The 144,179-nt window shown below is 41.5% G+C and overlaps 1 protein-coding gene and 1 long non-coding RNA gene across 3 annotated transcripts; one reads left to right on the plus strand and one right to left on the minus strand.

The window, feature by feature from the left end:
• The first annotated feature begins 9,655 nt into the window (after positions 1-9,655).
• On the plus strand, positions 9,656-71,799 carry ofcc1 (orofacial cleft 1 candidate 1). 2 transcript variants are annotated; one of them, XM_037279864.1, is made up of 22 exons: positions 9,656-9,787; positions 10,470-10,583; positions 10,727-10,830; positions 27,385-27,451; positions 27,827-27,916; positions 29,555-29,644; positions 31,504-31,719; positions 32,114-32,211; positions 33,605-33,682; positions 36,990-37,232; positions 40,373-40,521; positions 40,652-40,763; positions 41,046-41,325; positions 44,765-44,856; positions 46,445-46,566; positions 53,288-53,554; positions 55,340-55,592; positions 55,811-55,974; positions 57,737-57,896; positions 66,502-66,702; positions 71,300-71,438; positions 71,608-71,799. In XM_037279864.1, exons 3-22 carry the CDS (start codon positions 10,813-10,815, stop codon positions 71,676-71,678), a joined length of 2,910 nt encoding a protein of 969 aa, XP_037135759.1. In that variant the 5' UTR covers positions 9,656-9,787; positions 10,470-10,583; positions 10,727-10,812; the 3' UTR covers positions 71,679-71,799. The 2 variants fall into 2 exon arrangements, with proteins under 2 accessions (XP_037135759.1, XP_037135760.1); XM_037279865.1 differs by having other exon boundaries at positions 9,662-9,793.
• LOC119139305 lies at positions 30,364-39,391 on the minus strand. The gene is made up of 4 exons (XR_005101339.1): positions 38,856-39,391; positions 36,972-37,123; positions 33,499-33,689; positions 30,364-30,917 (listed from the first exon to the last, which is right to left on the minus strand). It is a non-coding gene; the product is annotated as an uncharacterized LOC119139305 (long non-coding RNA).
• Positions 71,800-144,179: the final 72,380 nt, after the last annotated feature.

Here is a 144,179-nt window from a genome sequence, read left to right on the forward strand (position 1 = left end):
ATATTGGTGTGTGTTTGTGTGTGTGTTTAAGTGAATATGCTGAAATATCTGCTCACATGTGTGCATATCAGGCCAGACAGATGAGGATGACAGATGTGAGTGTATTGGTGCATGGGAAGAAGAAGAGGGGGAGTGTTGGGGATTCATGTGTACATGATGGAAAAATGTCAACTAGACATGGACGCTGGCTCGCTGAGTTTCATCCCTCTTTCCATCACTGTCTTCATACCTCCTTCCCCCGCTTTCCTAAAGGCACAAACTCTGGCAGTTGTCACCTTAGAGTATTATAGACCCCGCTGAAGCACTCCACTCCTCGGGAGGAGAATGTCAGCCCAGGCTTGGGGCAGTTTTGACAAACAGAGTATATATTGATACATGATAAAGTATGCTAGAAATCACCCAACTGCTGAGGGCTACTATAGTTTTAATATCATCATTTGAATTAACAAGCATTCTGTGGAGAAATAATGAGCTTTCATTATTCAGAACATCATCCTTACCCCAGCGGAGACTTGCAGGGCTATTAGTGCTTGAGAACTTAATGAAAAGAAGATAAAGAAGGTTTGAGATAAAAGTTTGAATGGCCACACTCGGTAACCAGAGTTAAATTTTAATGCGGCCCCGCCGGATGATGGATGACTTTCTTATCTGGGGCCCGGGGAAGGGCTGGACAGGGGATCCACTTTGGAATCTGACATTCCGGGGAAGTTGACGCACCACGACTGGGATGAATGCACCTTCAGTCTGTGGTTAGTTCTTTCATTTATTGATACGGCAACAAAAACATGACGGTGCTGAGCAGTGCCCAGATTAAATTGAACCGATTCATTGGGGAAAAAGATGTCCTTCTGTCCAAAGATATCTCTGCTTCATTTCATCGCCTCTATAGTAGTTGCTGCAGTGTTGTATAATTAAGTTATCAACAAGGAAAAGATAATTGATCCCTACAGGACTTGTTAATTTAAATGACAAATCAGCAAAATGGGGAAAAAAGTTTGAATAAAAATAAAGTAAAATAGTTTTTTTAAGGATTTTTTGTTAAATATATATATATATATATATAATTTGCCTGGTAACAGACACAAAACACTTCCACGCAGCTTCCATGACATATCTGACATTCCTTTCCAAGCATGACTTGCTTGACTTTATTTCAGTTTTATTTTATAATGGCCAACTTCTCTTTAAACTACTCTGACACTCGGAAATGTAATACGGTAGTTTACAAAAAACCAGCTGTACTCGTACAAATATTTTGCTATAAGCATTAGTTGGAATTTCAAAGGACGTTTCAGCATTTGAGTTGAAATGTTGGACTATATATACAAAAGCTTCCCCCAGGATAATGTCTGCTCACTCAGCCAACCTAGGATGACACCATCATTCTATGAGTGAATGTACGTCAGCGTTTATTTGTCAGTAGCATAGTACATAACTGTCATAGAAAACCTTATCAAAAAGTATAAATGCAATTATTTGACTACAAATGAAATCAGCGGGGATTAGTTTTCTTTTTGGAGGTACACAAAAATAAATAGACAATGAGACAGACATCCCACAAATAGAAGCGAGCGCTCTCTGTGAGTCCCTGTGTTTCTGCTGTGTTGTTCATCCCAAGGGCCTTAAGGGAAGTGTGTTTGCCTGCTGAACCATCATGAAGTCTCCAACAGACATTTCCAGTTTGCTGCTTGCACTCTGCTATGCTGGAGGAGATCTCTGTGAATGGGAGGGGAATGCATTGATTTGATGAATGAACGCATGTTTGTGGGAGCACTGGTGGCCAATGTGCAGTCTGGTGCAAGGATGGGTTTTTTTTGTGGCTCCGGCTCGACAACAAAGCCTTCAGCGCTGGAGTGCAGACTGCAAGAGTCACAGCTCAGCGCTGATGTTATTTTTATTGCATTTTTTTTTTTTTTCCTAGCGTGACGGTTTACATGTTACATAATATTATGTGTGCACATTTCAATGTAAGGCAATGTCAGTATAAGGCTGACATTTTCAATACATGGGCGCACACTGAGTGGGCTGTAAAGGCTTTGTCTCAGCCAGACGCTACGTTTTTGGTTTTACAGCATCTTTCCTTAAAGTCAGGCAAGTGAACTCAAAGTAGTTCAGGCTGTTTCCATTTCGCAATGCGTTGCACCATGTCACACTCTCATACTTGAAGTCACACACATATGCTACCAATGTGCTTTTTAGTTTGTAAAACTTCGACGTAAGCCTGTATAATCTTTTTTAAAAGTAACCAATTAATACATATACTAGGACAATAAAGTTTAACATCAAACCCAGGTGTTTTACAGAAAAAAAAAGGGGACATCATTTCAATGCATTTTACTGTTTGTCGCCATGATATGGTTCATACTTCAAAGGTGCCGCTTAATTTTTTAACTTCCCATAAAGTGTCTTTATCCATAATGGCAACTTCATTTATGGTGGCTGCATAACTTTAATTAAACATAGCCTTATGTTGGCAAACACATGAGGGAGAGGCAGGAGTTTGGGCGGATTTACTGGAATTCTTGTTTTCTCAAAACAGTAGAGGAAAGAGAAAAGGTTTTTATGTTAATTCTTGACATGGTTGTAATCAAAATGCTTTAGGTGTGGCTTTTAAATTTGGGAGTAATTCTAGATGCTTTACAAATCTAAATTACTTTCTTTATGCATCCGATTGGTTAAGATTTAAAAGTGCCATCTGTTGCTATGGAATGCACTTGACCAAATTCCATGTGGGTACCATTTTTTTTTTTTTACACCTATTAATACTTTACCACCAAACAGAGTGAGAGCAAGCATGTCATTTAAAATGATACAATAGCATTAAACATCATCCAAGAATGGATGGTAGGTTTTATAGAGTAAGCATCGACAAACCTAATTTTCATGAGATTCTCTCATCTTACGGTTTGTGAAATTTGACCTGGAATCATTAACAGCTGCTGTTGAAATTATTTTTGCTCCATTGTCACACAAGGCCTGTGACAGAATGGCAACCATATATAGTCTTTTTTTGCTTTGTAAGACAAACCTGATCCCCCAAAAAGACACATAAGTCCTGCTCATAAAGATGGGATCTGTTTGGTCTTTTGTATCCATTCTTCTTCCCAATACGTATGGCCGTTCTTTCCACTTATTTCTCTTCAGGATCTCACGCTTGCACCATGTGTTGCTGCTGATCACAAACACATGGCTTGACTTCTGCCCACGGCCAGCAGACGTAACAGCAGACAAAATGTAAGGCTTTCAAATCATACAGTAAATAAAATCCATTTGTATTTTGCATATTTGTATTATGCTTTGTTACAAGACTGAATATAAACCATTGGTTGGTAAGCCAATTCACAAGACAAGCAGTTAACTGTGCAAATATGTGCATCTTCTGATAATTATGGCATAATCTGGTTTGTGAACTCAAAGCGTGGCTTGTGTTCTCTCAGTTCAACTGAACAAATTTGACAGTTGAGAGTGCAAGACCAGTGAACAAACAAAACGCATGTGTGAATGAAACGGACGATAAGAGAGTGATGGAAAGATGTTGGCTTTTTCATTTTTTTACTATATTTTGAGGGTGTATAAAGAGGCCAACGGACACTCTTTCACTCTGGAGTCATTTATATGTGATTATACTGATATAATGCGTCTATGTTACAGGTCTCATGAGGACCAATCATCTACTGCTCAAACATGGAGGAACACATTATTTAGAATGAAGGGTCCACTCATTTTTTTTTCTTTCTAATAAGCACCCCCAGTTTTTTTTTAAACATCTTCCGGTTCTGCTAATAACATGAAATTTGTATCAACAGGAGATGTTATGCCCTTGAAATAAAAAGCTCCCATTCCATGACTCATCACCTTTATACTGAATGTGTGCGTACGTGGATGTGCCTCTCGATGTATGTGCGATCTTCCCACTGTGTTGATCACAAGGTAATCATCAGGTGACTCAACTAGAGTAACATTCTTTCAACCACAGCACCACTGTGCACAGTTACCACACAGCTACGTAGGTCCAAACATCACACAAAGTGCAGGTGAGCCATAAATTACAACAATGAGTAACCGTGTCAGAGCAAATGCAACAAATAAAAAATATATTATTGCCTCATAGTGTCCATAAATGTTAGGATTAAACACAACACCTGATTTTGGTTTAGAGAAAAATCTGTCTTATTGTTTCATTGCGGTTCGTAAGGAAATTTGAGGTTCCGGATGGGAGGAAAAAAAGACATGTCTACTATAAAGTCTTTGAAAAACATGACTAATGACTGGAAATGGCGATTCATCAACAGAATCCCACAACAAAGTCGTATATTTCTTCTACTCTCACAACCCTCCATACATCCTCCCAATAGAAACTTTATGGATCTTTCTATCCGGACATAGATACGTTTCTCAAGCGACTGAGCTGCGCTTCCCTCACTTGCATGTTCTAAGCTGTATGTTAAAGTGACTTCCTAATCCAGTGAAACACAAGTGATTGTAAGAAATGTCATTGTGTGTGCAGTCACGGCGGAATGTGGCAGAAAGGCAATGGCAACTTGACAGTCCGGTTCTACGTCTGCGTGTGACGAGCCAGACCAAAAGGTCACACACTTCAAAAATGCTGTTCTGCACCTCGGACAGCTTTATAAGGCTTGTGGAAACATAAACCCCAAGCATGAGTACCTGTGTGTTTTGTGACTTATGTCAAGGCCAGATTTTGAATTGTGACTTTAAAGGAATTTTGGACAAAATAAAAACAACCCACATGAAGATGAAGGCTCGGAACACAAAAAGCTTTTTTTTTTTTTTTTTTTGCGCAATGGGGGCGGGTGGACGTTTTTCATGCAATTTTGCAAAGACTCCCAATTGGCAGATAGAAAGATTGTATCATTGCTCATAGTTGAAGTAGAGGTTGTAATTTACATTCTCATTAAATTGATCCATTAAAATAAACACTGGCCTGTTTGGTCTCCAAACTCTGCAAAGTCAGACATAACTTAGGCAGACACTTTTTTTTTTTTTTTCTTGAGGAAATTAATTTGTAAGCCTGACACAAATAAACAGCTCATGCATAAATATGCCCGTAACTTTTAAGACAAAAGGAGAACGGCTCTATCTTCATTGTAAGGGGAGGATTTTGCTCCTTATCAAAGCAACACAGGGCAAGATTAAAGAGTCAAAATCCTCCCCACGTGTGTGCAGTGTGTTTGTATTTTGCTCCTGCACGCCTGCCCCCGGTTATCCTCTATCCTTCTCCTCCCTCCCTCCCTGCCTCCCTCCCTCCCTCCCTCCCTCTCTTGCCACTCTCCCTGTAGCATTAGGAGCTAGCTGCCAGGCTTTCCTCTTTAGCATCCATCCATCCATCCATCCCTCCTTCCTTCGCCTGCAGGAGCTTGCATTAATCAGGACTTTCCAAGGAGGTCCCGCTACTGTAGCTGTTGTTTTTCTTCCCAATTTTTTAGCATGCACATGCTGTCAATCCTCATACACAGCTAATCAATAAGACTCAATAACAACATGGGTCTGTCTGCTCTTTCAGTCCATCCCACTGACAATGGTCGCTATGTTTGCATGCATAGGGAAGATATTGGACTGAAACACGACCTGAATATAAAACAAGAATTATCTTGATGGATAAAGTTTCTTATCCTAATCTCTTGGGTCATGTTTGTCCTTATTTCTTTGATTGTTATTTCCACTCCTTACTGTGACACCGATAGCAGCATAACTTTTTTTTAACCACCATCGCACAACATTAAACATACTGTGTGTGTTTTTTCTTCAATGTATACGGTGCAGGTAGGGAACTGCAGGCTTGTCTACAGCTTGTTACACATAAACAGTTGCCTGCTGTGACCTAGAAACAATTAAACACACATTAAGACAGTACAGTCACGGCTGGAGTCAAAAAACAATGAGCTCAGACTTCCTTAAAACTCCGTAAAGCTGAGGGGAACATCCGAGTCAGGTGCTAATTCTCCACGGGTTGTACCTGTAGCAGCCACGTACAACCTGTTAAAATACATTGAAAACTTTTATGGCCCCTTTAAGGCCATTTTTCACACGAATAAGGCTATTATTTAGACTTTTTAACCATAAAAAGTGTGTTATTAATTTATACTGTAAGGGGAAATTTAGGATGACTTTTTTTCCCCACTCTGCTTGATTTCTCATTTATTTGAGTCAAACAAGGTATGTTTTTAGTTTACTATGGACTGACTCTTGAGTATTCCGTTATGTTAAAGCCACACGTATTGAAGAGATAATGAGTCCCTTTTCAGGATTATCAATTGCGACCTTAATATACTACATTATGAGCCAGCGTCTTTCTTCCCCATGGGGTCCAAAACAAGCCGCCAAGAAGTGCGGCAACGTGTCAACATGACGTCAACACACATTCTGCACCAAACCACGATGCAGCGGGTGACTGCCAAAGGCCAATAAGAGGAAGCGAGCACGCATGGAGGGGAAATTCGGGACAAAAGTATGCAGTGTAATGATTGGAGTGGAAAAATGAAAGCAGGGTAAGAAGCGGTGAATGAAGGAAGAGGCAGAGGACGGCAGAAAGGGGCAGCATGGAAATTGTCCAGTCCATGAATGACACTTTTTTGGATGGCTAACAAACAGGGGGCGAGAGAAACCAGAGGAGGCTTGGCGAGCGTGGAGGGAAGTTAGTGCCCTCAGGATGTTGGATCCTACTGCCGGGCCCAGAAGTGTGGCTAGGAGATAGCAGACTATGGAACCCGGTCATTCATTCAGACACAGTGAAAGCAAAAACAAGAGCACTGAGTAATTCATGAAGCTCACAAGCACAAGTAAAGGAAATAACAAAAGGGAAAAACAAAAACATGGCCGATTGTGTGGTGATTCCTTCAGTCAGCTGTCGAATGATATTTTATCATTCGAATAGAGGCAATAGATCACTCGACTCAACTCATTTATAAACGTGTTGCCGAAAATGACTCATTCACTGCCAACCCAATTAATATCTTTGATAACCGTCAATGGCGCTGAATGAGTTGATGGCAACCTTCACATTGCCCATGGGATCAAAGGCAACTGACAAGTTTATGTTTGAAATAGAAGAGCGCAACATTCCAAGTTTGTTGGGGAACTGACCGTCAATTTATTTTGCACAATCCTAATCCTACCCTCGATGCATACCCACACGTAAGAGAAAATACATATCACCTCTGCAGGGCAAACAGTGGAGAAAATAAACAAGCCTTAGAATAACGCGCCTGTTAAAATAGCATTCTTCAAGGGGGGTAAGCTGCTTCATCTCCAGTCATCACAAGTCAAATTTAGTGAACCCACACTAAATCTTTTTAGAGCAAGCATTAAGTAGCAACACTTTGAGCCGGGTCGGCTGGCTTTTCACTGTTTCACGCTCGCTCTCCATATATATCCTCCAATCTCTCAATTGGCAACGTGATGGAGGAGCTTCAGGCCATGTGTGCTGGTTTGGGCCAATTATAGGGATTCTCATCAGCGCCGGCCGGGCTGCCTTGAGCTTCAGGCACAGAGTGCACAGACTGGCAGAGGTTCTGCATAGGTCAACTTTGTACCCCTCACATCTTTACACAAAAGAGGATACCTTGGAGAGGGTCCACTGCTGGCAGGGACAAGACAAGGAAAAAAAAAAACATCTTCCGCTTCGGTACATAGAACATTCACGTGCAGTGTGTGCGCATACACTTCACTAGAATTAAGTCGGTGCAATATTGTATTAATAATAATAATACCATATTTACAGATTTGAATGTTTTTAGAGTGATTTTTTACAAAATTCCTGATGTTTCATACAGAATGTCTTTCAGACCAATCATCGGAATTAAAATATTAACATATTGAAAATTTCTGACTTAGTGATTCAGTAGACAGAGTGTTTTCTAACTTCAATGTAACTTCAGGTAAAAGGAGGTAAAAGACCTAATATGAGATCTGTAACAACCGCAACACTTCCAACGTGCTAGTGCTACATTCAAGCATAATTACCAGCTTGGAGGGAAATTCAGCTGAGCAACTGGATTAAATATGACTGAATCTTCTTAAGTGGTACAAATGCAAAGCCCACTTAAATATTTTCCCCATATACATTGGCTTCAGGATGAAAGGCTTGGCCAAGGTTTAGGAACTTGCGCTTACACCACTAAGCTTTTTTACTCCTTTCTGTGGAATTATCTGCTTCTTTTTTTTACAAGTAGAACTTTGAACACTTCTTGCCTGTGTGTTTGCTTCTGAAACACAATCTCAAACATGGCTCGGAACTGTGTATCTTGGATATGGAACCAAACTTGTGGCCTGTTTGGCGCACTTGCAGCCCTGAAAGTGGATTGCGCTGGAGCTGTGGATTAGCAGAAGGCAGCAGCCAGCCAGTGTGTGTGTGTGTGTGTGTGTGTGTGTGTGTGTGTGTGCAAAAAAAGTACATGTGCATGTCTGTGAGCTGGCTGGAGGCTGCCTTGTGGTGAGGAGAGAGATTTGCACCTCCATGCACGCTGCTGAAAACCTGCTAACCGTTGCATTTACAACTCTCAGGCTGTTGAGGTAAACACATTTGTAGTAAAACACTTTCGACACGAGAGAGAATATTTAACGAGAAACAAAACACAAACATGACAATATATGCACCCCAAAACAACGACTTGAGGTCAAACATTCCTGTCGTATTACACACTAACATTGTTAATTGCATAAAAGTCTATCATAAATACTCATGGGTATTTTTTCCTCTCTCTTAAGAGAAATTAATTTGAGACCCAGATTTCCATTCCCACAATGCATTTGGGGTTGTGGTAGAAAGGGATGGGGAGGAAGCTTTAAATCTGTGTCAAAACGAAACACATTAAGTCTGTGCAAGATGTTCACTTAAGGAACCTGGTGTGAAGGTACCGTAGCTACGCCGCGGCTCATTAATTACAATAATCACATCGTAGGTGTTAGAATAATTCATTAACTGAGATTTAGTTAAGGCTTCATTTAATAAGTCCTTGTTGGTCAGGAAAAACTGACAGGAAAGACATGAGCGAGAGGAGGTGATTGGAAGAAAGGGGGGAAGGGGAGGGCGGGGCCTATTAAATCACAAGGCCCGAATTGTCAATTTGAGTTTGAGCATTCCACTGGGGAAACTGTTCCATCCCTTTTAAGAGATATATCATTTTATAAAAGTCCAAAGGGAAAGGAACTGGGGGAGGGGGGAAGGAAGGGTGGCAGTAATACAAGGGAGCGATGGAGGGAGTTAGAGGAGGGATGGTTGGTTAGGGAATCAGTTTTGCCTACTATATTTAACTGACCCATAAATCTGTTTTAAAGTCCCCTCCATTTAAAATCGAAAAGGAAGGAAAAGAAGGTTTGCTCTTTTTTGTCTTTTAAGTACCGCAGTGGTTGCATAGCCGGCGCTACATTTATCCTAACAGCATAATTGGTCCAGCTCCCTGGGCTGCTGGCTCAGTTACCCGGCCTCCCTCAGGTCCCCCTTGTATGTGTTTGTGTACGGATTGGTGCGTGTGCAACCACTCCCGTCCCCCCTCACTACTTGAATGAAGACATGAATTCCTGACTCATTAGTAGGGCTGGGCTTGATGTGCTATTGGCTAACGGGGCTAATAATAACAAACTAAAACACACCTGCTGACAACACCATTGCAGGGCAATGAGTGTGTGTGTGTGTGTGTGTGTGTCCGTGTGTGTGTGTGTGTGTGTGTGCATGGGAGTAAGTAGGAAGTGAAGTTGTGGTTGGTATATGAACACACACTTCTGCAGATCCACTTCCTGCCATGAACGGTTTATATCCACTACAAAGGTAAAGGTAAAACTCATTAACTATTAATGCTGATTATATAAAGGATTTTGTTTCCCACTTTAATTAATATTACAATTTTTTTTCGACACATTTCCTAATTTCTCAGTCAATGATTAATACATGAAGCCTAATGACAAAAGTCAGCATATGCAGGAAGTAGCGACGGAGCAAAGTGTTCTCATGTGTCAGGAGACATTTGAAGGTGATAACCAGGAATGAGGCAGAGGTTGGCGGGCAAGAGGATGAGATTGGAGCAACATAATGCAGCAGCCACTGTGCTAATTTGGAGATCTCCAGCTGGTGCAAGCCAGAGGGCTCATGCTTCCATAACACCATATTGCTGCACATGCACACAGCACTTTTTTTTTTTAGTAGGGTGATTCTCCTTGATAATGTGTGTTTACGTACTGGAAGAGAATTTGTTTTTTCCCCCACTATATTTATCATAGGAAAAAAATACAGAAAAATACCCCAAAATCAATTATCTGCCCTGGCACCTGGGGGGGTCCAGTGGCCCCGCGCGGCCCCCTCTAGCTCTGCCAGTGGAGGGAATGCATTTCAATGAATTCAAAAAAAAATCCCAATGGATTGTGATTGACCTTAGTCAAGTTTCCACAAGAATGGTAAGTAATGCTATTTCAAACACTTTGTTTTCTTTACAGATGTCATTATGTTGTTACAGGAACAAGTCCTCTGCTGCCAGATGCCACCGTTTGCCTTCAACATATTGTCGGATATTACGACGCTGCTGCTGAAAAGTTGGAGTCAAATTCCTTTTCTCTCAGGCTAGATTCAAGTAATGGCTTTAATGCAGCTGGGTTAGCGTTTTTTTCTGGTGCTTTTACAACCAATAAGATTTCCCCATCTACAAACAATGCCCAAGTATCTTTTTTTTTGCCCTCCTCCATTTGGTTAACCTCAAGTCTTTATGGTTTACAGAGGGGCTGCTCGAGGGGTGATGGCATTTGACTCTAGACTAGAACCAAAGTCAACTGCTGACTAATCTGAAACATCTGGCAAATTTGATGAGAAAAAGAAAAGTGGTAGGAAATCATGCCAGGTTGGCAGGTGGATGACTTACAAGCAAGCAACATATCAAATAATGTACACATGCACATACAACTTTCTACCACCGGGTGATGTGAATACTGATGCCAGACAGTTTGTAGCTCTGTGCCATTTTACGAGCCACAAAGTTAACCAACTCTCATTTAAAGGCTTCTCTCCTCAACCACATATAAATACACCCCGGCTGGCTTTGCCACCAGCAATGGCTCCAAATATATTCCCTAGAGAAACAAAATCCTTGAAACTGTCAGCATGTCAAAAGTTGTGGTAAACTACTAATGACCACACGTTAAGGCAACGGGGATTCTTTAATTATTCATGACAACGTACCATATAAAATCACTCACTATTAATAAGGACATGACATTAGGGACCCCTGCTCATCTAATGAAATTCAACACAAGAACTGTATCAAAAAATTCTGTTCACTCTTTTGATGACATTTTGCAGTGATCTGTATCATTTAAGAATAAAGCTAAATTCTTGTGAGGTATCAATACATATCATGAGTATACTTAATAAGAAATTTGTAATTTCACATACAACCACACTTACACACTTGATGCACTCACTCAGCATAAGGTGCCTTCCCAATGCACTGATAAAAAAAAAATTAAATGGCTATTGCACATGACAGGAAATCACACACAGACACACATATGCGCGCACACACACGCGCACAAGCTGAGGGTTTACGCCATGTTCAAGATGTACCATGAAGTAATTCACACACATGCATGCCGAGCTGAGGAACAGCAACAAATTGGATTTCCCAAGGATGATGGTGTGATGAAAGATTGTGGTTTTTTTTTCTCCCCCTCATCTACCGCCAGTGCTGTTAGAGCATGTTGTGATTAAATAAAAACCTTGCCCAAGTTTCAATAAACGCATTATAACAATTGCGTTTCCTTGACAAAGATTTAGGGACTGGTGTGATGCGATTGTATTACCGGAGCACATTGATCTTTCTTTTTTTGAACATCTGCCTCTGCTTGAGCAACTTATTTTGTTGACATGGTTTGATGTAGTGCAAAGAAAAATGCTATCGGTCATATATTTAGCTTAATTTTTCTTGACTATTTATGGAATATGTGTTCAAGCCTTTCTTCTTAAGAGTACTGTGTAATGTATGAAGGTGTGGCAGGATTGAGCAAAATCAAATTATAATGGAAAATCTAACCAAAGTTGGATGTGAGTTCTTATTTCGTGTGAGTTACATATTTTGAGGGAAGTGTAAAGGTCTTAAGGCAAACTGTCCGCCTTATTATTGATTTAAGATTCCACTGTCAGCAGACACAAACACGAATAGACACAGGTGTGGCACAATGCTATCTATGTATAATTCTGGCAGGTGGTGACAAGCTTAATAACAGCACACTGTCATATTTTCCCCCCTTTGATCTGCACACACACACACCGCATTTGAGATTCTCATGAAGATAATACTCAGCTAATGCCAATCAATGGAAAAAAAAATGTATTCAGATGCGTTTGTATATGGAACACCTGCAAACACAAATTAAGTCCAAATAAGATTAAAAAAAAGGGAAAATTGCTTTAGAATTTTACAATATTGGATATTAAATATAATATTCACATGAAATGTTTCAAGATTATTATCATGCACGCTATGACAACATTGTTTAGCTGCTTTTTTTTTTCTTTTGGAGTTATTGTTAGTTAATGTTAACCCAAACTAGAAATAGAACAAGCATCTAAATGCTGATAGTTTTATTCAGGCTTCCCCACTCGTTTTCTCACAGTTTGAGGCAACCTAGCGTGGCTCACAGTTTTTCCCGCCTTGTGCTGCTCTCCTTGGAGGCGAAGTCAAAAGGTTTTTCATTTATCTCCGACCAAAGACGAAGCACAAACACGAATCCCCCGAGAGACCCACAAGGAAAGTAGCAACACCTTGCCCCAAATATCTGATCTTGGAGGAGCAAAAAATAGCATACGCGTATTTGTTTGCCGGGTCGCAAGCTTACGTTGTTCCCTTGACACGACATTGTCATTGAACATTTTGCCGTCGTGCGCTAGGCGTATAAAAATCTTTTTTTGGGGGGAAAGACATGTTCTGAGAACAAAGGATAATTATATTTGTGGAACATGCGGTGTTGTTGGTAATGTTTTGTAACTCCGAGATGATGCATCGATATCTTAATATGTGCATTTGTTTGGTTTGATGCTTCTGCATTTTTGTTTTTTGATTACTTACTATTGATGCATCAATATGCTAAAAAGTTTAATTAGAGAAGAGAACTCACGCAAGTGCTACAAAAAACGTAACAATTACTCAAGCCCTAAATATGTACTTTCCGAGCGATGACAACAAATGCGACAAAGCAAATAAGAAAGAAATAAGAAAAGAAGAGAAATTAGAAGGCCTGCTTTCACCCACAGACAGAAAGTTTCAGTCTGAGTTGTCAGCTTTGGTCTCTTGGCTACAGGGCATGTGGGATAGCCCAGCTTCTTGGCAGCCATTTCTACCTTAAGCGGGAAAAACAATCTTTGTACGCTTCTGTCTGGGCTTCTGACTCATTCCGCTTGTGAGCATGTTTTGTTTTGGGAGGAGTCCGTTTCTGACTTTGCATGTGGCTTTTTACATTTTATGTGGGCTTCTGTTTCTTATATAGCCTCCTTGTGCGTGCCTATGCATGAATGCATATTTGGTTTTATGACTTTTGTGTAAGCGGGGGAGAGAAAAAATGACTAAAGAGTGAGCCTTGGCACATGAGGGGAAAGTCAGAAAAGGAAAAGCAAAAGTTTGCATCACATTTTTTGGAGTGGGGGTGTGAACTCATTTTTTGTTTCGCTCTTTTGTGCAACAAAAGGATTTATGCAGGAGTTTCTCAGTCTGCTTTTTCATTTTTAATCAAAGCGAAAAAGACATTTTAGGATTGTACTGTATATGAATGTATAAATGACAGAATGGCATGATAATAATAATAATAAAAAGTTCCTTTCATTATATTTGGGCTAAACTGCCTGAAGGGGGTAAAAGAAAGCTTTAACATTTCATATCATGTCATACTCGCGCTCTCCTCAGATTACACTGAGATGTCTCCTATATAAATTATTCAAATTCAGTCTTTAAATATTGGTTGCTTTTCGGTATATAAAAAAAAAAGGATGTACTTTTTATCCCAAGCTTTCAGCAGTACAATTGGAATATCAGTGTTTCCTTTTTCACATGACTCGAACTAGCAATAGACTAGACTTTTTTGCATAGTTGTGATGCTCCCTTTTAATAAATCAGGTTGGTCCGCAAATCTCACCGACTCAAGTTGTTTAACGGCCATTGCTAATGTTCATGTGCTTCCCTCTCTCTTTGTCTTGTCTGCGGAGTCGACCTAATCGCTGCTGACAGTCAGCTTTGCTCTTTTCTTAGCGCCGCGTCGCTTGCAATCAGTGACAGTGAAGTCAGGCAGCAGGAAGGGCTTGTGTGAAGTCAACACCCACTCGGGCCCACCACACACACACACACACGCGCGCGCGCACACGTGCAAACACTGAAAGTCGCACCCACGAGCAAATAAAAAGTCTCTCGCTTGTGCACACAAATGTATATTAAATTCATAAATGCACACATGGACATGACAATAGGCACATGCACACATTTGTGAACGCACACTCTTGCTTTCAAAACAATAAAACCAGCTCAACTGGAGAGCCACTGGCCTCCTTGTATGTGGGTCAGACCCATGCAAAGCTGTATTGATTTTTCGGGCTGCATGTCTGACCGCGTGCAACGCGTTGAAAAAGTTTGACAGCAGCAAACACGGCAGCAAGCAGCAATATTTAACACGCGGCCATTCGCAGTCGAGAGGTTCGCTCGCCTTTCCTCGTCAGCGCCCCGCCAATTGGCAGACAATGGACCCGTTTGATAAAGAGGAGGGCTGACATTCGAACGGGCAATTTGTGAGTGACAGACCAGGAGGAAGGGATGAAGAGAAGGGGGAGGCGGTGGCAAGTGAGGGGTCAGGAATTTGCCTCTTTAAAGAATGTAGCGTCACCCATATGTCCGTCTGCCCTGGTGCATGCTTGATGGAGTGGAAGGATGGGGATGCGAGAGTGCTCTCTTCTTCCTCTCTCTATTTCCACTCTACTTTCTCTGGTGCACAGCAAATGCTTATTGTTTGTTTCCCAATTGGATTAAACCATGCACTGGACATTTAGGACAAAGTAGAAAAAGCTTTCAAGCCAAAAAGTTTTCTGTAGAAGAAGTCAGATACTGAGCAAAGAAGCAAACAATGATAGGTTGCTTTACATAATATGTGAGAGAGATTTTGAAAATGGATTCAAAAATCCTTTGTTGTCGCATTTTAGACCAGCTTAGACTGTCTAACCACTTACTGGAGCAGTCAGTCAAGAGTGACTGATTGGCTTTCTTTTAATGTTACACATGCGAAAGAATGCTGTCCTTGACAATTTCGGAATGTGAGCGTAAATGGTAAATCCTGGTTAAAGGTGATACGGATGTTCTCCGTGTTGCTCGAGGCAAACGTGAGGCAATCTAGAGCACTTTTGTCACTAGAGACTTTATCTCTTAGGTCATGGGGTCCAAGGACGATTACTTTGAATTTGTCTGACTTTAGTCGTGAGAAATTGTTGGTAATGAAACTCTTGAATTCTTTAAGATGTGCCTGAAAGCTTGGCTAACTGCTTGCTTTGTTTCATGCAAATATGAGGTAGTGTGCCCTACAGGTCCAACTATGGACGAGACACCATGACCAAGTTTTATATGTAAACAATCTGACAAGTAAGAATCTAAATTGATAGTCCTCAAATAAACTTGTTCTACAGGAATTCATGCATTTTTTGTCAACTGCTTTCACAAGGCTTTTGTAATGATGATTAGATATCGGTCTGTAGATGGCTTTGCCGAGAAGTCATGAGAAGAGCATCCACAAAAAGATGCTTTGTTGACGTAAGAATGCCCTCAAGTCAAAAACTAAATTATGCTTATAAATGTGGCTTGCAGAGGAGATTCTTTTTCAAATACTCCATTGAAGCAAGGCATGGACATTTTCTGTCCCGCTCCATTACGTTTTGAATAATAATCCGTGCTCAAAATACAGAAAAATATAGTTGTGCAAATTATATTTTGCCTGAGACAGTCTGGAAAAGTTGTTCCAAAATATTATTAAACATACCAAGTCATACCTGAGACTGTTCTGAAACTCCTAGCTAATAGCAACACGTAACCTCTTTGTTTAATGTGACTTAACCAAATGAGCTAATAGGAGTATTATTATCCACTGGAACTAAAGGTGACCCCCCCCCCCCCTCGAGCACATGTAAAAAGTCGCTGCCACATTCAGGAATTCCTAACAGTAATGGAATGGCGTCCTCTCCTTGCAGAAAAAAATGTGCTTGACGTCACCATTGAAGTATTTTCAAATGACCTCTTATTAATCCTGCAAATGTGCTTCTCATATTTATTGCACTGGTACTTTTTGACCCTCACCAAAAATTGGCTAATTTGCAAAAAATGGCTGAATTTGGGAGAGGGGGGTTAAAGACCACTTAGAGCTAGCTAATGGCTTGCTCATTTGAATAAGTGCACTCCGCTCAGGAGAGGGCTAGCTGAAAGAAGCCCCCCCCACCCCGATCATTGTGAATATTTTCCACCTTTTTCCCTTCTGGTGACATTATTTTGCCATTTGTTATCCCTGTATGCTGTAGGCTTTTTCCAAATTTCAATCATGTCTAATTTCTCCAGTCAGTTACTACCTTTAAGGTGTGTTGTACTGTAAATTCATTTGGAACTTTCTGTCTTACTCCCTATTCATTAGGGTAGTAATGGGCAACTCTTAAGAATAACCAGAGGGCTAAACGGAAGCAGGAAAGTAATGCCATGAACAAGAGAGACAGAATCGCAAGAGTTCAGTCATTTCCATTAAAGCTGCACGAGAGAGAGGGAGAGAACATGATATGTGACAAACGATGCCAGACCAGCATATTGCGTCAAGCTGGATCGTGTAGAGTCGATTGCCCCTCGGTCATGTCTGCTACATATCTTATTTCATGAGGTCAATTTCAGATTTTATAACATGGTGATTAGATTACATGCAAGATATTAATTGTAGGAATGAATCGAAACACATTAGATCAATGTGGTCAGTTTTATGAAATTAGCAGAACATGAATCTGAGAGTATATGTGGACTGTTTCGTCAATGTGTTTTTGTATGTAAAATTGGAGACTTTCAGTGGAATGCTGAGATAGAATAAGAAGCTCTATCTTCCAGGAGTAGAGCCGCTGCTCCTCTACATAGAGAGGAGCCAGATGAGGTGGTGTTTTTGGCATGTTAAATTGATCCAGGTTACTCTCTAGAGACTACAACACCTGCTTTGTCTGGGAAAGATCCCCGCACATGAGCATGAGAGTGAAATTTTGGCTTTCTTGCTTAAGCTGCTGCCCCTGCAACCTGATCACAGATAAGCGGCAGAAAATGAATGGATGGATATCTGACTCCATGTGTGAATTAAGCCGCATGGGAGAAAAAAGATCACAATTCTGTCATTTGAACCATGTTGCGTGAATGTAGCTTGAGAAACTTACTATAGTAGTTTGACTCTGTTTCTTTCAGCATATACAGTTGAAAGAAATGTAAGAAAATCCATTTTAGCATGTTCAGTGTGTTTACGGATGACCCCTTTGAGCTAAATGAATAGAAGTGGCTTTAGGGAGTGCAGCGCAAAATCCCGAGCAAGATGTTCATTTGCAACGTGCTAGGATAATTACCAATTTACCACTCTGCGATCGATCTTGCTTCATAATACACATTCATGATTCACCGTCTTTTGTTTTCTTGATGCCTGCGAGGGATGCGTGACTTATACAACAGAGGATACGTCGGTCGCTTCTGTCTTGCACATAACTTCATTGTGTGTTCATAGACTTTCCCACTGTGGTCCCACACATAAAAAGACATTGCCTGAAGATCCAACGGTGTTCTGTTTGGCTCCAGGTTTTAACTCACTAACAACAAGAGGGTTGACAAACCAGCTAATGAAAAGTCTTGAGTAAGATGTCGCTTCAAGTCACACTATGTATATTGAAATATGTAACGTGCCATTCCAGGGAGAGACATATTAAAATCCATACATCACGTGAGCATACAAGCTCTGTAGACAAGCAGTATGCACATTTGTGGAGTCAAATATTTTCAATTATTCACTCACTCATACAGTGAGTGTCCACTTCTGTTCCTCAAGGTTGGGCTAATTATGGGCTTTGTAATGAATATAAATTATAGAAATAATAATAATTTGATAATTGCATCAACCTTTGCAAATTACACTGTATATTATTGCTAGCATTAAAATGAATGGTGTTTTCATATCAAAGTGTTTTGTCAACTAAATGAGATGACAAGTACAAATGCTGAAGGAAATGTCTTGAACATAAGTTCAAGAATGAGGCAGAGAAGGAAATAACAGCGTAGCCATGGTTACCTTCCGCATCATTGCTCGTGTTTTAATATGTCAGTGCACACACAGTAGTAAACTCCGCGTTGAATCATTAACTGTAGGAAATAGATCATTAAAAGTTCAAAAGAGATCTAGGTTAAACTCACAGAGTGAACACTATACCCTTTAAAATCTTAAAAGGCAAAAGAAGCAGAGGACGCAGTCTATGAATAGTCCAATGAGCTCACGACTACCCTAAGGGTCAGCGTTGCATGTCCTCCGTAGACAAGCAAGAGTGGAGTTTGTCATTGAGGACCTTTACATTTCAAACACTTGATGAGGCGACTTGGAAGAGCGACTCGTGTCAGGACAGGTGATCTACATTTGCTTTGCAAACCTTGAGGAAATGTTAGGGACTGTACTAAAATGACAAACATGAGAGCAAGCATATATTTTTTTAAGAGCATGGTAAGGTGATGACGATTTACGCTATCCGTACTTTTGGTTAATCCAATATATCCTTCCTACATCATTAATAAGAAATGTCATTGAGGAGTCTCCTGACAGTCACCAAGATTCTTCTAAGACCCCTTCGCACACTTGGCCTTGCTCTCAACTTCTCTTGCCCTAATGATGACCCTAGGCCCACTTTTAATCACCATTTGCCTTGCCCCTTTAACATATCATTCCACTCGCCTGCACAGGTTTAATTCCAGAAGAGATGGATTCGTGACATGAAGTGCCCTTCAGAAATAATCTTTTACATTTTTTTAATTCCCATTTTTATTCTAATTTGTATTTGCTTTAATGGCTTTAGTGTAGCCATATGAACAGCTGTATTGAGATAAAGTATCATCCCCATATGCAAAGGGAAAACAATCTCTTCACATTACAGACTCTGAAAATGGGGAAAAAAGAAAAAAGCACTTAATCAACTAACATTGATATTACTTCTGGCAATTAGTAGCATGCTGGTAATGATATGAGGTTTCAGCTGTAAATAATTATGCTGCCTGCAGGCCATACTTTAATTCTCGGCTGTATCTATAAACAATAATCAAACCAACAGCGGCAGGCTAAAAGTTGGAGATTTGCTCTCGCAGAGGAGCAGTTTAAGAGCAGCTTATTGGAGCCCCGTGGTGATGCCGGCAGTCAGGGTCACCTTCAGGTGCTCTTGCATGTACACTGGCGTGCTATTGCACAGCGCTATTGATCAGCAATGTGCCGAGACACAAAGAGTGGAGCTGCATTCACGGGGCTTGCTCAATGCTTTGATATGAAATCAAATGATGTGTCTGGTAAACACAACGGAATGCAACAAAATGAGCTGTTCAAAAAGAATAGATCTTGTTTTATATATAAATATAAAACATAACTATGATATATAAATATTTCTTTTCAATGGATCCTCTGCTGTTCGCATGGGATCAGGATGGAAATCTGCAGTGCATTGTGAAGGAAGAAAAAAATAAATAAAAAAAATACAATGAATGACCCTTGCATAATGTTATCACAAATTATGAAATCAAAACGGTTTAATATTTTAAATCCATCTTAAAAATAAATGTCTTACAGATGATCTGGGTTCTTTATATAAGCCACATCCAGTGACACTTGCCAGTTAACTTTTATTCACTGTCCAACAGCAAACAGGCAGCGCGCTGATGAGTACAGACTAAGATGAAGAGCATAATTAAGGAAACACATGAAAGCCGACACCGGGTGTGAGATTAATTAGGTGCATGCCAATAGCTCATCAATAGCCGATTAACTAATGACACATGGCCCAATGAGGGCTATTGAGCTGCTCCTAGTTTGCTGTGTTAATAGGTTGGAGCTGACATTCAGAGTGAAAGCTGACACACAACGACGAGGCGAAGAGGGCCAAACTGCAAAATCACAAATGTAGTCAAACGGCATCGATGTAACGTGCTCTCGTGGGATGCCAGTGATTACTGTGACCACAATGTGACAGAATTCCCATCCTTTCAGTGATAATTAAAAATGACCCCAAAGGGGCCCTCCCCTCCCCTCCCCGGAAATAGAAGGCAGGACTCAATCTCGATTAATGGCGTTGGAATGGCCAACATCAAGTTCGCCACTTTATGATAATGATTGTAAAGAGAATAATGAACACTTGGATGAGGGATGAACAATCCCATGTCCTGCAGTCGAATCCCTATACAGGTTAATTAGGTAAGATAACATAATTAGCCACTCTCATGCCTGCACTAAGAATAAATTGGATAAGATGGCGATTTAGGTCTATATTAATCGGATAAACGATCAATGACAGTTTAGCTAGGACGTTGGCGGTCTGAATTAGAGCATATCTTATTCATGTATCTTAACGAAGACAGAAAAATGATCTGTTGTGATTATATCAGTTTGTGTGTATCAGTAAATAACATTTTATTTACATTGCTATTTTCGGCCTTTGTTGTAGCAAAATTGTCAAATCAGTCGCAGTTTTTTGTACATGTAACCTGCTAAATGTGTCGCTCCTATTTTTTTTTTTTTTTAGCCTTACGTCTGGTTCGCAATTTAGAATAACTGTTGTGGTTTAGCCTGATACATCGTTTGGAAGTTTAGCGTCGTCCTGCAAATTTTGGATGGATTCCTAATTGCGCTGCCTCTGGTATTGGAAATATACTGTATTACATAATACTGTGGGATTATTTGTCAAATATTTTTGAACATAAGCCAATTTGAATCTTTTTCTCAGAGCAGCTGGTTAGGTTAACTTGCTGGCTTCCCTCCCGCTTGAGAAATGCATTTTTCTGCAGCTACCTTTCAATAATGTATAATGCAATTGTCATATGCTACATAATGCATGTTTACAAAGCAGAGCAAGTATTTTACCTTCGGTTTGGCAGAGTTTATTGTCACTGTGGAAAGGTGATAAAGTGGCCATCTTTACCAGTAATGTCTCCCTCTGAGCCCCAATGAAATAATAAAGGGCCATGGATTTTTGAGTGGAGCAACATTTCACACTCATTAATAATAAAATAGACTGAAAAGACAACAAACGGTGATGCCATCTGCTAGTTGTGACCTCCATAAAGATGCAACTTTTTTCTTGGCAGGTGTCGGGCATATACATATGTACGTCTTTTAGGAAACAGTTTGAAAACATTTTGGTTTATGTCATCCAAAGAAAAAATAATCAATCCTCGGCCCATCTATTTGTACTTTGCATCCTACTTTCACTTGCGCTTCTTGTTGCAATGAGAGAAAGAGAACATGAGGAGGTTATATGAGCCGCATGCATGTGTGTTGACGACAATGCCATGACAACTACTTTGGAGCTGACCATCAGGACAGACTATGTGGGCCTCTGAAGGTAACCTTCCTTTACATTAAATTGAAAACGCATTTTTGACTGCATTGTTGTTAAAAGTGTGACTTGCGCTTTAATAGACAAAGACGGACATATTATGGATGGTGAGCATCTTTGTTTGGCAGGGCGGGGGAAAGTGTGTGCCCCCTTTTACTTGGATTTGTGTCTTGAGGGAGGCTGGCTGTTTTCAAACACTGAGAACAAATACAATATTCTTTAGTGCACGGTGCCCTGTCCCTTGGTGACTATTGAATTACACTCCTTATCCATGTTTGTGGAAAAAGAAAAAAAGCGTCAAGCAAAGATTTTATGTTGGACTCTGCTGCAGAAAATTGGACGTGGCTTGTGTTGTGCAACACAGAGCCCAGTGTCACTCTGGATTAAGGCCTGATTGGGTTTAGCAGACTGGATGACAGAGGAGATGCTCACTCTCGGGAAAACAGAGGGAGACTGGAGAAGGTCAACTATTGTGTCAAGTCATTTTGGTGGAATGATGTGGAAAACCTTGCTCATTAAGGATCTATTTTTAGACTTGATATTCTTCATTATTTGGGTTTTTGCAGGCTAATTGTATTCACGACAGCTTTTTTTAAATTTCCAGTATTGTGTTACTGGTGATATGATCAATTGACAAATCCGTCAATTTTTTTTCTTTTTAAATACTATTCTTCTCCGGGCCGTGATAAGGTGCATGGACTCTGCCTCATTAACATTGAGCGCACACTGGCTCCGGTTTCACAGACTTATTACGCCTTGAGTAATTTGAAACAATTACAAAAACACTAGCCCACTTGTTACAACACTCATTTTGCCTCGCATATACAAACCACGAGCTTTACATGTTTTTCAATCACACCCCAGTGGAGCAGCAGTGTTCAGTGCAAAAAAGTCTTCCATTTCATACTAGCTCCCATAGTATGGTATAATCTTTCACACTTTGCCTGAGGTTTGTTTTGCTATTTCAGCAGAAACTTGTGCAAGCTATGTGAATGATCATAAAAAAAGAAATGGTAACAATATCAATTGATAAACTGTCACTTCAAATGAATTATCTAGTTGAACAATCAATGCTATTTTTTTGTTTATCTCTTATACTGCTATAAATGGCTCCCATTGTCCTGTACTCTCTAGAGTACATTGTGAATAACCCTAACCCTAACCCTAAAACATTTTATATAAAAAAACAACTGACCACAATTCATTAGAAAATGTTGTCATATCTAAATCAGAGGATTTGTATATTGTTATGAATACTTTGCTGGCTTTACCAAGCGGTGATGGACAGACACAGTTTCAGCCCTAAACTTCATAGCTGAACAGAGGTCAGGACTGAGAAAGGTTCTGGTCCAATGTGACCACTGACATTTGGCATTCCTTTGTGCTGTTCTTCAAATGACAACCAGCCAAGAATGCCCTTGGAAATTTCAAGGAGTTCCCAATACCAGGAAATACCTTGATCCAAATTGTGTGAGATTTTATCTTTTGGTCTAAATTCCACTCACTTAATTGCAATTGTTCTTGATTGGCACCTGAGTATTTACATGGTGATTTGACTGTAATGAAAATGTGTACTAGTCGTATTACACCATCATTCATTCTAAGTCCGGCTTGTTTTGACATTTTTATGGTGGAAAGTTTTCAAAGTCATTTTCCAAGGTTTTGCTTCCCCTCTCTTTCAGCAACGTACATAATCTGTTAGCATCAGAGGAGCACACATGCATAAATAATTGCCCAATTCACTTTAAGGGGGCCAGCGTAGATTAATTAAGCCTGAATACTAATTATGTTTTCTGTCTACACCAACTGACGCGCTTGTTGTGTTAATAAGAAACTGTTGGGTGGGTCACAATTACTGTGCACACATCAAAAAGATCACACTTTGAGGGTAACATTAGCTAGATGCCTTGCTTTTATATTAACTGAAGAGATGCATGTGTGCCCTCAATTTGTCTTTCACATTGCCACACAGGCATATCATGACAGATGCTGTTTACTCTATTATGTCTCTTAAAAACAAACTTGCATCATGCAGGCAAGAAACACAAATGTGATATTGTATTTCAAAGATCTAGGAGGACACACATGTATGTACAGCCTTGTCATTTTCAGGAGCACCCATGTCCTTGACTCCTTTGCCTATTGCACGTCTACAAATGGTAGCTTTAGCTGGGTGAAGATGATTTTTTGTTGTCCACGCTCTCCTGGCACTAGCGCACACTGGGACTGAGGAAGACAGCTCAAAGCCGAGGCCTTGTTTACAGCTGCGTGGGGAAGAAAACAGGCAGACGTAAATGAGGGTTGACGGTTTCATGAAGCACAATTGCTTGACGGCGGATTCAATGTGACTGCGCTGAACTGGGCGATGATCCGTACAGTATGCAAAATTCACTTTCTAGCTGGTCTGTGCCCACCAGCCCCCAGCAGCAAGCGGTCTTCCCCAAAGCCTTCTAGCTATGCCTTTGAATGCAACAAGAACTGAACAAGGCATTGTTGTGCTCAATTCCTTTTGACAACAATCGCATTTACCAAGGAAGAAATGGAGGGAAAAGTTGGTTATGCCACCAGTTACAAATGACGTTTTCCTCATTTTCAGCAGGGGCGTCAAACTCATCGTAGCCATAGATTCCTTCCGAGAGCCATTGCAACTGTCAATGCAACTGTCAACGCCCAATATTATATACAATAGAAGCGACACAACAAACTGATGAATAACTAGCTTTGAAATCAGGGACTAGCAAAAACTGTTTAAAAAGATGAATGGGAATAAAAATTGCCAGCAATATCTCTATTTTTTTAATGTAAAGACAATTTGTAATTGTTGTATTGGCACAAATTGATGCACAATTTGTCTTTGCCGACCGCATAAAATGATGTGCGGGCCGTATCTGGCCCCCGGGCCTTGGGTTTGACACCTATGCTGTAAAAAGCAATGTGGTTGCCTCAAACTAAGAGAAGGACCAATATTCTCCTCAATATGCATGTTGCAATTGACCCAAATGTCTTGGCACAGGGTTCTAGTGCAGCACCCCACGTTTTACATATTTATGCCAGCAAATGTGTCATATATATATTTGAGCATGCGCACTGCATTGTTGACCGTGCAGATATCAGTATATTCTTTTTGTATGCCAGTGTCCCTGAGGATTCAATTGTTGTTTATCGTTTTGGAAATGCAACATCTGCATGTTCCATCCAGTTATGGCACATTAAACAACAGGCCTTGTACTGCAAGGAGCACGCTGTCAATGTCAGCGGGATAAAGGAAGCCGGATGAGAAGCAGGCATTTGGCTTTGCTCTCGAGACGCAGAGGCTCACGTGGTGTCGCGTGGATTCGATTTTTACTGACAATGACCCAAAGCATTGTGCCTGGGGTCTACAGTATGTACTGTACTCCTGATGTGGATTTTCCCTTTTGTGTTACAGGGGGATTCTTTCTTTTTCTTTGCTCGGAACTCAACTTACGGACAGAGAGCTCATTTACTTGTTGAGTTGGTACAAAAGAGGCGAATGCAAAAATGTTGTGATTAATCGCAAGCAAAGAATTTCCCTTCGATTTCCTAATGGCAGCTTTATAGATGAAAATGTTTGCAGTCGAGGCACATTAGTTCTGCTGTATTTATTTCTTAATAATTTCCAAATTCTGGTTTGAGGTTCCAATAAGGTTTGGGATTTTAATACCTTCCAACAAATTATTTCACTGTTTTAAGGGACCAATATTATTTAACTCATTTTGTATGGGCCCTTGACGATGTAGTGCCATTTTTTTATTCACAAAATTACCTGATTAATTTTCTCATAATAGTTGTGTCCTACTTTGAATGTGCACCCAAACACCATTAGCAGCAGCAATACACATGCATATGTGTAATGAAAATGAGAATATAATAAAAAAATAAAAAACACACGAGCGACCAATGCATGTCTTGGAGTCCCCTCAGTCTTTGTAATTCACAAAACGGATTGGTACCCAATCCAAAAGAAAATGGTTTTTAAATAAGTTACAATTAGATAAGCATTAATCTCAGTGGTATAAATGAATGTCTGGCTGTAGGGCTTGTTGAATATAAAAACAGATTTACCAAAACTCCTCTTACCAGATTGTTCTGGCAGTAGTCCCCTCTCTATTTTAATTACTCTGTCATTTAGAGTGGAAATAACCCTAACCCTGCCCGTCCACTTTACCCCTTGATTTTCCCCTTTGAAATGAAATATTGTATACAAACACATGTTCATGGGTATGAACGCAAATCATCAACGAAATCTGCATAAAATGATGCCTAAAAAAAAAAAACCTCAAACGCTTTGAGCAAAAGAGCCCTTTATATATATATGGTGCATCCTTGTGTAAACATATCTATAACCAAAACAACAAGTTGGGGGGATTTACCTCAGCACTCGTATTGTTCTCGGCACTGCAGAAATGAGAGAAATGTGGGACTGCCGAGTTTGTTCCACGTACTGCTGATTTCAAAGAGACCCTGCTTGAAACATTCCATGTCATGCAAGTGTACAGTAGACCACCTACATTTCACATGAATGCTTGGATTATACGGCACAGGATTTATGGAGGTTTAACTTCTCAATTGGCAAGTGTTAGACTGCATGGAAATGTTTTTGTATCTGGAGAAAATAGACACATTCAGGCTGTGTAATTTGGGGTATTGTTGTCTTTAGGCCACATTAGGTAGAGCAGTTTTTATAACGCACTTGCCGCAAAATTCATAAAAAAAATCTTAAAATTGCATTTGACAGTACTTCTGTTCTATTTAAAATGACTTAACCTAATTCCATGAAATGTTGCAATGTTCCAAGCAAGAATCTTTTACACGTTCAGGATTGAAAATTGAAAATTCTTGTCTTAACGAATCCCAGTTGAGGAGTGGAATGTGTGGGAAGATTGCTGTGGTTCCTTCTTAAAAAACAAAACAAAAGAAAAAAAGCTAATTGTAAAACTTGTCTCGTTTCTAAAATGGTCCAGTCCACCAAAGGGCACCAAACAAAAGTCAATATTAAAAGTGAAATAAGATGTTTGACATAGATAATGAAGACTCACGGGGAATCATTTTAAAGGGAATATGGCAACAGAATAGCCTTTTTATTATTTCATTCTTTGATCTTGTTTTTGTTGACAAATGGAATGTCATTTCTCCTGTTTTGGTTTGTTTTGTGGTTGTTCCTAAAATGCCAAATGTAATGATTGCTCAGTACGGGCAGCATCAATATGATGTGGCTGTAAACAATTTGGTGCTGATCCAAATTTGGTTTCTGCACGCTTGGCAGAGGTCTGACTTCTAATGAGTGGATATCTTCTTAAAGGCAGAATTTATGATGCTAATTTTGCTTTTGGAGCTCAATTGATTGTACATCTGCAACATATGTTGTGGTTTGTACTTTGGCTAATGCAAAGGAATTTTAATTTTCACAGCAACAGATATTCTATGTGCTCCGTCGCTATAGTGCTGCTTGTTTGGATGTACGTACATCATTTTCCAGGAAAGAATGTTGTTCATTTAAAAAAAAAAAAAAAAAGGAAACAAGGAGAACATATTTTAATGTGACCTTCATTACTCATTCACGTCAACTTTTCTTATCTATTTATGATGAAATTTTTTTCCACTCCTGTTGTTCAATTAGCGCTTGACCCCTTTAGCGGCGATGTAAATTAAATGACATTTCAGTGTCGTCCCATATTTAAAATACTGCGTTAGTTGCGGATCATAAATGATGATCTTCATTCTGCAGCTAATTTATTCATTTAACAATTTCCCTCCAGAAGTTACAGCAGAAGGCTCTGCAGCAACCTAAGCAGAAGAAATCCAAGTCGGCTGAATTTCTGATGGGTGAGTCCTGCTTGATGAGTTATTGCTCATAATTTGTGTAAGGATTAATTAACTAATTACAGACAAATGGCTTTGGGCTAAATTTTGCTCTTGCTTGTCAGGGCGCAATTTGTAATTATTTTAATCATTTCTTCACCCCCCCGACCCCCCCCTCTCTCTTCCTGCAAGATTCTGATTTAATTTTAACCTAATTGTGTTTTAGTGTCAACCGAGGAGGATGCGTGAGAACATTCTGAGGGGAGACAACTCACCAATCGCATTATTTTGCTGCTAAATATGCTTTATTTTACAACGGGCCTATTTGACCTAACATTTGCATTTCCTCCTTCATGTCTCTGTGTGTACTTTTATTGATATTTCCATTTATTTTGTCAGAAAGAGGAGATGTTGCGGGCATAGAAAAACACGGCGGAGGAAGCACTGAGCTTTCCCTTCTTCCCGTTCGGCTGCCGAGAGAAATTCGAGGTGACAGGCCAGATAGCGCCCTTACAGCTCACACACACACACACACACAAAAAATGGAGCTGCAAGCCCCAGCCAAAGAAAGAGGTGAAGCTTCATTTTTCATTAGCCTCAAATTTGTTGGCAGTAGATGTGTTCCTGATCTAACCTTTACTCCTGCTTTCTTTCTGACTCTCTTTCCCTCCATTCCGGGGCCCCTTGGTCCCTGCATTCCAAAGCGAGCATGTCCTAACAAGCAAAAGCCCCTCCTCCTCTAACTTCTTCCTCCAGTGGAGAACGCTAGCTACACTAGTGGGTGTTGTATATCTATCTGGAAGCACCCTGGACACAATCAGCCTTGACTCCCACTCTCAGCTCGCTCAATGCCTTGTGGTGGGCTGGAGTCATAGGAGAGTGCATTTACATGCACTACTATGATAGTGAGCCTGTGCGTTGTCTGTGGCGCTGTACTCGCAACGCCCCCGAAACACGGCTTGGGGCCAATCAGGCATACGAATATGCCCCCTTATAATTCAGTATGTCAGGAAGAACTCTTGAGGAATGGGATGGTAAATTAGAATGCGTCTACGGTTGCGAGTGTGCCAGTTTTCTCAGGGATGAGTCACATGCCAGTTTCTTGATTTGGGTGCTTTATTTTCTCTTTGCCGTGCGTAGAATGCAATTATTATCAGGGTAGTGCCATAGTGCCCCAATGCAAACACTTTTTTTTAAAAATATTGTGACAAAAGGTTCATATTGTCAACTATTTGTTTATGTTTCTGTTGGAAAAAAAAGAAAATAAAAATAATAATGTCGGCTCAGGTGGAACTATAGCAGTGTGACATCAAGATGTCATTCGGTCATTCAGTGTACTAACAATATTTGTTCTTACCACTAATTTACCACATGTAGTATTCATGTGATAGCACCTGACTTCTAAAAAGGTAAGATTACATTTTCTAGCCCTGCAAACTAAGAAATACATGCAAAACTATTTAGATAGGAGTGAAATATTCAAAGGCTGTAATGAGAATGATTTGGGGTTAAGAAAGCCGCTCGGTGGGGTGCACCTTTAATAGCGACTGCCCCCGAGCGCTCCAATTCCCATAAACTCTGGGCAGCAGACTTGATAGGTCAGTGATTGCTAATAAGAAGTCAATGAGACATGGACCCAGGTTATTTTCTTTTTCCACACTTGCCCAGTCCTCTAGGCCGCTGACCCCCCCACAGTATTAGAACGGCATTGTCTTTGAAATTCCAGGTACTTTTGAGCTTGTCGACTTTCTCATTAGTCCCTTTTGAACACGCCAAACATATGGCAGTCGTATTTAAGAGATTGCCTGCCGTGACCTTTTGCAGCATGCTAATTAGGCCCCAGAGCACTGCAGGCCATGCAGGGGCGCACACAGAAAACCTGCACTCTCTCTCTCTCTCTCTCGCGCGCAGTTCTGCTTCCTTGCTCAGGTCTCTTCCTAGCTCTGCCTTATCTGCAAGCAGCCGTTGGCCCTGGCCTTCTACAGTGCGCGTTTCAAACTTAACATTTCGCTTCACGTGCTTCTAATAACTACTGACCTGAACCTGTATAGCCTCACTATCCCGCCCCCCCCCCCATCACCACCACCAGCAAGTCTTTCATTCTCTCGCTTCTTGCACTTTTCACAGGAACTGAATATGCCCGAAATTACTTTGACCCGATGTCGGCGGCGGAGCAGACGGACTCAAGGCGTAGCAGCGTGGCCGAGCTCGAATTAAGTACGTCATAATAGTTCTCCTCGGTTCATTAAAGTGAGGTGAGAGAGAGATCACCGTTTGGTCCAGTCTATGTAAATACACCAAATGATGGTGTCGCTAGATTGGCTCCCCAACTTCACTGTCATTGATGAAGGTCACGTATCATTGGTCAGTTTCCCTTCTATTCCCCCCACGTCCAATGTCACATGCAACTCAATAGTTGGCAAGCCCCTCCTAAAGTAGGCCTATTAAAAAAGTGAGCTCCTGGGAGCCAAGTAATATGCATGTTATAATGAAACATGGCTATTAATGGAGAAGCCATTTCACCTGTATCTTTTAGATATCACTGCCGTGTAATATCAAAGGATTCACTAAAGCAAATCTCATCACATGATGTCAGGCACTCGAACAGACATTTTAATGCTCCCGTTTCATTACCTGACTCCCTGTACTCCATTTTCAGCCATCCTTGTCCTGGCTAATATCAATAGTTTGCATGTTAATATGTGGTTTGGATTGACGTGGCTGATATGTTAGAAGGGATTTTGAAGTTAGTCTCATTTTTGTTTTGGAATCATTCGAATGTATTTTGGATGGAGATCACATTTATTGCATCCATCCATCCATTTTCTGAACCACTTAAGGTAAAAATGTTCTGTAGGTTCCAGTGCTTGTAAATACACAATGCGACACCATCAAAAATATGACTGCACACAAAGAACATGACCAGAGAAGCACAGCTTTTGTTTGAAGGCAGGCGTGCCCATGCTCATTAGCACACACGCTTTTAAACGTGTGGCACACCAGGGCCACGTTGAGACGGTTTAAGCTTGCCATTGTTTCTGCTGAAGACACTCGCACCAGATATTGTTGACATGACGCGCGTCTTCCTTGTAATTCCCGTACACAAGTGATAGGTTTAGGGCCGCTTCATCACGGTGGAATTTACCCGGCTCTTATTATTTGCCTTTGTCTGGGATTTAGCTGTACCACAGAGATTAGCAGCCCCATCCTCATTGTTTTGAAATGTTCATGAAATCCCACAGAGAAAAAAAAAAAAGTAAAGAGGATCTCGGATTTACAGTTCCCGCATGCAATACAAGCAGAAAAGCAGAGAGAGAGCTTTCTTACCGGACTTCCAGACAATCACCTTACTCCGTTGTATGGATGCCTCCCACCAGTTTAGGCCGCACGTCCTCATCGCACTTGCACACGTGGATCAGCGTGTGTCGGCGTGGATCCCGACATTTTCCCACACGCTTTTGTCTCGGCTTTTGCAGCCTGCCACAATGTCCTGAAGAACCAGCACAGAGAAGTATTGATAAAAAGGGAGAGACATATATTGAATGAGAAAAAAAAATCCAGTACCAATCCCTTCTTCCAAAATAGTTTTAACTAGACTAATTCTACCGCCGAATCCGACTGTACTTAGTATTTCCTCCATGCAATGGTGGCAGCTTGCATATGAAAAGCATGAAACGGTGATAACGGCTTTGGCAGTTGCTCATATGGGACTACACACGTTGCATATAGACACAAATTCTCAAACAATATCTTCTGTTCCCTACCAACGAGGGGGCGCAAGCAGGGAATCTGCAAAGAGGTTTGATTTTCTTTTTCAAAATTGTTCCTGGTTGGTGAATAATAAATCGCATGTGTATGGAGGTGTTAGCTTTATTGCTTTGACCTGAGAGTACTTCAAGCACAAACTTTTAAGGGTCAGATATTTTCAAATATAGTTCATATATATTTATTTCTTTACAATTTCAGTCTTCTGACTTAATATCCATGTCAGGATGCATATATATGCATGTGGTTATGTGTGCTGATTCATTTGTGCATGAGGCTATGTGCATGCCCACTGATGCGTATCTCTCCAGGTACAGTGGTAGCCTCCAGGGATGAGGAGGTGTTAGAGGTGAAGGCGGGTAATCCACTGCTGCTCCATGGTGGTTGCGATGGTGCCGCCTCGGGCTCGGAGCGCTCCCAGGCTCGTCCCACTGCCAAAACCCAAGCTGGGCCCACTGCTGGCCACTCACGAGAGCTTGGAATACAAGCAGCGAGGACCGTAATGGGCAGCGAGAGCACTGTCGAAAGTAACGCTAGAAATTGATTCAAATTTGTGTGCTGTCTTATTTCAGATGTTAAATTATTTTGTGTGGACACGACTGGAAATATTAAGGAAAATGTATTTCTGCATTTCTTTCGCAGAGCTTATTAACTGTGCTAAAAAAAAACATGTCAACGTAACAAAAATAAATAAAAAACGTCAAAAATGGAATGTGAAACAACTAAATATTTGTATTAAATATTTTAATTTAAACATAAACGACTATAAAGAGATGATAGAAACACCGTATGCCTCAATGGTATGCAAAATATTCTTTCTAATATGGAATTAGAGAAGGATGCAAACATATTCCCATATAAAAACGATATGAACTAATGGTACAAATTATAAGAGGATTTTTGAATGTCTTTCTTTTGCAGTAAAAACGTCCGAAGAGGTGGTCCCCCGCCTTGCCTGGCTGCCGAGGGAGCGTGCACGACCTGACATAATTACGCTTGGCAGCCTTTCACTGCAGCAGGTCAGCTACAAAGCTACAAAGAGGAATATCTGTGTCATCATCCCATGTTTAACAGCACATCAGCCACGTCCATTATGCTGCGTATGGGTGACTTTAGCTAATGGACTAAGAACATTTTATCTGTTGCTGTCAGTGTTTGTGTAAGTTTCTGTCCTTTTTCTTTGCCCACTTAATTCTTTGCCCCACTTTTTTGCACAACTATTTGGAATTTGCGAGATCTCATTCCCAGCATTAGTCTGAATGTCTCCTGGATGCACTCAAGTAAAAAGCACTTACTAGATGATGCATCCATCTAAGGTACCGAAATAAGTTGAATAGCTTTAAAATATACAGTGCAAAAAAAAAGTCAGTGAACAAATGTTTCTTTTGTCCACTGGATGATTTTGATTCGTGGTTCATGGAGGGTGACAGCAGGGTCATGCCATTATCGTTCTGCAGCTGGATGGTTGAAAAATAAATATGAACTAAATACTAAAATGGTTATATTTGAATTAAAATATACAATAACTCACTTGACATATACAAGAAGTGCCGTTTTATTGTCTCTCGTTGCACATTGTGCAGAGACTACTACCGTCAACTTTGCTAAGAATGATTGAAAGAGCAAAACTAAAGATAGCTTTTGTAAACATTTAATCTAGTGGAATCTCAACGTATTGAAACTTCCTGTTGCATTGTCATTCATATTTGTTTAATTGATTCTCCGTTTCTATGCTATGTTTATTTTCCTCCTCAAGCAAACTAGAGCATGACTGCTTCGTATTCTCTAACTACGCTGTTGTGCAAGGATGAACAAGCGTGACGATCCTGAGCGAGCCAAACATTCATTCGGTCACAACAGATACGGAGTGAATCGTTGCTATTGTGTACGGAAATATAGATCGCAAAAGACATTCCGTCATTTGCATGCGTACGTAAACAGAACTTATGTTTAGTCATAATCTCATTTGAAAGATGAAATAGAAATGTCAGCGTAATTGGTTAAAAAATGGTCTGACAATGTCTTCCAAGTCAAAGAAGTTGACTCATCATCCCTTACTGGATAAGCTATATCAGTGCTAGGATCAGTATTATCTTCTCCTCCCGTGATATTTATGCACTGTTTCCACACCCACTTCTTCATTCAAAGTGCTTTATCCACCAGAGATTTGACATCTATTCAAAAGAAAATAATTGTGTTTTTCTTCCTAGGCTATTCTTCCATAGAAAGCAGAAGGATGGCGTCACTTAAAAGCATCAATGTGTCTATAAGGCCCGTGTGAATGTGCTGACTGGATGTAAACTCACACTCATGAAAGGCAACATGTCTTCAGGGTCTATCGATTCACTGCAGATTGCAGGCCAGTTCATTTCTTTTGCTCAACTCTTCCATTGTGCGCATGTGAATTTACAGCAGGTTGCTGCTCCGAAGATGAGCCACTGGGTAAAGATGAAGCGAAGGCTGATGGATGTCTTCAATGGGAATGGAAAAGTAAGGCCTATCATGATAGAACATATAGCTTACGTTTTCTATGATCGACAATTTCGTAAGATCAACACATTTGAGATGCGTTTAGAAAATGTCTCTTGTGAACTAAGAAGAGAAAGGATAAGCTGTGTAGAAAATGGATGGATGGATTTACTTCAGCAATATTGAATCTTGTGGCTTGCACAACCAAATGACAACTGTCAATTAGTGTTGTGGTAAATGAATGTGTAAAAATGTCAATCAAAATCCAGACATTTATGAATAGAGTCTATCAGATGATAAATTCATGCAAAAAGCACACACAATCCAGATGAAACACTGCTGAGTCCATTTCATTTGCATATTTCCTCTCCATTTGTACATCTGATGTCACATCATCATTACTTGCGTGAAAAGCATTTGTATTCCCGGTGACATTTGAGAAAGCATGTAATCTTATAATTCTGCTACGCGCAATGCATTGGGGGTATAGGATGGCTCCAGGCCACCCGATTGTGTCCATGTCGTCGGGCTCGCAGGCGCATCAATTCGTAGCGCGTCCGCTGGAAGTCAGAGATCGCACGTCACATCTCGTAGCGAGCGCCCTGCCCCGCCGCGGGCAATCATCTTAGCATGTTTTTGTTTTTAAGTAATTATGGGCTAGCGTGGCGGCTGACATAATAAAATCAAGAAACTACTGTGCGCATCAGGATCTTCTCTTGTGTTTAGCTGATTTATGGGTGGGTGGTAGTTGGACACCAGCCCTGTCAGATGAATGTAGTTGGGAGTTTAGCGCGGTGACCTCCTCTCGACAGCTTTGAACCCAGTAAATTCCTTCCGATATCAATGGTGGGTGGCTATTAGACACGGGAGACTTTCTACGCATCACCTAAGGCTACATCTGCCTGGAATTGAATGAGAAATGATTTCACTATTTTGCTGGCTATGCCCATGAAAGGAAAAGAAGAAAAAAAAGAAGCGAGAAGACATGGAGCGAGCTGTTTTTTGTAACAAATGTGTAATTCATTTGTCTCCACTCTTTCTGATTTAATGGCGGTTGAGTAATTGCATTAGGAGGCACATTGTGTCTTGTTGTGAACTGATGAAAGCACATGTAATACTTTTGATAGGCAAACAGAGAAGGCTGGAAAAGAAAGCAACGCCAGCGCCTGCCTTTGATGCGGAGCATTTATTTGCAGAACGATATCCTTTTTACGCCCATCTTATCCCCAGTCACAGGCAGGCCAGGGCCCGGCCGGCCCCTGTGATATTGCTTTATTTTGAGGAATTAAGAGACGTAGCGAGGAGACAGAGCGAAGCAGCCGCTTATTACATTACCTCTGATAAGATTGAAAGGCTGAGAAAGGGAGCAAGAGGAGGAAAGAAGTGTTTTGTTGTCTTCTTATTAGATTGCGCTACCGAGTCAAACAACAGAGCCCAAAATGCAGCTTTCTAACAGGGTTAGCTGGTTGTTTTTCGACGTGTGCCGCGCATGTAGCAGCGGCAATACTCTTGAAAGACCAGGAAGCCATGTCCAAATATGGACAGATGACTCCGCTTCCCAAATCCTTCTCTTAAGGGGCCCGATGTCAGGTAAGGTCTATTTGGTTCGCGAAAAGGATTTTTTAAGAAGAATATATTGATCCTGGATTGTTTAGTAATTGTAAAAGCAGCGGGGTATATTATATGAATTCTATTATTTTAGATTAGATTATTCATTATCATTATTATTATAAATATTTAGATGTAATTGCAAGAAATCACATGAAGGCAGATGCAGTGTGTAAAAGCGCAGGTGTATTCTCCTCTCATTACAGGAAGCAAATAAGGTAGCCAACGCTGAACAAAATGACCTCCCCTCTGCTTTGTTGCAGCTTCCTATGACATGATGCTGGTTTTAGGTATCTAAGGGGGGGGAAAGGGAGATGAAAAGGGGGGGAAAGTAGGAGAAAGAGAAGAATGCGGAGCTTGGATGGGATCATCAGCAGCTGTGGGAGGGAGGGAGGGAGGAGTGTGCCGTGCCGTGCCGTGCCGTGCCGTGCCATGCCGTTGTGTTGCATGTGGGGATGAGGCTTGCCGTGCCACCGTGCTGGCTTAAAGATGTAATGAATCTTCAGTCAGGGGCTTTCCTTCCAGGGTGACAACTGGCTTTGAGGAAGGTTGTAAATGCAGGGGAGATTGTGGTATAATTCCTCAGACTGGCGTTTGTGCCCCCCAGTCACCATTCGATTATCTCCCAAATTGCTGTGTTTCACTGAGATAAAGATTTTTTATGGCTTGCTGACTTGAAACAACCGGCACAGGCAGAATAGGGTGCAGAAGAGGGAGAGGGGAAGAGAGAGAGAGAGCGAGAGAGAGAAAGCAATGGCCAAACCTGCTACGCATAGTAATTTCCTTTGGTAAATGACAAAATCTTTGTTTAGATGACATTTCCCTAAAATTACTGCGGCGAGATGAATCTGAAATATGAAATGCCACATTTGGCATGCAAAACTATGAAAATGTATTTCTGTGCAAAATTCATGGAGGCATTTAATTTAGAACGTGTTTAATAACGATGGCAGCCTGCATCAGTAATCCTGCCCGGAGGTCCCGAAAAGATTGTCATATTTATTCTCTCCTTTCTTCACCCCCCTCCTTCATTCCAAAGCCAAATTTTTGGAAGGGGTAAATGCTCATTGTTAATTAAGATTTACTAATTAAAATGAAAATAATTAACGAGAAAGCTTAATCTCTGAATATTAGCCCATACTTTGAAAGAAAGGAAGTTTTTGTACGTGGCATTTCCTGTCTCTATTAAGAGCGCATTTTGTGCGAGCAGTCAAAGCCCGCAGAAGATACGTGGCTGACGGGACGGCGGCTTGCCAGCCCAAGCGTGGAGACGATCCCTCTGTGGAGCCTTTGATCTCATCTGTAGGAGTGCTGTAATGTTACGCCACTTTAGGCACCGCTTGGGCTGGCGGCAAACAAATCGCGTCTCATATAGAACAAATTGGCCCCCTTCACCTTGCCGGCCGTCTTCCCCGTGTGCAAACGTTTGGGCCGGATGGTAATGTGCAAATTGAAGTGTGATGATGCCATTTTATTGTCATTCCTATACTTCTTTATTTTTTTTCTGCCCCTCCTCCTTTCTTCATTGTGAGGGTTCGAAGGCCTCCGTCACCTCCTCCCAAATGTGTGGGCGAAACCGCTTTGCCAGCAATTACACCAATTTCACTTTTGCCCAAATTGTTTTCGTTGTTTTAGTATGCAAACAGAGAGAAGATTCATGTTTGAGCATTTGAGTTGTTTGAGACTTTTCCCACCTGTGTACCTGTGTTTGTTGTTATAGATGCATCCAAGTCCATCTCCTCAGCCTGTGGAAGTGTGCGTGCGTTGTCTCAGGGCCACCAGAGACAAGCTTCCCAGGGGCCTCTACAGTGTTAGTGTGGCCCTTCACAGCCATCTTGGAGGTCCATCTCTAACCTGGAATAACGACAAAGGTCAACATGAGTGGATGGCATCCACCGACCCCATTGAACACCACGGCTGCTTTTACAATATAAACCTGCACGTTAACCAGAATCTCTTCATGGTGAGAACAAATCAATATAACAACAATCATTTATAACTGCCATTTTTTTTTAGCCATGTGTAAACACTGGTGCGTTAACATAACTGGTTTGGTTTGCGGCAAGCATTGCGATTCACAGATAAGGCTCGTATGGCTCAATGAGAACCGAGAGATCTCAGGCAGGTGACGGTGAAATGTTGCCTCCATCTCCTCTGTTGACACTAATATGTTTTTATTCAAGCAGGGAAAGACAGAATGGGGCGGTTCATTCTAAGAAGCCTTTATTTACATTATGCTTGGCGAGGCTGCCTTGAAAGCATCTTACTCTCAGATGTCTGCATGATGAAAAAGAGGCAGAAATGCAAAACATGTGCTGCCTCTGCAACGCTGACACTGCATGGGAAACAACATGCTCTCCGTTCCAGTGATGGGAAATTCAGTGAAACATCAGAAGATGCAATCCTGACAACAAACAATGTTTTTGTGCTAATGTAGCCTAGCTACACAGCACAGCAGCATCCCATTTCTCTCAGTTTCATCATTTGCAGTGAAGACAGAGTGCTTTTCTCAATGTGAAAGGCCCATGAGAAGTTCTATCACTGCGGATATGAAAATATGCCACGCGCACGCAGCCTCCAGGTTTTTCTCTGGGGTTTTGCCATGAATAAAAGAACAACTTTTCAACATGACATTTAACCCGTGTATGTAAATCAAAAGCGATATCAATTATTCATTTAAATAAGGAAGTCATGTTTTATTGGAATGAAAATGAAGTAGAAACGCATTTAAAAAATGCAAGTGTCTATGTGCATTGGGAACATAATCATGCTGGGTTTGGTTGATGGGAATTACCAAAATGTTCGAAAGAACCGGTTGGCTGCAGACTGGCCGTACACTCTGGAACGAGGCTGATTTGATATAAATCTAGATACAGGGAACTGTCTGTAATCAAAGTTGAAACTGTTAAGCCTCACATAACCGATTCCTTGCATAAAAAGTCTTAAGAGTTTGTTCAAGCCAGTGTAACACAGCTTTAACCTTGTTAGAGCACATTTGCAGCCGGCCCACATTCAAAAGCGATTGAGAATTTTGCTCAAGAGTGACTTTGCACACATCTCAAAGTATCTTATTTTTGGAATGGTGATAAAAATCCCAGCTGCTTAAATGTGTCCTTTTGGGAAGGCGTTTGAAGATACTGTAGAAACCCCACTCCTGATTATTGATGCCATCTAAATTGAAATGATGCTTTATATGATGGAAAAACATCTACGGTATAGGGTGCCAAAAGCTTTAAGGAATCAGATTTGATGGTCAATAATGACAGCTGGATCAAAAGTCTTTGTTTGGTTTATTCAGTGACGCACAGAAACAGAAGTTGAAGGGTTTCACTTCATATTATGATATCCTCTCTAAAGGCCTCAGCTTTTGCTGAAGCATTCAGCAAATGTGGACACTGTCAGTATACTTGTGGGCGTATTCACTAAGCGAGAGCATCCAGATTAGATTGTCTCCTACTCCCATCAAACATAAAGGCTGGGGTAAAAACTGGCATGACGTGAATACAGACCTGGGATCTGATTCAGGAGTTGAAAAAAAAAAAAAAAAGGTTTAAGTACGGCATGGTAAACGGCTCATGACACTCACCCCCTTCTTCATCTCTGCAAAGCTATTGAAAAACCTGTTGTTGTTGTTGTCCTCATTGATGGCTGTGAAACCACTGATCAGATTTGCGGGACTATCGGGGCTTTCTTGAATGTTTTGGTTCGCCTGTCTGGCCCACACTATAGCGTGCGATCTTTCCGAGTGCTCGCAGAGCTTTCTTAGAGGAAATGAGGAATTAGTGATAGTAGGAGGAAGCCAGGAGCTTATTTTTCTTTCCTCCCTCTCTCCCCCATCTCTTTTTTCATGCACTCTTCGCTTTGCGTCTGGGTTTGCATTTAGAGAGAAAAAGAGTCACTTCAGCTGGAGAGTGGGAGCGGAAGAGTCAGGCCTGCAGTCTTTGTTCATTTCTTTTTTTTTTTTTTAAGCATATGGGAAGCTATACAAAAGTTTTAAGGTTAAGAGGATTGGAGATTTGGGATAGCCAATATTTATTCCCTGTGCCTCCTACAATCTGCTATTATGGTCACCACATGTATGAGAGTTTGGACTTCTAGAATTTTTCATAGTAGCATTTTTACAAATAAGTCACAAAAAACTTCTGCTTCTCTTAATGATTATTTAAAAAAACCAGTGTGACACAAATGGAAGTCTGATTGCTTCCAGTGTATATTCTCCGTCTCGCAACAGACCTTGTTGAGGCTGGACCATGTCACCCAAATGTGTATTTATGTAGATAATATTTCTTCCATTATATGAATGATATAAAATAAGCCGTATGATATTAAGTCATAAATGTATGTACTGAATCAGACCTGTCGTTTTACCAAGTGTACAATAAAAACAAAGAGGGTAAGAATATGGTGAGGAAAATATGATTTATGTGTTAAAACACGTCCTTGATGCATTCCTTTTCAAATAAAAAGATGAATCATTTTCACCTGGTGATGGATGAAGTGGCACACAGCTCAGTGTCAGTTCTTTTTTTTTTTTTTTTTTTTTACGCAAGCCTCATTCTGCGGGTGAATAAGAATGCATTTGTTTGGCACCGAGTGTGATAACCACTAACGCTGTTAGCCTCATTCAAGATAGCCTTAATATCATCACGCTGATTGATGTTTCCCTCCGTTCATTGAAAATTCAGCAAGTGTCAGCTCGTAGACTACTACATTGGCAAATCGTCACTATTCCCTCCGCTTTGTGCTTGACGCCGAGTCTTTATCACGCCAACTCCATTTTGGAGAGAATTGGTACGAATGACAGCGAAGGAAAAAAAAAAAATAGAAGATATATAAATATTTCGGGAATAAGTTAAAGGAGGCTTCAAGTCTACTGTAGGATGTAGAATAAGTGGACCCCTGAGGGCTTCTTTTCTTGTTGTTACCTTCTGTCTGTCATTGGCTTTGTGGGTGAGAGCAAGTCTGTGCATGTTTACTTCATTAGTACTGCATTAGCAAACACGCTATGTGCATATGTGTGCTTACGTTCCTGGAAGGACCTGCAGGCATATGTATTCATCTGCATAAAATTAGGAGTTTATTTGCCCTGTTTTCTTTCTGCAGATCTTACCCCCAGCCCGGGAGCTTCTCCCTTCCATGGTCCTAATATTCCGACTAACTGCATCACCAGGACAAAGTAGCTACATGAAGTCTGTCCTGGCTTGGGGGGCCTTTCCCATTTGTGGACCAAACCTTAGCCTGGTTGAAGGCAGGTATGTATTGGACTTGAACCTCAGAACCAGAGATGAGAGTCAATTGGCCACAATAATGCCACCACTCACTGATTTTTACATTCCAAAAGAAATAGTTGCTGTTAAGGATCCAAATTGTTTCCTGAACCAGGTACAAAATCCCACTGCTTAGAGGAGAGCACGGCTCAGTGGACCAATTTCGGACAATTGAAGCTCTCATCTCATCTGATCTAGATCACTGGCTGTGCAATATGTACTTTCAGGTGAGCATTTGTCCAGTTTTATATTCCATTAAGTCTTACAACAGCAGATTACATTTATGTATTTGCACAAAGCAAAAGAACGCGTTCCATAAAAAAAACCTGTTAATTGAATTAAACTGTCACCATTTCACGTTGTGACAAATATTAATTAAGGCAGTTTGATCACTCATACCTGTATTGTAATTACACACGCTGCTCTCCCGCAAATAATGGTAATGCAGATGACAATGCAAAAGAACATTTGAACCGTTCCGGTGCAAACATGACCACATTGTGTTCCAGATAAGGAGACTCCCACCGGGAGCATCCGAGTGCCCCACCTCCCTACAAATGCTACCTTTAAACACCCCTGTTATGCTCAAGTCTGCCGTCCAGCACAGCCAAGTGCCAGGCCAGGCTCCTCCCGGGTCCAAAGCAGATCCACAACCAATCCATCCCCAGCTGAACCTGCTCCATGCTGGCCCCAGCAGTAGGGCAGGAGAACCTGGCGTGGTGCATTCACCCCAGGGCTCGCCCCTCCACCTGTCAGCTGATTCTGCTTGCTCTTCATCATCTCTGCCAGGTAGGGGTTTAATGTTCATTTTCCCCCCGACACAGTGGGAAGAAAATGTCACCCTAATGTCACTAGAAGTGGCACTGGAAGAATGGCACTTTTCACTCAGTGGTGGGTGTACAAGTGCCGGAGGGCAGGGATGGGTAGACACGTGGGCAAAACCTGCCAGATAAACAATGTTTGCTCAGACACCAGAAAAGTACGGCAGAGAAAAAAATCTAACCAAATATTTGAACTGTTACTATTATGGGCGATGAACCCTGACTAGTTGGATTTGTGAAACGGTCCATGTGACGTTTCAGCTTAGCAGTGAGCACACTATTTTTCTGCGTTTGCAGCCATCCAATACCTTCGAACAAAGTCTCATTTGGTATTGATCTTCTGCAACCAAGACTGGCTAACCTGGTTGTTATGAATACATCCTGCCCTTTTTCCCTCGTATTTGGTGAAAGCTTTGCTCATCTTTATTTAACAGTCCTCAAAAGTTTCTGGCATGTTCTGCTTTAAACATCACACAGGCTTTTTAATTACAAATGAGTTGTGACAGGTCTGCTGGGTAGCACCCTGGCCCATTTTAAAAGTGATGCCGACTGACAGCTCGGCAGTGTTCTCCCAGCGCTGAAACATGTGGAAGAAATTGGTCTTTTACATTTCACAGCTTGTCGCTTCCTCCGCCAACTGACCTGTGACCCCCCCCACAGAGATCCTAACACCCACAAGGGATATGTCCCCAACGAGCTGAGTGGCTTTGGAGAGAGATCGTGAAGGATGGAGGCAATCACGATGAGATTTAGTATGTTCTGCCAATAGAGGTAGCAGAGGTACCAGGTCTCCGCAAACCACATGGCTTCGTACGAGCACCGACGCAGATGTCAGAACGTACAAACATTTTTGTCGGGAAGGTTGCTCGGGAAGTGAACCTGATCCGTAAGTGGAATAACGGATCAAAAGGTGTCCGGCGAGGTCCCTCATTCCCGTTGCCGGCTAAGCCAAAGTGACGTTTTCTCCTCATTTGCATGCAGATCCGTTCATGTTGCATTACGTCTGGAGCAACTTTAGGTGTTTATATCGAGAGATTACATCAACGTTGAAGGAAGTCATTGGTCAGACAGCTTTAACCGATCGCAAATATGCTAATCCGACTCAACAAGGAAAAGAGGAAGAAATTATTCACCCAGACTTTGCAGCTTTGTGTCAGGTCTGAGGGTTTGAGACATTTCTTTCCCCCTTTGTTTCCAATGTGTTCGGTGTGCCGGGGGATTTTTCTCATTAGCCATTTGTCTCGGAATCGACACAAGTATATGAAGACCTCTTGTCATGCAATGTAACAGACAAATCTGAATATGACAGTATGACTGAAAGTTTGGCTTCCTGAGGCTGAAACCCAATTAATCCCTGTGGAATAAAAAGTCTGAGGTGTCTCTTTCAGAACAAAAGCTGACATCCCAATCTAGGAGAAGAACTGACATTTCTCAAACCCCCCTAAAAATCTTGAGATAATTAAATGTTATTGTGTAATGATATCTTTTTTGGATTAAATGTCTCAGATGACTCACCCAAGCATGATGGTGAGTATTTGGCGTTTCAACTTGAAGATTAGCTGGAGGCACTTTGGGTTAAGTGACCTTTCCCATTAAATGAATGATCCAGTTACATCGGGTTTGTTTGAACCAAAATGACTAATTAGATTAGCGTCTTGTTTTGCGATCGCCATTACTGGATCACTATGAGCATTCAGATGATTCTGTCGCAATTTGCAGCCTCTTTGATTTTCTGCACTAATATATCTTTTTATTACCGTGGCTTTAAAATAGCAGGAGATGCAAATATAGTGCAAAAGCAGCCAAAGTTTCAATGGAAATGGAAATTAGACAGTTGAATGAGACGGAGTCTCAAATTGACACCCAGTTATAAATTATTTTTCATTTTATTTTGTATTATTCAAAATTTGAGATTTAGCCCTCGGGTCATAGTCCAGATAAACTCAAAATAACAAACACACACAGGCTCAAGGCTGAGTACCTGATCCTACGTTTGTTCCCTCTGGAACTTTGAACGAGTCATCGGGCAATCAGGGGCCCAGGTGAGCAAGCACCGACCGTTTCAGCGGTCAGCGCTGACATCCTGATGGGATTTCGACAGTGTAATGGACCTCGGGCCTTTTTTGTCTCCTCGGATTGTAGCAAGGTACGCTCATTCGTATTTCCACTCTGGAAAGTGCTGAAAGTCCGTGTCGAATAATATTAATGATGGCCCGCATGTGGGTGCCTCAATGTGTGGATTATGCACTGGACTTCACACATCCTGATAGCATAGGGGATTGTTGCCGGCCTTGAGTGCCTGGAGAGGCTGGAGTTGTGGCTGCCCGATTGCTCCGAGTTCACGGACGTAGCCTTCAGCTGTCCGCGCTGCCTCCGCTTGAGTCGTGCACATTAGCCAGTGATGCCTCACAGAAGGATTGTGTTCAGTAAAGCAAAAGGCATCACAATTCGCACTGGGCCAAACAGTAGCTGTTTGTTATTGTTGCGCTGTTGTCCTTGAATGTGTACAAAACATTCACTCATTCTGCGTACTGAACGTCTTGAGCTCCTTGGCGATTTACGATGGTTTAGAGATTTTTATGGTTCTACGATCAGCTGTATGAGTTTCAATGTAAAATTTGTTTCAATATGTCAATTTTTACCTGGTCGTCATGTACGGTATTTTTTTCACATAAGACTATTGTCTAATCATTAGCACAGTTATGTAATGATACTCAAGTGATGAAATATCTCACCTGGTTACCAACCAACCATAAGCACTCCAAATGGTTTGCAATGTCGTAATTAAGTTTCATATTCATATTTTAGACCTCTTGGAATCAAGGAAATTTGATTTGCCATATTTTCTTTTTTTTTTTTTAGGACTGATATATGTAATTCTGCAGAGGAAATAAGACGGGGTATCTTCATATGTATTAGATAGATGTGACCACCTTCATGGGGGTGCTAACTTTCACAGAGTGAGATTTTGCATGTATAAAGCTAAGGTTTACTTAATTACAACCTTCAGGCAATGCAGGAACCCCGTTTTAAAATTCTGTGAATGTTAATATGCTAAATAATGCAGATCTCTGACTCTTCAAGCATGAGACACACATCTGGCGGCTTACCATTTAAATTACAGGGGGAAAAAAAAAGGATGAGGGGGAAAAACACTTCAAAAAGTAATTTTCCAAAGAAAAGACAAATAGAAAACATGTATTATTTACTCCGCTTTTTATAATTATTACCTATAATGTGCATACGTTAAAATCTGATAAATATTTAAAATACCGTGCAGCTCGTCACCACAATAATAATAATAATAATAACAATTACAGCTATAATAGTTGTCTTATATTCAGACTATCTCAAAACAGACACTTTTGACCATGCAGAATTTCATTTTTTGGGGGGATGGAATTCAGGAAAGGATCCTTCTCCAAGAGACATTTCCGGCAACATGGGAGCAAAGAGTCATCTTCGCAGGGAGAAGGAAGAGGGTGGGATCCACTTCAAGGTAAGAGTGATTTTAAAAGGGAAGCATCCTTCTTGGCTTTTCCATGCTGGGCCTCTTGCCACCTCTTGCTTCAACCCCCCCAGACCCAAAGACACACACACGCACACACATACACTACCCTAGTCTATTATCTGAGATTTGTCAAAAAGCATTTCACACTAACAGGTATTTTGAAGTCTTCAAAGCCACTTTTGATCTGCATGACCAGCTAAATTCAGTGAAATCAGCAAAGCCGGGCAGACCTTGCCTTTTTCTCTTGCAGCCGCTCGAAAAGTCTCAAAGTGCTTTTGCTTTGTGCTACAGAGGACTTAAGCCAAAGGAATCAAAGTCTGCATGTTAACCACCACACTTTGAAGAAACAGTCAGAGTTGCACAATGATTTCAAGTTGTTCCAAACCGATAATCCCCATAAATTTGTATCCTTCCACTGCTGAATGGGCCCCAAAGACCGTCATTAATCTATGCTATCGTGTTCAATAAATGAATTTGTTGCTATGAGGTTTTAGTTTCCCGCAGCCTCTGTAGACCGTGCCCCCCCCCCCCCCCCTCCCTGGTCTTTAAAACCTTGCTAACTCTATCAAATGTTGTGGTGTGGAACCCAGTTGTCTAATGATTAAGTGGAGTGATCTTCAACCTACCCCAGCCTGGAAGCACTAGGGATCAAATTTCAAACCATTCAACCTGCAGTGCAGGCCTAATTAAAATGAATTTTCTCCAGGCGACCACTTTGCCCACAGGGCAGGAATCCAGCTATATAGCAGATCTGCTTTTAAGGTATTGCATTAAATTTATTGCGGGGAGACGCCAGAGAACATTGTGCTTCATATACCCACTGCATTTTTCCCTCTCTCCGCTTTCTTTGCCATTCCTCTCCACCTTTTTATTGTGATCATCACTCTGGAATCCAAGCTTTCTTTGGCAAAGATTGCCCTATGAAAACGAATGGAGCTTTTATTGGGGCCCTGCTCATTTACTACTTTCTGGGTTTGTCTCACGGGAGATGGAGAACGAGGGAGATGGAGGAGAGGAGCAGGTTGAAAAGAAGGGAACAGACAGAAGGTTGCAACCGTGGAGCTCATTAGCATACATCAGTATGAGTATTTCACAACTTCAAGCGGAAAGGCACTAAGCCCACCCAAGGGCAACGCAGGGCTGACAGGGCCCGGGAAAGCAAGCCGTTAACATGTTGGCGGCTTAACAAATAATATCTGCTCCCAAGTACCTTGGTGAAATATTTAAAGCCCCACTTCCTAACTCCATTTGACTGTGTTTACGATGATGACAGTAAACGACTTGTATGGAGGAGGGGGGGGCGGGCTGTCGACTCTTAGATATCATATATTTAACACCACCGTCACTGTGCACACATTTCCCAAACAAACTCCACTTGAATGATTGCGTGCCATATGCGATTTCGCCATCGCTCTCGTCTGGTGTCAATCGCACAGCGTTTCAGATGCTCCAAAAGCGTCACGCACGCCGTCACCGTCACCGCGTGCATCCCCCGAGATAAATTCCGAAGCCCGCTTCCTGCTTTGCTTACAAATGACGTCTGCGTGTGTTCTTCCCCAACTGCTGCTCCTCACAGAAGAAGCCAATCAAGAAGACAAATAGCCGCGGCCCCAGCGTGAGCGGTGGCAGCGCACAAGATGCACAAAATCACAAGATGCTCAACATGGAGGAGATGGAGGAGTACACCTTTTCCCTTCTGTAAGTCTTAAAGCATCAAGCAAGCTGATGAAGAACAAGCAAATTCATCAACAACTATTTATCTGGATTCAATGTTTCCTGATCATTTAGACCTACTACACTACTGTATTTGCATTTGTCCATATCATGTAACTTTTGTGCAGATACAAAATAGTCTTTTGAGCAAAAACATACATTTTGGGTTGCTACATTTCTCATGACTGTGTGTGTGTATAGGGAGCTTTTCGTTACACTTTTGAAGCAAAGGTAAGAGTGCCCCCTTCATTCCTTAATAACATTTCAGTCGTTTTGCATATAAATGAATGTAGACTCAATATTACCTTGGCCTCAGCCATGCTCGTATTAACAATCCAAGCTGTGTTCATCTTAAATTTCGGGCTACGATCGCTTGTATTTCCAGGCCCATTTCAACGTCAAAATTAAGCGACTGAGGTTTTTTCCTTTTCATCATCGCTCTCGGCATTTGATTTTAATGGGAAAAAGGGGATGCGTGAAAAAAACAAACAAAGTGAAGGGTTGCAGACTTTCAAACTGTATGCCCATACTGCATCAAAAGAAGCCAAAAGCAAAAAAGGTCTTATTTCAACTACAAAGTACAATCCGTACAGGTATTTGTTATTTTCTTTGAAATCCAACTAAATGAAGGGGAGGCGCAACGGTACTTTAGGGCGAGTTACATGACGACGCTTACCCTGGAGAATGAAAAGTCGGATTCTTGTTTCCTCATTTGCGCGGGTTAGTAATTTGTAGCTGCTGGTCACATATTAAACAAGATCAGAGACTACTGGCTGACATCTTGTGAACATACTGAGGGAATTTGAATGATTACCAGCCTGTCCCGCCAACCAACCACGACGCACACAATAAATAAGCACCCGGGCAAAAGCTTGCATACAAAGAAATACAAATTTTTTTTTTCTCACAATTATTCATATAGCAGCTGCTTTTTTAAGACCTCTGAGCAGTTCTGCAAAAGCCATTTCTTTCTTTCTTTCATTGGGTTCTTGATGAGGATTGCACTGGGGTGGAGGCCTGGCTCCAAGTGTTGCTATTGATTTCATCTTCACAGGAGAAGGTATTACACCATCTTTGAGCTAAAGGCTGTTTTATGACCTCACCTAATCAGAACATTAGAAAGACACAGTGCTGCTGTTGCCTTTCACAGGGATATAAAAGACAGCGCAAGCTCAAAGTCATTGCCTCACGCATCCCTCCCACTGTGATGTTTGACTTTGCCAAGGCTTCTCCACGTTACCTGAGGACTAGAAGTGATACAGGAGGGAGGGACTGTTTATTTATGTTTTTATTTATTTATATATATCTTTCTTGCATAATAATGATGTGATGTATTTTCTATTACGCCGCTGATGCATCTGCTTGTATGTTTATTATTTCTACTGCGCATAGGCCACGTCGTGTGAGATTCAAGCCGCAAGTGATTGAAGAATATTACTGCCATCTATTGAGCCACACCGTAGTGAGCTCATTTTTATTGGGTGTCCTAATATTCATAAATTATTAAGGAAACAATTCCAAACTTTGGAATTGATTTGGGATATTCAGACAAATCACAAAAATGCAATCATTTCCAGCGAATTGGTATTTGTGTGCACCTTGAAGCACAAAAAAAAAGAAAGACATGTCTTATGAGACTCTGCGGTACAGTATGAACTGTAACTAAAACAAACAGAGCACATACTTGTAATATTTTTGGCTGCAGGTGCAACGTCAACGTCCGTAACAACGTACATCCACTGTCTGTCAAGCGTATGACAAGTGACAGGTTGTAGGAATTAATCAGGCAGAGATGTCAGTTGCATTGAAGTATGTGCATCAACCCCCTCTTCCTCATGTGTTTGGACTAGATGAACTTGATGAAAAAGAAATAGCATGTATGCCTCAGGAGAATCGCTAATGCACAATTAGAAGCTCCTATTGATAATTACAGATTATTTCTGAAGAAATGAAAAGAACAAAGAGCATCCAATATGATTTGTCCGCGTTTGTGTGTGGACAGCCGACATTCCCGAAACATGCTCGAACATGCAAGGAAAGTAATTTGGTGACCTTGCAGCTCGTAACTATGTTAATCCTCCTTTGGAAAAATGTTGCAATTCAATGTGAATTGTTTGAGAAAGATAATGAAGTGTCACTGAGGTGGTTGATGACTCTTAATCACTCATAACTTTACCAAGCAAATTTGAGTCATTATGATGATCCTGAGCTTTTTTTTTTTTTTTTCCCCCATTCCCTCCATCTCTTAATTCAGATTTAGAAAACTTTATCCCTATGGGGCAATTAAGGAACTAATGTACTGATAACATTGGTTAGCTGCTGAGGAAGGTAGTCGCTTCGGTTAAATATCATTATTATAAAATTGGCTAAAATCAGTCATTTGTTGTGCCCATTAGAAACGAGCGTTTACATCTTTTTGAAACCTTGCGACTGGTTGTAGGTGAGAAACCTGTTTTAATCAAAGTCATTCTCACATAGCATTTAGATCTAATTAGCTCAATTATCAAGATTATAATTACATTGAAATATAGCCCCTAATGCTCATATCAATTATATGTGGTCGGGGTGGGGGTAGAAAGAGGGAGGAAATGATAGAAATGGAAGATAAAAGGTCAAATGGGATCCTTAGTTCTATGAGGCCAAACTAAATGTTAAATTTCCCCCATAAATACCTCATATTAGATTTGTGTACAGCATTTAAAGCATGCCAACAAAAAGGTTTATGATTGGTTGAATATGAAATAGACAGGCAAAATCCACCGTTTTGTTTTTGGATCCATCTCAGGGCACGGCCATACTGCCACTTGCTGTCGACTGAAAATGACATCACAATTGCCACAACCAATCACCTCCCACTTTGACAGGATTGCAACACACACACACAATGTGTTCTTTTTGTGGAATCAAAGAGAACACATTGACCTAATTTCCCTCAGTTAGCTCGCCTCGTTGGGGACCGACGTTCCTCTTCACACGTTTCTCCCCACTAAGTCAATTGGAGGGCTCCATTTCTGCTGTTCTCATCCTCATTGTTGTTTTCCTCTATGTTTTAGAGTGAAGGGGTCATTTAAATCACTTCAGTAGTTCATCCGGTTTGACCGTGTTAAAATGCATCTCAAGGAAACACGATGGGCTCGCACCTGAAATTAAACAATGGCTAGTCCACCAAGTCTGATCATCTGTTTGCAAGTCTTCGGAATCCTCATTTCAGAGTCTCCCAGAAGATTAACCCAACTATGGGTTAAATAGTACCACTGCCCAGTGGGCTCCTCGGGAGAGGAATGGGCTAAGGGAGTCAACCCCTACAGAAAATCAATTTCCCCTTGGGTTGGTGTCAGGAAGGGCATCCGACTGTAAAAAGTTTTGCTCCAAAAATATTCTCAGCCATATCGAGAACCCAGTCCAACCCAGCGGCGCCTGGAAAGCGGACTTTAAACCGATGATGATGATGAGTCTCCCAGAAGTGCCAATAAACCATTTTGACTTGACAGTGTCAAGCATGCCCAAGCACGGTGTGAACTTCTTAGTGAAGGTGTGTCCTTCAACGCCATAAAATTATGATTGCATAAAAGCTTGGCAGCGTCAGCAAAAAGATCCAGAAGACAAATGCCATCAAATTCATAATCAAAGGGATGAGATGTAAACAAAGATAAGGTATCAGCAGTCCTATCTCTTTCTTTGACACCTCAGATAATCACACTTCCATAATCAGTATGGCAGTCATGCATGTAGGCCACGAAGAGAACAATCACATTATCTGTCAATCTTTTAAGTCTATTTTCACACTCTCAATTTTTGCCTTCTCAATTTCCCCCGACAGCAAGCCGTTCCTCAACGATGTGTGAAAAAGATTTGAGTGCATTTACAAACAATGCCAGTGGCCCAAATATAAAAGTGACAGGAAATAACTTAATCCTCAAAATGAAAGGATAAGTCTGATACTTTTAAGTGGCCCTCGACTGGAGGCTTTAAGCCTGCAAGTGCGCCCGGGAAGGATTCTCAGGGTTACCTTCTGCAGTTCAGCCCTTAGAGAATTATTAGCATTAATCTGCTATTTAAAATGGAACACGCCAGTGTAATCCTCACGCTGCCCATTCTCATTACCTAAGCATCTTTGAAAAGTAATACTGGCTTCTCGGTTTCTATTTTTTAACAGCCAAAGCAGTCCAAGAGATAGTTCTTGCGCAAATGATTGACACATCATTTGCATACTTTGCCCAGTCTGGCAAGGTTTGGTGAAAATGATGAGTCAGTTTTTGCAAAATAGCAACACAAACGTATCCAGGGAAGATAATTAGGGAACAGCTTCTGACCCAGATTTCACACAATCCTTTAAAGTGCAATTAAAATGTAGCAACGCGTGCCAATGCATGGCTGTTGAAATGAACTCTGGGCCTTCGCCACATCAGATTCGAGGGACATGCTTTCATTTTTGGAAGATAAAATATCCAACCTTGCATTTCATCTATTATGGTTTTATAATTGGAGGGGTCTTAATGAAATGAATTCACCGGTGAGAAAAGATTTCACGTCGTGTTTGCTTTGGAAGAAGCACAAGGGCGCCCGCCACTCAAGTGTCTAAAAATATTCCTCTTTCGTGCATCATCAATATCTTATTTGAAGGATGGGCGTCAGGACCACTTTGCTGTTTTCACTTAATGCCACTTGACAAGGCCTATTTTTATGGGACACTGATTTCTTAGTCCACGTTCCAATTCAAATACACAAAAATGTCAAAAAGCTTGGAAGAAAATAAGAGACATTTACATCTTGTAATGTTTGTCACTATGGGGATCACTATTTTCATTGCCTCGTCTCTTTGGCAGTAAATAGAATTACATCAACACAAATTTCTATTCAACTTCAGGGAATTGTCAAATATGGGATTCCTTTATTTACAGTGATAGTGTCGCAATGCATTTGTGTGACTGGTTGTCTGTGTCCAGAAATGCCCTGTGATTCATTGATGACCAGTTAATACCTGGGATTAGGGTCTAGCTCCCCTACGACCCTGAACAGAATGAGCGGTGGAGAAAATAGACGGATGGATGACGGATTAGTTTATCTACAGTATATACTGCATCGTATATGTATTTGCATCAATCATGAAATGTAGCCAGATTTTACATGCTGCACTTCATCTCGTCTCACCAGTGGCCAACTTTTTATGACAGATGTTTGCTTGTTATTGTTTCAGGAAACCTATTAATATTTATCAGAGCAAAATTGCTGGCTAAGTGTTTTCTCAATGATTCCCTCTGCCCATTTGTGCATGCACCGAGGAGCTTGAGAACTTGAAACAATTCAACACCTCAGAGAAAATGCCAGCCTCACAAAAAAATGTGTTTCGTCGTACGTGAGCAACTTTTGATATTTAAGCAATGATACGAGCTGGGAAGAAAATAAAAAGGAGTATTTCTCGACTATTGTTGAGCCAAGACCTTTAAAAATATATATATATATATATATATATATATATATATATATGAAATGATCATACTCCTGTCACATAATCAGCGTGACAATCGGAGCAATTTAATTGAACACAAAATTGATATACCCAGAAAAACATATTTTTCTGTATGAATGGCAACAGGTGTATTTAATTATTTGCCCATCACAAGATATCATAAATAGTTGAAAAAATATATATATCATTAATGAGTTTTCAGACCAATTAAATGCAATTGGATAATTCCCCGCAGCATCCCTGATAACACGCTGGTTGGGAATCACTGCTTTAAAGTAATGTCAGATTTAACTCTAGACTAATTTATTGGGTGGAGGGGTTGGGCAACACAATTGATTCTGTTTTTTTATCCTTAGGCACTGTACCATTTTCCCTAGATAGTCACTACAAAGTGAATTCCAGCCGTGCTCTGGGACACCGTGGTGAGACACTGGGATATCCACAGGCAAAAGCCCAAAGTCGCACTCTGATGCTAACCTTACTTTGGCTACTTTCAGTCCAGTTTAATTCAAGTTAGCCATTATCCGGGTCGACTATTTGAGTGCAATTACTATGCTGTTTTACCCTAAGTAGTGCGTCTCAGTTCAAGTTTGTCATGCAAAGCAAAATGTAATCGCCGCCTTCTCTGACATATTGTGAGTTTGTGTCTGCGGTTTCTCCATCTGTGCCCTCCATATGAAAGGGAATAGTTGAGCAGACCAACAAAGGGCAGCACAGAGGAGGCAGAGGTGCCGAGGGAAGCGCACTGCTGGAAGGGAGGGAGGAAGGGAGGGAGGGCTGTTTGCTTGAGTGACACTACATTGATGCACAAATATAGCACGAGTTGCACCTTTAGCAGACGTTTACACAACAAGTGGAAATGAATGTAAATTGTGTCATATTGGTTTGTTTACATGATGTGGATGTTCACACAAATGTCACAGTCAAAAGAGTAATGTCGTATTATATTCCAAAATAGTCATTTATATTCTAGGGCAAGTGTCAATACAAAAATGTATAAATTGTCTTTGCTTATAATAGAGTTAGTCCAGTGCACTTTCCCTGGTCTCACATTTGCTTGAATGCAGCTTATAAAGTGAAAGACATAATAAATAAAAATAATAAAGGAACTCAATTTAGCCCAGTTATGCCTCGCCCTTTGGTAACCTCCAAATAGCGTGCTGTATAACATATACGTATGTGCCTGCCTGTCACCAGATAACTAATTTGCGTGTGATTTTGATTGTCTTAATACAGCCCTTCACAGAATGGACCAAGTTCTGCTCAGCTGGCCAACCCAGCCCACTTGGTCCTTTGCATGTTACCATCCGAGCTGGGCCTGTTGTTGCTGCGGCAACACAAGCAGCAGCAACGACGACAACAAGCATGTGGTAGCTGGCGGCTTTCTGTTTTGCAGCTCAGCCTCATTATGCTGCTTCTGGCTTTGATGTGGTTTGTGAGGCTCTACCTGCATTACTGCAGCCAGTGGCTCTACCTCCAGGCCATAGCAGTTCCTGTCAACAAGTGAGTTCAGTTCCTTTGATACACACACATACATAACTAAAAGGATGGGAAGGAGTTTACGCTCATGTGCATGCACGCCCACAAAACTAAAATGTATAGCTAGTGGTTTTTTTTTGCATATTCTTCTGTATCGTGTTGAACCAACACAACAATTTGCTAGTTTTATAGTGTTGTGAGAAGTAAGGATTGGATCACATAAAAATGTAGAACACACAATATATGAATAATTTTGAACACATCTTTTGCGCAACATTAACATAGCATCACTGTGGAACTATGTTGATGTCACTAGACACCTTTAACACCCCAGTAGACTAGATTATTTGGAAGGTATTTAGCATTGTTATCTTGTATATTACCTTTTAAGCAGCATTGCGATTAAATAGCAATACGACACCAAAGACCTGTAAAATAGCATGTAATTGGCATATGGTGCTGATTGAATTTATCATCATAAAATGCTCCAGCTGTGAACATGCATACCAACAGTTTTTATGACACTATCATGGGCGTAAAAACATCACATATGAAAATGTAGACGTGATTGGGGATTAGAAAACATAGAGAGGCATTCAAGGAAGAATGACAAACTTTTGACCAAACACTGCTATGGAATAAAAACACTTGGAAGGGGTAATGAGAAAAATAAGTCACTGTACCACGGGTAGGCAACTTTGGTCCTGCAGCGTCGTAATCCTGCATGTTTTCTATGTATTCCTGTTGCAACACACCTTATTCAGCCATCCATTAATGGCAGAAAACATGCAAGGTCTGCAGAAGCTGGAAAACAATCCTAATCATTGAATCAGGTGTGTTGGAACAGGTGGGCGGGGTCCTGCATGTCTTCCTGTTGCAACACACGTGATTCAAATGGTCAGAAAATTAGCAAGGTCTGCAGAAGATGGATAACAATGTTTGAATCGGGTGTGTTGCAACAAGTAGCCATAGAAAACATACAGGAGGACCCGGATTCTTCAATTGTTCACAAATATAAACATGTCCCAAAGCTTTCATCTCCAAATGGCTTCCAAAGTGCATAGAACCAAACCATATTCAAGTCAATTAGCCTCTATGCAAAATTAAAAGCATAATGTGAACTGTATTAAATTAGAGGTAAGGTACCTGCACAATGTAATGAGATGTATCAAGAATCCTGACTTAAAAATAGAATGCTTTGTTATGATCCATAGTGTCATTTATCTGGTTGTAGAATTAGTATATAGAACTATGAAATAAATAAAGTATTCAATTCGATTCAGCAAAGAGTTGCTTTTAATGTGGCTCCCTCAATTTGAAAGTGGACCAGAACGAACAATACTGCCACAAAGCTCTAACCTGCAGTGGTATGTTTGGAGTTTTGCTTCACATGAAACTCCAATGGACCTCTTCATTGAGATTAATGAAGGGAATCTGGAAAAGGCAGAATCAAATGGGACTTAATGAGCATAAAGCAGACCTGTCCTGTCTTACCACTGCTTTGCCGTCTCCTGACTGATGGGAAGATTAAGGAGCTCATGAGGCTTGCTTGTAAACAGAGAGTCCATCTTGCAGGTATAAAAATAGTTACTTTATAGCAAGTGATCTCAACTTTCTAGTTTTCTACTCATTATTTTATCTTAATTCAATTATTAAGGTGCTACAAAGAAAGTAGCTCAGATAGTCTTTATGGTGATGGTCCAAAATGATTGCGTCTCTCGCAAATAACATGATATTATGGTCATAAGTGCCCTACAGTGACACAACATAATGTGCCGCGTACATATTGACACATGCACCTCTCACCAGATTCCAATTTCACGCACACACGGTGGACCTGGTGTACCAGAGTTCTTTGCTCCACACCCGCGAGGAGCTGGCTATGGTGGTGGTGGGTCCCCTGACCTTGAACGCAGTAACGTTCCTGCTGGTTCTGATCAGATGGGGCTGTCAACAGATATTTGGATCACTCCCTTCCTTCACGTCAAAGTTTATCATGGCTCAGGGAGTGTGGACAGTCCTGCACCCCCTGGCAGTCCTTGCAGTGGACGCCGTCCTCGGGGTAAGTCACTTAAAAATAACTTGTGCACTTTAAATAGGAGTTCACTTTATCTTAGCAAAGTGACTTTCGATTACAGAGAAAAATGGGGTGAGTAGAGGATGAGGGGAAAAAAGTGCAAGGTTAGCTAGCTGTGTGTTGTCTTGTTTTTTTAAATCACAGTGAAGGACTACAAATTAATAGAAGAAATACAATATGTGACTTTAAATTTGTGGTCACAGCGTCTATCCTACAGCCCAGACAGACCAGTGGGAGATGCCGCCAAGCTTTTCTGGCACTTCCACAGAGTGGACCAATCAGGCACAGCCGGGATCATCATCACTGTTTTCCTATATGCAGTCATCTTTCTTCTATCCGTCACCATCCTTTGCGTTTATCTGCTCAGGTGAGACTCACGGGACTGAATGGATATTTCTGCTTATCTCAGTCAAATTGCAATTGTTCCTAATTTCCATTTACTTCACAAAACCTGTTGATGATGCGTCATATTGTCTCACTCTTTTATTAATGTCAAGCTACGGCGTGAGAAAAACAACAACTGCAATGCAACTGCAAATCTATTCTTTTTTTTAAAAAATGCTTTATGTAAACTCCATCTTTGAGCTCCATTTTATAAGTCCTCAGTGGCTGAGAAGCACGACAACTGGAGTTGTGAGAGCAATGAAAGTCACGGCTATTTTCAAATGAAAGTAACCTATAGGGACAATCTGACAATGAAGATGAATCCTTTCCTTGCAACACTCTGGCCCGGCTCGACTTAAACATCTATTCGGGAATAACTCTCTCTTCCACCTCCGCAGCCATGTGCTAGTCCTAACTCATAATCCATCCACCCTGAAAAAAACAACAACAGAAAATGGAACAAATCTGGTGCCTTTTGATTTCACAGTTGAATGGAATTACTTATGCAGGTTTGCATGGACCTCACACATCAGCACAATGAGTAGACATAAACACAAGAGCGGTTGTACACACTTGCATCACACAGCTGCCTTTTCACAGCCACCATACCGTGGTATCGGTTGGAACATTGAAAGCATTTCCAATCCAAAAGTTCAAATGTGTTTTGATATAGCGTGAACATATAACCCTCTTACATGATCCTATTAGGCTGAATGCTTTGCATGGCTGCTATCACTGCATGCATATTGAAATAGAGCAGATATATTGTAGAATGTATATGACAAGGACTCATCTGACAGCATCCGTGTGTTGCAGTCATGTTTCAGATATTGAGGTCATCCATGCTGAATTACCGCGTTTATTTATATTTATGTTATCATAGCTTACATACAAATCATAAAGTCAGAGACATTCTAACAGTGTTTGAAGAGAGGATGCAAAGATATGGACGAGAGATGGCATAAATGAATGAGAAGCACCATTGAAAAGAGATGCATGGGATGAGGTCAGGATACTACAAACATCTGCATTCCCAAGAGGGACAGTGGGTGAGCTTGAGTTCAAAGCTTTGCACCACTTCCATGCATAAATCCTCGTCGACTTGATGTTGCTTTTATTTGAGATCCGATTACCCTCCGACAGACCACAATTTCCACGGAAGGGTGCAAGGTCGGCTCGTTTTGATGGTCAGCCAATGCATTATTTCAGTTTTACACACATGGTGAATCCCTTTCAAGGTTGACTGCCTGCTTCCATGTGTGGCTCAAAGAAATCCTCGCACTTTTGTGATAAGCATCTACGGATCAATACGGTCTCGAGTCTTTCCTTGTGACTCAGGCTGGGTTCTCCAAACTCATCTACAATCGGTAACATGTCAGGATTGGACTCCCACACATTAGCAACCGCATCACACACAAAGAGACACAGACATTGCTGAAGTCAGTGTGAGAACAAAGAGCTTCCTACTCAAAGCGCAACATATTTGATTCCATTTGCACTTTGATTTTTTTGTATTGATCCATTGCGCGCTGTGATCCAAATGTATCTTCAGATTTTTTTTGCATTGATTTGTAAAAAAGAGCCATTGTGACAGACAAAACAGACTCGTAGTATATTTGCAGCTTTGCTTAGTCTGTCTTGCTTAGGTATTTGACCTCACGTGACCTTAACAGTGAGGAGACAGTGATTCAGACTGGCTTTCCACTCCCACGGTTTTCCTTCTTTTTTGACTCCACACTATCTAGATCTCACAACAACGGTCGTATGCTGGACATCTTCCAGAGGCTCACCGGCAAGGAGGGGACTTATTTCCTACCTCAGGACTTAGAGCTGTCCAATCAGGAGCTTAGCTACATCGTCAAGAAGGCAGAGCAATGGAGGGGCTATAATGGCGAGAGGCGCAAGGTACGTATGTGCATCCAGACCAGATCAAATGAAGTACAAAACAATGTGGAGAATTTTGTATCATTGAATTGTCTTTAGTTACATTTCAGAAAACTGAGAAGTCATCTCTAAGGTATCTAGCTTCATTCTAATTAGTACAGGATAATTACCAAAACAGAAAGCCATCCAGGAAGCTGCCTGATTAGTCTGTGGAAATGACATTACAAAGACATTTTCGTCAAATAGGCTGCTCAATCAACATGCCAGTCAATTTGTTACATTTGCTATTCTTTGAAGGTGTGGTGGACATGTCCATGTCACGAGCGCAGGATTCCACTTTACATAAATGTCGCTTCACGTGAAATTAGCATCGGCAGAGTGAAGCTGCCGCATGTTTGACAGCCAGGCATAGGTTCATGGCGACGCCACGGCAGCAAGAAGTCTATTAGCGCCAAGCCGACACCAGATGTCAAATCTTTTGCATAGTGATTGAAAATGTGACTTGTTGAGATAAGGGAAATAGAACACGGCCATCAAACTGCAGGCCCTTCTCTAATTTAGTGTGTTGGATTTGTAGTGGCATACACACGTTCCGTGTTTGCCATTTTCATTAACTCCCTTTGCTCTTTGCTTGCTGAACCTATGGGCCAACCAAATCATGAAACGTAGGCTTTTTTTTTCCATTTATTATTTTTTTTTATTCAATGTAATTTTTTTAATAGGTAAATTATCTACATTGCCCAAACGTGACAGTTTTTTGTAACCATAACATTTAGATATTGTTAGACGTTAAATACTAAAATAAATAAATCTAACGTTCAGCTACTAGTTTGCTTAAAAGATAGAGCACGTCATTTAATTGATGGTTATTACATTTTGCACCGCAGAGTTATTTTTCATCTAAATAAGACATGCTGATGTGTCATTATTTTATAATTAGTGATGCCAAGTCTCCATTGAGGGTCACTTTCCTAACTCAAGAATAATTTGCAAGGGTGCAATTTCTTGTCATTTTCCCTTATTAACTATTTATCACATGAATGAAAAAAAAATATAAAGTAAAAATTCATGAAGGCAAGCGAAGGAGCGACCCGACAAGAGCTGAAACTAATATTTTGCAACTCTAATGATTTTTTGCATCCCTAATTAGATAGAATAAGGTTGATATGATGAGGTCAGGATGTAGTGTTTTTCATTAAAAATACATTTCCGAAACTGTATTCCAATTGTGCCCCTTCAATTAAATAATGAATCCAGCGCATTTCTTATTACGAACCCAATTAATATCAGAGGCAAGGGCGAAATTTTAATAACAGTAGGCCACGAGGCCTTCATTAGCTGGCTGGGAGAAAGGAGAAAGAAGGAAAACAAGGGACTCTCTCCATTTCTAAATATACCAATATTAATCAAGAAATACGTATATAAAAACTACATTTAAAAAATATTTCTTGACGGGACTGTAATCCTTGAGAATAATTGAAGTCCATTCAACAACATAACATGATGTTAGAACAAAAGGGAAATCTGATAGGCTGTCAATTTGAAATGTGTTCAAAACCCTTGAACCTAAAACATCATGGCATCCTGTTGCGTTTATCTGAGCTATGGAGGCTTTGAGGGAGCTACTACTGCTTCAGTAATGAGCCCCATTAATTATGTATAGGCGCATTGACGTTATTAATCGTCTCCTGTCACCCCCTCCAGATCACTGTACATAGAAGGGAACTCTGAAATACTTAAACAGGTACGCAAAGTGTTTTGTCTGAGCCATCGCTATGGCAGTGACAGAGTGCGGCAGCAGTTTACCCGCTGCAAACCTTGTTTGCTGCTAATTCATCCAAAAGCAACATTTCCCCACTGGTGGTGACATTGGGATAATTGAAGGAGAGGACAGATTAAATAGAAAGCAGAAAAGGCTGAGAGGCGCTTTGTGGGCTGGCCCGGAGATGTTTTGCCAACCTGATTGCATCGACGCTCACGCTCCTTCATGCCGTTTGTCTTGGTGTGTCGAGCTAATAGATTACTGGCAGGCAAATTTTGGAACACCCAAGGTGCTTTCCAACGTTAACATGCTTGATAGACTGAAAAGCTGCCCAGGGTTAAAAAGTTGCTGTATCTTCAAAAGGTAACATCATGCTTTATTTCATTCATTCAGATAATTGTATGCTACTTTTGACAAAACTCTTCACATATTGGACACTTTAGCAGGAAATGAGGCAAACAGAGAGGGTGGCTGGCCGTGACAGAATACCCAGGAAACGCTGTCACGAAACAATAGAAGCCACAGCTCGGGAAACAGGAACCCACAACAACCGGCAAAGGAACACCGAGACCACGCTGAGTGCTAAGGTGCTGTAGGTCAAAGCGACCAGCATTGAGTGGGCGCTGGGTCGGATACTAGAGCTCTCTTGGTCAATGCATTTGTTTATACGCTTGAGTGTACGTATGTGCAAAAATCCAATTCGACGTTCACCTGAATCCTACAGTATTTGTCAAAGTACACTCATACATGCATATAAACCGTTTTTGCACGCCTGCATGTGCATGTCACATTAAAGTGGCTTCTTCTATTACAGAGGAAAGGTTTTTTTTTTTTTAAGTGGACACCGCTTTGGGCCCCGATGGCCTGAGGCAATAACAGGCAGGCAAGGGCAGCATCCACACAGGCTGAGTATTAGGGAGCTCAATATGAGAAATGACGGCAAATGCTACATGGCCACGTTCCTGAAAAGGTCACAGACTTCGGTGAGCACTAATGTGTAAAAGAAGTGGTCAACTCAAACTAAAGCGCACAGATAAAGATGAAACACACATTATATTTTCAGTTTGCACACACACATGCACCCCCTCCCACTCTTTTGCAAGTCACATGTAAAATTTTATGGGCGCAAGTACAGAGTGCATTAGGCATAACTACTTACCATTGAATCAACATAATCACTGAAGCAAATGCTAGCGTTGCTGTAAATGTTTCTATAAAGGAGGTCATAAGATTTTTCAATGGTTAACACAAACACTGCTTGAATGCTATTGCGAAGGAAAACAAAGACTAATAAGCATACTTTCAGTGTAATCAATCGTTATTAAAATCAATAAAAAAAAATAGGAATGATGCATCATTGTTCTCCAATACAGCTGATAAGAAAAAAAGCTTCTGAAACTACCGATATTTGACACATCCTGTTCTGCATTGAAATTGGTTTTGGTTGCTCTGTTATGTTACTTGTTAAATGTCAAAAAGATCAATGGCATCAAAAAAAAGATTGTTGTCAGTCCAACCATCCATTGATTTTCTACCGCAACAACACACCACCAGGTGTTGATCAGTTAATAGCCCCGCCCTTCTCCGCCTGTTGTCAGTTTACCTGCAAATTTTGATCATGGTGAAAAAAATGCACCTTTATTGCACGCTGGCATATGAATTGATGCCATCAGCCAACTGTCTTCCCGTTTTTTTTGTTTCTGCACAGTGTTCTTTTCCTCGTAAAAGCACCACCATGGTTCCCATTTCTAGACAGGCCAACGGTTCCCTCACTTGGCAGACAAAAAGAGAAGAAAATATTCGAGTATGAACACGTCGGTTTTGAACCGTTTAATTACAGGGAGTGTCAGTGGCATTGCCTAATGCGGCCCTCACAATTAATCCGGGAAGAGAATGTGATTATCGACCAAACCCGGACCTGACCGGGCTTTTGTGGGAGAGTCAAAACAAGGTAGAGAGTGACACTGAGGGAGAGAAAGAGAACTGAACTGAACTGAAATAAATAAAAAAGAAATAACTAACTAAATAAATAAAAAATACATACAAATGTAAGTGTGTGCACATGTGAGACTGTGAATGCATCTCATCCCTTATCCTCGGCTCTCAAATTGGTTATTGGAGGCTTATGACCCCCCGAGCCTCCGAGGCCTGATTAATTTGAAGCTGCTTCGCCATCAATTTTCTTTCTTGGTTTTTGCTCACTATCAAAGGCAAAAGCCTACTTTGGCATCTGTTTGCTGCATCTTAATGCAAAGATGACCCCGCGAACTACTGAAATGTATTCCATATTGACAACATACTGAAGTGGTATCACTTTATTATTTGTGACTGAGCTTTTGGATGGGCTTTTTGTACAAATTAACATCAGTACGTTATGTCAGTTTTCAACACAAATTGCGTCACATTCCAGGACACCTCATTTGGTATATATGATATAAGAAACTCATTTTAAATCGTTTTTAAGGAGGAATGGGACTTGTTAAATGTTTTTCCATGTGGATTATAACTGTATATACTGTCATAGTAAAACTTTTAGAATCGACATGCAGTACTGAATTAAACTAACTTCTCTTCCATAGTAGTTATTGAGACAAAAGTTATTCTTTGTATGTTTATCTGATGAACTGAGTGCATTGTGCATTTCAGGGTTCAAATCCGATGAGGATTTACACTTATTATATGATTTTGCCAGGTAAACTAAGTACAGTATGTACATAAATGGTAAAGTGATGTCCTTAGGGTAGAGAGTGAGCCAGACATGGTGTTGAAGTAAGAGATAGTCTGTGATGTGCAGAGCTGTTTACTGTGGGCTGGCAATAGGCATTATTTCCCGCAAAGGAGATTAGTAACAGTAAATTATGCATATCTTATTTTCTGGATTATCTCAGACACTCCACTATATTATCTCTCTGTCTAATCTTCTTTTAAAAGTGGCTTTATTTAGACTCGTTATAGCCACCGTTGCTTGTTTTTCTTTTCTGTGCTAGTTTTGGATGCTGTGTTTGTCGCACTATTTTAGCTGTGATTATTCCACTTCAGATGTTTATAGGCTCGAGTTTTGCCGGATAGGCACAGTAATGAGGGCTGAAGACGATGGTAACCAGTGTAGTGTGCTTGCACTTTTGTCACTCTGTGTGCATGTGTGTGTGTTTCCTGCATGCAAATGCGAATGGGTGGCCTGTCTTGTCCAGTGGTGCGTTTAACAAGACATAGACCTTTGCTTAGGCCAAATCATACAGTGTGCATCCATGCCATTTTCAAGATGCTCCAATTATATCTGCCAAGCATCCACATATTGGCCAGATGTAGAATAATAGCATATCTATTTTCATTCTAATGGCTGACATTGCTTGGCTTATCCATGCATGTATGTCGATTGCGCTTTTATGCTTTATGCTTACACATGTTCCCAGCCACTTAGTGTGTGTGTATTTCAGGAAGCACTGCTGTGTGCGCTTGTGCATTTGTTTATTTGTTGATGGGCATTTGTGCAGTATGAACCTTGACATATGAGTCTTGTTTATGTGTATTACAATACACAGCGTGCACTTGCTACGTCAAAATTGCGAATGAGCCCAATTCATCTGTGTTGGCATGTGCTCGAGTGTACTTCCACTTAGTCAGTGTCTATGTGGTGCAGGATTTGAACCCAGGGTCAGTTCCATGGCGGCGGCAGTATTGGGGGAGGGGGGATTGACCCTTTCTAGCTTAGATAGCCTCTGTGCGGTGCATACTCCTCTAACCCTTCCTCACCCTTCTCCCCATTTCTCCACAAACCCTTCCTCCCCCTCATCTCGATGGCCCGCAGGCACCGGAGATGTACGCATGCTCGCCGTGAGGCTTTGTTCACAGGAAAGTGAAATTCGACAGGCTGAAAGCTGTGCAGACTCCATTTTTGGTCCATATGTTTGCCCAAATTCTAATTCATACATCATTCAGGGGGATTTAAACTTGAGGATAGCACAAAAGAGTTATTTTGAAGAAGCGCAAGCATTCGTGCCGAACGGATACTTGGTGGAAACGGTCCTTTCAAGTCTCTCCATTTCCAAACCTCCATTCTCCACATTGGCCTCCATCACGCAAGTATGTTCCCATCCTCAGCCTCGCCTTCCATGCGCCAATGATACATAAATAACCAAGCCTGTCCACCACCCAGGCAAATTCAAATGCACCTGTCAAAGTGATGAAGCACCCGCCCGCAGGGAGGCATTGTTTACATTTTCACTCCACTCGTCGCAAAAGTGAGATTCTAATTATTTCCCTCACTGTAAATTAAAGCCAAGCGGGACAGAAGTACAAACCAAAGGGTATCATGGTCTGGGTGCAGGAACAGGGTCTTCCTTCCAAGAAGAAACATTGGCGTTAGGCTAGTTTCAAGTTGTTTATTTGTGGACAATGTCTGCCAAGGTCACAACCATGATGAAGTCACTACAGAAATTTTCTATTACTTTATGCTTACTGTTTTCTTTTTTTTAAATGACAGAGTCTAGACACTGTGTTTATGCATGAGGGAAATGTCAGAGTGATATTTGTGAGAAGGTTAGACAATTTTTGCACATTTTGATCCATCTCAACAGCTTAATTGGAGATTCTAACGTCCTTTTTGTATGTATTCAAATAATTTGGAGAGCAGAAAATCACATTTACCCTGAGAAAGACAGACTGACTGTCTTTGTAAAGCAGCTGTGCCACCCATACTTCCTGTGCCCCCGTCCGTCCGTCCCCCTTGCCCCTTCTCAATTTGCCATAATGTCTACAAATCTTGAAATTTATGCCCCTACTGGAAAACATGGTTTGCCATTTATAGTCCTCAGCCGAAACCCATGAGGTCTGTCTCTCATGATGCCAGTCAAGGGACTGATGCAGACTCTATCAGATTTCTAAATACAGACCCTGACAATAAATCCCAGCTTGATTGGCTTTGAATTCAGTTAGCTCACTTGAATGCTATCTGCTTAAACCACAGCTGGCCTGTCTGCTCCATGCAGGCATTGAAGCTAAATCAGTCACTTAGTCCTATCAAATGGAACAATGGCGGAGTGGAAAGAGCACTCAAACTCTTGTTAGAAAGCAAGAAAGCAGGCGAGCGCCATGATGGAACAAAACCAGAACAGAAGAGAAGAGAAGAGAAGAGAACAGTAGTAGTGTGGAGCCTCTAATGCTCTTTCCGGTTGTTTTGTCTCAGCCGTGAGAGCCGTGGTGCATTGCATGAAATGGCATCACCCAAACCCGACACACAAACACCTTTTAAAGCTTTTGTTTGGCCTTGTCAACTGGATTTCACGTGCTAATTCAAATCGGACCGGAGCAAAACAAAAAAAGCCTTTACATTCAGAACCATGAACAGCATCCAATCAGGTGTGTTTAACCAAAGTGACCGCTCCAACCAAAAAGCTTCTATTTTTTACTAGCAACTCAAGTCAAAGCAGAAAATATGAAATTGAGCCACGTGACAGATTTAGACGTTTGGTCATCAAACTAGGTCATAAAGTTCCTAGCGTTCATCTCAAAACAGTTGACTGAAAATGGTGGGTTGTCTTCTACTTGATGTGGTTTATTTTGATTAGTGTGGGTAGAAACTCCACTAAAAGTGCTTTTGGACAGCATTAACAATGGAGGCCAATTTTAGAGCTGTTTCACCCATTTGCTGCAATAAAGTCTGCGAAATAAGAGGCCAATAAGTGAAGCGAGCAATCATCATCACGCAACGTAAAGGAACCTAATACAGGGTCGGAATATGCCGTGAGTAATTTGGGCCAGAGAATAGCTGTGAAAACATCTCAAAATTCTCGCTGCTGTGAATTCACCTATAATTGTATCCTGTATGGTTCAAATATTACAATTCATGGAATATGAAACGTACCCAGAGAAAGATGTGTACAGTTAAATGCAATGAGAAAAATCATCTATTTTGGAGCCACACCGTGATAGAAAGACAAGAACACAGACAAGCACACACAGTCACGCCGCATGCAATTTTGCCAATGACATCCTTTCTAATCGCAAGACTGCCTGCTTTGCAGCTTATGCAGTGTCTCTAATTACAAGTGAGGTAATAGGGCCGCCTCACTGTTTTCTCTATAAAGTGCCTTGAGTTGTATTTGGCTAAGTGTTTAGAGGTGCTGGCTGACATCGATACACGGCTAAATTAAAGCTCTCCTTCAGCTTGACCCTGACACTCACGACCCATTGAATGAGCCGTTATTTTTCCTCCGACGGTTTCTATGTTTTCAGACAAATTACACAGTAATTAGACCGCCAATTATGGGGTCACCTTGAATATTACCATTGAAAAAGTTGCTCTTAGTGACTCCACTTGTTTTTGTATCCTTTGGCCATTTCACCCATTTTACACAGATTTATAATGTGAGAGTTGATTTGAATGTTTTTGTTCCTTCACATTGGACACATCTAAGAGATGATTCAGAAGAAATACACGTTTTGTTTCAATAATCTTAGTAACTGACACCGTGTGTAAAATCCTCCAGAATTGTGCACTCAGGCCACATTGGAGCCTTTACCAGCGCACACGTTCAGATCGAGGTTCCATGATCTTCACACATGGATGACTTCGAGTTACATGACCTATATAACATGTTACACGCTCCGCTTGCTGCCTGTGTCTCACCCTAATAAAGAAGGGCACAGCATTACAGGTGTGTAAGCCCCAAATGCGTATAAACATAAAAAATATATATACATATCATTTCACATATTTACACCCCCCCCAAACCTGTATCTGCATTTTTTATTATTTTTTTAAGTTATTGGTGAATCTATTGTCACATTTATAGCTCAGACATGTTTTATGCGGAGAGAAAATAGAATATATTCTACAATAAATCTCATTGTGTGTGTGACTAGGTGGCAGTCTATGACTATATCTGGACAGCAGAGAACCCATTGGCTGGTTCCTCTACCCCCATAGATGACCCTCATAGTGAGTCTTCTCCAATGCCACACGGAGAGACCAGCACCCACATGGCTATCTACACGCTCTACCTAAGCGGGCTCAAGCGAAGATACAGACATTTCCTCCGACAACCAGATGGGGCCATCATTGAGGTACGGCATTTGGGAGTCACACTTGTTGGGTCTCACAAGCAGCCATTGTTCATGTGAAAAATTTCAGAATGTAACCATATGTATTCATGGTAATATTTTGAGCAAATGTACTGCCCTGCCAGAGTTTGGGTTTCATTTTTCGGGCGTTAGTGCAAGAGAAAAGTACAGTACAGGTTAAAAAGGATGGAATGATGGGTGGGATGCGGATTTCCAACCACTCCTTCTTTTCATCCTCATCCTCACCCTCGCTCCCCACCTCCCTCCCTCCCTCACTGTGCGGAGGGAGCACAGTTCCTCGCAGCTTCAATATGGAATCCAATCCACAGACAACAGTACAGCTGTGTGGTGTAAGAGGGTGGAAAAACGACACCCACCGCTAACCTGAAGAACTAGAATCAAAAGGTTTTCCTTGGGCAAAAGCAAATGTAAAACGGTGTTTCCTTCTCAAATAGAAGAGAAAGAATTTGCCCCCAGAAACAAATCATAACTTCATACAAAAGAACTGTTGTAGTCACTGCTTACCAAACACCAATTGCCTGATAAGACGGCGTTGAGACTATGGCTTGACAACAACGTCAGCCTGAATCAACAGAGAGAAGCAGTCGGGGAATATAATTACATTGGCAACTCTTTCATCTGACTTTCGACAAGACGTGAAACATTGCTTCATTAGTGCTACGTGACAAGTGCTGCATTGATTCCTTTCTTCAATCATTCCTGTCAGTCCCCCAGAAAGAAACTTGCAGCATATTAATATTTGGAAGGAAGGACGTAGATGCTAACAATTAGCTCTGAGGGTCTTATGTACTAATAGTCCTCTGTCATTGTTTGACTAATGTGGAGTGTAAACACGCAACATGGTTCTCTATGTAGTGTGGGTGTGTGCATGTGCATAGCCTGCAGAGCCAGATCAGACATCTGGGTAAAATATCCACACAAAGCACTTTGTCACAAATACATCACTTGTGAGTTTCATAAGGGCCACGTTAAGCGAAGGATACATATATACGCGTCCCTCGGGTGCTTCTGTCTGTTCTTTGCAACCTCACCACAAGAGACGCTGTTGGCATTTGGCCCGCTGCTAGACAAGGCCCACAGCATCAAAAGAATGGCGTCGGCGAGAGTACGACTCCATCCCGACCTTTCATGCGTATTCCAAACTAATCCTCCCCTGATGATATAGACTGCTTTTATGTATATGTAAGCATCCAGGAATCACCAAGGGGCATTCCTGGCACTCAGAAGCATACTTGCACTGATTTTTATTGGCCGTCTATATTCTGGTATTAAGATACACACTTACAAATTGGCCTCCAGATGTATAGTGATAGCACTTAAGAGATGAATAGCAATAACAATAGAAAACAAAACAGACAACAGATGGATTATAATGTATGTAAAGTTATGATAGGACAACGGTTATCTTGAATTGAAATGACATCTTCCACCAAATCACATGCCTGCTTGATGACCAATGACATCATTTTTATTTCTATTGTATTTATTTGTCATCATTTTTACTCAATCGGTTGACAAACCAATGGAGACCTTGCAGGTAAATCATAAATACTTGTAAAAGTTTTATCAGTTACTGAAATGCGAATCGAGTCTACACCTTTTTATACATGTGCAATTAAATGATATTCTTCTGTTTGCTACACGGCAGAGAAAGTGCAACGTGTCGTTCATTTCAAAATGAACTTTTTTCAGTTGTAAAATCTTTGGTCAAACCTGCCCTCTGAGATCGACAGTGATACAAATATTGAACTTGATTTAAATATGCAATAGTGTGACTCCACTCTTTTCCCAGCTCGTTACCAAGGGTAATTGTGCTTCTTAAGAAGGCTTCTTCCATTTACTGAGGCAATATTGACGGATGGCTCATTTCTTTTAAAGTGCTCTGTTTTCATAGGCAGTGTCCCGGACGCCAATGCCCCGGAGCGGCAGCTCCTCCCTTAGACTAACATGACCACAGCTCCGGGGGCCAGCGGCTTTGCATATTACTCACACGATTACAGCCAAAATTTGTCTAAACGAACACCTTAACAATTTAAGTCCCGGAAGAATGGCCTCGAGCTATAGACATTGTTAGACACTGTTTGGAAGGAACCCAACAGTCAGGTGTGTCTTGTTTGCTGAAATGCGAGAAAATGAGAAGCAGTCACGAAAAAAAAATAACAGTTTCTATTGTTTATGCAATTCGTATTCAACCGGTTACTACATATATGTGGATCCAAGTGTCGAAAGGTTCATATTCGGTGTGAATGAAATGATGCAAATGTCTTGTAAAACATCACAATAATGAGCTCTTTATTGACTTCCACTCAAAGAAAGTTAACATTAATGATCCCTCGTATGGCCTCACTCTGCATATGGCTCTGGGCGCGGCTAGCATAATGGCGATGGAACCGAATCACAACAATACAAAAACGTGGCCATTCGTAGCCAATGCGGCAAGAAAAACAAAATGACATTGAAGGTAAAGTGAGGTGTCGCTTTTCAAACACTCATCAAACAGATGTTCCACAGATGCCGCCTCGCAAAAAGCACTGCTGACAACAACAGTTAGGGCCGAAATGACGCGGGGAACTGCAGCCGTATAACAGAGGACCTTCAGTGAAGGCCTCATAAGCGCTCTGTCTGCAGAAACAAGATGGCTGATGAAGAAATTAATGCAGGCAAAGTCATTATCTTCCCTCCTAAAACCACAGTGGGTTTATGTCCCCCCGCGTCGCTCTTTTCCTCGCGGGCTAACACTTAAGTGTCGACGGACAACTGTGCTCTCGTTTTTGTCTCCTCGCTCCATATGGAAGGCGGCGGCATATGCAAAAACTGGCTCTGCTTCTGTAAAACTTCCATTAAAGATGCACAACTAAGGCTCCGCCAGCTTGACTATTACCTCTCCCTGCAAATTATTTATAGCGGCAAAAAAAAAAAAAAAATGCTGATGAGGAGTATCTCCACCGACAAGGAGAAATAAAATAAAAAATAAAAAAACACTTTTCACTTACAATTTCACCAGCAGTTTTTCTCTTTTGGAGAGGATATCCACTTTATACACACTATACACTTTCTGCTGTTTTATAACTGCAGTTGCTTTGTTGCATTATGCATCATGCTTCAGTTTGAATTTGTAGCTTTTTCACAAAAGACTATAGACAAAAGTATCGGGACACGTGCCCAATAAATGATGCATTCAAGAACACTGGGAAAACTCGTCTGACTAGTTCCTCTGTTGTTTGTAGTTCCAGTCCAGTAATTCTTAATAATTAGTTGAAGGAACTGTTGTGTGATCAGATCACCGTTTTTGTAAAGATCTTTGAAGGGATCATTTCTGCTTCCACAGATTTTTGTGTTGCTATGTAAGTAGGTGGCAATTGGTACAGCGGACAGGAAACCCCATTGTCCCCACCTAATATGAAGCATAGACTTCAAAATATTAGAAGACAAACATCACACAGATATGATCACGTGTAAGAAGTGGAAATAGGCCTCATAACTGATAACCCGAGACATTTGTTAGGTATGATCTTCTCTTTCTCCTCACCACTCAACTGGCGATGCGTTTGGATCTTGGCCATACCAATATTGACCTAATTTAACATGCAGAGAATATGAAGAGGTTAACCTTTTGAAAAACACCTTGCAGCAGCAATAATTGACAAAACACATCAATTCTCCCCCGTGACTGGCTTTTTTTGTAATTACTATGCCGCACCTTTGATTGCCGCTTTGGTGCTGGAGGAGCCACGCTTCATTTGCCATGAGGTCGTCAGCCCTCAGAAATATGAATCTGATTCATAAAGCAAATGTGTGTGTATGTGTGGGACAGCGGAGAACGTCCTTGGCTACATACTGTAAATTGCATGAGGAGATTAATGCCTCCCTGGCAGCAATATCTGGTTAGCAGGAGGACATCTCCAAAGTACACCCGCATGTAATTATCTGGCAAGTTACTACAAGTTTTAGATTTAAAAAAAACGAAAAAACGATGTGGTACATTTTTCAATTTGACTCCTTTATCTCTGCAATTGACAGCTACAAAAAAGTATGTGTAAAACTGATTTTGTGTTAACCATCATGGAAAAGGCATATTAAAAAATTGCATACAAATACCACACACCACAAATATATTATCAAAAAAGATGTTGCAAATCACGAAACTTGATTTGGGACACATAACAGTGACGAAAGTTGCATTTAAAGTTTGAAGAATTTTTCTTAAGGAGTTATTACAAATCCTACCATTTGCAATTGCCCGTAAGTCAAGTATTCATATTAGCAACCATTTTTTTTCCCCTCATCAAAATAAAGATGCAGATGAAGGATTCCCGTTTTTCCCTTTTGTTAGCATGAAGAGGTTTTGTATTTATCAAAGTGCTCAGTTTCGTTTACACATCACAAACATCTCTTAGTTAAATAGAGTCAGTCCCATTTTTTTCCCCTAAAAGACGTTTTGTATCATATGAAGTTTTTACAATTTACCATGACTTAAGCAGACTATACTCGAGGCTTTTCCGAAGCTACTGGTTTTCAAAGTGGCTCAGATGGTGCTTTTGCTGCCTGAGAAAGGCTCACTTATTATTATTTTCTCAAGGTGATTGGTGACTTGGAGGGCTTAGACAATGCAACCAGAATGGAGCCCTTTACAGGTCAACGATCAGGGCCTGGGACCATGGACCAGGAGGGCTCAGCGGTCACTCGACAGCTACGAAAAAGAAATAAGCTTTTTGGACGTGAGTGCTGTAACACAATTCTGCTTGCATGTTTTTCCTCCAAATGATAACACGTTATGAAAAGTACACGTTGACGAGATGCCAACGCCAAGCTTGCAAACATTTTCTTCCTGCTATTTGTTTAACTGAAATTGCACCGTTTTAATGGCGGGCGGCTCTGTTGCCTCAGGGTGTCCTCGTGTTGAGCCAGTAGGAGGAAGCAGGTGTGACTCCAGTTATGCACAAGAACTCAACCAATGAGAGCGAAGCAAAGCGGGAAGGGCTTTGGACACCAAACTGTTGTCATGTCACTTTAACAACTGTCATTTTGTCAGTCTTTTGCAATTTAGCGAACCGTCAAACGTGCACATTTCATTAAAAAGAAAAAAAAAAAATCTAACAAGTATTTACACTCACACTTTGAAAAGAGTGCACTGCACTTTCAATAAAGAGCATAAACTTTCCCCTGATTTGTTCTGATATTTGTGCCTTTCTATTGGATTCTCTCTGCTCACCTTTTTCATCCAACCAACAAAGCCTTTTACAAATGATGCTGAAGGCTGCAACTGCACTGAGGCTGAAGGTATTGCACTCTCTCAATATTTGATTGCTGAGGACAAACACCATTTCCACACAATCTAAATTTCAAATTGGTCCCTGGGAGGGAGCGAGACATGCCGCTAGGTCTCAGCGCCACACACTGGCTGATTTATGTTAAAAGACAAAAAATAAACCTTTTTGCACAGCTTTCATGAGGGAACTTTGACTTTTTGAAGTTGAAGAAGTGCGCGTGTGTGTGTGTGTGTGTGTGTGTGTGTGCATCTACTCTGCTTGGAGTCAACCTGGGGATGTAGCCCGAGTGACACGGGGAGAAGGTGGAGGAATGAAAAAAGAAAACACTTTGTATGTAGCCTTCAGCTTGAGGTAGTCACAAAACACAGTTTGCATTCAAAAGTGCTGTCGTGATCATTATGCTTTTTGTTGAGATTGGCAACACTTTGGGCAATGCCTGATTCAATTGAATTAAAGCCACAAAAAGAAATGAAAGGAATTCAAAGTCCCTCTTTGGCTGTGTGCTCTTTGTAATTTCAGGACTTTCATGACTCTCAGTGTTGTTGTTTTGTTCTGAAATGTTATTTACATGTCATAGGAAGTTGGCACAACACACTTTAGGCAACATATTTACAAGTGTGTAAAAAATACAAATGACCATTATACCTGTATTTTTGCTGGTCAAGTTATATTCCACAAACGCATTATTAATCAGAATATGGTGTTTAGACTAACGGGGACGAATGGAAAATCTGTGACTGGAATTCCACTCTATCCATGTTCAATTTACAGGGTATTAAAGTAAGATTTATAAACATATTCATATTGATTTTTGATTACACGAAGAGAAATTATCCGTATGATAAAACAAGTGTTACTCCAATCATTTGTTGAAAAGCGCAGATAGACCCTCTGTCAGGTGTTGTCGTCCAACCTGTATTCTTCTTCGTTGACCCCGAACATGAAATCCTGGTGCTTAAGCGCACGCGAAAGGAAGCAAGTAAGGAAAGAGCGGCTCTACGAGCAAGTCAATATTGTGCCATATTTCAGTGGCATCTGGATGGATCATGTGCCTGCCTGCACACATATTTATTTATTTGAGTAGAGTCAGGCGGGCAGATGTCCTGCTCACAGGAGAAATCATTTGCAGTGGGTGAAAAAAGGAAGGGGGGCTGGAGTGGGAAAAAAAAGATATATGAATATGCAAATTTAGTCACAGTGTGGAACCTTGTAATGAGTGGGAAATGTAGACGCCATCTTTCATTATGCAGAGGTCATTGCTTAATGCCAGGCAGCTGGGCCCGGCTTCTTTTCTCTGAAACCCCCCCCCCCCCACCACCACCACCACCACCCTCTCCCGTCATCTCACGGCAACTTGAAGCATAGTGTGGCACAAAGGAACATGGCACACATCCACATGTGGACGGAACATAAACTACAGCTGCAGCTGAAAGTCTCCATTATTGCGCACCAATTTTCAACAACTTTCAATAACTCACAATTAAAGATGCGGGCGGCCATGTTTGTTTAAATAATACAAAACAACTTGTTGATTTTTATAAATACGTATACTGCCTTTACTCTAATATGAGTTATTTGCTTTTAAATTAAAACATTTTCATTTTTCCATCGTTTTTTTTTTTTTACATCTATGGAAAAAAAAGTTTCAGTTATGTCCAGAGCTGTGTCAAGCTGACTGTGCAGGTGAAAAAGTACATTAAAACAGTCCAAGTCACTTGTCATATTCATGTTGTTCCGCCACTTTTCCACCCTGTAGTGTAACTTTATGAGCCACTTTGATGCCTGCCTCCCCTAACAAACATTACTGGCACATCCACTTGCCTGACATTGAGCTATCAGCGTAATTGTTGGACAGACTCTTCAAATAATCCCAAGTTTCAATACTAAAAATGTAATGAACTTCACGGTTCATTGGCTCTGACATTGCTTAATTAATGGGTGCATTTAAAGTACATAGGGCCCCTGTAATTGATTTATATGCATGATTTGCACATACAGCTGTTGGTTCCTGTAGGAGAGTCATCACTCACAAAGTGGCGGCGGCGCTGATGAGAGTGTGGCAAGGTAACAGCGGAGCACTCAGTAGGCTCATCCAGCCTTGGGAAATAATATGACACATTTAGGAAACTTTTTTTTTCTCCTCAATTTGTCTTCATCTGCATCTGGGAGCCCATCCCAATTGACTTGAAGCGTGAGGCGAGGTACACCCTTGACTAGTCGCGAGACAATCACAGGGCGGAAGCGGTTCTTTGAGACATTATTCATTTCAAGATAGGTTTGGTCAAAGAGTATACTTGTCAATTTAAAAAAAAAAAGATAGAATACATGATAGAAACGCTGCTTGGAGACAGAGGGAACGTCGGGCTACAGAGAAGGATCGGCGGATAAAACATGATGGCGGAATTTGTGAAAAGCCAATAATCAGTGTGGCGCACTATATCAGGAGCGCCAAATCAATATCACATTACTTTGAGTATGAGAGCATATACAAGACTCATCAAACTGATTATATTTGATGCTACAATGGCAGTTTCATTTACTGTGGCCCTCGACAATTACCAGTGATGTGTGTGAGCAAGAAAAAAAGAGAAAACAAATAGAAGGTAGTGACAAAAAATAGAAAGAGCACAAGACAAATGAGTGTTTATTTGACTAAATAAAGCCATGGCTGGAATAGAAATGAGGGATGGTGTGTCACAGTCAAGCTCTGCTTAAAAGATGACATTGAAATTTCATGAATATATTTTCCAAAGGGCTCCACAAAAACAAAATTCATCACGAAGTTTGTGAAGGCCAGAATGTCACAGTAAGGATTTGTCAATTTCCTAATGGATTGTGTGGCCATGTTTAGTATTATGCCTCCCTGCCGTGCAAACTCCAATGTTTCATTTCTTGTTTTGCAAAAATGCTGTTCAAGTACTAAAGCATAAAGCATATTATACGGTTCCATTTCCGGTCCAGATTATGCTAGAATTCCTATTACCAATTAATGTTTTGAATCAACAAAAATGAAAATATACATATTATATACATACATATATACTTACATGAATGGGATATATTATTATTATGATTTTATTTTTTTGCCAGTCTTATTTAATGTGGACAGTAAAATATGTGAAGTACATTTTCTTTAATATTTATATTCTATTTCAATTTTAAAGTTCCGCCAGCCCCTTAAGGAATATCAGCCCAACTGTTGCCATGAACAGCCCCCCGCCCCCCCCAATAGCTCTAAGTCTTCAATATGGGGCCATCAGGAGAAACAAGGCACCGCAGCTTCTTGGATGATTAAAAAGTCATTTTCTTAACTGTCCTCCCAGGATTTGTGAGCATTTTTTGTTTTTTTTTATATAAAAACATTAAATTGCTCCAATCAAGCATAAACGTCTCCTGCTTGTGCTGCTGTTCACATGGTTTTGTCATTGGTTTCCTTTGGCGCTTTTCCCAACTGCCTTGATCAACAATTAATACTTCAAATTGCTTCCCATTACTTATGGCTGTGCGCAAGACAGATGCTCAACAGAAAAGGAATTGAACTGAACATCGCACATTTGTTGTATGGCGTCAACTATGCACAAAAGTTGCAACTTTAGTTTGTGATACACAAAGCAATCCTTTCTATGGCTCTTGCTCTTCCTTCTCGCTCTCCCCCACTCTCTTCTCTCACACAATGACCTTTAGTGGTCGTTTCTTCATCGTGGGGACAGGCCGCGGCCTGGCATCTGATAGAATCAATATTCTATTATGATAGTGCGTGGAGCGTGTGGGGCTTTACAACTCGGCGGTAATAGTCTCGCTATTTCATCCTGTGGCAGCAATGGCCTGAGGGATCATTTCCGGCTTCTCCGGGCTCTATGCTCCCAGCATCGCCCCCTTTCCATTAATGTGGCAGGCCTCTGCCTACCAGGGGACAATCTGGGTGCGTGAGAGATGGATGGGGGCCGCAGAGAGTCCAGCCCAGGTGCAATGTATGATGACCTGCGTGCCATGCCATTGTTACTCATATAGCTACAGTATCAAAAGAAAAAAATGTCATAGAAAATAGATATATAAATATGAATAAAAAAATATATAATAAATACAAATGTATCATAAATACACATATACGCTATAAATATATATCATCCATAGGCTATTTAAAACATGACTCGTTTTTTTTTTGTAAATGAATAAAAGCATGCCTCCCTGCTAAGGTGACAAAAAGAAAAGCTAAGTCGCAAGGAAGCAGCAGTTTTTATGACACATGAAAAGGCAGCTGTTGGTCCCAATGAGGCCTATTATTGTTCATCATGAGGTACTGTACAAGCATGGAGGGAGTGCTAAAGTGAAATGTTAAGCTATTAGACATCATTGCACCAGGCAGACCTCCTATAAAAGATTAATGCCATTACAGATGCCTTTCTCAAATAATTAACTTATGTGAGTATTTTACACTACTCCTTGTAGTTAGGCTTTCAAAATCCTTGCATTCAAATGTCACTCGGGTGGGGATTTTTTTTAATCTTGGCCAATAAACATGATGACATTACCAGGGCGTGCAAGGGGAGGAAAAAAACTCTTATGGAGTTTTCTGTTCAAATTCTCTTGAGTGGAAAAGTCATCTTTTGTTATAAAAATACTTTGATGCATAATATTTTGCCACAAAAGTCAAGAGCAAAGCTTATGGTCAGAGCTCAAGTGGCCTTTTTGCAACCCTTTAATAGTCCCCCTGAGCGCTGGCTCCCATATTTTACAAAATAGATTTGACCCTCATTCAGCTACTGTCTCATTTCTTTCCTGCAGTTGTCCCTGACAGCATTCACGTTCCTTTTGTGATTGAGAATTGTGCGATTGGAGGTGTGCGTGTGTGATGAAGCCCCCCGCTCATCTCCTATTCATCATGATGTAACCGTGAGCAACCCGGATCTAAATTACCTTCATCTGGCATCATTCCAGCACATGCTATAAATGAGGTAATCGTCCTTGACTATAAAATTTGCATTTTCCAGACTTAATTGCCATCATTACATTTTTTTTTTTTTCTGCGTGCTTCTATTAATTTAACAGAATGGGTTGGATCAGAGGCTTTTTTTATGGTTATAATTTGCAGTAAAAGAATGCATTTGCAAAAGAAGACGTAGCATTACGGTCCACTTCCATTATCTGTTCTCATGTCATTTAACGAAGACAACTCTTAGTCTGACATAGAGGAATGGAAAAGCTTTCTGATGAATACAGGAAATGCATCAGCAATTCATTGTGTGGGCTAACTGAAGCTTGTGTCTCAGCACAGTGGGGAAAGGACTCTATTTTTGCCACCCTTTTATATATATATATATTTTTTTTTTTCCACCATGTCAGCTGCACTCAGCAGTGCCGTCCCCAAACGGTACAGAGGAGAGCACCGCGGATGACATGGAACAACAGAGCCATCAAGTCCCATTTATGCCTCCTGCCGTGACCTTGCCACAGACGTCGGCGAGGTTCAGCCACGCACCGAGCCGAGCGCCGGCAACATTCTGCAACCCGCTGCACTTCCGTGGCACTCTGCTGACCTTAAAAGTGTGTCCTCAATTTGGTGGAAGGCTGAAAACGTTCAGAAGCAATCTAGTCTGCATTGTGTTGCGTTTGTTGACAATGCCCTACTTCTTTTCACAAAGCAGCTATTCTACTTTCATAGAGGTAGATCTCTTTAAAATGATAAAACCAATCCAAATTTTCGTCTTTTAATCATGCAACGAAGGCTTCCTAAAGTAAAGATATGCCTGTTTCCTCCAGCTCTCCCTCTCTCCTGTGGAGCCCTCATGCTGACTTTTGCTGACACTGACCAGGTGCTCGTCACAATGGTTTTCCACAGAGCCTTCAAACAGGAAGCAGGTACGTCCCGACGCAGCGCTCGGTCTCGTGCCCGACGTAGCGATGCAGGAACAATGTTGTGACCGTGTCAGGCGACATCAGCTCAAAAGCCGGGGTGCGGGGAGGGAGCGAGGGAGGGCGGGAGGCAGGGAGGGAGCTCTTTGGTCTTTGTTTCAGCATCTGTGGTGTGACTGCGTGTTGTGGCTCTGTTGCAGATGTGCTCAGAAGAACGTGTCAGGTGTTTACACGCCGACGGAGAGGATCAGAGCACTGCTGACAGCAACGTTTTGGTGTGCGGTGTCCATGGCAGCGCTTGACTCACCTCCGTGTATCACGGCCTAGGTGTACACGTCTTAAATGATTCTGTCTCTATCTGCTTGTACTTGGTGGAGAAAAACAAGATGCTTTGTTTTCTTGCCGCATGCAACGTAGCAGCTATTAAAACCTCAAACATAGTCCAATCAAGTGCAATATACAGACAGCACTTAACAGTCTGCCTGTTTTCTGAGCACCCATGACCAAATGAGGGAAAGCTGTACAAAACGATAAAAATGATATATGTTGGTTTGCACAAGAAATATATATAAAGATATTAAATTAGATATATTAATTGATCATATGTTAAAGATAACATTATATAAAGTTATTTCCTCCTTTGCATGTGCCACAAGATTTATGAAAATCCCTCTTGGACTCTTATATAACTTTGCTAACAAACGACTTCACCCTTAAAACTGCTCGGTTAAAAATGGGATTGACCCAGTAAGTTTGCTCAATTTGACCCGACCTTAGTCGGTCCAAAATTTAACCTCCATAAATTGGGTTGTTTTTGACCCAGCATTTTTAAAAGTGTACTGATCTTGCTGTTTGCACACAAAAACAACCTCTATCAAGTATCAAGTGTAGTATTTGTGTTCTGTAGTATGTGTGAACAACTAATGTCTAATCTACCTTGAAAAGCTGACATTAAAAGCACTAAGTACACATTTTTGTTAGTTCTGCACCTTGTTGGGATCTGTCGGTGTTGAAAGCTCTGGTAATCCGCATCCATCAACACACTAAGCTTGCTGTATTCAATAGAAATATCTGCTGTGATTTTCTTTATATTTTCACGAGCATTTACATTATAATTCGATAAAAATTCCACATTGAGTTTTATTTTCTTGTTTCTGTTTTAGCTACATCGACACATTCGAATTGAATACATAAATAAGTACGGGTACATTTGGAGAGTTGCATTAATGCCAAAATCAAGAGGTCGTTTAACTTGTGCAACAGAGGGAGATTTAGTTGATGAAGCACTGTACTTGGCGTTCATCTGTTGTGCAAATTAACATTTAATAGCCGCACACATTTGAATATGTTCTTTCCCAACGCAGTTAGAAACCACCAACGTGGAGAGCACACACACACACACACACATGCACGCACACACACTGTGGAGGGACGAGAGAGACGTGTTTTTGGCCGCGAGCACATTTGCCCACCGCTAGCACCATTCATTGTTTCCCAGGAAAAGTAAAGCAGCACGGCCATTTTTCAATGTTGTTTCTTGTTTTTCGCCTTGTAAACAACTACCGACTCACAACTTGTTCTTCATAGCAAAAGTAGGAAAAAAGATATTTTATTACATGCACTGGAAAATAGACGATAAGTAGATTGTGTCTTACTCGCATTTTTTGTATTAATAATTCTAACATTTACATACATTTGATGTCTTTCTTTTCTGTTCGTATATGATTAGTCCACCTCACAGTTCAGAGGTCATGGACTCTGGTCTTTCTGTACTTGGGGTTGTTGTGGTTATTATATACGTATATAGAAAAAGTTGCTCAACAGGCTCCAATAGTAACTTGGGTTCGAATTTTGTCATGAAGTGGTGGGATTTTGTTTCTAGTAAGGAATTGTTTCTTAATCTCATCTTGAAGGAGCTACTCCTTGGATAGCGGCAGAGAGCCTTAGAGAAGATGTCACTTTAAAGAAGCTCTATGAGCTGTAGAAGTGTTTCATTGCTACACGATTGCTAACTCTCCCTCCCTCAGGTGTGACAGAGGTGACAACCAAACGGGGAACAGCGTTTAGCACCTGAAGGACGGTGGAGTTGAATCTCCTCCTGGCCAGGATCAGGTGCTCTCTATGTGGGAACCGTGATAGCTATCTTGACCCTGCAATAAGCACTATGTCCCACATGTGAGTAAGTGTGTGCGTGCCGTGTCTGATTGAGACTGATGTGTGCCGATTGGTTGCCAGGCCCTGCTCAGCGGCGGCTCGCCAGTGTCAGGTGAAATTAGCAACCGCCAATGAAGACCACCAGACCTGGGGGATTCATTAGGGACATACTCGTTATGCGGCCCCCCCTCCTCCTCCTCCTGCCACATCTCAACATGCTGACAGCACTTCACACTTGTACCTACACATGGCATGCAAAGATGCACACAGACACATCACAAATGACTTTCCTGTGACCATCAGTGCATACGGACACTTTATTAGGTACACCAACATGGGGAAAAACTACCAAAAAAGACGTACAAGGGACATATGATCATCAAGACACAAAGGGCCTTATTTGAAAGTCTAGCACAAACTGTGTACACAGATGGAATTGTGTTTCTTTTGTCATTTATCTTGCTGTGGTCAGTTGGGAAAGAGCGTTTGCGCTGTTGTGGGAGTGACTAGTTAAGCCGCTAGCGTGTTGCGACACAGCAAGGGTTGCTCTGTGTTGCCAATATCGCCAAGCAATCATAAACTAAGCAACACCTTAAGCGGCAAAAAAGGTAAATGTGATTTAAGTGCATGAGTTTAATTTGATAAACACTGCTGTGTTGTTGTATACATCTGCATGCCTGTTCAAAGCGGATGAGTTTGGAATGATGGCTCCATTTCCTCTCCCGAGAGTCTGTTAATCCAATGTTTATCACTTTAGGAGCTTTGTGGCTGCGACGCTCATTAGAAATCGGAAGACATTAGTTACGACCAAAGGAACTCTATTTCACGCACGTCTCCCCGTCTGACTAAATGAAGCTTTGCAAATCGTACGGCACATTTTAATAGCTGCCACTAATATTACAGGTCACGTGCGATTGCTCGCTCCGACGTTTGGCTGATCAAACACAGGCCGAGATTATCAGAGTTATTTACGCCTGTGTATCATTTTGGCACAAACATGCATTTATGGAAATGGGATTGCTTGACAGTAATGCACAACATCATGATTTATGTGAGAATGATTCACGGGAAAAGCGGCAGCATCTACCACAGTGCTGTTGTTATGATTCCTGACTAGTTGAACCCCAAACGCAGTATCCTGGATGAATATCATGTCCTATATATTTGAGGTAAAAATAAAAAACACACCTGGATGATGCAATACAAAACCAAAAAAAGAGATACATTTGTGTTTTGTATTTTTAACTTCAAGTCAAATCCTACATAAGATCCAGTGAGGTATTAAACTAAATATTGACAGTTCCATTCAAACGCACTAAAAGATCACACATGTCGTCACAGGTAGTCAATATATTAACCAATTAAATTGAAGGATTACTTTGATGGCTCTTGGTTAAAATACGTGTGTGTGTGTGCTCTTTTGTGTGTACTTGTGTGTGTGTGTGTACGAAAAGCCAGGCATGCCTCACATTGCCCACAGCTACTCGGTAAGGATTCCCGATAAGGAGAATTAGTCAAAACTTGGGAGCTGCCAGTCAGCGCCAATTAAACTTTAATCTTGGGCTGAAACAGGCACAAATAAATTAAAGCCTTGTGAGCGGCAATGTGCGCTCTCCTGATAATAGGGGATTGAAGTCGTCTTGGAGCAAGGCAGCGTGTTCCCTAGCTCAGCCATGGCTAGAAAGACGGTGCAGAGGGGAGCGCAGCGTGAACTGAAAAGAACTCTTCAAGTTGACAAATTGCGTCGACATCCACATGGGCACACTGACTGAAACACAATCAATTACTTGGTCTGCAGATACTGGACTGCAGGGGATATCAGGACTCCATTTGCCCCCCCGCCCCCCAACAAGGGGACACATTTACAACTATTAATGTGCACTCTGATTTGAATGACTTGGTTGTGTGACCATTTAAAAAAAAAAAGGACATCTGAAATTAAGCTTTCTTACATTGAAATAAGTTCTCCTTCCATTCACTTTTTGTCTTTGTCATGATCGGTACCCTTCCGTGCTCGTGTCATAAGAAAGGCCAAAAAAAACAAAACACATACTTTGGAAGTCACATACAATATGCTAAAGTCTCACTTGCAGCGTGTGTTGGAATTTCCCAAATGTAAATTGTATTTTCAATCATGCTCAGGCATGCAAATCAAAAAGCAAGTATCCATCAATATACAAATGCTAATAGAAGAAAATCAAGCCTTCGTACTGTATGCGCCAGAGGAAACATATTTAACATTACAATACTACAAAATATACTATTCTCTACATACACTGCAGTGGGGCTACAGTCTTTCATTTATATTTTTAATGAGGTACCACTCTTATCTCTAGTGGCTGACCTGTGTTAGTTTGGTGTTTCATTTCAAAGTAATTTTCTTGCTATATGAGCGTGCCGTTTATGTACTAATGTCATGGGCCTTGTCGAGCAATCCCTCGATTCATGAAGTAGTAGCCACATACTGTACACGCTGATAATTAGTAAATAAGAAAGGCCGTACTAAGAAAACAATAACATGAACAATATTAATGAAAATAATTGCCAGTCGAGCAACAATGGCAATCACACATAAAGGAATACCTCAGTGTTTGACCGAATCATACACAATTATCATGCATGTGTATATAATATAATTAATTCTACGTCTGAGCCTTTTAGCCCGAGGCGATCGGCATAGAATCAGTTTTGTATGTATAATAGATCAGAGAGCAGTTCATGAATAAAACAAACGTGGGGAGGGTGCAGCAGTGACTGCGAATGTTTGTCTTTGGACAGCACAATCAAAGTGAACATGTAATATTGTGATAATCCATACTTGATGAATTCAAGGGGCTGACTTGCCTTGGCTAAGTTCAGCTAATTTCCAGACGTTGGCTTCCCTCTGTAATTGAGTTTCCAATAACATTAGGATTATTTCAGCCTGCATGATAATTGAATTCAAGGTATTTTTGTAATATTGTAGATGTGTGATTATTATGCATTTGCATGGAGATTCCTGTGCCTTCCTAAAACTCATCACTTTTCTTCCTAACTGAATTTCCCATATTGTAGCATAAATTTGCTTCATAACAAATGATGGAATCCCCGCGCATTATAAGCAAAGAGTCAGTGAGTCCTAAAAGTTCATTTCTTGATCGATTCCACCAAATATCTAATATTATATGTGATATTATAATATGAGTCATCCCAAACAAGCCACCAAATATCTACCAGGCATTTGCTAGTGACTAAATATTGCAACTTCTGAGGCTTTATTTTCATCGACAGGCGCCCACCCGTGCGCTGAGGCAGACTGCGTTACGCCTCACTGGGCGTTCCAGCGGACAGAGTTGGCGTGAGAATCTGCTGACTGAAAATAGATTGTGTTCTGTGTAAAAACAAACCTGTCTTCATTTTCATGCCATGGTAAGTGTAATATTTTGGAGACCGTGCTGAGCCTCCATTGATCTATTGCACGGCCCCGGCGCATCTGGCAATAGACTACCTTAAACCAGGTCTAAGTTGTGGCACGGGAGATCGAACAGTGATGCTTGTAGACAGATTCTGAGCTCAGCGAATACTCATGGTGGAAGTCATATAGTACATTAAAAAAATACTAACTAACTCTTATGAGGACAAGCACTATAGTAAATAGATGAATGGATGAAACTGGAACAACTTGGAAGTCTTGTAGCAGATTGGTTTCAAGTTTGGAGTTTATACTTCATGATGTGCAAAGTGAATATTTTTACTGTTGAACTCATCAAATTCACATTCACTCCACAGTTTGAAGAAATGCTAGCAAACTTAGACATTGTGGCCCCAATCCTCATTTGTTGCATAATGTAGAGTGTATAAGTAGGAATGCAAGGGATGTTAATGTAATTTTCATTAGGCTGACGGCGCTCCCGCAGATTCAACCCGTGCGCTGAGGTACAGTAGAGACTCATTTTGGGAGTCACGCCATTATTCTTTTCAAAGACACACATTTCCTCACAGCTCGAGGTGAACACGCTGGCATCGTTTTTGCCCCGGCACTAAATGAATTTTTGAAGAAAAAAAAACCTAAGATGTTGTTGCATTCATACATGCAAAAGTGGGAAATTATTTAGCTCAGCATCAAAGTGAGCAGAGATGCTTGATGCTTCGGCGTTAGCCTTAGCCTCCCGTGGTAGCTGTCACGACCGGGAAAGGCGATGAATGAAGGCACTCGACACACACGGGTGGCTGTGAATAGAAGCTCTATCCATTCTCATCACTGGGAGTAGCCACAGGGCCCGCCCGCACAGTGCACGAACGAGCATGGCACTAGCCAGCCAAGACGTCATGCCAGACTTTAGCTGTTGTTTTGCATAAATGTTGAATCATGCCAGCGTCCTTTTTAGTGTATAACAACAGACCGCATTGATATTGATTTAATGCTCACTAATATTTAAACTGCCCTAAGGGATCGATGCAGTTCAACATGATTTAATATGGCTTACTAGTACAGATATAAATACAGCTACATAACATAAAATCAATATTGTTAAAACAGGATTCAAATTGTAATGTTGTTGTTTTTTTTACCTTTTATTTTAACATATTTTCTGAATCGATTTTGGGGGGTAGCAAGAAATGATGTGAAAGCGATTGGAGAATCTGTCTGTGTATGTTCTGAAATCCTGTTATGATGCCAGGATTGGAAAAGAGCTTCAACTTGAAACAAAACATGACATCATCACGAAGGCTGACTCCTCATTTACATATGCTGACATTTTCCTGAGAATATTTCAACGTAGGGCTGCGTTGTAATGAACTCCTGCCATGGAGCAGTCGAGGAATAATGTTTCCATAAAGGTAACCTGTCCACATCTCTTCATGGAGAAAGATGTGGAGGAGGCGAGAGACCCCCCCCCCCCCCTCGTGTTGGGTGCTTGAAACCAAAGGGGCATTTTTCTTTCAGCTGCCTTCAATTGTCTTGGATGTAGTGTATTTTTCCAGTCTTTTCCAGGCTAATTGCATTCCCAGTCTGTGAATTTGTTAGTGGTGACACCTTGCCTACCCGGTGGGAATGTGTCTCATTACTGGACACCAAGTCCAGGAACATCAGATATTATTATCTGTCATTAATCTGCCACATATGGGGAGAGTGGGGGGGGGGGGGCAAAGAGGGGCAACAAAGAGACACATATGTTGCCTCTATGCAGTAATGTCAAAGGTTACAAAGGTTAGGAACAATCGATAAAGGCAAGAAGACGTTAAAAAAAGTGTACTGCCATTTTAAAGAAAAAATTACACCTCAGTAGTGAGAACAAAAAGGAAGGGATTTCCAAAAAGATTTTCAAAAAATTGAATAGCAGGATTTTTAAAACCTTTTGGGCAACATATGCTGTGGATAAAGCACCATATAATTTATATATAAATCATATCATTTATTTTGAAATGTGTGTTATCGTCTCGAGAGTTTCTACTGGATTCATCCAAAAAAACAAAATCATGCAAAATGGAGACTACAGACTGCACATCAGGAATGAGACTTCATTGTGCAATGGAGACAAATATTCACATCTTCGTCATGTCAAAAGCTGTCAGAGCATTTGGTTCCCTTTGATTCATTCCCGCTCATATTGAGACAGCTTAGAGGAGATCCTGAAAAGACCTTTTGAAACGGACCAAAGCTGGCAATGGAGCTATTTGGTAAGCCCCCTCCTTTCCACTCAGCCTCTTTTACAATCTCATTAAATCGGCCCTTTTGTTTTGCCACTTTCCAAGCTCTGATCTCTGGTTTAGGACAAGTCAAGAGGCCGAGACAGTTTGAAAAAGGCTGGCCCGCGCCACAAAGAGACCACTTGTTCCCAATTGCTCCCCTCTTCAACACTCCCCAGACAAAAAGCCAGGGAAGGAGCAAGGGGGTCATTCACTTGCGCGATATCGTGAGAACTTAATGAAAGTTTTATAACTCTTGAAATGTTTATGACCTCCCCACTCAGCAGCTTGTCGCCCCAATTAATGCTTGATGAGTCCATGTGGCCCCAAGGAAAACAAGCAGAAACTATGTGATAGTGTTGAAATGTGCTTGAATTATGGCTGCGGCTCCGACAGGTAGCATGAGCGTCATCTTCGAACAATCTTACTATTGTCAACTTGGCACTAAAATTTACTTCCAGGTCTTAGTAAAACCTGCTTTATGGTGTCTGCCACTTGATGATGTCACTTTCTTAACTGTACATCATAGGTGCCTGAGGGCCAGATACATCATTTGATGTCGCCCTTGAAGACAAATTGTGCATCGACTTCATGTGTCAATACTAAAATTACAAATTGTCTTCACTTTTAAAGAAATACAGATATTGCGAGAAGTTTCAAATTTAAAATTATAATAGGCCTTGACGGTGATAATGGCCCTCCGAAGGAAACTATGACTACGATGCAGGCCGCGACAAAAATGACTTTGACAGTCTTAATCGAAAAGAGATTTACAACTATATGGATGAAAGTATTCGGGCGACACTACACTTGTGTGAAGTGCAAATTTTGCAAAACTATTTTTTGATTCAAAAGTGTATTGTCGCTATTATCCATATAGTGTGCAGATGGAATAATGCATTCAGAGCAAGAATGGTTGCAGTGGCTTCGACTCACTAGACAGTCATTACTGAATTAGGCCTAATGCAGAGACTTAAGAGATCCATCTTGCTACTGTGAACCTGTCATGGAGCAATGAAGGGGAATCCAGTGCCCATCTAAAACAAATGACAATGTACATCGCCCAAGGCCCCTCGCTCCCTCTTCTTAACAGCTACGCTGAGAAGCCATCGCTGTCCGCAAAATATGATAAAACCCGTGCCATAATAGGATTCATAAACATGCCCAAATACAATTTGCTGAGATGTATTTCAGGAAAAGACAATCATTTACAACTTCTGAGGGGGATTTAGAGTAAGTATGTTTGTATGCAAATCCTGCAAACAGGTTTTATGTACTCGCACAGCTCATGAAAGCGCATTAGATTTATGGCAATGTGTGTGCATAATTGTCAGGATGGGGGAATTGAGCCCAAGGAAGAAGTCGAAGGATTTATATTGAGACCTTTTGGAGGATTTTGATTAGTGTAGAACGAGCACAGCTTTCATGCCCCCCGACATGGAAAACAATCGGTGGCACTTGGCTGAGTCCTGGGCATCATCGAGGCCGTGGGATGCCGCCAACATTCTCTTTTGGCAATACAGATAGCCGAGGACAAAAGACGGCAAAGACAAGTACCTCTTGGCAGGTTCTTATTTGCCGCCACACCCTTTTTATATGCCCTCAAATAATGAGCATCTATACATATAGAGGTGGTTTTGTCAAAATAATATTTATTTATATATATTTATTTATCTAATTTTTGTGGGTTTTTTTTTTTTTAAACTTTCTTCCACTTTATTTTTTTCCCCCGAATCCTCCTCACATATGGCCTACTTTTTTGGTGTCTGAGCCACCAGCCTCCTCGATCTGCAGGGGGAGAGGAAGAAGTAGAATGGGAGTTCCATGTTGGAGGGGGTTGACCCAGGACTCTTGAGTTTTTTTGGAAGGGGAGTTCAAAGGAACTCCCTCCAGCCTACATAAACCACCCTCAATTGGCACAAAGAGGAAACTCAATTTGCAGGGAGCTGTGTTGTATACTTTTTATAGAGGAACTTTTAGTCATTAGGCCACATGCTGCATCTCGCTCACAGAACCGGGCGGCATGGCAGGAGGGCGCAATGTGCCTCTTCTACAGGAAAACGGGACAGAAAACCCCCCAAACTGTAGACAAGCCAGGACAAAAAGGCTCTTAATGAGAGCCCAGTTAGTTCCTGTGTCTTCAATGATGTTCGATTTGTTCGGCAGAGCAGGGGAATCTATGTTAACCCCTGCCACAACCAAAACTGTGATTTATATTTCAATTTTTAATATGTTCATTCATTTTTTGATCACCTTATAGCTATCATTTATGATCCTTTAATCACCAATATCTATTTTGATTCATTTCACTTTTACAAGTGTTCTCTACTTTTTTTGAGTCCAACTGTCCAGAATTCTTTTTCTACTATCTTTTCTAATTTTGTTACCGTCTTGCTACAAAAAATATAGTTTCAAATTAGTGCTAAGTGTCATAGGGGAAAAAAACAGCCAATCTTGCAAAAGTTCGCAGAGAAATAATATGAGTGAAGCAAAATTCACATGTGATCTTATCAGGAAAAAAAACTTGCAATGACAGGAGGGCGGGGCTTCTTGTAGTTTACCCATTCAGTCTATAAATAGCTCTGGCAGCCATCATAAAGGCTGCCATTCATGTGCTTGGCTTGCTCTAACATTGGCTTTATCTTGATGAATCCGTCACGTATCTACACTCCCAAGAATCTTTGGGGAATTAGAGCGTTTAACCCCCTCCGATTGTCATTAGATGGAGGCTGGCTTGGTTTGGTGCTGGACGGTGGATGCACCGACAGAGGAAGCGAAGGAGGGTGGGAGAAGAATGAAAACAAGTCAAAGTTGAGGAGATAACCATCAAGCTCCTAAAGCCATTATCTGGCCCCGGCCCACTGTTGAGTGTCAGGAGTCACGCCCAGGTCCAACTTAGCCTGGAGCTGTTGACCCCGTGCTCTCTACTGACATTTCCATTCAGATGAATGGCTCTTTGCTGCATGCTAGGAAGTGTCCAGTTTGACCCTTACCTGCCCCAGGATTCCCCCATTATTAACCGGGATGGGACCCCCACTGTCTAACCTGGATTCTACCGCCAAGCCCCTTTATCTCTCTCGAGTAATGAAGGACATCCCGATGGTACATGAGCAAGAAAATACCTTGGCTTGAGGACACGTGCAGGCATGAACAATATATATATAAAACCATATTTTGGCTTTAACATGGATTTAACAAACATTTTTGCTACATGGATGAAGTCAGCCCTGTCCCACCTGGATGCAGTAACCAATCATATTGGGGCATGTCCTGCCTAGAACTGACGTAGGAGTCATTTGAGCGCATCATGGCCGAAAGCAGATTGCGTTGATATGGCAAGACATAGAAATTGAAATCTGATTGGACCGAAAAAAAACTCACAACAACAACACACAAAGTCTACTTCCATCACGCAAAGTCTGTTCCAAAGTTCTACCAGCGCAAAGTCGTTGAGAGAAAAAACACTTGATAGGAGTTTTGTGGACTTGCAAGACCAAAATACCAAAAGGACCTTCACGGGTGTGCTTTACTTAACCAGCGTAATTAGCAAGAACACAAGTAATCAGTCCAGGGAAGTGTGTCATTAAATGACACCCCCCTACCCCCACCCACCTTCATGATTAATTGGCCGATCTTCGCAACGAAATGAACCTTCTCTGTGTCCTTAATGACCCTGGTTAATCTTTTGAAGAAACGGGGAGGGAGGGGCAGGGAGCATCCAGTTAGAGATGCATGTGGCTACGGAGGAGTTCCCGCGAGAGGCAAGCGACAGTTATGTTATGCTCGATAACTAAGGTGCACTTCATCCGAGTGGTTAAGTAGCAACACAAACAGATCGAGTCCATAATAATGTGCGTGTTGGATAATCCCCTTTTAAAGAACAGGCAAGCACATGGCAGCCAGCATCTGACACCAAGTTGAGCTGGTGAGGAGATTAGTGCAAGGCCCTATTATACGCCCTGTTGCATTATTAAACACACCTCTATTTTATTCATTCTTCAACGGACCACATATTTGTCTTGGTAATTTTTCTTAAGTCATGATAAAGCAGAATTAACCACTTGAATTAATCATGGGAACTAATGCTTTGATACTAGGCGTGGGCCTTTGCACGCAGCCAGCTGCACAGGTCGGCCGGGGCCCGACTGCTTAACACCAGAAGTGCCAAGCATATGCTAGTTGGAAGGAGGAGGGTCCAGAGGGTGGCCTGGGTGGGCAGGGAGGAGGTCCCCACGGAGCCCTTCACAATGAAACACAATATCCTCCTCCTCAGACGCGTGCAATGACTTAAACACTCCATTGTATTAAATATGAATGAGCTTCCCTATTGTCTAGGCGCCGGCGAGCAGGGAGACAGTGTTGTCGATTAGCCACATGATTAAGCAGACGACACGGTAGGGGCCGCCGAGGTAAATAAAGGCCGCCTTCTGTCATTTTCTCGTCCCCGAGGGCCCCCCTTTTCCCTCCCCTTTCCAAACTTAAAGCCAATTGACGGAAAAAGTGATAATATATGAGTGTGAAAACAGCTGAGTGATAGAAGGCGGGGAGGGAGATTAGTCCACTAGGAAGTGGGAGGAAAAAGGAATATATGGCCATAGTAATGACGGGATGAAGACAGTGAGAAAGTGTTGTGGAATAGTGTAAGAAAAAAAAAAAAAAAAAATTGGAAGCGGGGTCTTTGATTAAATAGGCAAGCTCATTCAGGTCAGGTGTTTATGATCACATTGTTTCATTTGCATATGAAAAAAAGCCTCCCACTTTGCTGCTTTGTGATGGCTTGACTGGGCATCTGCGCAACATTGTTGCAAAGCGCCCCCATCCCAGAAGTTGAGTGCATGAACCCAGTCACAGCTATTCACACTGTCAAACGGTTATTATTGGTGGTGTTAGGCGGGAATACAAATAGTAGAGAAGCTAATAAGGAAAGGGAATACACTGATTTAATCATTTCCCCTAATGAATCAATTTGAAGCAATATGTCACTGACAATGGCACTGACGAGAATGTTCACCGGACAGCACTGAATACATTGACGCAGGTTTCTAATATTTAACACATATCGGGCCGAAATTAGCAGGCGTTAAATTGTGCACTCTCCCTAACAGATCAGACGACTGCCATATTTGAAAAAAAAATCTGCACTATTATTTATTGCTTAAAATGACTTTTTTAGATGTATTAGATCACCCAGTTTTAGGATTATGGCACCACATCTTTATATTACAACATTGGTCATTGAGATACTAAAGTTATATGTTTTTGAATGCTGTAAGGTAATTATTGTTCATGTTTATTTATACTTTAAAAACTAATACTATTCATTTTGATTAAAAAGTCTCATTGTTTAGTTTCATTCCTAAAAAGAATAAAACATTGTTTTAGCAGTTGAACGCCAAACCCTAGTGTCATTTGCGACTTTCAAATTCAGCTTTTGTTTTCATTGCCGCCCCAACTGCCCTTTGCACATTTCGCATAGGCCCCAAACCTCCACTGACCAAATATTTTCACATCCAGTGAGGTCGATAAATAAAATACGCTCTAAGCAACAACCTCTTATTGAGCTCGTTTTCTTTCACATTCAGTGAAATATCTGCAAAATGAATCAATTCAACTTACAATGAGAACTGCAATATTGGCATTTCAAGCTGGTGTCAACATCACAGCAGACTATGAAATATATCATGTCCTACATTTCTATATAACTTGACTCAGTTTGCATATATGAAAAAATCCCAATGCAGTTTCTAATCTCCCTTGTGGGTGATCTCCATCACTTCACTGTAACTATGATTACCCTTCTTTAATGATATGAAGCAGCTAACCTTCACCCAATCTCCTGTCAGGATCCCGCGCTCCCTTTGCAGCCCCGTACCTCCGCTCTTATCCCGATGCGGGACATTCAGGTAACTAATCTGCCTTTAAATATGTCTCGAAGGAAGCGCGGCTAATTAGTATCGGAATTTACTGCCTTCACTTTTATTGACTTGTCCTACTTCTCCGATAATTAACTAATGAGCAAAGTAATGAGCTATGTCGTTCAGTCGTGCTGTTCAATTAGGGTACCGAATCAATTATTGAAAATAGTTTCCGATGCTAACGTCTGTTGTGTGCATGCAGACAAGGGTACATCAGTAAATGATCAAGACCCTTGAATGAAAAGCTCACACAGTAAGTCTGTTTATGCTGTTATTAAAGAGGACTGTAATGCCTTCATTTATTTTCTTTTTTTGCCTCACTAGTTACGTGCTGTTAGAACAACAAAGGCTATTATTCATTTGCACTTTCAGACAAGCTGATGAAACACAAGTGGCGGTTACAGCATCCCACTTTAATACACAACAACTGCGCTTTGCAGAAATCCCGCCGGAGCCGAAATGAGCTCTCACAGTAAACAAACGTGTCATTGAGGCATTTCGGAGCTTAACAAAAACATTGGGTTCATTATAGAAAATTAATTAGAGGAACACACTCCCAAGTGTTTTGGCTGATAATGAACGCTATTTCATCAGGCCACTTTGGCCTGACTCTCTTTGATAATTATGTTTACATCCAAAATCAATGCCCCTTATAATGAAATATGTTATGATGCAGTTTATGTGCACGAGATAGCGGAACATTGAAAGGCAGACATGCTTTTACACTTTTTGTAATCCATTCGTATTGTATTAATTTACTGGACTGTAATTTACTGTATGAATTTTGAAAACTGGCTTGCAAATGTCTAATGTTGTTCAGCTAAGAATTAGACTCTCATGTTGAGCATTGTGAACGATGTGTGCATTGCCTAAATCAGTCATTCTCAACTGGTGGGTCGGGACCCAAAAGTGGGTGACGGTCGGACCCGTTTTTTCAGAGCCACATATTAAACGTCACTGACTTGTGATCTTGTCAATAACTACTTTATTGTATATTTTTTCTTTCATTTTCTTTTTTGTATTACGCTATATTACGTTGCCCTGTAAAGCGCTATGAGAGCAACAGAAAAGAATGAGGGGTTGCAAATGATTGGCTCCTATACTTGGATGTGTCAAGGGTGGGGAGTGTTTTGGTAGAATCGATATTCTATTAATATTCACATTGCCAGGGGTCTGCGCTGGTGTACGCCATTCAGCGCTGAGCCGATGTGACAGGCTCCCGGAAAGACGCTAAAGCCAAGGACATGAAATTCCCCCCGACAGCAACCTTAGAGGCCATCCCAGGCACGCGTCACTTTGACTTCTCTAAATCACGGAAATCAACTCAAAAGAACATAATGAAGTCAGATCTTATTATTATTATGACAAGTGGAGTTTGTTTGGGTATGAGTGTATAAAAAATAGTTTTCTTTCAGAGCTCTTACGAGACAACCTAGTGACTCGCAACTGTCAAAGACATCTTGCAAAAGCTTACGCATTGAAACGCTGCAAGCGTAAAAGCAAACATGCATTAGAGTACATCTTCAATGCAGGTGCGCAACAAAATGGATTCATGGAAATTGTTTCCAACAAGAGATTTGCATGGACGCAGAATAGGATTTTTGCCGTCCGAGTATAGTGGCAATCTGACACATTGCTTGGTAATCTCCCATGTTGCAGAGAATACGCAAAGCTATACCAGAGATGGAGATAACACGCCTCCCTGTCAACTGCATTTGTTCCTCCGATTACATCCGCAAAAGAGGAAATAAAACAACAGATTATGACACCACAGAAAGCCTGAAGCAAGGCCCAATGTCTTCTATTCCCCTCTTTTATTGAAGCCTTGGCCCAACCTTATCACCATTGCTCCCATTTGAATAGTATTGCATACATGCTGGCCAAGAGAGATGGAGATGTCATAAAAAAATGCTATTGATTTCTTTTTGTTGCTTGTCCTCATGCATTAATATCATAGAATAACTCCTGTTTTAAGCGTGTTCTTTGCGTGTGTGTGTGTGTGTGTGTGTGTGTGTGTGTGTGTGTGTGTGTGTGTGTGTGTGTGTGTGTGTGCGCGCACTTCCTGCATCCCCTCACACTCCTCCCCCTTCAATATGTCGTAAATGATTCTTATGACGTTATCGTTTCAGAGCAGCATGACTGATCCTTCTGCATCTTGTCAGGCTTGCCTGGAAAAAAATAAAATACAATTTCTGGCATGCACAGTGATGCTGCGCCAAGATTTTGACATAAAAATGTGAACAGTGGGGGGGGGGAGCTGTGTCTGCATGTTATCCAACATGTGCATGCATATTGTTGTCATGTATGCAATTGTGCTGGTTTTTGAGACCTGGGGGGCTTCTAGCCTGGCACAGTTGAAGACATTATAGCAAGCTTTATATATTGTTTTATTTGTTATTGTGTTCTTCTTTGTCATTATTTGTGAAAATTGGGGTTTAACAATGTGAATAAGTGCATTTTTTTTGGCGTTAAAAATGGGAGCGATTACAGTTTCTACACTGATGTAGCCTTTTTTACTAATGACCTGTTTGTTCAACAAAAACATCCTTCCAACTCCACAACTATGAATTGCAACACTTTGTTTGCACCCTCTTTTTCCCCGCGCCACGCCCCCTTAGCAACACTCAGCACAATGTCCTGACACAAAGAGGCACCAAAAAAGAAGTCAGCACAGCCCCCCCACCCAAAAAAAACAAACTGCAATCAGAAGGGGTCAGCATATGTCCAGTCAGCGTACGGCACCTAGCAAGACAACTGTCCCAAGCAAGCAGATTGGCTCCCTCTTGCAGTTCAGGCGGTGTTTGTGTGTGTGCACGAGTGTGTGCGTGCGTGTCTGCCCATGTCAAGTGCAATAGCACACAAGTGAAGAAGAGGCAGAATAGAAGGAGAGCTGCATGGGCAGATTCGGGTGTTGCCCCAGGGTGCCTACACTCGCCACCGTAAGTAGCAACGTGACAGGCCTCAGACGCATTTTTGGAGGAGGTGGGCTTGGGGGTCCTCCACACAATGCGGGGCCAGGTAATCAACTATCAGAGTTCGGAAATGTAACAAACAAGAAGAGGCAATAAATACGGTAATTAAAACAATAATAGGGTTAGACAAATGATAAAATAGGTACTATACAAATGCACTCAAAAATGTGATTAAATGCAGGGGGGGGGGTAAAAGTCAAGGCAGAATGTGTGCTCTCTTTAGAATGTAGAGGTTGGGTTGCTGTATGGAGGTGACAAGAATGATCTTATCAGTCTTTTCCACTCCTAATATTATTTGTTAGTGGAAGCTCATCATCATAAAATCTGCATTGAGCTAGTCATGAATGTGTCGGGCGTTATTGTGTTGTTTGCGTTCCGCCTGCCGCACCAGCCGTCGAGCCATCCGAGTTAATCACTCCAAACAGTATTACAATTAGTGCAGAGTGGAGACAAACATCCATCTCCTGCTCTATCTATCAGCATTTTTTCCTCCCCTATGTGGTAATATTCCCCAATTAAAGCATTATTGTAGCCTACTTCATCAAGGGCTAAAGTAATCAAGATTAATCTCAGTGAGCTGACACGCGCTGTTTGCTAAGGAACACACAGAACAATCGCTCTGGGCAAGCATCATTAGGAAATGCAATAAAATTGGGCAAAGTGATTATATTTCAAGACTGGGGGAGCAAAATAAAAACACAATTTGGGAGGGCGACAATTATGCTGGATACACTTACAGCCATGCAAATGATGAAGATGTGTGTCTTGGTTTTCATCAGAATCCGGTGTGAATCAGGTATTTGAATCGGGCTCTTGAGGACCGACCGGACTTGGGGAGCCCTGGCAAATAGGGTCTAAGAATCCCTGCTGTTTGGTGAGGGCACATGAGACAACCACTTAAATGCTGACGATTGTCTGAGGTCAAAGTTTATCGTAAGCCAATCAGAGGTGAATAAAAATTCATCCATCCATTTTCTGAAATTGTATTTAAATCATAAAAGTATACCATATCTCAGTTGATAAATGACACTATCCATCTATTTCCACTCACAATACATTATAATATATTCTCTGTGTTTGCCGCATTGAATTTACAAATCCGTTCTACGTTTACACTGAGGCTCCGTGCTTCCTCCACCTACAGCACGTGCGTATGAACACAATAGCCTGCTGCTGGTGCAATCTGTTTAAGTCATTCACGGCCACTCAGAAGTGAACAATACTGTGAAACACACACTGTGATCTGCCGCTTAGCACGGAAACCATTTTAAATGCTTATTAATATTGCCTGAGGCCAAACTCCTTTCCTTCCTAAGCCAAAATAGGATGCAATGAATGAAAATACAGTCAAATATGAGAAATTCCTTATCTTATCACCTCGTGGAGGTAATATTGTGTGATCCTTTGTGGAACATGCCATGAATATAGTATTTGGAATATTCCCTTGCCTGCATTTGAATTGATGTACAACAGGCCGTGGAAGAATTCCAGCCTCACTTGGATCAAAACATTCTGGAAATCAACTCTGACACTGTTTTTTATTTAGATTGGTTGATGGAATAGAAGAAAACAGTCTTACAGATTTCCCCCACCATTGGTGATAACTTGGGAGGATTTGAGGAAGAATCGAATGCAGTAACAGAAGTCAATTAAGAGAAGTAATGAAGGAAATTGGCCAAGGCAGGACACAAAGTATGGGGATAATGGAAAAAAGATGGAGAGAATAAAGAAAAGAAATTCAAGAAGGTAAACACAAATAGAAAGGAAGTAAATAAGAAAAAGTTCTCCTCACTCTTCCACTCTTGGTGTTGCTGTAGCCCATTTATTCATATTTGTTTGCCACCTACAGCTATAAACTGCCCTAATCAATAAGAAAAAAAAAACACGCTGTTGCAAAATCCTAATCAATATTCTAAAGAAGGTGACCTTAACATGCTCTATGACCTCTTTGCTTCTGATTCACATAAGTATCCGATTTTGCCCTATACACCCCATGAATTATAAAAACATTACAATCTCATCGTCCAGTCACATTGCATTGACCTGTTTTGACATAAAACTTCCTTCACCCCATCAAGAGTTGACACTGGAAGTTACTGAAACTTCTAACATTATTAACGAGCTGAAAATGATTCATTCTGTTTTGAGTTGTGAAATAAATGAAGTTGATCCGTTCAAATCTTTATTATGCTTTAATGAATACATCATTTTTAAATCAATAAAAGGCCCTTTTATAAAATCTGTTTAAGATCTGGCTTTTTTTTAATTTGTTGCTTGTTATTTCTTCAACGCAGGATGAGCTCATCACCAAAATTAACATCGTTATCAAAATGTGCACAAATATGTCAAGTTATGCAGGATTACTGGTGTAGTCCTCGCTGGTGTGAGTCAACACATCTTTTTGCTCCAGCTCCTCCACCATGAATGTGTTATGAGGCCTGTCACTCTCTGATTTGCTTGGCCAAGGACAGAGGTTTTGTACTTTATCTCCCAGCAGCGCATTGTGCGTATGCAGCCGCATCAAAACAGCAGTCATGTCTTGTTACCTGGCAACCGTCCCACTAGCCGGCTAAGGCTCCTGTTCCGGCGCAGAGAGCCAGTTTTAATCACCTAGCGAATATCCAGCGCTGAAAACAGACAGGGCCTCAGCTTAATCTTGTTAGCACGACGAGGCCGTTTTCAGATATCATTGCTAATCAAATCATCCCAAAGGCTTTAAGCCTGTGGGTTTTTTGTTGGTAGACGTGGTGGAAGTGGTGATGGGGGGGGTGTTGAGGGTCGTGTCTGTGTTTGTTTGCTGGGATGCACGCATGTGCATTTCTTTGCAAAGGTGTTGCCCTAAGCTCTAAATTCATTCCACATGCATGCATGGACCCTCGCAGCTGAAACACCTATACAATATTGTATATACAGCATAGATCCACACTTCTGGAAAACCTCATCTTTGGTCGCAAGCTCTCGCTTCAATTTAAAAGGCTCCCCCACTTCTCCCAGTAGATAACCTGCATTTTTTTTTTTTTTTAATAGCCCAGAGCCACTCGCCTGCACCCAGAGAGACTCCCCAACCCAGGGCCCAAGAGAGCCTGCACAACAGAGAGAAAAGGAGAACAAAGACAACCTGCAAAGTCTTAAAAAGTTAAAGCGTGTACTTTGATAGCCTCGGCCTACCTATTGCGGCGGCGCTGATCCGACTCCAGGGAGACTGACAGCACCGCAGAGAAAGAAGGAATAGAGAGAAGTGGGCCACGCCAAACTCTTCTGCTTCTTCTTCTTCATCTTTTACTCATATCTCCACTACGCTTACATTTTTAGTTTGATATGTGCAAAGCTGATGGCTTTGTCACTCTTTCTGCACTTAGTGTACGGGAATAAAAGGAGTAGCACCCAAGCAGTTCCTGTCTAAAAAAGACAACAAGCTTGGCGCTTACACTTGTTGTGGGGGTATTGTATGGAGATTGCCCAACACACACACACACACACACACGCACACACATAGGCAGACACAAAAACCTCCTCCTCCTCGTGTTATTAAATTTGCCAGCTAATTTTCTCTGAGGGTTCCGTGTAATTAATGGAGCAGTTTAGAAGGGCCAGTGAGACCACAAGCTGCCGTCTCGCCGCCTGTTCTTGCGGTCACTTGTGACGGGCCCCTCCAAAGGCCCCGGTGGGCTACCCGCGGTACAGGAGCCCGCCCGGCCGGCCCTGTCATTCACATGCCCACCCAGAGACCAGGCCCTGTCCATCAGGGATGGACGGATGGGTGGCAGAGAGGGACGCCTATGACTGAATCCCCCTCAAGTCGTTAGGATTGTGCTCATTACTGCCCATTTACATTTCATCAGCGGGCTAGCTAGACTTGTGCTGTTCGCAACACTAACTCATTAGCACTAAGGGGGTAGGGGGTGCTACGGAGGAGGAGTGAGGTGTGCAAAGGCCTGAGGCGTCCGGCCTCGAAAATACACCAGAGGGAGGTTTGCGCAAAAAGAGCACAGTGTCAAAGCTGCGAGACGCAAACACACAAAGATTTATCACCGTGTCTGTGTCTCATCTGATAGAAAGACTAAAAGTAAAGCACAAAGGATTTAGATGGATGTGCAATCATATCAAGCCATACTGTAAGAAATCTTCTTTGGACTTAGTCTTATCTGAAGATTTTCCTTCTTTATAGCCCCGTGGATATCTTGCTTATCTTGGAGGGAAGAAAAAAAATGCCATTCAATTATTTGTGTGGCAGTAAACACATTAAAGTGAGATTTTTAGTTATTTACTATGCAGTATGTAGGACAGGATTTACATATGATGATTAGTTTTACTGTACTGTACCCAAGCCCATATGCAGAAATGATTATTATTAGTCCAAATTCCTCTTGACTATCAAAATAATACACAACAGAGCAGGATGATGAGGATGCATGATGGAATATAAGTGTGAATACAGTCAGTCTGCCCTCTTCTGGTCACCACCTCCTCATCCACACACACCTCCACAGGCTGGGGTGGATGGGGTGGAGGGCTGGCCACAGAGAGAAAGACTCTGAAGGTAGAGATAGGGAAAAGCAGAACAACAGATGCTCCACCTCTGGCACATAGCAGTACTGAGTGCACGTCCACAATATTCAACACTATCACAACTGTAATATTACGATTTGTTATCATGTGGAAACTTAATCATTCCAATTAAAATTGTTTGCGTGCTGGCTTATTATCCAATTCCCTTGTCACGGGCGTGAGAGAAAAATATAATTTCATATTAGACACCTCATTTTCACGTGGATATTATCCCAATAGCGTTTGAAATTGCATTTACAGCTAAAAAGTCTGACAATATTTAAAATGTGATTCAACAACGCTGCCATATTGTGCTACTTGTATTCTTAATCAACCAATGACTTCGTGATGAAGAAAATAAGAATGGAAAATGGTTTGCCTTTGTTTCTGGTCTGACAGCATTTTTTCCAATCTCATTAGCAAAAGCAAATTGACTGCAAATGATGAGTGCATATTGCTAAATGTTGCTCATTTACTGCCGTGCTGGGTGACTTCTGTGTTTAAAATATCATTTGAAAAAAATAAGCCTCCAACAAAAGGCAATAGTATGATTGTGTGTACCACTTTGTGGATAAATATCACATTTGAGAGCTTGTCTGACAAATAGCAGCTTTGGAGTTTGTGTATGTGCATGTGTGTGTGTGTGTGTGTGTGTGTGTGTGTTTTCCCAGGATCCACCTCTGCCTTGAGGTCTTTCTGGGGCAGGTGTGTAGCCAACAGGCAGCAGTGAACTAGTTAGCCATCTCTGGAGGTGAGAGGTTTAATGTTAGAAGAGCTAGTTAGTGGTGGGAAGGATTAGGGTCTTTATGTCAATAGTAGAAGCTTCGGAGCTGGGCTGGGAGGAATTAAAATTGGTCCCACAGAGGTACACACGTTTGAGGTTATTCATAGGCCTTGGGCAACAATTCGAGCTAAGGTAGTGAATGAATGAGAAATTGTGTAAACAATGTGGACGGGGGGGGGATCTCCAATCATGCACTGAAATAATAGACAAATAATAATGTGTGCGTGTGTGCATCAAAAATATCGCAATGAGATGCTCCAATTTACCACAATATTATGACCACTTCAAAATCTTCCGAGATGCAAGAACCATACAAATATATATATATATATAAATATATTTTTGTCCAAATATTTTAGTTTCTATTCTTATCCAGAGTAAAACAAACATGACAAAGACTGAGTAAATAAAGATTGAAATGTTTATTCCTGACAACCACAATTCCATCTTTGATAGAATTGTGATTTGCAGTGCCAGGGAGTCCAAGTGTTTTTTCTTTTCCTGCTTTTGATACTGTGCCAGTCTAAGGGTGTCTGTGTATTTGTATGCCAACGGCTGAGTGCATCCACCTGCTCTGTTTATCCGTGTTTGTGTTTGCATGTCGGATTGCGGTGTGATGTTCCTTCTCACCTCTGCGCGCTCTTCGGCCTGCCTGACTCTGCGCTGCGTGCACCTGTCTTTCTATTTTAGACGTCCCACCTTCATCTCGTAGACATTTCGGTTGGCCCACACGAGATAATTGATAGTACGAGATCCTTTTACCTCACTAGCATGCACTCAATGTGCGTGCGTGTGTGAGTGGGGTGTTCCCCAGGGTTCTTAGAGCAAGCCTTGTCCGCCTCATCAAACTGTGTGTCTGGGGGCAAGGCTATAGGCTGGGCCTCCACTGTAGGGACCAACAAGGGACAATCACTGCTGCCTCATAGCTGCAAGGAAGGAGACAGACAGAGCCTGCCTGCCTGCCTGCATGCATGAAAAGATCTTAAAAAATAGGCCATATTCTGCTATGCTCCCCCTCATCTCCACATTCCATTTTCTTAATCCCTCCTTCCTTTCACAAGATATCACCTTCCACGTGTGTGTTTTCGGAGTCGATTTTTTTTTTTTTTAAGGAATCTTCTGTCAACACTTCCTCATCTGCTCAGTCACATGATCTTCCCCCTAACACCACAAGGAACGCTTTTTTCCAGGTGGATAAAACCTTTACCTACCACCAGGTTGGACAGGTTAATTATGTTTATCTCTGGGTGGATGACTTGAAAAGTTGTGCTTGACATCGCAGGGAAGGCTGATCATACAGATTCAAATCAGTGACAGCAATGATTTGGGATGGACCTCTATCTCTCTCTCTCTCTCTATCCATCTGTCCATCTATCCATCCATCCATCCATCCATCCATGAACAAAATATGCCAAGTTTTGGTTGTGTGTTATAGAAGTTGTCATTACAAATCATGTCATGCGATGTTCTAACTCATACCATGACCTCATTTAATGCTAAGTCTTCGACCTGATTTGTCTTTGTTTGGATTTGGCTGCAGTATCTCTTGTTGCTCTTTCACTTTGAAAAGTCCCACAATTACAACACGCTGCTTGCTGACACATGACGGATTCAACTGCGCACTTGTCAATTATTCTTTACGGCCTGCCACTGTCACAATGGATTCCACCTCTGAGTCGGTGACTTCACCTAGATTGGATTACCTGCCCTCCACCCTCAATTGGAAGAAAAGTAGTTTTCACCTTTGACCCATGACTCCTCTTGACAAGTCTCACACACGCACAAGAAGGGACTGCGTTAGTTAGCAATATTCCAAGGTTTATGAAGCAAAACTATGGTTTGTGAAATATTAAAAAGTATTCAATAATATCCACAAATTTGAATATCTAAACATATTTATGAAATTATTATTTACTCAATTTTGTTTTGTCATGTGGTAGCACAAAATAAAATCATCTAGAACAAATTCCCTAGAAAAATCATGAACAATTATTTCATACTGAGTACAGCTCAATAGTATGAACACTTATTTTGATGGATGAAGGTAACGTAGCAGACCATCAATGGAAGCATGTGGAAAAGGCTGTAAAAATGTGTCCAACTTGTTTTAAACATGCTTCAATGTAGAAAAGAACACAGGCTGGTCTATTATCATTAGAACTGCAGTCTATCTCCAGAGTGACGCAGCATGGGTATTTACACGGGTAGGTCCGTTGAGAGCCAAGAAGGCAAGGCTGCTTTTGTGAGAGTGCATAGGTGTGTGTGTGTGTGAGAGAGAGAGAATGGCTGCCTGTCTGTCTGTGTAGAAATGAGGGGCTTGGATGTGTGATGGAACAACACAAAAAGACAAAAGGGATGTGTGTCATGTGTCATAACGGACATCGTTCATCTGCTCTTGGACAGACGGACGGATGGACAGAGGGAGCGATGGAGGTGATGATCAAAAGGATTGCAGTCATGATGATGAGGCCTGTGACTGGATGGATGGATGGATGGATGGCGCCCGCCTCTATCCAGTTGGCTCTCATCAATGTTAATGCCGCTTTGACAGACACTGCGTGGCGAGCAAGAGATGTATGTCTCGCACTTACTCATTCCTGTCTGCCTACACACACATGCACGCACACACGCGCACACATTTTGACATCATCCCAGTGGCTGTCTGCATAATTGCAAGGAAAACAAAATCCAAAAGTGAGTGACGCTTTGGATCAGGACTAAATGGAACACGTCCACAAAGACACGTCGCAGTAGGTCCGTGCACAAATTTTGCTCAACTTTGTCAAATTGACTGCTTCATTCAATGACTGGTCATCATTAAGACACAAAAAGAGCCTAGAAAATGGCCACCATTTTCCCACTGAGAATGCTGGCAGTAACAAAATCCTGCTTGTAGGGATGACGCAACGCAGTATCACGCTTCGGCCTTTCTCACCTAATCCTCAGATCCATGTCAATGGACGGGGATAGTGTGGAAATCCCCGTCACAGATCGGCCACAGTGTATGTCATTGATACGTGGAGGGTCACCTCCTTACATTTACACAAACAACGGGACGCCCACGAATGCAAACAAATACATTGTTATTATGAAGTATCAAATGAAATCTATGCAAGGTCATTGAAATGTAATCGAATTATAATCTGATGAGTTTGGAAAAATGAGTTTAGTATTGATTTGATTTTGTTTATTAAACTTATCAGATTCACCAGCAGAATTATTAATTTTCCAGTCCCTGAATTACAGAATTACTTTTTTTTTTTTTTTTTTCAGTCATTGCTGTATAATGTATATAAAATATTCACACAGCAACAGTAAGGTCTAATATTCATTATGAATATAATTTAATTATATTAATTAAATGATATTTTTATCTTTATACTTTTAGCTTTGTGAATGCGTGGGGATCACCTTTTTATTTTTTTAACAACCATCCCATATCAAGGCAGCGATCTTGGATACGCAGCGTTGAACTTCTTTCAACAAGAGCTTTTCCCACTTGTGACAGACATTGTCAATGGAGCGTGCTCTCTTTATGAAGTGAACTTCAGCATTTGCCATTCAGGGCTTCAAGAGCGGAGCACAATGTCCCAACGGCCTGCTTTCACTCTCTAACAACAATAATGGCACTTTCATTTAACCCCCTTAATATATGTTAATCCAGGGATGTCAATGGGTTCTCTTAGGACTGTTGCACAGGCCGGCCGGCGTCAGGAGCTGCTGAGAGGCCACAGTCGAGTAGACAGAAAAGCCGCGCTTCGATTTCATTTGACTAATAAGAGCGCTTTTGATTAAAACAAAAAGGCACATTGTCGCTCGCTGCAGCCATTGCGTGTTTGAGGATGAGAGGGCCAGTGTGAGTCAGTGTGAGTGTTTTATCCACCCAGCCACCCACTCCATACTCTACCCACTGTTTGTGTCGCTTCTCACTTTTTGCAGCCAGCACCAGGGTTTGAAAGAAAGGAGAAAGTGATGAATATTTAAGGGCGGCTTGAAAATGAAAATCCCAGCCCCTAACCCTGCACATGGGTTGGGGCTTAGGCGTTATTGCCGAAGGGATCTCCATCTGCTTTGATTTCTTTTGTCAGTGTATCTATCCATGTACGCGTCTGTCAATATGGAGCTGTTGATTTCTATGCATGAATCCACGGAAATACAGGAGAGACAAAGTCATACCTGCAAAATGACGTACATGGACGCATGGGCTGTTTTTGCATTTGGGGCCGTGCTGTCTTGTCGAGAGGCCACAGCGGTCCCCGGCTTGACAGAGGCAGCCAACAGATCACGAGCGAATCGAGACCTGGGGGCACGCCGGCTTCACTGAGGGGGAAGTGAGACATATTCAGTGAGACCAAATCAGCCTCAGAAAGCCCTCCAGAGCAAGCGCAGGTTTTGCATTTGTGCGCGTCTGCAGATGCTCAGTCGTTGTTGGAAAAGTAGAATTGCATTCACATGTTGTTTGGTCAATTTTTCATTGGCTACTGCAGGGATGGCAAATCGGCTCATTTTAAAAAGAAAAAAATGAAGCACATTTTTCAAATCTATTATGGAAAACTAAAATCAAATTACAGAATGTTTTAGCTTTGTAATTGAAATACCATTTTTGTCATTCGTCTAATGAAATACATTGCCGGAAGCAAAACAAAACCCCCAAAAAGCCAAGAAAGCCATATTCACAGCATTCCTTGTCATAAATGATGAGGGAGCAGACAACATAAGAGGCTTTAAGTTGTCGTCTATATGGAAGATGTCCCGTAATTCCTCAACACCTGCTTCTTCTTAACCGTGTGGAGGTGGTTGCAAGAGCTGGACCGATATCTTTGTGAAAAGCGTGGCACACTTTGGAAGTGGAGAGACAACACACACACACATACATATTGAGTTGGAAAGGGAATACTGGAGTTTGCTTTCAAAAAGAATTGCAGAGATGGGGAGAGGGCTCATTCTACTGCCTAGTGCGTGGTGGAGTGCCAAATAAGCAGGTTTTTGCTTTTGACTTTTCTTGGCTAGCTATCGACGCAGCACTTCAAGACTTGATGATGGCAAATGTTGCTGTGTGTGTTTTATGAGCTCGACTCAGAAAAAAACACATTGCAGGGACATACTATGTCATTTCAAGTTTCGGTCACAGAAAAGAAAAATTAATTGTATACCAGGGCCCGGTTGTTCAACATTTTTGACCACTGTTCATTCCCATGGCTTCTTTTTTCCAATCTCTCATCCTTCTTCTCCTCACTCTCCCCCGTTTCCTCATGCTCCTACTGCCCCGCCCCTCGACTACCATTCTCTCTCTCTCTCTCTCTCTCCCATTCTCCAGCTCTCTCCTCACATCAGAGAGTGTTGGATTTTGACATCTGCCTGCAGGAGCAGTGACCCATGAAGTAATTAGAGGAGGAATCTCGCCTTCTCTTCCTCCTATTCCTCCCTCCCACCCACCCTCCATCTTCCCCACACTCAGTCTGCTTTGAGCCGGAGATCATATATAAATATATATAAAAAAAGCTGGTTATGTTTACTCCCTGATCCATTTAATTTCTGTAACGAGGGCCGAGTCAGGCCTCATCTCCTTACCGCGCCGTGCTTAAGCCAAAGCGATTGGCGAGAGTGGCGCCCCGGACCCCTGAGGGGTACTGTTGAGCTTCAACCACATCGCTCGGCTGCTGAGACGAGACGAGACGGGGACCTAACCGGATTATCTCTCAAGCAGCACAGGTGGAGGATCCCTACTTCAAACACATACAGTACACACGCATACATACGTGCATGCATACGTGCGCACACAGAGCCAGATGCAACACAATTGAATGCATCATCCAAAAAAAAAGTGCTGGAATGAGAGTTTGTTTGTGTATGTTGGAGAAAAAAGTCAAATCCGTGCTGTCTGAGATGAACATAATGACCCCCATATTAGCTTCAGGCCACATATCCCAAATGTTGTAATATCAAAAATACTGGCACATACAAATCAACCTTCCCCTCCCCTACAAATAAATATATTTGTGCCCATCCACAAATCTGATGCTTGTACGGAACAAAGTCAAGACTGGGGCAAATCATGTTTTGGCCAAGTTTCTTTCTCTATACAACTATACTTTTTCCACCTGTGCTCTGTCAAGGTTAGCTGTTTTCTGATTGGGGCTCATTTGAGTGCATTACCAAGTTGAGTCCTGGAATTGAAGTCTATAAAGACAACATATAAAGCAAGCTAATGCTAACCTGGAATCTGAGCTCAATGTGAAGACAGCCTCACTCTACTGCTGAATAAGCCTTTTCATTCCACGTTGTCGAGGTCAAGTGCTTTTCCCAAAGGGAACCTCATTGATAGTTGTTGATAGAGTGATTCCCAACATACAAGCTGGCAACCAAAGTGGGGGTCAGAGCTCATTTCCTTGTTAGTTCCTACACGATATGAGCCATTAGAGATTGTTATTGGGGTATCCGTTTCTCAAGTCCTGAGATTGAATCGAACGTCTCATATTAATTGTTTGGTAGGGGAAGAACAGAGTCATGTAAAACCAGTGTGGCTGGTCAATTTCTCTGTCTGTCTGTCTGTCTGTCTGTGCATATACAGGTTCAAATTCATTCCATAAATGTTTTTGACAGACAAATGACAATCTGGACTTTGAAATGTCAAATCTTTGTAGAGACTAAGACAAATGCTCAGGTGCGGTCACCCATTAGTGACTGAATCTATACGATGGTATCATTTTTCAAGCATGTTCCTATTACCAAAGACATTTTGAAAATGTAACTGCTGTAACATGATCGGTGAAAAACAGAAAGGAGGACAACATAGAACCCGGGCAGGTTGGACTGGATGGGAACCAAAGGAGCATCACACACACAGTTGGGGGGGATTCCCAGATGAAAACAAATCCTTGCACAAACAACAATTTGGAAAAACCTTTCCACTATGATCGAAAACCCTCAATTAAAAGGCAAATGATTTGATCACATTCAAATTTGGATCCCATTATCCATACTTTTTATTGAGCCGATTTATTGTCAATCATCTATTTGATTTGCAGGGCATTTTAAAAACGATATCCTTGATGATGGAAGAAGCAACCTGTGGGAATGTGTGGCTTCCTGTAAGCAGCAAACCAATGTAAGTGTAGAGGGAAGAAATGTGTTCGAGGGAAACACATTTGCTAATTGTGGCAAATCTGTACCAGTTGCCTGCGAGATGAGTCACTGCTTTTTGGAAGGTCAAGTTTCAAAAGTACGTGATTCAACGCTCTTTTTCCACACAGGTCATGAAAAGAACTCGCAAGACGTCTGTCACTTTGAAGAAATGCAAGAAAGGGCACAGCCGAATACCTACAAACCCAATTTTGCTTTCCCGAATCATCTCCTATCCAAACATGCTAACTCCCCCCCGCTGTGCTTTCCCTTCAAACACGCCAGCGTTGTTATCACCCTAACTTCCTTTTCCCCCTTCTCACTCCTTCCTTTCTTTCTCTTAAAGCATGAGAACGGAGCTGAGGCGATTAAGGAATCCTAGCCTGGGCTAATCACCCCGGACTGGAGCACTTCCGCTGCACTGATTACCAAGGAAACCATTAAGAAGAAGAAAGTGGCTGGATCTTTCATCCTGGTCGGCCAGGCTCAGGGGAGGTCAGAGAGGGGTGTGTTTGATAGGCCATTTAGCCTTCCTGTTCTTATTATTCCAGCATTTCCTCTATCTGGACTCAACACGACTACAACTAGCAAACTCTGGGCCCGTCTCCTCATGGGCTGTAATCATTGCCATACTGGTGTCCTGCTCTCACGTATCCATGACTAAGGGTGCAAGTTCCTTCACCTGCTGCAGAAAAGTCATCTCTCCAGCGAACTACATATGTATAATGTCAAAAATACTATTGTGCTTTTTTCTAAGATACAAAAAAAAGTGTGTGTTGCTGGCACAAGAGTGCCTCATGGGTGCTGTCACAGATGGTGTTAATGACGTGCGCTCTGGCCGAGGGAGGAACCTTATTCGCTGTAGACGGGTGACATATGCTCGGTCACAGGGCTATCACCAGGGCAGGGTAGCCCTCCCCGCCCGCCAATGGCCCCAGAAGCCCCCCTTAACCCCGCCGCCGCCTCGGTGACACATTGACAGCGACAAGCCCTAAACGAACACGGAGCTGTGTTGGCCCGTTTTCTTTCCCAGGCAACTCTCCGTCACTCCTCTCATTGTCTCCCCTCTTGTTCATCCCTCCTCTGCCATTTTCACTAATGTCCGCACTGAGCCCGAGCTTGATGGATGACCCTTTTCTTCTGCCATTAAGGGCCCCATGAGAGCCCATGCCCTTTTCTATAGGAACCTGGGTACAGCAAGTTAAAGCCTCAGAGGGTTAGAATACAGGGGGGTCCTCCATTTACCACAAACCCCGTCAAACAGGGTTTCAAGGTGACAGCACGCAGTTAACTAGCTTGCACAGCAAGAAGGCACGCTTAATTACCATTGTACAGTAGTTCATTTCAAACAACCAAGGGATGAGGGACTTCCTCATCTTATTTTCCAAATTGAATAACATCCTCCCAGTACAAATGCCACCCCTGAACAAAGTTTTCTAGAAATTGCCACTAACGCATTTGTGTCATTTTGCTCATTAAAAAAACAACAAACAAAGCAACCACTTGATCATTTTGTGCTTGGCAGCACTCAAAATGAAAGATATTATGAAGTTGGCACCTCTCTAAAAGCTAGAACCACAACTACTCTTCTGAAAACAGCTCCTTTCTGAGAATGCTTGCCCACAGTCTTCATTCCAAATAACCGCACATACTCCAGGGGTTCTTCCCTAAATTCTTCTAAAAAAAAAAAAATTAATTGTCCATGTATGTGGTTTTCGAATAGTCTCAACAATGAAATGGCTCAACCAGGGGAATTCCTTGAACATGATGGCAACTCAAAGGATGATTAGCTGTCATTATACCCGTAACCCAACCTGCCCTGGATGACTGTAACTCCACACTCGTGCACTATGGATATGAATCAAACACCAGAGAGTGACTCCACACCGGCTTATTGTATCACTGCATTCCTTCCAAAAGTTGCAAAAATGCTAAAAGGCCCTCCCTGTTGAACAAATGACCAAATTTCACTGGAGCCCCAGGGGAAACGAAATCTGGAATCAGTGGAAAGTGTCGTGAGTAAAAACATTGTGTCCTGTTTCGGTAACCAAGAAGGTGTAACTAAAGCTCCCTTTTGTTCCTTGACAAGTAAAAAGGCCATTTGCCATAGCGATTGTTACGTGAAGATCGTTGGTTGATGAGCTCATGGCAGGCACAACATTAGATGAGTTATCTATGTGGTGGTTTGACTACAGATAAGAACATGTAGACCATTAGATCTATCACAGTGAACAAAGTAATGCCACGCAGTTGACTACACAAATAGCTTTAAGGTATTTCCATAAAAACAAGGAGGGGTGGGCGGGTCTCACCAATTCAGATTGTTTTTAATTGACTGGACTGTACCTTATTCAAACAATCAATGTATTCATGCTTGAAGCAAGGTCTTGATTTTTTTTCTCCCAAGTCAATGTCAAAAAAAAAAAAAAAAAAAAAAGAGTCTCAAACTCTCCTGGCAGTAAAAAAGGAAAAAAAGAAAAAGCTGCCCCGGTGGTCTTAGACTGTCATCATTTTCTTACTTAATGCTAATGGACACCATGTGGCCTCACACAAAACGCAAAGGCCTGTATGGGGTAAGACGGGGGGGGGAGAAAAAAAAAAAAGGAAAAAATATTTACGTTTCCCTAAAGAGCTCGTATCCGGAGATAATCTGCTGTATCCTGAGAGAATCTTTAGTAGTTTATACACACCATCTGACCTACAATTAATGGCGCAGAAGCACCATGTACATGTACAATTTGCCCCATTACTATATTTTATAATTTTATAACGTCCTAGAATTCATAATCTTTATTTGGGGACTTGTATTGGGATATAAGATTTAAATGCAATTAATCAGATTAATTAATTACAAATGCTGTTATTATTATTTTTTAATCACCTGACAGCACTATACTGTATATAAAGCGAATGAAACATAATGTACATCATTAATATTAGAGTAGGAAATGTTCAAATATGACTTGAATTGGAATGACACTCGATGAGGAACATGAACTTTCATCAGGATTCTTACCCCAAATGCACTTTGAGATGTGTGGGAATATCCCTGTCATGTTGTCTCCAGTGTCGTTGGCTGTCATTTTTCACCTCAACTGTGTGGAAGGTGAGAATTTGCGTGTGTGTGTGTGTGTTTGAAAAGCACACCTGGCAGAGGAGGAGACCTCTAACCCCGGATCCCTCCAAACGACCTCTACACCTCCTATCCCTCCGCCCTCCATTCCACCTTCCTCCCTTCCCTCCTGCCTGCACCCCGAGGGTAGAGATTGATCTGTGTGTGTCTGCTCATAGTGATGATGTCACTCTTGGCGAGTCGAGGCTTAAAGTAACTTTATGTGCATGCGCTTACGTGTGCATGGGAAAAAGTGTATGCGGCTTTGAAATTCAGATCATTGCATTCTATTGTATTGACACAGTGAAGAGACAAAAAAGGAATGTTACGTAAATAGATTTGTGATGTGACAAGAAAATAGTCAAATATTTTTCATTATATTTAATTATTTTTCAGTCTGATTATATATATATATATTTATATATGTATACGTATATAATGAGTAACCTTGACATCCTCACTTCTTCCAGTGAAGTGTCAGTAGCTTGAGCAACAGATATGGACGTATCGACATTCCTTTTAACTGTGGCACGCACACAAGATGATTAACGTCCTCCTTTCAGTGTCAGATAAAAGCATGAATGATGGCAAGAAAAAAGGCGTGTCCCACTCCAGTTAGTTATCTTATCAATATAATGCAATTACAAAGATTTATGTCACTCAGCATTCCACAGTAAGTTGGTTTCAGCCACCTGCGGAAATATGATCTGTTCTTAACTCCTTCAACTGTGGGAGAGGAGAAGACGAGAGGTGCGTCAAAGCCATTTCACCTGATGTTATAGTATAAATACGTCAAACCAACTGCTCGTCACAGTCAAGCTCTCAAAACACACTCCTTCACCTGAGTGAAGTGAAACATTATCTGCATGTTTGAAATCATTTCACACACTGACAGTACACACACACACACACACACACACTTTGGCACTTTAAGAGGCCGGCCCTTTCTGGCACCCTGTCATTGAATTCACCAATGTCAATATTAGCTAACGCTATGTTTTGTTTTCTTAAGATTTGCTGATCATGAAGTCAACCCAAGGACAATTTCAAGGTAAAATATGCAATAATGTACAATAATGTCACATTTAGTGTATGAAGTCATTTTTTAAACTTCTAATTCTCATTAGGTCACGGGTGTTAAATTCAATTAGATTCAATTATATATATTGATATTCATTATTAATTATATATATATAATTAAATTATAAATTTGCACTGCTGTCAAAATAAAGGTATATCTGTCATAGTCAACGTTTCCAACATAACATCGGACAACAATGGCATCCGTGCGCAGTGACACGACTTGGGTCAAACTTTTCCAGACCTGGTAACCGTATCGCTTATTTTCCCACCGCATAGAGCTCCATAACTAGATTTACTGCAATGTGATCCAGCACCAAGAGCCAAGTGTTCACGTGTGTTGCGTGCATGAGCGTTTTTGTGTATTTCTATGAGTTGGGCTGTGCACTTGCGTGTGTGTGTGTTTGTGTGTCAATACGTGAATTTAGTGACACATCAGTGTGTTTATGTAGGGAGATCAGAACAAGATCAGATGTTTGCTCGGTCCATCTGCAGGCTGGTGGAGGCTGGGATATGCCCCGGCCCAAGGGGATCCTCTTGTGTGCTTAATGGAGTTAAGGAATGCCACCATAGACAAACATGCTGCGAGCTATGAAACAACTGCCATCCAACTGAAATATACACTCTTCTTCATCCAACACAAAAGGGGAGTTAACACAAAAAAGGGGGGGGGCAACAAAGCAAAAAATAATAATAAAATTACAAGTGGCTTTTCGTAGCCCAAAGCTGTTTTAATGTAATATCATAGCAGTGCTGCTTACAAAAAAGTTGGCATGTAATGAGTTGATGTAATAATACAGGCATTTTTTTTATTCGTACTATTTCCCTAATCTCAAATATTCAAGTTTCCATGATTTGTACTAAGGCTAAATGACCTACATTTATTCACATATATCTTTTTCCCGCCAATGTTTTCTTACAGTTGTGCTCATGAGCCTATTGCATATGGTCATTATATATTCAGGGCTTTTAAACGGACGAAAATACCAATTTAAATGAGTGTGCACTGTCTTCTGATTTTTGGCTCGTCCTTGCAATCCTCTCAAATTGTTGTCCCTCGAATGAAACCAGCAGCAAGATGGATGGGGCCCCTAATTATTTGATGTCCAGTCCCTTCAATGTGAACTAAAAGGGACCCAATGAACAATGGCAATAGTCCTTAACACATTCCCCAACCTTCTGTTTTCACAGCCTAGTTAAAGCAAGGGACAGCAGATAAAGGCTGCTGGGTGTCATTGGAGCGTAATTCAGTTAGTTTGTTCTAATGTTTAGCATGATACCAATGTGTTGTCAGGTTGTAACAGGATGGCAAGAGGAAAATAAAGGAAAGTCGATCCAACAACTGGGAGGAAAACAGGCTGCGGAGGCCTTTGCCAGGATCACCTCTCCTCTATCTTGTCCCTGTCATGGAAAATCAATCTGTGCACCCTGCCGACCACAAGCTAATTGCTACCCGAGCCTTGTTGGTTGCCAGGAATGGTTACGGCACTGCTCATATCAGGCTCATAACAGTTGGGCCCGAAAAGTATCAGCATGGGTTTCAGAGGTTCATTTTCTCCATGCTGAGTGCATCCTGGTAGCGTTTTTCTCCATCCCTATTTTTTGTCTGCCAAAAAAATCATCCTACAGTGTGTTAACTAGCAATGAGAGTAACATAATTGGATCACGTGGACCCATTCCAGTGTACAACACGTTTTATACAAACTTCCACACAGGGTGGTAGGAAAACATTTTTGGCCACATATTATACACTACTCGTAGGACCACTCACTTTCATAGTTTTTTATCTCTCAGACATTTTCAATTTTGTAGCTAACCTATGAAACAAATTGATGTTTTTTAAAATCAGTAAATCAACATAAAAGAACACTTTGTGCAGCAAGCAATTCTAATTAGTACGACACTGGTGTAAAAATTAATGTAGGTTATGCAGGGGAATAAATAAAGTTTTTTGGCTGAATCTATATTTTGTGCAGACTTGATATTTGCAGCTCAAATAATCGCATAGAATTAGTTGTTGGCCATAGTCAAAGTTTTCTTTTGGACATACATGGGATGGAAGTTTGCCATGTGCAGTAGAATTAAGCACACAGTTTAATAGTCCCCCCATGGCTTAGCCTTGTCTGTGATTTCAAGGCAAAAAAAATGCTCTGAGGCAAAAAAAAAATAAAAGCTCTGAGGCAGCTCTTTAACTGGTGTTATGGTGCAAGGAAAATTGCCATTAGACAGTGGAACAAATAACCTCGAATTGTCACGGGTGTCTTTGCCGGGGATCTAAAACAACAACAAAGAATTAATCAAATTAAAAGGAACCCTTGTCATGAGATTTCAATTTAATTTCCACAACCAAGCGCGATATATTTTATTATTTTTTATTATTTAATGATTTTATTTTATTTTTTTCACAAAACCTTCAAACAAATGGGCAAGTCACACTTTAACGGCTCAGTAACAGTTTTATATTAGTAAAGAATAGTCAATCCTTTAAGCTAATTTGGATAGCCTTATTATGGGCTATTAAAATAGTAGATGGAGTCCCACCCCTTTCCACACTGTTTTATGCCATTGGAGCCACTAATGCACTTTTGTTTTGTTAATTAGCCGCCACTGAAGGCATATTAAATCCTGCAAATTAATACAAATATGCTATTAGTGATTACCACACAAAATCCTGCACCCACACCTACTCAAAGTTGTGGATAATACCCTCAAAGACAAAAATCCCTATTTTACATGGGTTGCTAGGACTTTGTTTGAATTAATGGAACTTTAAACACCAATTTCCACATTAGTAGATAAAGGGATGAAGGACATTTTGGTCAGATACAGAAATTCACAATAAATAATGACCTGATAAATTAAGCCAAATCGCTACATGGCTTGCAAAAGCTATGTATTTGAAAAAAATATGTTTCTACATAAGAGTGATTGATTTTTTATAAATGTCCTTGTTACCAATAGCGTTTTGAAAGGTCTCCTCTCCTTGGTTGTAACCAAGCAGTTTAGGCAAGTGCCATATGCCCTGATTAAAGCTAACGGCAGGCCAAGGAGCACTGGGAGGCTGTTTTGTCATTAGCCCCTCGCGAGGCTGAGGTGGAAACTCATTTAGCCCCATGCTGGACCTTCATTATGATAGACTTGTATCAGATGGCATCTCTGGCTGGGATCTCTGGCTCCTGGCTAACGGGCGGGAAGATGCTGCGGCCTCGGCCCCTCTCCAGCCACAGCGGGGAAAGAAAATGGGCTTTAAAATAGGGGGGGGGAAGCTTCGTGCAGGGTTAGGCCTAGTAAGGAGAAATGAATAGAGAACTGTCAGAATGAGGTGATGGTGTGGAACCCGAGTTTAAAGGTCAATTACACTTTTTGCCACTAGGGACTTGCAGCCTTGGTATACTTTTACGAAATAAGTTGCGGTTATAATCAATGGACAGCAAAACGCAGAACGAGAGAGGGGGGGATGGATGGATGGATGGATGGATGGATGGATGGATGGATGGATGGATGGATGGATGGATGGATGGATGGATGGATGGATGGATGGATGGCATCTGACTTTGAAGGCTCTTCTGTACCTTTACCCGTAATCTATGGAAAACAAATTGCGAGAGGCGATTTTCCAGATTCTGGCTCTTGCTGGTGCCTTAATGGCAGATGCTAAAGCAGACTGGAAGAGAAGACCACCACTGACAGACTGCTGGCGGCGGGAGCTGTGCTCTCCATGTAGACCTAAGTTAGCCCCCACCCCCACCCTGCCTGGCTCGCTTCTCGTTTTCTCTCTTCTCTATCTATCTAGAATCCTCTCTGTCCTCTTTTTTATTGCAACGCTCCACCATCATTGCTCACAGCTGCACCTCCCACATGTAAATGCACACACACATACCAAAGAGACGCTCGCTCGCTGCTGCTGACACAAGCATGCACAACATGCAATACAGAAATGATCAGCTTCAAATATTCTGAAGCAAATGACAGCAACAAATTTCCCACTATTTGCTGACAGCCGGGCTAGCTCCTGTAATAAAAAGTCAATGAACCGCAAGCAGGCAATACGATGCAATGACAAATAGATTTGTCATTTTCATAGGTTTTTTATGAAAACATGTCTGTCTTCTTAAACATAAGTCACACTCACTACTTAATAAATAAAGAAATAAATAAGGGGGTGCTCCCAGGCCATTAAACAAAAGCAGTGGAGGCATTGAACTGTGACAAACCAAGAAGACTCTAATAGAATTTCCCATCGCGGTAAACCTGATAAGGATGAGAGAACATAAGAGCAAGCGGCGCATATCTGAAGGAGATGATTTCAAAGAACAACATCAACACCGAGCTCTTACATAAATATGCCGCTAAGCAATGTGATGTATTATTATCATTACCTGAAAACATGCTCGGAGCCGAGGCAGGCGGCGTATGCGCCTCGACTCCCCAAAGGAGAATGTCTTGATGCCACATATCAGCCGGAGCTATTGGATTCGCTGACTTTTAACTGGGTTAACCCACTTCCTGCTGAATACAAATTCAATTTTAACATGCTGTAGTTTTTATTCGCCATATGTGCCCCCCCCCCGCCCCTAGTTCGCTCGTCTTGTTCTCAATAGACTGGAGAAACCAAGTGTGAACCATTTGCCTCAATTGACTATACACTAACTGTAAAATTAAAATGAAGTGCCGTTACTGGTGAGAAAAAAAGAAAAGGGAGAGCGCAATGGATTGTGGGTGGCTGGGAATCTCCTCCCCGAGAGAATAATATATTTAGGCTGCGTTCAGATTGCAGCCATTCACTTCCAATCTGGATGAGATCAAAGGTGTATTTTGGTTAGTTTCTTTCTCCCACTATGACAATTACTGAAAATGTGAGAATAAAGTTGAAATATGATGGGTGACAATCAAATGTTTTTTGCTAATGTAAATGTAAAATCAGATTAATGTTGTGAGAATAATATTTTGAGGGGGAAATAATTGCGGGGGAAAAGATCATTTTAAAAGAAAAAAGAGAAAACATGATGACAAGGTATTACGACCAGGTCCTTATTTGGCAAGAATAAAAAAGAAGGAATATTTTATGAAAAAATAATAAATACCTATTTTTAAAAGAAAAAATAGTTATCATTCTTATTTATTTGATTTTGTCAAGTGTTTGCACCAAATACAGAAGATTTTGCGCAACCACAACAAAATTGAGTAAATTCAACAGCACTACATTATAGTATCGGGTACATTTTAAAAGCTCCAAAAACAAAGTCAATGTCGCCTGTGCACCATTTGATCACCTCAAAAGCCCTTTATACGACTTTTTGTTGTTGTTGTGTTTTCCATGGTCTTCTAGTGTCCGTGCGACTGTCCTCTCAATGGCATAATGGCTTTCCTCGAGCAAAGGGAGGAAGAATGAGGCCTAAACAAAGCCAGATGAGGGAGTCAGGAAGCCTTTCAGGACTTCATTAGCTCTTCTCTCTGTAAGGGGACGGTTAAGAGCCCGGCAAGCTGGTACTATTTAGCCGCTTAACATCAACTGGGACGCTCACACGGCCACTCCACGGACACACTGACGTGGACACAAAGGCAACACAATACAGGCAAAATGGGACACATTCCCACTGTCCTTGTGTAGGAAAACACATCCTCAAGTAAGCCTCATAATGAGAACTGATTCATGCTAAAGAAGGTAACCTGAACATTAAAAAATCCTCTCAATCAGTCTGAAGTATTTACGTATATCATCGGTGTCAAACCGGTGGATCGGATGCTTTTGACGCATGGTGCTAAGAATTGATGAGTACGTAAGTGTGCAATGGTGGGCAGGCGAAGGAAAGGGCTGAAAGGGAAGCCGATGGACAATGAGGAGGTGTGTACCATGATCCTTTTGTCTGCGTGTGTGTGTGTGTGTGGGATTGCTTGAATCAGTTTGGTTCCTCTTTGAATTTGATATAGTCAATGAGAATGGATATGAATTCACGTGTGTGCACGTGTGGGTGTGTGTTGGCTTCAAGCACCATCTAGTGCTCTATTGTGGCACCTCACCTGTGAAGTGAAGCCTCACAATTTGGAGGAAACTTCATATACTCATAGTGATGCTGCTATTTTATTTCACATACCATTAGAATAGCCGGTTTAATGAAGCAACGTATATTTTCGTTTTTAGCTCACTTACGTGCCACACAGTTCTAATGATATTAACGTCATGCAATATTAACATTAATGATGTGACATGATTTGCTGGAGCATAACACCTCCAGACTATTGGAGCACTATGAGCCACGTATAATGTCAGAGTGTATTCGACGCTCATGCAGCCACCAGATAACAATTAGGGCACACATGGCTAGGCAACCCCCCCCCCCCCATCCGCTTGCTCTGCGCTCGTTTCAATGTGCCCTTGAACACAACGTACTGTCACCACACATCCATCGCAGACGGCCTAGTCCAAGTTAGCACCGCAGCCCCATCTAGCCCTTCCAAACAGGCTGGTGACAGTGATGTGAGGCTGTCGCGCCGCATCAAGGTAATTCAGTCTGAGCCTCGACTTTGCCCCTCCTCCCTCCCTCCCTCCCCAGCCCGCCTGCACCCCCCACCCTTGTCAGTCGAGCGCGCCATGACCCTCAGGCCTTGGGATTCAGCTCCCCAGACCTGTTTATTTTTATCACAACAATGAAAATTAGCATGATGCCGAACGCCTATGCACGCCTGCGAGGCTGTTTGTGCGTACGTGGATAAAAGAAGTGTGTGTATGATGCAGTTGGGTGTGTGTGTGTGTGTGTGTTTGCATGTGTGGGCTGGAGTGACAGTGTCACCTCCTTATCATGGGGCCAGTGCGGCGTAGACAGGGAGATTTGGCTGAAAGATTGAGGGGGTTCCACGGTGACTGCATTGCGCCATGACAGGTATCAACCCATACACGGATTATCAAAACAAAGATTCTGTTAAAAAAAGTGTCAGATTGACTGAAGTGTCCCATGGCGCTTTTGCGCCAGACACGTCAAAATTACCGATCGTGTTGTCGCCACCTTATCTCATTTGGTTTTAATGTCAAACCGATTTCACTCACCTTCAGAATGTGTGTATGTGGAAAAGTTTACTCACTTAAAGTTTATACGTTTGATTTTGATGGAAATGTCCCCGATATAAAATAGCTATTTCTTCTATAAATTCAAATCCAAATTAATATGAATGCTTTTGGGTTAAAAATCTTATTGTTATTCAAATTCATAAGTTTGTTCATACCCGCAATTGCATTGCCAGCACCAAAGGAAAACTCTCAAATTGAACTGATGAGAAGATGAATAGGAACGATAAAATGAAACGCAAAAACAAATAAGACTGACCAAAGATTCAAAGGGGAACTATGAGAATTATATATTTAGGAATTGATATACAATGTCCTCCAGAGCATTTTGGCTCAGCCAGAGCATTTTGGCTCAGCAGCCATAATTTGTATTGAATCCTAATACAATTTCAGTTTCCATGCCTCATTAAGGTTGCAAGCGAGCTGGAGCCTGTACCTGCTGACTTCAGACGAGAAACCGTCTCAGGGAACATACCGTTCACTACAGTCGCACCTACTTTTAATGAAACACAGAAAAGGCCAGAGCTGATATTCAACCGGACCGGCTTGATGGAGGTGAAGTTTGATTAACAGCGAAGATGTTGTGGCTACTCTGTAGTACCTCAGTGGTGGCATCACCGTTTGTCAAAGATGCCATCCGTGAGTGATGTAGCTTTGAATGAATCGATGTGCATTTCCTATCATATTGTAAATAATCCGAGTGTTCATTTGCTTGATGGCATAAATAGTGTCAATCATGGCCAATCATGCAATCAGCAAGCTTTTTGCCCTCTTGTGCGGTTTGTGCCACTTTTCCCATAGGGCTCATTCTCTGCTGCAGGGGAGAAAAGCAGAAATGATCCATTCAAACATGATTATGACTGAATTAACAGGCATTGACGTTTGTGTTTGTTCCAATGTGGTGAGCAGCACGCCATTCCCTGCCAATGGGCCCATGGATGACAGTAATACCTTGTAATCAAAGGAAATGCGGATGACTCCATAAGCATTACATTCAGATTTTGTCTCCCTGCTTTTCTGACTTCACTCAGTGTAATGCAGATCAGTTCTGGGTTTATTTTCTGCCCTCAAAGCTGTGTGTGATTGTTGTTGTTTGGTTTGTGGTAGAAATATCAATCTTCTTGGTTAAAATGACATCCATATGGCAAGCCCTCCACGCTCTTTGCCATGCCATGATAACAAAACAAGGTTGGGAACAACTGACGGGATGTTTCCAAAACACGCCGCTTGAATACATTATAAAGACTGTAGAAGCGATTATCAAGAAAAGTGTCGATTTAGTCAAACTTGTCATCGTGTTGATGTAGATGCGGGCCGATTCAGGTAAGGAATGGCCGCCATTGTTTATTGTCTTAATATAGCTTCTGCTTGATATTTATCTACTTGGATAGCAAAGTTGTGCAAACTTGTAAGGCACTCCCACGTAATGGTTCCCAGGGTGCTCTTTGTGTCAGGATGTGGTTGACATGGCACGTAAGGATGGAGATGCATCATCTCCTATCCGTCCGTCACTGTGCGTCTTTTCTTCCTTTATGCTCGTGAAGACAGTTCAGCCCGAGGAAAGAGGCGGCTACATTTTCACCTCTTCCGAAAGCAGATGGAATTAACCAGTTGAAAGGTTATGTGGTAAGTCAACATCAGCTTTTTGGCTTAGCTCAATGATTGAGAGCTGTAATTATATAAGACACTTGGCTTAGTAGAAGAATCCTTGTCTCTGGTTAACTTTCGAGCTATCCATGATGTTTGTAATGTTTAATGTCAGTGATGGATTGACTCATTTAAGGACAAAGGCATCCCATCCCACTATCCCATCATGGAAAGCGCTGTGCTGCCTTGAAACTACTTGCCGTTCGTAAATTCAACATCATTTCGCTTGACGATCAAAAAAAGGACGTTTTCATACCATTTACGAAATCATCCCCATATGATTCTCACACATTCTCTTTGCAGAGTATTACTGCTATTTTTTGGTGTGGATCCATAGAGTGAGGGTAAGCCTTTCAAGAGCTCTTAATCCCTGAGAAGACTTCTGTATAGAGCATATAGAATGAGAACAAGATGTCTGCAATTGACACTAATCCACAATAAATTAAGATATTTTCTTTTAATATTTGCAAAGCCTTGTAATAAATTCATGATTCTTCTGGATTCACTAAAGATGATGAGCACTGCTTAGGGAACCGCAGAGTGATCCTGTCATGAACTTACATTTTGGTATACTTTTCTCGTATTTGTTTTTCAGAATTTTCTTTTTTCTATTGTCATTAAAAGCTTCAATTAATCCCACGGAAGATGTTTCATTGAATGAATCCGTGTCTGAGACCGAGCTCGTTCGACACTACTTTTTCTCCCCAGAACATAGCTCATTAGATTTCTTTTTCCACGCCACTTGTCCCAGTAAATAAAGTTGATGCACACTTTTTTTTTTCCTCTCGTTCTCGTACACGCACGCACGCACGCACGCACGTAAATGCAGTACTCCGAGGTAATTGAAATAGTGATCCATGAAGTCACAAGTGCAATTTCACTTCTAGCCTACCCATGATAGTCCTTACACTCGTTGCAGGTCAAAGAATGAAATTAATTTTTAAAAAGGTGCCCCATGAAATTGCACCCATGATAGATGAGGTGTAAAAAGGCAATATTTTAATACAGTTTCGTACGGCTCCGTATTTTCCCGGCCTTGTTCGACAAGGATGGAGTGTTTTTGGACTTTCACTGCGTGATCAACTTTAACTAAATGTGCAGTAGCATTTAAAATCCCACTCGATGGACTGAACCAGTCACATTTAGAATTCTATCTAAAAAAAATAATAATTAAAAAAGCAATAACCTGCATTGTGCTCATGAGGTCAAAAGAAAAACGAGATGAGAAGGGACCGTGATATCCTGACGGGGCAGCTGCGTCGGTTTCGGTCGGAGGCCTCTGACCTAATTCTACCATACCTGGATTCCCCATCGCCACCTCTATTGGATCCTCACTCAAGATTAATGGTGTAAAACCAAACCTGCTGGCACACTGGACGTAAGGAGGTGCCTTGAGATCAAGTCTGACAGGAATTTGGAGAGCTTTGAAACTATGACCATGGTGTGCCCCAATAAGTATGACATGTCCATGTGGACATGTGACCGCATACCTCAGCAAGGAAGGATTGCGAACCTGCCGCTCATATTTCACTCTGCTGAGTTCCTGCTCCTTCACTCTTTCTTTCTTTCTTTCTTTCTTTCTCTCCCTGCCTTGTTGCCTTGAGGGCGAGTAGGCAAAATCTCAAGGCCTGAAAGTATGTGAGAAGAGTCGGTCAGACAGAAGTTCAAGATGTCATAGGGGAGATGTTGTGTTTCGACACGAAACCTTGTTTGTGCTTATCAGCAGTCCTGTCAGGAGAGCGTTTGATGCCGACGGCCTCGGGCATTGTGTTTGTGTTAGCTTTCGTATGGATTAGCTTCATATAACTTGCCTGTCCATACTAGGGTGTCAAACTCATCCGATCTTCGCTATTTTGTATCAGAAAAAGTGCCAAAGTCCGAAGGAAAGCTTCGATGACACAAGTTTCTTCAAATCGTCTCCATCGCTTCATCGACATAATTGATAGTCCTTCCGATGAAGACGAGACACGAAGCTTAAGGTCCTAATTACAAATATGTAATATGGCCAGTCTGCTTCAATTAGCATGAGAACAGAAGGTTAAGACTCATTTAATATTCATGTGGACGGAGAACTTCAAGGTTAAGGGGACCAGTCATTTAACCTGGGCTTTAAAACAAGTCATTTTCTTTAATTGTCCTTGATGAGAGCCACTAACTATATGACTTTGGGAAGTACTCCATCAATTTTAGGTGGGGAGAACGATCGTGTTACTGTCCTTGCGTTTTGTTCTCATGTATCAGGTCAAATGTACTTTTGTTGAAAATACCAGAGCGAGCAGGTGGAAGGGAGCTAAACTGTCAGGTTGCCGTAGAGATGATTTCTGATTGACATCCAATAGGTCTGAGAGTGCATCATGAGAAAGCCTTCGGCAAACTCGCAAAGACTTCTTTCCTGTGGGCCCAATGAAATGGGGCTCAAATAGCAGTGCGTACGTGTTTGGGGCAGAATTTAACACCTCCTGTCGCTTCTGTTGTATTTTAAAGAAAAAACTACTGCACACGAAAACAGTATTGTAAGTAATAAAACAGTTGTCAGGTGTTCTTTTTTTCAAATTCTCCATGTCTCCATCCATCCATCCATCTATGGTATCTACAGGCGGACATTCTGCAGCATTCTGCCTTCTGCTGCAGAAGATTGGTTGAGTGGTTGCCACTGATGTTTTATATCAATTAAGTAGACGGAAATAAAATGAGCCTTCACAATTATAGAGGGGGGGCAAGGAGTACAACAACAATATTCTTTGCATCCTATTGGATAGAAAGTTGTTAATGTGGTCTTGCTTGCCGCTCCCAAACTGCGCCTGACCATTGACTGGGGGTTTGACGGAGGACTGCATTGGCATTGTGTCAACGGTGGAGCCCATAGAGTAGAGCCTGGGACTCAGAGACTGGGCTGAGAGCCCATAGCCTGGAGGCTGGAAGCCCGGCACCGCACCCGCTGGCTGGCCGAGACCATCCCAGCCTCCACACCATGCAAGCAGCCCCAGCCCCAGCCTTGCTCGGCCCCCTCCTCCCTGTGGCCTCCCTGCACCTTCGCCAGCTGCGCTTTTCTGGCTCCAGCTGCTAGGTATATATATGTTTGTATGATGTCCGCCCCCTCTGTACCTCCTCTCTGTTTTTTCCAAAGTCTGCTTTTCCCTTGTTTGCCCATTCACTTCTGAATTCTGATTTGTCCTCTCACTGTTCACCGGCCTTTTTTTTTTTTTTTTTTTTAAATCCATCCAGCACTCCTTTGCCAGACTAAGGGGTTGTAATGGCGCCCAGCAATTACGGAGTTGGCATGTGCTGCATTGTTTACTCACAGTACTATTCCTACTGGACTTTATTAAAACACCATCTGCCGTCAACCCTGGAATGGTAGAGAGGTAGCGGAGGAAGAGATGGGAGTGGGAAAGAGAAGTGCGGGATTTGGCTGCAAATTGCAGCAAATGCTTGGACTCGTGCAGAGAGTGCGAGCTGCCACTGTGGTCTCATGTCGCAGGACCGTCAACAATAAGGCAGAGGACAACAAGATCCAACTTAACTCTCCTAAAGTCAACATCACAAGTTCAACAGAAATGATTTGACTTTTTTTTTATTGCAATTCCTATGTTGTTGGAAATAGTTTGTTGGCTTACCAGTATGACTACACCTGTTTATCGACACTCTCGTAACCCGCCCCACTATCCGCGCGCCATTAAAATAGACCCATGCTGGGTAATAACGCTGTGATGCCCCCCATGCAATGAAATTCGGATGATTATTTCATTAGCTGTAATTTGTTAGGGGACGTGTCATTTTGGAGAAGAGCAGCCATTGATTGGATAACCCGTGGAGAGGAGGCAGGCTGGACTCTCTGCGAGCTGGATCAATTGAGTCAATTATTGCAGAGGTCTGGCTCCGACAGTTCTGACACATTATGTGTGACGTTCGGTGTGCACAAACGTGTGTGTCCTACCACACAGGCAGACACTTGGCTGGCAATCCTCAGCTGCCGATGTTGTCAGGGTATGAGTTCATAGGTCAGATCAAAGTTCATTACAGCCTTCTATCTTATTCTCCATCATCTCCCCAGACAGAAACACACTCCTGACAACAAATGAAAGATGATGGCCATCTAAACTCAACACATGGAACTTTGTAGAGGCACACACACACACACATTAGCAGCTACAAATATAGTTTGGATTTGTATGGTGGAAGACTCCGTTTTGCTATTTCTAATTACGTCACATATATTTTTGTCCTCGAAATTATACGCACAGACAGAATAGTTTATTGGTCATTGAAGATGGAGCACATAGTCATAATATTGTTAGAATATTTGCATAATCGTAAACTTTTTGCTATTATATTTGAAGCCCAGCTGTACTGATCTTCATTGTTAATGTGTCTTGTAAATCCACCAGTATAAGTTGGCTCCAAATGTTAAAGTTTATAAGCACCCAAGGTTGTGTGCATCCATCATTTCCTGAGCACCGAGTCAGCATATTTTATGCCTTAGGGATTATCGAGGTGAATTTTTGTTAGACTTTTATCGACCACTGTGAAGCGTCAGACAGCATTATAGTTGGGAAAAAAAAAATGTGAGCCCTGGTATCTTGAGCGCATTTCAACAAGCGGCACAAAGAGCAGACAGCAAAAGTATTGGGTCATTTGTTAGACAGAATGAATATGATGATCTGGGAAGATGGGTTTTTTTTTAAGTCCCGCCTATAACCCCTAATTTATGAATGAATGTTTCAGAAGTGCGTCCCAAGACAGGACCGGGGCGTCCTCCACATTGTCAGCACGTCTGAGCCGGTGATGGAGAGGCCAGCTGAGGATGGAGCCTAGTGGTCTGCGACATGTTCCAGCACCCTGTTACTCCCTCCCCTCCGACTCGCACTGCCCTGCCTCCTACAAGCACCCTTTGTGTCAGCTAAATGGGGCTGGATGCACCCCTTTAACTTTGATTTCCATTCCCCATTGTCCGCCCATCGACTGGGAGGGTGACTCCATCTGTGCCTGCCTTGCATGGTGCCATTCTTTCAAAAGGCATATGCTCCACATGTAGGAGCACTAAACTTGCAAAAGAATGGTTGGAAGAAATAATGATATACAAGACAGGCCCTCACTTTATAGAGAGAGAGCGTAGGGGGGGGGGGCAATGCTCCATTCATCAATTGATTGTATGGCCTTTAAAACTATGCAGCCTTTTTATGTATATTCAAAAGCGCAGAAGGGATTACACAAAAGCCCCCGCTGAACTGATGGCGTTTTAAATTGCGGTCAAGCTGCTCCACTCGCCTCCTGAACCGAAAAACGTGCACGTGTGTTTTACGCCGAGCCAGACGCAGCTTGCGCGGCCGTCACCCGGGCCACAATGGAAACCCCGCGGAACAATTGATAACTGTTGGCTGAGGTGGCGCACCGGGGTCCGTTTGGACTTAGAAATGTGCAATATGCTGTGAAAAGAGTCCCTGGTGTGCCTCCCGCCTTCAGATCTTATCTCCACATGTGATAACACCACTTAAGATCTCATACAGTAACACACATTAAGTCATTTCCCTCTCCAAACAAACTGTCCAGGCCAAAATAAAAAAAGGAAATTTGTTACCAGATCATTATTAAGCCGGTGTTGTTCCTTTAAGATTCCTATCTCGGATTTGGATTGTTTTTTCTCTGACATTGGAATGATTTTTGTCTTCAAACCCAATTTTGTTGGAGAAAGAGCCTCATGCAGGGTGGGAAGCACACATCTTAATTTCATCTCACTCATTGTGTTCTTCATTCATTGCCTCTTTCTTCCTGTCCATCAACCTTATCCTAATCTCTGTTTATCCCCCGCTTTCCCCTATGTGACTCCCACTCTCTCTGTCGGCCCTCCCTGCTCCTCTCGTCTATCGATTACAAGCCCGTTGCACAAAACGACCTAATAGAGGGTCAGCTTTAATCCGAAGGCGAGTGGAGGGGAGGGGGGGGGCATCTGAGATGGAGAAGCGAGGGCTCGGCTTTAAACACCCCTTCTCCTTTTCTCTGCTCCCTCCTGCTGGGCTCCGCCTTGTCCCTCTTAGCCCCCTTTCCATTGGAAAGTGGGGGCCATGAAAAATCAACATCGCAGCCGTCGCCCTCACTCACAAGGGCCAACCACCGGCTGCAGCGGCTGCCCATGTGCGAGGGTATTTAGTGGGGGCTTGAAAGCTGAAAAGAGAAGTGCCTGGATCAAATGTTTGAGGGGGGGTGGAAGCGTAGGAAACAGAAGGAGCCGTCTCAGGAGGGGTGCTGAGGCCCCGGCTCGTTTTATAGACTCCCCTCAAAGAACGTGATTACAGATCATTATCCAATTGAAGCAGATTGATGGGCTGGGGTCAAAGTAATATAGCTCATAGTAGCTCGGCAAAAAGAGAGGGGGGAGATCTGGGGAGGACGTAGGGCACGGCTGAAGTGTGTGTGTGGAGTAAGGGGCGGGGGGGGTGAAGATGGTATAATGACTGGATTGTCACCATAGAGGAGAAGGAGTTGTGGAATAAAAGACTGCAGGGGGATTTTGGTTTTCTGGAATGGCTTGACGATGCACAACAAGTGATAGCGGAGAGGAGCCATGTTGAATTAAATGGTCACTCCACAGGAAGCGCTGGCTTGACTTTGCATGCATGGCATTTTCCTACATTGTGTGGTTTTTTTTCTCAATTAAAAGCTTGAATATAAGGGCACTAAAATTAGGAGAATTTGAGGAGTGCAACAACAAAAAATTCTTTGCTACGATGGGGTGCTCTTTGTATTAGTATTTCTTTACGGTCCACAATCGAATTAAATTCCAAACAAAATCTTCAAAAATATTCATGAAGTTGTATAAATTCAGTCATGTTGGCACAATCCTTGACTTGAGTTAATATAATGTATATTAATAAGTCATGCTCCAAATGTGATCATGAATTTGATGATTTGTCTAACAACTGTGACTTGATGGGATGAAACACACAGTTCATGCACATGGAGCATGGAGGCAGCATGCCATAGCATGGTATGTCATGATGTTTCATCTATGAATCTGATGCATTCATTAAATGTGTTGTTTGCCAGATCACGGTTCTGGTGGTGGACAGTAGCGTGTCTTCATGCACAAAAGAGAGCTTATGGTCCATGCTGATGGAACTAAATGGCCTTTTGATGTTGACTGAGAAGAAGCATCAGTAAATGTCTGTTGATTGATTTTTTTTCTATTGTACATGTAATACTCGAAGTCGGTATTGGTATGCCTTAGATCATAGGTGTCAAACTCGAGGCCCGGGGGCCAGATACGGCCTGCCACAAATTTTGCATCGACACTCTGACGTTGACAGTCACAATGGCCATCCGAGGGAAACTATGACTACGATGCGATTGGGAGGAGAACATGCAAAAGATGATGACATCATTTTTAAACATACCAGACCCCTGATCTACAGTATATTCCCACATGCCTTAACATGTTATTCCTGCTCAGTGGTGCTTTCTTAGAGGTCTCTTCAAATGGGAACATCAGATAGCAGGCAAGCATTTTCAGCTCTCGGCATTATCAGACATGCTTCTTCTATTTTATAGCCGCAACTCAAACGGAGCAGATTGACCCGTGAGAAACATGTTCTCAGAGTGCATGCGTGTTTGCATTGAAGCAGTGTCTTGAGACGGAAGTCATGCACACAAATAGGCAAAGTCTCCATTTTGATTTTTTTTTTTTTCTTTTTTTCAAATGACTAGTTAGTTATTTTCTGCTTGAGAAGAGATAGTGCCTGGATAATTCTAGGTCTGAGGCCATATCTTTATCTCCTCAGTGTTATTTATCATGGAATGTCTGATTTTTCAACCTGTTACTGTAAAATGGTGTGTAAACTTGGGAGTACGGGTCAACTCTGGACTAGTCACCGGTTAACCTCCAAGGCCCAAAAAGTCAAAAGAATTGCGTAAACAAATCGTTCTTGAAGACTGCACACATTCTATGTGCAATTCAGTGACCTGCAAGCCAAAGCCACTTAAAGGCAAGAAAAGAAGCAGCAGCAGCAGCAGCAGTACGTTATACTTAGTCAGATAATTGGAAATGCGAGGGCATTAACTCCAACGGGATTAAGCAGGGGAATTAAATAGTTAATCCCAAAATAGGTAAATAGCCTCGGTGATACAATAACCAATTTCTAGGGTTTGCCTCCCCCGAGGAAATGTCTGCCTTTGAACACGCACACGCAAACACTCACGAGCACGTCTGCCACTTGCACAGAAACAGTGTGGCACAAACTGTAATGAAATTTCACCTTTACGTGTGTCATAATATTCAATTTCAGTTGACATTTAGGGTAATGATGATGATTTTGGTGTATAACAGGTTACTGCTTTGTAAAGTTTGAGTGAACTCCTCCCTGACCCGCCGATGATCATATCGTGAATCCACATTCACTGCTTCGATATCATTTGCGAGTTATAAACGTTTTGGTTTTTTTTTTTACTGGTCACAATAAGGCTTTCTTTTTGGGCTGAAAAGGAATGTTATAGGCTCCTTGTGAAAAATACAACAAAATAAATAGTGTTAGCCACGACCCTGAACAGAATAAGTATTATAACAAAATAGATCATTTTTCTAGTAGATGATGTGGAACGCTTTTGACATTGTCCACAAACACATTGGAGCCAAATTGAGGGATCCGTGCTGCGGGCTGCCAGTTCTTCAGTGGTGTTGAGAGGCCCTCTGGCTGACTCTTGAACCTGCTCTCGCAGGTCTGACTCTTTTGTTCCGGAGATCATTACCTCTGTCGCTGGGCTCGCGCACCGCACCCCCTGAGACCGCTTTGTCGCCATGTGTTCATAGTAGCTCTGGTATTATAGCACGGTGCTGGATGCCTGCGTGTCACGGTTTAGGGAATCGGAGCGTGAGCCAGAGAGAAAGGCAGTGTGTATGATGGGTTGAAATTAGATTGTGCTGCAATGTAAGCTGTGATGAGGGAGGAATGTTAAAGTTTGCAAAAAAAAAACAATAGTTTTAGTGATCAAAAAGGGGCAGTGTAAATTGAAAGAAAGAAAGGGGCATCGCCTTCGGAGATGACAACAGAGAGCCCGCATTGTGACGGGGAGACTTTGCTTGAAACAAATTCCAAAAACTGCAAAGAGCATCAACAAGACTTTCCAGGGAATTAGTTGGAGGCGCAAATGAAGTTGTCACTTCAAAGTATATTTCTTTTCAGAATTCCACAAGTACAATTCCGATATTTGTTCTTACACCTCCGGCCAGTTGTTGATCACCTCTAAGACATTATTTTTATTTCTATATGTCTGTCCAAGGGAAAGAAAAGAAGAAAAGAAAAAAAGGGGCAAAAGAAAAGATTGAAAGAGAGAAGTCAATCACTTAAGAATGCAGGAGCATAATGCACCATAGTCAAATTCAATAAAGTCATTATTCCTGGCTTAGCGATATAGCAAAAGTATTTTGCCATGATATTCCCTTTGCCCCCTCCCGCAATTCTCCCGTTTTTGGCTACAGGGCATGTAGGATGGCATCGATACTCTCATTTTGCAACATGAAACCTTCTCTTTAATCCATCGCTTCATGTGTGATGGATGGATGGATGGATGTCACTCTGCAAAAGGAACATAGCGGCATCCACATGCTCTGAATATGACTTCTGACGTACTCCATTAGGCCTATTACACATAATGGTGGCAAATAAACAGCAAATTAAGCATTGGGGAACTATTGCTGCCCTCCACCGATGAGGGTGGGGGAGGAAGGAGGGTGCTATCAGCTAAGTTTCTTATCTTGCAGTAGCTGAAGGAGGAACCACACACACAGTCCAAGTTGCACTTATCAGTCATTAGACATTTAAATGCTTGCCCAGAGAGAAATTAGATTTGGGGAGTAGTTAAGAAGATAAACCATGAGCACTCCCTTCAAAAGGGACTGAGAATCAACACATTCAAGTGGATTTTGAGACCTGCAGCTCTATTATTGCAGTGAGTGCATAATTATAGGGATGCACGCTTTATTTTTGTAGTTAGCAGAGCATTTTTCTATCTTTGTGATATACAATCATGATTTTTTGGTTTTGTGTTGAGACTTGTGTCCATTTTGACAATTCACTAAATAATCGATTGGATTCTCATATTACGACGTTATATGTTTTTGACTCTCTAGATGGCGATGGTGGTTTAAATAAAGGGCTTTAAGAAATGGCAAGTCAGTGCATGTTCAGACCAATGTTAAACAAAGACTGCCATCTTGAGGAGTCAACAATACTACAACTGGTTTGCGAAGCAAATTTGAAGCTTCATTTGACATCACTAGAAATGAACCGAATTCTTAAAAGTCGTGGCTTCATTCTTGCCACCATTCTGCAACCATGTTAATCGGTATTTTTTTACAGGTCTATTCCTACTTTCCGCTTCCAATTTCAACGTCAGTCTCACAAAATGACAACTTAATTCTTGCAGTACTTATCTTTCTTGTGACGTATATTGAAGGGTAAATAATCCATTAAATGAATTGCCCAAGACTATTAAAACACTCCGGGATCTGTGGTCGTACAGAATCCACCAAACTTTTGAGGTTCGCAAAACAGCATCTACCCTAAAGAAGTGGGAGCGGTAGGGGGGGATTTATTTAGGGAAATGAACACAGGGCTGTCTGCTTGCGGTCCGAACAGGAAATGCTATGCAGGGGACCGCTAAACGAGGAGGATGGGGAGAATGGAGGCTTTGGTAAGCGGGAGGAAATAACTAAACAATTATGACCTCATTTAATAGTCTTTGCTCTCTCTTTTCTCTCAGGCAGTGATCACTGAGGAATGTCCAGTTTTGGAACCGCAAGTCACCTCGGAACATGGGAGCATTTGGCCTAAGTGTTTCCTGTTACAATAAAAAATGTATGTCAAGTATGTGAACCGAGGTTCCTGTGTGTTTAACACACACACACATGCGCAAACTGGAACACAGTTTTCTGGTTTGGGAGTTGTTACAGGGACAATTCAGAAGCAACTTGCCTGAGCTGAAACAAAACAGGCACAAATGTGGCTAAAAAGCTCATCTGGTGCCAGGCCCATGATAAGAGTTTGGGAAGTGGTTGCACGGTGACAGCCACAGGCACAAATGTGCTAATTTTATTCATTTACCTCCCTCTCTGGATAATTGTTTGTGTCAACCAGCAATGGCTTGATAAAGGATTTCACGCCTGTGAAAACAGTTACACGGCTACTTTGGAAGGTGATCGGCAGAGATGATTATATTTATCACCTGCTTTCATATCCATAGTGTGGTGTAAATTGATTCCTTCGCTAAGGATCACCGTCAGCATCAGCAAGGAGCGAGGAGTTATATCCACAAGTTCAATTTTATTTCAAATTCTACGCTTTGGTAATGATGCTGATTTTTTTTTTTATAGAATTTCATATTAACTTAATAAAAATGAATATCAACCAAAATATACAACCGCATTAATTATTTGGGGAGCAAATAGACATATGCCATTTAATACGGTGTATACACACCAAGTTAAAACAACTCAGACCTCTTTGCTCCACAGAGGCTTTTAGAAGTGGAGATGACATTGGAGGCCAGTTGCCTTCCCCAAATGGAATGAATGGTATGGAAGTGGAGTGACCATTCATGCATGGATGCCCTCACATTCATTTCAACTGCAACAGCACGGATGGGGAAATAAGAGCTAGCGAGTGCCGTCACATAAAACAGGAGAGATGAAGTGCGGTGAGTAAAGAAGATGGAAGCAGAAGAAAGACGGGATCAAATAGAGAGCCAGAGAGAGGGGGACTCTTGTTACTGGGCCACTGGAGTTAGAGGGCACTGCAGCGTGAAATAAGGGAGAGCAGCAGTTGAACCAGAAACAACCCAGGCTGCTCATTACAAAAGGCCCGTGCCTGACTTGTAGCCTTTGTGCACGGAAAAACATACTCGTGCCAACGCATACGTACTCGCGTACGGGTCTCCGTGACCCAAAGAAATTTGGTGGATGCAATGTCATGTCAGGTGAGTTGTTATGAGTTTAACACAGCATTATGTGGAAAGAAGTACCGAAATGTGCATGCTAGAAATGTATTCCGTAAAGCTATTTTTTCTTCCCACTGTATTCAAAAGAAAAACTGCATTGTGTCATTTGGATAGTACGCCCAGAGGTACTGCTGCTGTACCCTTGACATGACCTGTAAAACTTTAAGTACAGTACATCACTTCTTTTTGAAGTCCACTAATTATCCAGATGGCCTTTTCAATCACTACTTGCTGCACGCCCCCACAGAAAAAAATAAAAAGTATATATAAATATATATAGACCACTTTATTATCCGCATATTTCATTTACTCCTACAACGGTAAAACTAAGAATTAAAAATAATCATCATCATAAATACTGTATACACCATCACACATTCAACCATTTTCTGTCGCGCTTATCATAAGATTTTCACACTTTGATTTTTTTTTTTTTTTCTTCTTAATACTTTACCATCACAGCAAAGCATGCATATCTTTCTCATTTCTGGCTATCCTAAAATACACAGCAGACTTCTTTTTCTTACCTTATTCCTTAAACAAACATATTTTCCCCCATTGTTGTCACTTGAAACCAGCAGTTGTATAAAAGAACATTTGAGTAACAGTGACACAAATTAAAACAAAACGAGAATATTTGCCTTTACGAGTTGAAAATCCCCCACCTACCCCTCGCTTCCCTTTTTCCATGAATTCAAACTGTGCCGCAGCTTTTGCTGCTCAACACTCACCGCCACATGTTTTGTGAAATACTGCCATCTCTTGGTGCTCCACACCAAGACTTTTACAATTCAAATCAAATACACAAACACATGTGCACACACTTCTGTGGCCTCTGAGGCTAGGTGGCATATATTGTGGTTCTTAGTATAACCCAAAAAAATTAAATATTCTTCATCTTGTTTGGAACATGCTCAACAATATAGATTTTAATTTCTTTTGATTATCTCTTTTAGATAGTGTCTGTCTATAACAACATTGCATTGATTAAACACGGGGCGAAGAGTGAAGAAAGGTATTATCTGTCTCAAATGTGCATCCAGCTATTAATCGTATTTTGCTGACTGAAAATAAAATAAATGGAGGACAATTAAGGTTTGAATGCCTGTATTGAATAAAGTGTGGTGTGTGTGAGAAAAGCTATGATAAAGAGGATCATATTGTGAAAGGTGTGAGTGTGTTTGTTTGTGTGGCTTCAATGTAGCCTGTAGTAAAGTTGTAATTCAATACTCCCCAGCCGGTGCTTTGCATGCTTTCTACAGAGCGCTGTTATGTTTCACAGAATGTATCTCCAGCATGGAACAGGTTGTTCATCACAAGGTCTGTTGATTTTAAACGCGCACGCACGCACGCAGTCACGCACATAGCACAACCGGGAAGGCCCCAAAGTGTGAAAATAAACATTTTCGCCAAGTCACTAATCTTCTCCGTCTTTTTGGTCCAAAGCAGTGAGCTTCATTTACAGCTTTCATTCGAATTTGTCTTCTTAGTCCATTTGTTATGATTGGGGGGAACAAGCTCCAGCAGAGCATCTGGTTAGTGAAAATGTCACATTCTCTGATTCAATTTTATAGGATTTCAGCAGGGACGGCGAGAACCGTGCGCTTCTCCTGCGAGCTGGCCCGACTACTGTTTGTGTTTAAACGTGCATTTGAGCCGGATTCCCCTGAGGAATCATTTCTCACACAGAGGGTCAATTGCCTCCCACTACATCACCCTCCTCAATGCTAAAATCAGTTTTTTGGGGGGGGCGGGGGTGCAATTAGAAAGATTTTTCCTGTTTGGGTTAAGGTGCCTCATTGGGGTCAAAGTTTTAATTAGGGGCTATTAAGGACCAATAACAAAGAAATGCTTTGGCGTACAGCTCATGCTTAGCAAGAGGTTGAACGGATGCCATGCTCATCTACTGTACGTGGGAAAGTGAGGTGACCACGTTGCTATGGATACAGATACCTGTTTGATCGAAGCCCCTCCTCCGTTGTCGTGCGCTGAGTAAATACTTGCTCTTTACCGTCCTTGTTGCCTTTCAATATTTGGCAGCACGGCAGCAGGGGATCAAAATGTGTGTGTCTGCTAAATGTCAGGGGGTAAAAAGGCTTTGCGCACCATGGAGTACCTGCTGCTGAGCCAAGCAGCGGGGAGGAAGTTTCATCTCGGTTTGATCCCAAGTGGAAGAGGGCTATGAACGCGGCTGCAATCATTAGCATGGTGTCTGACTCCCGAAACGTACTTGAAGCCTTACTTTCGCTCTATGCCCACTTGATAAGAGATTTGTGGAATACACACAAATGCTCCAACTACTTGTTGCGGACAATCAGCATCGTTCTAATTATTAAGAAAGTAATTATGGGAATTCTGTGATACAAATAAATAAATAAATAAATAGACATCTTGAGAAATAACAATAAAGTAGAAAATGAATTGTTGCCAAACCACTTCTTGTATACCACAATGCGCTTTCTCGATAGCAACAGCTAACCGGGCAGACAGAGTGACATGTTTGGGGTTATGGATGACATCAAATAAGGTCGGGGTTCTATGTGAAATGGTCTCGATGAGTGTGACCAATCATGGGAAGTATCTTTTGCCTCAAGGGGAATTAAAAAAAAAAAAAAAAAAAAAGACAGGAAGCCCCAAAGAACCACTGCAGGCCTTCTGCTCCTCCTCCATGCCACTTGGCCTTTGTCTCGACTTGGTATGTGTGTGTGTGTCTGCGTGCATGCACCCTTTTGCCTGTGCATGTGCGGTTGTGTGCATCTCGCCCTTGTTGACGGTCTGCGTGGAGGCAGCTGATGCTATCTCATGGCAGAATTGTGGCAGCCCCTGCTGTGAATAATCAAAGGCAGCTGTTTGGAAAATACCAGAGAAGCCTAATAGGAAGCACCGATGGCCTGGATTTACTCTTTAGCCAACAAGCCCCCCAATGTGTCGGAAATGCACAGGATCAATGACACTATATTGTATTAGCAGAGTGTGTATGGCGGTTTTTCCCGCGTGTGCGTTGTTCTGAAGCAAGTCCCCGTCCTATCAAGCCATGGAGTAGGACGTTTCATTTATCGACAAGGAATCTGCTTGCTGGCCGGTCCAGTCCACAACTGCATTTCTTTTCCCTTACATTATTCTTGCATAATTAAAGCTAATAATTCCTACTTGGTGAGGCACACTTTTGGGTCTTTGGGGGACTAAAGTGCGGAGGAAAAGGCCTATTATTTCTTTTATTTGGATTATACTCCGAGTTCACGTTCAAGGGTTTGATTATGTTTTGTTTTGTTAATGAACGGCAATGGTGGGACCCTGGCTAGGTTCACTTAATGCGTATCTGCTGATCGGAGGGTCCCAGCAGATCTTGGCCAAACAGCGGCTAAGACAAAAACAAATCTGTCTGTCAGTACGGGGTTAGGAGTCTTAATTAGAGGTCCTGACTCTCCGTTCACGGCTCCGAGTCAAGCGTCCGCCCTGGCTGATTGGTACAAATCTAGTTTTTCCAAGCCTCAAAGGTTCGTGGAGAGGGTCAGATGCTTGCTCTGATGTTGATTTTTGCCTCCTTGAAATGGTGGGAAATTTTCAGATCTTATATACAAAAGGGAAGGTGTCTGCAATGATGCCACCGAAGCACATCTTGCAAAATCAATCTAAACAATCAGGATATTAATTGATACATTTAGTTTGAACAAAAGTGGTAATTAACGCATGTGCACAATCATGTTTAGTTCAACGTGGGTGCGTGTAGAAGGCATGCGCTCTCATAATTGATCCCACGTCTACAGTCTAACTCGATGGGTTGTTGATGAGCTGGCTGTAAATAGTTGCTACTAATCATGCAACAATTAGCAGAAAGTAGAACAGCAAGAACCAGAACAGGAGAGGAATGACTTGATTTTTCACGACACTCTTCATGTGTGTTACTTGTTAAATCTGGAAGTGGCTTTGGTATATTGATGTCACAGTGTAGTTGTTTTGGTTTGGTTGGCACCTTTCAAAGATGAGTAATAATTTGATGACTATTTTACTGTATTGTAGTTCATCTTTAATTATAAAACTTGTTTGTAAATGTAGTATGTTTTAATTCATATTCGTATATAGGTATATATAGGTTCGTACTGAATATGATGTATATATTTTGCTGATCGAAATAAACCAAACTAAACTAGGTCAAACTAAGTTTGCTGGCTTTTAAGAAGGCCAGAGATCATAACAAGCACATTTTTTTAAAATGACATTTAATTACGGATAATTGTACCTTAGCCAGTGTGTGACCTATATCGATGGCCAGAAAGATATAGTCACCGTGGTAACACAATTAAAACAGTATCAACTGCACACAGGCATTGTTGTGTATTCTATGTAATGTTAGTAGATTGTTGTATTCGCTCATTTCATTTAACACACACACACATGCACATTTGTGATTTTAATACACTCCAACGGGATTGTAGCTGTAACCAAAGACGGATGACTTGAGCCTTTAGAGGTCTTTTCAATCCATTTTATTTGATCCTTTGGAGATTATGTTTAATGATTATGAATCAAATCTAATCTCACACTCGTCCCTATTGACACAATTAGATCAGTGCAGCTAGTCAAAATGGGATTCTTTCCTGTCGTACTGCGTGTTCTAGTAAATTTAGCAAATTAAGTAAAACATTGATTGAAATTCATTGCAGGATTCAAAAGGAATAGTTTACTTCCCTTCTTCTACGGATGCAGGATTGGGCTATGATACAACGAGAGCTGTTTTCATGATGATTTAATTTAGGTTTACTGATTGAAAAAGTGTGATCCCGGATTTACAATCAGGCTTTTACTGAGGTTATTTAGTATGTATACGAATAAATAAGATAAAAGGTTTTTTGTTTGAAAGCAGAAGTTGAGAGATTTTAGGGATTCATTGACAGTTTTACGCCACAATTCATAATCGCAATAACAAAACTATGTTAAGTGAATACCTCGCTGATAATTATCATAAGACATAATATTTTCCAGCTCTTTAATTTTTTCAAAAAGCCCCTCCGTTTTTTTGCATCTCAGCGGAAACACTAGTACGTCTTTGTCCCATAATGTCTTGATCTCGTGACTTGTATAAGACATTCAATGAATTGTAACTCAATTTATTTGTATATAAAATTCATTTACCCCATTTAAATGAACATAAATGCCTTTCCAGCTACACCAGAAATTTGAATGAAGAAAATATCCCTCTGTGTTGTAAAACAGTACACATTATAAAAAATCCTAAAAGTATGTAAAAGTAAAGACAAAGTGGTTTTAAGTGAAATTAAGTTGGAACTCAGATATACATTGGACTGTGTCTCTTAGTGTTGCTGTGTGCTTTAAAATGGATCATGTGGGTGGTTTCTCTCAACGTAAACTCAGGATATACCGTTATGTGAAATCCTCGAGCTTTGATTCCAACCCGGCATCGCAGCTGGATTTATTACCATAAAACCGTACCTCATATTCAAACATTACTTTGACTTCTTTGAGTCAAATGATGCCTCCATTCACCAAACTGCGCGCTTTGAAGTTTCTATTTCTGCAAATTACTAAATAAATGGTCTCTCCTCCAATGTAAACAAAATGCTTATAAGCCCTCCCAAAAAAAAACAGATTGCGTGTTATTCCGTTGCTTTTACATGCTGCCACTTTCAATGTTGTGTTCGGGTGACAGAAGCCCAAGGCAAAGTTAGAAAGCACTAAATATACGCCATTACGGTTAATAGATTGAACGAAATCCAAGACACTCAGAGATTAGCTATTGAAACGCTGTCAAAGAGGAACAATGCATCCCATCTCCGTTCCCATACACTCCACATTACAGTAAACCCATACACCTTCGTGTAGGGGGGGAAAAAGGCACCAGGAATCCGCGGATAAAAATAAATACGGGATAAAGACATCCTAAGGGCAAGGCGAGATTTAGTCGAGTATTTATTCCACCCAGCGTAGTTTTTCAGTGTACTGTATATTCTAAATCCCACGTCCAAAGTACGTTAACAGACCGTAAGGGTATGGATAGTGTCGGAATGTTAATGCTTTTCCGATAATTACCGCTATCTGTGTTCTGCAATCCATCATCCTCAGCAGTTATAAACACATAATGTGCACCTGTTTATTTTCTTGTGGACAGGCGGAGCAAGTCTTATGGAAAAAAGAAAAAAAAAAATTACAAAAGCTTACCAGCATCTTTGGAAGGCAATTCTAGGTAATCTCCGCTATGAACCATGACTGGCGTCAAGACGATGCCACATGCTTGGGTGGACCGGGGAGGGGATACCGAAACGGAACCGGAAGACGTCTCAGCAAATATCGGAAATTGTGGGGATAAACATTAACACCCATCTAATCCACAGTTAACATTTTTGCATTGGAATTCTTTCGAAAGGCATTAATATATGTAAACATCTTGGAATGAAAAGGAAGGTGGTTTTGCTAACAAATTGATCAGCAGCCTTAAATCGCAACATGTGCTGGCGGTTGCCAAACGTAACACGTTTAACCTTTTGCACAACAACGGCCATCTTTTGGCCAATGTCAGGCGTGTAGTAATGAAAGCAAAGAAATCGACACATTGATGAATGAAAGATTAGTATATAGACAGAAAGCTAATTAGAGGCAGAATACAGAGATGGATGGATGGATGGATCCCCCGCTCCGATGTATATCATTTGGCACCACAGGGAGTAGAATTGTAATAATAGGGTTAGCGCTTTTGACTTTTTTTATTTAATTATATGTTAATAATGTTACTTTTAGAACTGTTAGGATTACATACATACATAACCAAAGCTTTCCTTGGAAATGTAATTCCACATGCCAACAGACATTCACATTCAAAGCCTCTTATGCTGACGGGGAAAAAATTGGCGGGGGGGGGGGCTTTGCACCGTATATGGCGGGTGTTAGGGAGGATACTGTAGACTACATGTGTTGAGTCTTTTTCTTTCATTGTGTCATTTCCAAGAAAAGCAACATGTAATTTTCATAATGCAATTACATGGACATGTTTAACAAAAAGTATGTTCTGCAGAATACGTTTGCGTATTATCATTGCACCGTGTGGATTAACTCCTCCTTGCACTTGCACACACACGGTAAACACTAAATACATTAGTGTTGATTATCACACCCACACATTCAATGACTGACTACATGCATCCACTAAAAGTGTATGATTAGCAACATTACGGAGGATGTGCAAAATGGGCCTGCTCACCATGAGTAATTGATTTGCAAGAATTACTGCTGTACACTTGTCTATTCATTAATCGCATTGTTTGAATCAAACAATGTGGTGAGTAATGATATTGACGATCTGCACACAGTTGTCAGGGGAACAGCGCACACGAGGCTAAACGAAGCACACGTCTTCTAATAGCGGAATTAAGCGATTAGAAATAATCGCCTTTGCTCAAATAATCGCAAATGCCGACATCCATAGCTGATTGCGCACTCCTGTAATGCTGGGAAAAAAAAAAAAAGCAGGATCACGGCTGTTTAGCCGCCGCTTTGGCTAATTTACCGTAATCCACTCTGATAAGGCCCCATGGTCGTCGTCTACCTATGTTGCATAGTGACGTGCCGCACATTAGTCAATTAATAGTGTGGTAAATGACAGAGGTTCCAGTCAATTGAGTAGCTCTTGGGAACAACAATGTCATTGTCCTACAAAAACCAAAAGGAAGAAAAACGACACTGCCGCTACAAATGCTGTCGTGTATATACGTACACTACCGTTCAAAAGTTTGGGGTCACTTAGAAATGTTCTTATTTTTTTTAAATAAAATTGTTTGTTTTTTTTATCGTGAATGACTATTCTAGCCACAAACGTCTGATTTTGAATGCAATACCTACACAGATGTATGAATTTCCAGCAACCATCCCTCCAGTGTTATAATGGTCCATTGAGTTTGCTAATTGTGTTCAAAGGCTAATGGATGATTAGAAAACCCTTGTGCAATTATGTTTCATGGAAAACACTAAATTGTCTGGGTGACCCCAAACCTTTGAACGGTAGGGTTGCAGATCAATATAAAAATTTCCAAATATATCCATCCCCACTGCCTCAGTCAAAAGGACAAACACAAAAAGCAAAATGAGGTCTTTGAAACAAGCATTACCGTTGGAGGCGAGCAGCACCCGCCGCTCTTATTAGGACACCCTCTGTTCAGGCCATACCTCCTTGACAAGGATATTAAAGTGAAATAAATCAGCCATTAAGAGGCCGGTGCTGGCAATTGTGATGCTATTAATGCGGCAGGCAGAGAGGTAGCTCTGAAAATGAGGCACCCCACTTCCCCTTTAAATGCATTGAGGCCACATTTTTATCGGTGGCAGGATGGCAGGTGGACGCAGCAGATGAGTCCACACAAAGTCATATAAGGGTGATGGGGACACTCAGACTCTGGAAATAATATAAAAAGGATTCATGAATGATACTAAAGAGCCATCAACCAACGGTCACTCCCTCAGCCTACCATTGTGGACAATGGTGGCTAAGGCCCCAATGTGCTTCTTTTCTTATTACCTTGGCTATTAGACTAGACACCATGTGATGGATCATGGCTAAGACCAGACCTCATTTTGGTGATGTATCGCTAGTGTTTCCCCGTGAAGTGTGCAAGTGATTATACACAAACACAAAGACAAACTCTCACAAAAGGGCAAAAAAGAACAAATTAGTAAAGCCTGCAAGATGCCACCGAGGCCTAGCATGAGGCTGAAAAAGTTCCAATAACCACATATGATACAATTATGACATTCTCCGCTCAAGTGGCAATTTAAATACTTGGCATAAATGAATAATCCTGTCAGTAAATAAGGAAAATAATGGCACCAGCTGCCAGTGTTGATTCTTATGGAATTATTGAAGCAATCCGGGTTATGAAACCATCAGAGTTGTGCTCTGAGACGGTATAAATGCAGCGTTTCATAAATACAACCTTTTTATAAATACAACCATGGCCATAGGCAGAATTTATTATCTATTTAAAAAAAGAAAAAAACCCTAACTGCGGTTACAATGCTGTATCCAGAGACAACACACACTTGCTCGCCTATAGATTAAAAATAAACGTCTGAAGACCCTTCTATCTTTAACCTTGCCTCAGTGTGCTGTTGCAAAACAAATGAAGGCTTCCTTCCGCTACGGAGGTGTTAGTGCTTATTTGAAACGTCGTCGGGAGCACTCCTTCACCTGTCACTGGTTATTGATATATTCATTAGAGGGTCCTATTCTCTTTGTGGCGTATCAATTTCTCTTGACAGAAGCAATGTTGACAACATCAGTCAATGAATCACTTTACAATTATGATTGTTGATGGAGCATGACACAAACTTGGAGGGGATGTCATTATATGAACATTAAAGTGATACACAGCAATGTTGGAATGGAGGACCACGATGCAGCAGCATCCATCCCCCACTGCCGTAACATCCGTGACGACTTCATTGGAAACAGCCTCTCATGTGGCTTTATCCCCCCACTTACATGTATTTACATTGGACACTTAACTCATTCAGTGCCATTGACGCTTATAGGCGTCAAAGATATTAACTGGGTTGGCAGTGAATGAGTTAATAACATTCACTGGGGGGATATCATCTATATTTCAAAGCAATATCTGAATGTTTGGATTTTCTCAGCAACTTCTAGAGCTGTGTGTTCTGGACACCACCTGCATCATGGTTTGGTACGGCAGCATTGCAGCGATAGAGTGAAGATGCCAGCCAGCATCAAGCACCACAAAGCACACACGATGGCGACCGCTTTCCTCAATGACCCCACTGACCCCAGCACGGACAATTCACATTACTACCCTCAGGCCGGAAATACTTAAGTGTGAAAACTACCAGGCTGAAGAACTCCGAAGAAGAATAAAAGTTTGAGTCAACACATGTTTATCCTGTCATCTCTTTTATAGCTTTTTTAAAAATTTCTTCCATTTACTTCCAGTAAAAATATCACCACAATGTTCATATGATAATAAACAAGTTTAATTTTCTACTCTCTTCGGCGTTGATTGCGACCCTAGTGTTTTACAAATTGATTAAAAAAAATATGATTAAAAAACATTATAAATTATAAATTAATAATATTAATTTCCTAAATAATTATGCTTTTGTAGTAAGATCTAGACATTGACATTTGTTTGCCGTTTTTGTGCCGCAAGAAGGAAAGACAGAAAATGCAGAGAGAGAAGTACAAGTGGGCAGGCCTTGTTGCCATGGCAGGGTAGTAATGGCTTCCAGTATAAGAGCAGATTTGATTGCCTGCCCGGTGCTGAAGTGAAGAAGAGGAGACAGGACTAAATGAAACTCCATCCATCTTAATGAAACGCAATTATTTTCCACTTATTAATCATTGAAAAATCAATATGTCTCTTCTCTGCCCAGTGCCGGCTGGATTTGTCATTGGAGCTTGAACTGTTATGTATCATCCTCTTGACGCCAGGGCAGTCATGGGCTCAGTCACCTGTGTCCTTTCGGAGCGGGGGGGGGGGCTATATTGTCAGACCCTGAGATGGGTATTGAATGAGATGTGAGAAGTTAGGAAAGTGCAAGTAGCCAAAAGAAAGAGTCAAGAAATAAATGAAAGCGAGGCAGCGGGATGAAGGACTGCTCAGTCACTCCGCTGTAACAAATGGAAAGTCATTAGCGGCTGGTGATGATTACTTGTTTTCTTCTGGGATCAATGTGCTAAACACATTGTTTAATGGTTACTTATTAAATTTTAAGAGGAAACATTGACCGAGAAGAAAGACTCAAGTTCATATTTGAGCGTTCTAATCAAATATTAGAATTTTAGATTAAGATTCCATTGATTTACAACAATCTTTTTTCCAACTTGTCTTTTATGAATCACGGGACATTTTTCATGCACTAAATCATTGTGCGGGTTTGAATCTAAATACAACATATTAACTACACGATTACTATGAGTTTTTATGTCATTAAAATGATAAATATGTCAACATGTGGTTAGTGGTCGGAAACCAGATGAAGACAACCTAAATATCATTTTTAATTGGCTTCAGATTGATTTTATCCCTCAACTGTTAGCCAACCTTATCAATAGCACTGTCCTGCATCTCAAATGTTCAGAAACAAACGTGTAGAATACATCACAGGACATAACTCGTAAAAACATCAACTTTGTGCATGTAACCATCAGTCATAAGTAACTTTGTACAACTTCAAGTACTTTTTGTATATCTCATACACTTTCTTTCCACCTCAGCACTGGAATCAAATCCGTCAATCCACCACTCATCAATTTTATCACCATTTTTTTCCTCCTCCACCAACCTGAAATCCCCAAAAGGAAAGCTTTTGGTGTTCTTTTGAAAAATTGTCCGGAGAAAAAAAAAAAGAATGATTCCAAAACACTCAACGATTTTTTTTTTCTCTCAATAAAGAAAGCAAAAGGCCTGGCACTTGATGTACGATCATGGTGGCCATCCTTCCATGCAATGGAGTGTGTAAGGAAAGTCATGTTTCACGGCAAACAAAATGTCTGCTTTACGACGTGGCTCAGAATGTGGCGTCAGGAGCGCGCGCCACATGTTGTTTGAAGCATTAATAGTCGTGAAAATACGTGAAAAGCTACATGGCATTTTAATGAATGAGTCGACACTGGAACCAGTTTATCTTCTGGAGGGAACTATTAATTTGTAGTGTTGGGCTGTAAAGTGTTTTTCCTCTTTGGCTTATTTCAGCACAGCTTGTCACCGTAGCATGCTTGAAGCTCGCTAAAGCAAGTGCGGGAGCCTGCTTTTATCGTGGCGTTCATCCAGAGCCCCTGGGTCCCCTTGCCACATCGACCAGATGAAAGGCCTTGCGCAGATGTTTACAGCCTGTGAAAATGGCAGGGAGCTGGTGTGGGATGCTGGCACGGTGCAGCCAAAGACACAAAACAAGACCGTAAAGCCTCACGCTGTTTACGCCGGCTTTCGGAAACGGGAGGAAAGGAACTGCGTTAAAGGGAAATGACCCAGTCGTAAGATTTGACGAGCGTGCGGGTACGGCATGTGCCCACGTGTGGAGGCGCACACATTTTAGTCTCTTAGTATCTTCGTAAACAAAGTCATGTTGACATCTAGGAGTGGGAGAGAAAAATACATTCCACAAGGTGGATGTTGACTTTGGATTGTCAGATGGTACTCGCAGTCATTTGCATATAACCTATGTGGCACTAAGGAGGAGGGAGTGGGTAAGACGTGTGCAACACGGAATCTACTCCTTTATACCAATCTGTCTAAAATACGCACCATCTGGTGCCCTCTGTC

Source organism: Syngnathus acus, chromosome 20 (genome assembly GCF_901709675.1).
Source record: "Syngnathus acus chromosome 20, fSynAcu1.2, whole genome shotgun sequence".
NCBI lineage: Eukaryota > Metazoa > Chordata > Actinopteri > Syngnathiformes > Syngnathidae > Syngnathus > Syngnathus acus.

Excerpts from the sequence above, each read along its gene's own strand:
- ofcc1 (XM_037279864.1), top strand. Across the intron at positions 41,326-44,764 it reads CTCTTCATCATCTCTGCCAG|GAAAGGATCCTTCTCCAAGA; the intron begins GTAGGGGTTTAA and ends GATGGAATTCAG. Across the intron at positions 55,593-55,810 it reads CAGTGGACGCCGTCCTCGGG|CGTCTATCCTACAGCCCAGA; the intron begins GTAAGTCACTTA and ends TTGTGGTCACAG.